Source organism: Sorex araneus, chromosome X (genome assembly GCF_027595985.1).
Source record: "Sorex araneus isolate mSorAra2 chromosome X, mSorAra2.pri, whole genome shotgun sequence".
Classification (NCBI taxonomy): domain Eukaryota; kingdom Metazoa; phylum Chordata; class Mammalia; order Eulipotyphla; family Soricidae; genus Sorex; species Sorex araneus.
The window spans coordinates 99,577,122-99,721,300 of record NC_073313.1 but is presented as its reverse complement, the minus strand read 5'-3'; the positions used below and the strand labels follow the sequence as shown (position 1 = coordinate 99,721,300).

At 39.4% G+C, this 144,179-nt stretch overlaps 2 protein-coding genes, 1 non-coding gene and 1 pseudogene across 10 annotated transcripts; 1 reads left to right on the top strand and 3 right to left on the bottom strand.

Moving 5' to 3' along the window:
* Nucleotides 1-14,252: 14,252 nt before the first annotated feature.
* Nucleotides 14,253-20,886, bottom strand: LOC101544596 (transcription elongation factor A protein-like 4). 3 transcript variants are annotated; one of them, XM_055121544.1, is made up of 5 exons: nucleotides 20,768-20,886; nucleotides 20,113-20,184; nucleotides 17,747-19,763; nucleotides 16,608-16,866; nucleotides 14,253-15,872 (listed from the first exon to the last, which is right to left on the bottom strand). In XM_055121544.1, exon 3 carries the CDS (start codon nucleotides 19,734-19,736, stop codon nucleotides 19,101-19,103), a length of 636 nt encoding a protein of 211 aa, XP_054977519.1. In that variant the 5' UTR covers nucleotides 19,737-19,763; nucleotides 20,113-20,184; nucleotides 20,768-20,886; the 3' UTR covers nucleotides 14,253-15,872; nucleotides 16,608-16,866; nucleotides 17,747-19,100. The 3 variants fall into 3 exon arrangements, with proteins under 3 accessions (XP_054977519.1, XP_054977518.1, XP_054977520.1); XM_055121543.1 differs by having other exon boundaries at nucleotides 14,253-16,866; XM_055121545.1 differs by having other exon boundaries at nucleotides 14,253-16,866; nucleotides 20,113-20,213; nucleotides 20,768-20,843.
* Nucleotides 20,887-46,097: 25,211 nt separating this feature from the next.
* Nucleotides 46,098-117,225, top strand: LOC101546627 (melanoma antigen preferentially expressed in tumors-like). 6 transcript variants are annotated; one of them, XM_055121956.1, is made up of 8 exons: nucleotides 46,098-46,284; nucleotides 70,254-70,342; nucleotides 94,757-94,882; nucleotides 105,883-106,651; nucleotides 107,349-107,444; nucleotides 113,873-114,172; nucleotides 114,607-115,206; nucleotides 115,959-117,225. In XM_055121956.1, the coding sequence occupies exons 5-8, from the start codon at nucleotides 107,389-107,391 to the stop codon at nucleotides 116,467-116,469; spliced, it is 1,467 nt and encodes a 488-aa protein (XP_054977931.1). In that variant the 5' UTR covers nucleotides 46,098-46,284; nucleotides 70,254-70,342; nucleotides 94,757-94,882; nucleotides 105,883-106,651; nucleotides 107,349-107,388; the 3' UTR covers nucleotides 116,470-117,225. The 6 variants fall into 6 exon arrangements, with proteins under 6 accessions (XP_054977931.1, XP_054977930.1, XP_054977934.1 ...); XM_055121955.1 differs by having other exon boundaries at nucleotides 113,870-114,172; XM_055121959.1 differs by lacking the exons at nucleotides 105,883-106,651; nucleotides 107,349-107,444 and having other exon boundaries at nucleotides 46,099-46,284.
* On the bottom strand, nucleotides 71,784-78,324 carry LOC101546369 (10 kDa heat shock protein, mitochondrial-like; annotated as a pseudogene).
* Nucleotides 82,640-82,746, bottom strand: LOC129400382 (U6 spliceosomal RNA). Its single transcript, XR_008627625.1, has one exon. It is a non-coding gene; the product is annotated as a U6 spliceosomal RNA (small nuclear RNA).
* Nucleotides 117,226-144,179: the final 26,954 nt, after the last annotated feature.

The following is a 144,179-nucleotide window of genomic DNA, read 5'->3' as shown; positions in this document are numbered from 1 at the left end:
ACTCGAGTATTAGAGCTAGTTTAAAGTCAGTAATTCTTAGATCTGGGCAAACAAAATCAAGGGAGGTCAGAGTGATATGGAGCCCAGCAATTTAAAAGATCTAAGTATCTTTGGAGCTTGCTAGATTCAGGTCTAAACAAAGATTTCTAATCAGAATGTGGCGCCTACAAAGAAATTGAAATTTTCAATCCAGATTTCATATTGGGAGAACATTAATAGTTATTAACAGTTGAAATCCTCTTGAATTCTAGTAAGCTGAACATATCTATTGGACTTACATTCCTCACCCTCCACTTTTACAGGTTGTAGATTGGACCATGCCAGGACCCAGTATCTGGGCTAACAATTCCTTTCTTTTACCCCCTCCATGGGATTCACAGATGCCTCAGCTGCCGAATAAAGAAGAAACACCTTTTAATTTTTTCTCTAGGATACTCACTTGATCCTGTCTGCATTGGAGTGCCTCCCTGTCTCCCTCTTCACTTTCAGACTTGGATTCATACCAAGTCCCAAATTCATACTACCTCTGATCACTCACAAAAAGATTTTTCTTTTCTGGTGATTGTGCATTATCTACCTGTCTCAATTCTTCCCTCTCAATCCAAGATTCTCCCCACAGTATAATTTTATTAAGGGCCGGATCGCATATGGTTACCAGTGAACCTGACCAGAGAATGGCAACGCTCCCCCGATAAAGGGCTCCTGACTGAAGATCTGACACAACTGCTCCGGCGCTCCTGATGATTCCTTGGGCCTCTGATCACAGCTATCCTGGACTCATTGCTGTAACCACCACTGATGCTGTTGCAGGAATAGTTCTTCAAGCCTCGGTCCAGACACACAACTTCGTCTAAACATGACAAAATGGCTCTTACCACCTTGGGACAATGCAGGCTACTGTCAACCATGATGTTGAGCAACAATTGGACACTCTACAGCAAGTGCTACTTTGGGTCCAGGGCTGGGTTAATATCTTAGAGTAACAAATGAGATTTTCGAGTGTTTAAGGATCTTTGGCTTGATTTGTAGGACCTCATCTTCCCCCAGTTCTTTACCTTGAGGATGCCGGGCTCCCAAGGATTTATTCTTGTGGATCAGGTTGCCAGGCAAAGCACTGCAAGGGAGGGCTGATACCCTGGCCCGGCTCCCTGCGAGGTATTCCGGTATAGCTTAGAGGTTACTCCAAAACCAAGGATTGATGGGGCCTATGAGGAGCCCCCTGCATAGACCCGATCATCCTTTCCTTCCTCTCCCTGCAAAAATGGAGTCTTTATGTCACAAGGGATACCGGACAATGCCTCCCCTGACCACATTTAATTTAAAACAAAACAGGGGGAGATGTAGGGAGCCATTTTACCTTACTGATCTTATCCTGTCACTATTTGTTTAATCACTAGCTAACCCCATGCCACACCTAGCAAAGGTTGCCACTCCTAATCTTACTGATCTTATCCTATCAACATTTGTTTATTACTAGCTAAATCCCGTGCCACACCCTGCATTTCTGTTGGGGGTCCTGGCACCATCTCCTCCCAACAGGGAGGTATAAATACTGTAACTGCCATAGAATAAATGCCTTTTCTCTCTCCTCCGGGCTCTGCGTCTGTTCTTTCGGCTGTGCCCTACGAAGGGTTCGCCCTGCTGAACAGAACGAGACCTCCACATCGACTTCCACACATAATCATAATCACAATCACATGAGCCAATTCCTTATAATAAATCTAGTATATTTGTATGTGTATACATACATACATATATATAGTCTCCAGATTCTGGTAAATTATAGGTCTACTTTCTAGAGAATAATCTAAAATAGATTTATGACTATATGATAGTTAGAAATGAAGGTGAGAAAAAAACAAGAAATGAGGGTGAAGCCACCCAGTGGTTTTAGGGACTACTTTCAGCAGTGCACAGAGGGGCCACAAGATGTCCAGTATCAAATGAAGTTTCCTGCATGAAAATCATATGCTGTAGTCCATTGAGCGATATACCTACCCTCTTCCCTCAATGCAGGTAAAACCTTGCTTCTTGGATTCTGAAATAGGAAGATCAAGAAAGTTATTACCATAAAATTCAAGAGGGTGATTACATTCAGTGACAAGGGATGATGTAATTATCTAAATTTTATTTTTTATTGATTGAGTTACTGTGATTTATAGTACTGGTAATGATGGTTTTCCATGCACATAATTCCAGTTCCAATGCCAGTGAACCCACTTCGGAAGGGAGTAATTACTGACAGAGTACATCAGTGAGTTTTTCTTAGAGCTAAATATATTGTTTAGTTAGTATTGTTTACTAAAGAAGGCTTTTTACTTTCTTATATAAATAATTATGGCCAAGAGACAGTACAGGGATAAGGTGCATACCATAAATGCAACCTTCCCTGGCTTGATCCCTAGTACGACATGGTCCCTTAAAACACTCTCAGGTATGGCCTACAAGCATCAACACAGGACTCAAGTGTCAACAACTCCGTGGCCAAGTTGGTTAAGAATTGTTAAAAGGGGCCTGAAGAGGAAATATCCCTCTTTCCAGGTTGTTTCCCATTTTCAGGGAGAAACACGGCGTGGCATACACCATACTATGAGGTGCGGGAAGGGGGATGAGGGGGGGGGAAGGAAAAGGAAAAAAAAGGGGTTATGTACTTGGAGCAGTGGGGCTACATATCTCTTCATTCCCAGCAATGGAAAACTAATTATCAAATGCTTCCTTGGTAGTAGGGCTGTCTTTCTTGGGTGGAAACTCCAACAACAATAGTGAGTTTTGTGTTGAACGTAATCAAGGTAAAGAGAAAATGAAGTGAAATTCATTAGTTATACAGTAGGGGGAGGGGGGTGGGGGGGGTAAACTGGGGTTTTTGGTGGTGGAATATGGGCACTGGTGAAGGGATGGGTGTTTGAATATTGTATAACTGAGACATAAACCTTAGAACTTTGTAACTTTCCACATGGTGATTTAATAAAAATTTAAAAAAAGGGGCCTGCACAACCCCAAACACTGCTTTGGAGGCCAATAAATGAACATATAAATGTGTAGACTAGCTGTATTTTGTGTGTATTTGTATGAATGTATGATTCTGATTGGATGCAATATTTCATGCTAAAATATTAAAATGAAAGAATGACAGGAGATACAAATTCACAAAATTGAGAGACTTACATGGCTCTATAAACAGTTAACAAAATAGATAAAAGTCTGAAATGTGTAAGCAATTGGAACTAACAAACCTTCCTTGTACACATAAACACAGCAATTCACCAATAAATTTGTGAATAAAACATTTTACCTAATCTGATTATACTTTAGCCATAAAGAGGCTTAAACAAATATGAAATTACTGAAATCACATTATATTCTCTGATCACTATGTACTAATACAGAGATCAGTAATCAATAACAACTTCCAGTAGATAAATCCTGGAGATATAGTGTACATCAGGGTGACAAAAATAAACAATACTATAGTGTATATTTGAAATTTGGTACAGGAATAAATCTTGAGAATTCTATTTTTTTATTGCTTTTTGGGTAACACCCAGCAGGACTAACAGGGGTTAGTCCTGGCTCTGCACTCAGAAATTATTCTGACAGTGCTCGGGGGACCATATGGGATGCTGGGAATCGAACCCAGGTCTGCTGCATGCAAGGCAGATGCCCTACCCGCTGTGCTATCGCTCCAGCCCCAAATCTTGAGCATTCTTATCGCAAGGAAAAGCTATGTATTGTGACAGATAATAAAAGTTTGTGTGTATAGTTTGTGGAGACGTTACTGGCGCCCACTTGAGCAAATCGATGAACAGTGATACAGTGTGTATAATTATTATATATACTTATTTTAAAATACAATAAAATCAACAGCGAAAAGAAAACTAGAAAATTTCTACATTTGAGAATATTTTTCCTTTTCTTAGACCATCCCTCTTGTCATTCTGTATTGATGGAATATGATTTGTTTCAGATTCTGAGCTCAATGGTAGAGCACATGCCTCACATGCATGATACCTGGGTTTGATCCATGGTACCACCAAACACCACCAATAAAAAATACACTAACTCCCCACTCTTCCTGTTAACAAGTCAGAGTGGGGAGTGAGTACTCCCCACTCTGACTTGTTTTTTTGTTTTCTGAACCACACCTGACTGTTCTCAGGACTCACCCCTGGCTCTATGATGAGGGGTCACTTCTGTCAGTACTCAGGGATCATATGTGGTGCCAGGAATTTAACCTTGGTGAGCTGCATCAAAAAAACATTTCAATGTTTAAAAGAAGATTCTGGAGATATGGCTCAGTGCTAGGGAGCCTGCTTTACATGAAGCTTTGAATTATCACCCTTTATCACCGCTGAGTGTGATCCCAGGTTTTGCTGGGATTTTACCAGGTTTTCCTCACAACTGTAACTAACTGTGCAACCCATTTTGCACTGCAACAGCAATTAAAGGAAATAAAGGGGATATAAAATAATACATACCTCACAAGGAGAATATTACTTAGAAGTATTTCCCAGTTGGGAGCCATAAGGGGATATTCCAAGAGAACCGCAGGTGGAGATCACAGAAATTGACTTTGCCTCATCAGTAAATTGGATATACCAAGAAAAAAGATCAAGGAGCTTAAAAATAAATGGTGGTGAATGGAGGCCATGACATGAATCTTGGGAGTCTACAGGTAGGACAGGGGGCATTAGGAAGGAAATGAGGTCATAATGGAATCATGGATGGGAAAAAATGTTGAGACATTCTTAATTTTCTTACAATACTTTTTTTTTGTTTTGGGGGCCACGCCTGGTGATGATCAGGGGTTACTCTGGGCTCTGCACTCAGGAATTGCTCCAAGAAGTGATCAGGGACAATATGAGATTCAAGGGATCAAACTTGCATTGGTCATGTGCAAGGCAAACACCCTACCCATTGTACTATCATTCAGACCCTTCAGTCCCATTTTAAACAGGGAATATTTTCAACTCTGGGAAGGCGAAAAATATTCCCAAGATTCAAATAGTTGCCAGTAAGCAGTAAGGGCAGGAATGGAACTTAGTATGACAACAGTTTAGGATTTTGCTAGGGCGTTGTTCTAGGGCAACATATCTCTCTCATATCTACATTATAATTCTGAGAGGTGTGTGTGTTATGTGAGCGGTTCTAGAGTTGTGAAGGGCTCTGCTACTTTTTAATTACTTTTTAAAATTAAAAAATATTTAATCACCATAAGATAGAGCATTACATAATTGTTCATGATTATGTTTCAGTCATACAATGTTCCAACACCCATCCCTCCACCAGTGCAATTTTCCAGCACCAGTGTTCCCAGTTTCCCTCCCACGCTTTCAAACCACTCCCCACCCCAGCCTGCCTCTATGACAGGCAACTCTCTTCCCTCTCTCTCTCTCTCTCTCTCTCTCTCTCTCTCTCTCATTTTAGGCATTGTGGTTTGCGATAAAGATGCTGAAAGATTATCATGTGTTAATCCTTTACCTGCTTTCATGTGTTGAAACCCTTTACCTGCTTTCAACACTAAGTTCTAGTCCAGAGTGATCATTTCCAACTAATATTGTCCTAATGAATCCTATTCTATCTGGTACTTTTAGAAAGAAAAAGACATAGTTGGTTCTGGAACCCATAGCTGTAGCCTTCACAGTAGACTTAATGCATGACCTGCATAATTTCGAAGAACATTCCTCCCTATATCTCAGAGTCTTCTTCATAACAAATGCCTTATCCCCTAGGGAATGATTTTATTAGAGATATGTCTCAAAGTTATGGGAGAATGGCAATAACCAAATTCTAACACCTTCTGCGTTCTGACATAGGGGAAGAAGAAAGTATACAAAAACATGTGAGATCTGGGATGTTGCTCAGTGGTAGAGAAAATGCTTTACTTGTGTAAATCCTTGTGTAAATCCTGGGTTCTATCCCAAGAACTGCAGAATAAAATTCACCATACCACTGTCATCCCATTGCTCATCTATTTGCTCGAGCAGGTACCAGTAACGTCTCCATTGTGAGACTTGTTGTTACTGTTTTTGGCATATCGAATACGCAATGGGTAGTTTGCCAGGCTCCGCCATGCGGAGCGAGATACTCTCTGAGAGGGATGGAGGAATCAAACCCGGGTTGGCCGCATGCAAGGCAAACGCCCTACCCGCTGTGCTATTGCTCCAACAGTAACAAGAAATCTCACAATAAAGATGTTACTGGTGCCCGCAAAATAAAATTAGCAAAAAAAATTTTTTTTTGCTTTTTGGGTCACACCCGGCTATGCACAGGGGTTACTCCTGGCTCTGCACTCAGGAATTACCCTTGGCGGTGCTCACAGGACCATATCGGATGCTGGGATTTGAACCCAGGTTGGCCGCGTGCAAGGCAAATGCCCTACCCGCTGTGCTATTGCTCCAGCCCCATTAGCAAAAAAATTTTTTAAAAACCAATCCCACCACCATTACACTTTCCCACCACCAAATTCTGAATGTTTTCATCCCAAACCCCAATCCCTGTCCCAAAACACAACCAAAATAATATATTTTGTATTGTCTGTTATGAAGAGCTACTGAACATGCTTACAAAAAAGTATTTTTATATGAAGCAGTGTCAAGGTTGTTCTAATTTGGCAGGAGCCATTAAGACATTCTATAGGATATCACTAACATGTTGTTAAAGTTTGGATAATTTAAGCTTTGGTATATATATCTGAAAATATGTATATATGCATATATATATTTCCCTTTATGATTTATTGCCTACTATATGAACCCCATCAAATGTGGTGTGTACTTATGGGGAATGGTTAGGAAATGTTTTACGATGTGTCTTGGGGCTGCTTTTGCGGTCCGGGAGTATGTTTACTCACATGTGAGGCTCGGCCTGAGTGTGTGGGGAGCAGCATTGAGCGGCGGTTGGGTTGTAGAGATTTTTGGCTGCCGGAGTTGGGTCCCTCGGGACAGGGAGGTCTCTCACCCGCCCCCCTCTGGGGTTCCCCACGTGAAACAGCTTGGCGCAGAGTCTGGTGGTATGGTTATGGGGGCCTCATGTTATGCTCCCTTTCAGGAGAAGCAGCTGTGTGATCTGGGCAGTGGCCGATGGTGAGATTATCTGGCACCGGCAGGCGGTGGCTTATAAGCATGACCCTGAGTCTCCAGGGACTGGGGAAAATGGGCAGAGGATCTCCGCTCCTGGTCCCGTTGAGCCCAGAGTCCAAGGTCACAAAGTTCCGCATTACCTGGGTTCCATAGGACTTCACTTATGCGTGAGGCTTGGCCGGAACATGTGGGGAGCAGCATTGAGTGTGGCGGCGGTTGGGTTGTGGAGGTTTTTGGCTGCTGGAGCTGGGTACCTTGGGGCGGGGAGAGCTCTTACCCGCTCCTCTCTGGGGTGCCCCGGTGAAGACAGCCTGGTGCAGGATCAGGACATTCTGTGGTGCTCTCTTTCGGAGTTTTAGTTTATAGTCCCTGGGTCTTGACCATTAATGAGATTACATGGTGCCAGGGGCAGTTTGTGGGTGTGACTACCAAGTTACTGGAAAACTGTGGACCTGGGGGAAGGAGGCCTAGTCCTGATCCACACAGGCCTGGAGCTCTCAGTCACACGTTCCCACCGACCTCTGCACTACAGGCCCTAACTGCATCTTTTGTTCTCTTTTGAGATTTATGGGTCATCTTTTGGTCTCTTTTGAGATTTATGGGTCTCTAAAATAAGGCCAAGGCCAATAAATGAGCTTACATAGCTGAGCTGGAGGTGGTTTGTGGGTGTGTCTCCTACATACTTAACTTTTGGCCATTTAATTTTTTGGTAAACTTGGCCCCAAGTTTTTGGGGTCTGGCCAAAGACACAGCAGTAATTTTGGGGTATCTGGAAGTCTGAAGCCACCATCAGGCTTCTGATGCACTCACCCCACAGGTACAGGTTGACCTGCTGGTGGCACCACAAACCCAAACTGCCAAAATTCTTAAACAATAATATAAAGACATTTTTTAATGTCAAAAGAAACTTATTGACTGGAATGAAAACCAAACATAAAACCCAAGATGTCAGAACATCCAAGAACTGTAGAACAATTATAAAATAAGCAATATGCATATTTGGAATACCATAAGGTTGAGAAAACAGTAGAGGAAGTATTTGATGTAATCATGGCTGAAGGTCTTCCAAATTTAGTAAGAGAAACTAAACAATATCCAGGAGACTCAGAAAACATCAAGCAGAATAAATACAAAAAAAATCCCTAACCATCCAACACACAGGCATATCATATTAAATTTGCATAAAACACAAGACAAAGAGATATAGGAGACATAGTACAGGGTTTAAGGGACTTGTTTCATGTGTGACCAGTCAGCAGCATCAGGAGCAACTCCAAGAACAGAGCTGCAAGCAATGCCTGAGCACAGTTGAGTTTGGTCCAACAGATTCCCCACCCAAATAAAACCCACATAAAAAACAGAAACTATTGAACAAAAAATCTATACATAGGGGGTTGGACAGATAGTACAGAGGGTAGGCCATTTGCATAATTGAACCAGGTTCTATCCCTGGCACCCCATATGGTCCCCTGAGCTCAGCCATGAGTGATTGCTGATGGCAAAGCCAGGAGTAATTACTGAGAGATTCTGGGTGTGACAGAAAAGAAAAGAAAAGAAAAGAAAAGAAAAGAAAGAAGAATAAAAACTAAAAAAAAACAACACTCTTCTTGAAGAAGAACAAGGATAAGGATTGTAGTGGAATTTTCACCAGAAACAATGCAAGCACAAAGTGAAATAAAATATTAAAGTGTGGAAAGAATATTAACCAACCTAAAAGTTGGTGAAAATTATCCTTTGAAAATGAAGGAAAAATTAAAACATTCTCAAATATAAATCAATAGAATTCAGCACCAACAAATCTTCCCCTCTGCAGAAAATGTTAAAGAGTTTTTTTCAGGCAGAACAAAAGTTATATACATCAGCAACTTATAGCTATAAGAAGGAAGAGCACTGAAGATTAAATAAATGAAAGTCACTGTCACTGTCAGTGTTACTGTCATCCCATTGTTCATCAATTAATTGATCGGGCATCAGTAATGTCTCCATTGTGAGACTTGTTGTTACTGTTTTTTTGCATATCGAATATGCCACAGGTAGCTTGCCAGGTATTCTGAATTGATGCATAAGAGTTGTAAAGTAATAATAGGACCCAAGGATGTAGCTCAGAGGAACAGTGCACCCCTTGCATGTGTGAGTCCCTGAGTTGTTTCCCTGGCACTCTGTGAAACAAAGTAAGAATAGTAAGGATGAATTGCATGATTATAGTATATGGATAGCTGAAATGCTGAATAGTCTGTAATAAGGTAGTACACGACATGCAAGCAAAGCAAAAGGGTGTTATTTGATAGTAATATTAGCTGAAAATGTATATTGCTCCCCAGAGTACCACTGGGTTTTCCCCCACTGACCCCCAGCACCACAGGTTGAAATATCACTGCATCCTTAGGCCCTAACTGTGAACTTGTCCCAGTTCTTTAAGTATTTCTGGGATAGGCCTTGGGCTTCCTACGCACTGCTTGGGACCCTCCCTCCCCAAATGTACACTGCAAACTTAAAGTAAATCACTATTTTTTTTCAAAACAATATGTACTTGTTATACTAGTTGTAAAAATGGAATGGTGTAAACATTTAACTAAACTTTAACTAAACTAGCAAAAGCCAAAAACTTATGGAAACTAAAACAAACATAGCTGATATTAATCCAAACTTATGGATTGGAGGGATGGTACAGGGTGAGATTCTTGCCTTACATTCCAGCAAAACCAGTTTGAATCCCCAACACCATACATGGGTCTCTGAGCACCACCAAGCAATCACTTCTGAACACAGAGCCAGGAGTAGTCCCTGAGCACTACTGGGTGTGGCCCAAACCACAGTAGACTCTATATTCTAGGCAATAAAATCTATGGTGAATAAATTTAAAAGAACAGATATCATAAAAGCATGCTCTCAATGGAATGAAACTAGATGTTAATAACAGTTACATAGATAACCCAAATATCTAGAAATTTAACAACACACCTTTTAATTTTTTAAGATTAAAATCTTTAAAATATAACAAATTCCTATTTTTTGCCTTAATGTCAATGTCTGTCCTCTACATTCCTTGACATTCCTGACCATCCCTTCCCTCACACTGGCAATCACATTTTACAACATTTGAAAAACAACATGTGAGACACCAAAGAAGAATTCTAGAGAGAAATGTAAAAATATTTTTTAACTAACAATACAACTTATCAAAAGTTTTGGGAGGTAGGGGATGGTGAGAAAGCCTGAAAGGTTGGAGCACAAGTCTAGCTTGTTTGAGGTCCCAGGTTTGATCTCCAGTATCACAAGGCTCCCCAAGCAGAAAAGTGTAGCCCTAGTAGTTCTCAGCATTGCTGGAACTAAAGAGCATTGGATCATTGGGCCCTAGCATTGACTCATCAGACCTGCACTGCCAAGCTAAATATTGCCAGGAATGGCCCCTGAGTCACTGAGCACTACTGGAAAAGTTCCTCCATGTCAAAAAATTAGCAGAGGTAAAGAAGTGCTTTGAAGAAAATCTCTAACATCATATCTAATGTATATGTGAGGGGCCAGAATGATAGCACAACAGATAGGGTATTTGCCTTGCAAGCAGCCAACCTGGGTTCAGTCCTCAGCATCCCATTTGGTCTTTTGAGCACTGCAAGGAATGATTACTGAGTGTATAACCAGGAGTAACCCCTGAGCATCACCATGTGTGGCCAAAAAGCTATCTATCTATCTATCTATCTATCTATCTATCTATCTATCTATCTATCTATCTATCTATTATATAATTATATATAATTGAGAAAAGTAAATCTAACATCAGTAAACTGCTTGGCAGAGGGACAGGATGGATCTCTTCACTCATCAAACCCAGATGCTACTCTACTCTGATCTTGACAGACATTATGGAGTCCAGCACTACAGTGTCTTGAAACGTGGGAGAAAGGAGGAAAGGAGAGTCATTGAGGAGAAGAAGAAGCAAGATTAGGGCTGAGAGATAGCTCCACAGGCTGAATGCAAGCTTTGAATGTGTGAGGCCCGGATATGATCCCTGGTACCACATAAAACCCTGAACACTGTGAAGAGCAACCCCCATTCATAGAACTGGAAGTAACGCCTGAGCACTGGTAGGTGTGACTCAAAAACAAAAATACAAAAACAAAAACCCAGAACAGAACAAAACTAAACAAAACTGAGACCTGGAGATGTAGAGCAGTTAGGGAATTCGACTGCTGGGTTTGATTCCCTGCTCCTTATGGTTCCCTGAGCATTGCCGGGTACATCCCTGGAGGACACTGAGTACTGCAGGATATAGCCCTGGAGGCCACCAGCACCACCAGCATGGCCTAGATAACCCAGGCATTGCAGGGCCTGAGCAGTATCATATCCTCAGACCCTTGTGCTGGACTAAGTGATGGGGCAACTGAGACTAAGTTGCAACCAGGCCTCCTGAGCACTGCTTGGGAGTCCTCCACCATACTCCCTAAAAAAGGAAAAAGAAACACGAATATAAAATGAGACAGACTGAGACTGAGAGAGAATTGGCAGACGCCTGAGTGACAGGGTACTAAAATGAACCAGCCTTCCCCAGAGAATAGTAGATGAATAAAGTTTTTTCTATGTTTTGTGGTAAATATTTAAAGAAAACCGAAACACTGTTGTTTCTCCTAATTAAATGAAAGGAATGATTTATATCTAAAGCAAGCAGATAAAAGAAATAGGAAAATTTAAAGCAGGTTTTATTGAAGACCATGCTTTACAAAGTTTTAGGCATAAAACTACGCTAGTTGCATTTTAGGCATAAAATAGTTCAATACCAATTCCTCTAAGAGTGTCAACTTCCCTCCACCAATGTTCCCAGATTTCCTCCCCACCCCAACCTCCACTCTACCCCCACCTGTCAATGTGACAGACACATTATAAAGTTTCAGTGGCTGCCCCTTAGATCTCATGTTTTCAGTTCTGTTGAATCTGTATCCCTCACTCATATCACTAACTGAAGCCCTGATGCCTGTTATCCTATTACTTATTGTTGTCTTCTTCCCACTTAATTTTTCCCCAAAAATGGAAGTCACATGGCATTTCAATTCTAAGTTTATGGAGAACTCTCTATACTGATTTCAAAGGGGTTGTACCAGACAACAGTCCCACCAGCAGTGGATAAGAGTTCTTTAGAAATAGAGAAATTAATGAAAGTGAATAAAGGAAAATAAAGGGAAAAAATCAATTAAAACAGAAGCTGCTTCTTTGAAAAAATAAAATAATTATAAAAGTATCTTTCATGACAAAGTCAGCAAAACCCTCCATGATAATGAATCTAAAGGTATCTTCAAAGATGACACGCAATTGATCAACCAAATGGAAACAGAGATAAACAAATGGGACTATATTAAACTAAGAAGCTTCTGCACCGCAAAAGATACAGTGACCAAAATACAAAGACAATCTACAGAATGGGAAAGGATATTCACCCAATACCCATCCGATAAGGGGTTGATATCAAGGGTATATAAGTCACTGGTTGAACTCTACAAGAAGAAAACATCCAACCCCATCAGAAAAATGGGGTGAAGAAATGAACATAAACTTTCCTGAAGAAGAGATGCAAATGGTCAAAAGGCACATGAAAAAATGCTCTTCATCACTAATCATCAGGGAGATGCAGATCAAAACAACTATGAGATACCACCTCACACCACAGAGAATGGCACACATCCAAAAGAACAAAAGCAACCGCTGTTGGAGGGGATGTGGGGAGAAAGGGACCCTTCTACACTGTTGGTGGGAATATCGACTTGTTCAGCGCTTCTGGAAAACAATATGTACACTCCTCAAAAAATTAGAAATTGATGGGGCTGGAGTGATAGCACAGCGGGTAGGGTATTTGCCTTGCACGCGGCCGACCCTGGTTGGATTCCCAGCATCCCATATGGTCCCCTGAGCACCGCCAGGGGTAATTCCTGAATGCAGAGCCAGGAATAACGCCTGTGCATCGCCGGATGTGACCCAAAAAGCAAAAAAAAAATTAGAAATTGATCTCCCATTGACCCAGCAATACCACTGCTGGGAATATATCCCAGAGAAGCAAAAAAGTATAGTCGAAATGACATCTACACTTATATGTTCATCGCAGCACTGTTTACAATTGCCAGACCTGGAAAAAACCCGAGAGCCCAAGAACAGATGACTGGTTAAAGAAACTTTGGTACATCTATACAATGGAATACTATGCAACTGTTAGAAAAGGTGAAGTCATGACCTTTGCATATAAGTGGATCAACATGGAAAGTATCATGCTAAGTGAAATGAGTCAGAAAGAGACCGACATATAAAGATTGCGCTCATCTGTGGAATATAAAATAACAGAGTAGGAGACTAACACCCAGGAATAGTAGAGATAAGTACCAGGAGTTTGGCTCCATGGGTTGGAAGCTGGCCTCACATGCTGGGGAAAAAGGCAGTTCAGATAGAGAAGGGAATATCAAGTAAACTGTGGTTGGAGGACCCGCTCGGGAGGGGAGATGAATGCTGAAAGTAGACTATAGATGGAACACAATGGCCACTCCATACCCCTATTACAGACCACAACACCCAAAAGGAGAGAGAGAACAAAAGGGAATGCCCCGCCACAGAGGCGGGGGGGAGGGGATTAGGGGGTGGGAGGGTTACTGGGTTCACTGGTGGTGGAGAATGGACACTGGTGGAAGGATGGGTGCTCAAACATTGTATGAGGGAAACACATGTATGAAAATGTGTAAATCTGTTACTGTACCCTCATGGTGATTCACTAATTAAAAAAATTTTAAAAAATTAATAAAAGAACAAACAAACAGCATAAAATTTATTTCATTCTTATTTCCTACTTTAAAAATGCTGAGTTGTAAAAACAGTCCTCAAAAATAAGAATTCTGAACTATTACTTCCATTTTTCTGTTAATAAAGCTTTTCTGTTTACTTCAGTAAAAAAAATCTTTCATGAGGGTTTTTGAGAAAAAGATGAGACCCTAAATTAACAGTACCATAAATAAATATAAGGTTATTGGTACTGATACTGTAGACCTTCAAAAAATAAAGATACTATGAACAATTCTGTGCCTTCATATTTAATAATTTAAATGAATATTGGTTTATTAAAGGTACAAGCTACTAGATACATGATGAATCAACAAACCAATTTATTCAAGATACAGGTTACTGAAACTAACACAAGTAGAAAAAGATAACTTGAATTTATTAAGGAAATTGAATCAATAATTAGCAATCTTCCAAAGATGGACATTGCCAGAACAAAAAGAGCTTCACCAGTGAATTTTACCAAACACTCTTAAGTGCCAGTTGGGGGCCTGGGAAATTGTTCAAAGGTGTGGAACCCTTGCTTTGAATATGTGAATTCCCTGTTTGATGCCCAGTACCACATTGTCCCCTAGCACTGCTGGGAATGAATGACATCCCTGCAAAAAAAAGTACCAGTTGTCCACAACTTCTTCATACCACAAAAAGAGAATTGACTACTTCTTGACTCTCTTAGGAAGGCAGTATTACCCTAATTCTAATTACAGATAAAAAGGCATTAGAAAATGGGGGTGAATGATAGTACAGTGAGCAGGGCACTTGCCTTAAATGTAGCCAAACTGTGTCCTATTTTCCGCCCCCATATAGTTACCTGAGGCCCACCTGAAGTGATCCCTGAGTACAGAGCCCAGACTAAACTCTGAGCACAGCTGGGTGTGGTCCAGAAAAACAAAAACCATAAAAGACATTATAAGAAAGGAAAAATACAAGGCAATATATCTCATTAATGTTGATACAAATCCCTCAATAAAATATTAGTAAATTGAATCAACAGTGTAAAAATTATACACCAATCAAGTGGAAATTTTTCTAGAAATACAAGGCTAGTTAACCGTTTGTAGTTCTATCAATATAATTCACCACATTTACAGAGCAAAGAAGAAGTGTATAATTCTATCCTTTGATTCAGAAAAGCATCTAGACTCCAATGCCACTTAATTATAAAGGCTTTCAAACTAGACTAGAGGGGAACTTAACTTGGTAAAGAATATCTACAACTAATATTATATCTTTCTTTCATACCCCAGGTAGTTAGGACTGGTGGTGCTCAGGGAATGTGTGGTGCTGGGTATTGAACTAGTGTCAGCATGTACAAGGCAAGTACCTTACTCCCTGTACTATCTCTCCAACGCTACATAAGTAACATTATACTTAGCAATAAGAAAGTGAACTTTTCACTGTCAGATCAGGAAAAAGGCAAGGATGTATTTTTTCATTACTCCTAATTAACATCATACTTGAAGTCTTAACTAATGCAAGACAAAGAAAAGAAAAAAATCATAGATTTTTAAATGTAAAAAAATATAACTATTTCTACACCTTATCATATGTGTAGAAAATGCCCAAACATTAACAAACTCCTGGCCACAGGTCAAAGAATGTCAGTCTACTAACCAAAAACTAACTGATTTCCTATATAACAGCAATGAAGAAGTGGAATTCAAATTTAAAAATACCATTTACAACAGCACTCCCCAAATGCAGAAGGTGACAAAAGCATCTAAGTATATTACAGATGTGAGAAACAATCTTATCAAAAATATTAGTGACACGGGTGGTTTTAGAAACGTGCGGATGGAAATGAGTGCATTCTATAAGATTAAAGGCAAACATTTCCATCCACATAAATAAAATACAGAGCCATAGTACAAGGATTAAGGTGCTTTGCCTGCATTCAGTAAATCCATTCAATTCCCAGCATCTCATATGGTTCTTGGAGCACTGTCAGGAGTGATCTCTGAGTATAGACGCCAGGAGTAAGCCCTGAGTACAGCCAGAGGTGGAACAAAAAATAGGAAGAAAGATGTAAGTACATATACACATGTAAAGATATGTTTATATATTCATAGATTATTATCTATTCATCTGTCTCATTGCTCTGTCAACTGAGAGGGCTTGGAAGTAATGAAATATCTGAATAGTACTAAGTATATCTAGTATCAAGATCTTGGTCTTTAGTAACGGTCTTTAGTAACATCTTTTAGCCAAAGTTACTAAGTGATGGAGAAGCACCTGATACTAAGACTTGAGCACAAGATATGCAAGACTAGGGCACTTTGTCGTGCCAGAAAGAATAAAGCATTAAAATAAAAAACAGCACAATAATAGGACTATGTCAAATAGATACGTAAGCCAACTGAAAGGAATCCTAATGGCAAAATCTTGAACAATTGGTTCAAGTGCTAGCTTATAATCCAAAGTATAAAGCTAGAATGAGTTTCTACTAACACAAATTTAAATGCTGAATACATAAATGAATGGGTAAGAGTCAAATCTCCTGTGGATCATTACAAATAATTTGTGGATACTACACCTTCAAGAAGGGGGAGCATAACACTCCACTCTTTAAATATGGAACCACAGATAGTGACTTTTGTTCAAAAAGTACAGCATGAAAAGAGAAAAAGAAAAGAGCAGCTTTACTGTGAAGAAACATGAAAAACACTAACAGCAGCCATGTGACAAAACATCAAAAGTGTTAACACTGAAAGTATGTACCCTTCATGTGCTGTGATGAGAATGGTGCTTTCCCATTGCGGTCTTATTCCCAAAATACAATGTCTGTGTAAGCAAAAGAAAAAAAAATCAGGCAAACCCCAAGTTGTGAGGCAGAGAATATACAAAATACCTTACTTGTCAGTTTCAGAAGCTTGTGTCAGGGACATCAAAATCAGGTTGTGTGAGACTGCCCAGGCAAAAGGTACTAAGGAGACTGGATGAATGGTAGTGAACTAGATGTGATATCCTGGAACAGATCCTAAGGAAAAGAACACTAAGAAAATACTTAGGAACTATATATGTATGCATATACATATATATATATATATAATGTATCAATAGTAGTTTATTGCGACAAATATGCCATACTATTATGTGAACAAATTTGTGATATTGGGTATGGGGTAGTACTTTGTGCTATTTTTTCAGTAATTTGTAAATTTACAACTGTCCTAAAAATAAAAGCTTCTTTGTAAAACCCAAGCAAATTCTGTAACTGTACCTCATGGTGATTCACTATTAAAAATTTTTAAAGATTCACATGACATTAATTTTCAACATTAAAGGAGAAATTTGTTTAAATTTGTTTTCAACACTGAAGTTATTAAATGCTGTTTTTTTTAAAAAACTAATGAAGTTCCAGGAGAAAACTGAAGTAAGCAGATGGATCTGTTGAAGTGGTAATGCAGGACTTAACAGTAATTTCTTGGAGTACTCCTAAGAAGTGTCAGATGACAACAGATTAGTATGTGAGAATCGCACAGACACTCATATTTTTCTCCTAACTCAATCTCCACTGTTTAAATGCAGTGGAGAAACACACACAAATTAATAATAAAACCTGAAGGTTTTGTGTGTGTGCTGTCAGTGATGAAACCCAGTGCCTCACACATGATAAGCATGCGTCAAACCACATCCCTCTTCCCCTGGGAAGGTTTTAGAACTTTATCAAGTCCCAAGTGACAATTAGGTACTAGCCACCTGGGATAGAGTGACTATTCTCTATTCTTCTTTTGAGCACTGTTGTTTTAGTCTATTATCTCCAGCCAACAGCAGCAATAAGGACCTCAGGTGTTACAGGACCCATGAAAAGAGACAGTGTTCAACAGACAAGACTGCCTGGGGGGAGTGGCACCTACCTTTGAACTGTCTGAACTTATTTTTGGACAGAGGTAAGACATCCCTCAGTCCTCCAAAATATCCGACAAGGTTTGCTTCTACTTGTGCAGGGAAGAGGACAGGAGCTAGCCCAACACAACTCTCACATGCAATACATCATCTGATTTTCATATCATGCAAAGCAACTTTCATATTCAATCCTCGTTTCAGATATTAAGACATATCTTACAGCAATGGATCTATGATAACTAGCAGGTTAATTCCTCCATCTTTGAGATCTTAGTGTGAATTGTACCCAGAATTTCACATATTAACAGCAAGAATTTTATTTAGGGTATTGGCCTGCAGTGATCATGTTGCCCCTGGCAGTACTAGGGACTGAACCCAGCCCTCATGCATGCAAAGCATTGTTAAGCACATCGAGCTATCTTTCTGGCACCAATACCAACAATATTAAATGTCTCCAGTGCCTTTATAAGCTCAATGAATAATTCTTGATATTGTGTTCCTTCTTTTTACTTTTCCCCTTTCCTTCAATGATTTTTATCCTGAAAATATGCTTCTCTATTTTTATCTTTCATTATTTTTATGGAAAAAGTAATTTTAGGAGAAAACAAAGGGAAAAAAAACAGGAAAAGAACTACCCACAGAAAACCAGTTAATCTTTTTTGTTTTTGTTTTTGAGCCACCCAGACTGTGCTTAGGGTGTTCTCCTGGCTCTGCACTTTGTGTCAGCTGCACATAAGGCAAGCACCTTACCTGCTGTACTATCTCTCCAGCCCCCACACCATTTATCTTTTCATGGGCACAGCTTTCAGAGTTCTTCCTCCATATGCAGATCACAAAATATCTTTGTAGTTTAAAAAAATGAACTCATGGGGGCCGGAGCGATAGCACAGCGGGTAGGGCGTTTGCCTTGCACGCGGCCGACCCGGGTTCGATCCCCGGCATCCCATATGGTCCCCCAAGCACCGCCAGGAGTAATTCCTGAGTGCAAAGCCAGGAGTAACCCCTGAGCATCGCTGGGTGTGACCCAAAAAGCAAAAAAAAAAATGAACTCATGCCATTTATACGGTTCTGCAAACTGTCTCCTTTTTAATTTTATAATGCACCAAGTACCTTTTTCCATGCATTTTCTCCATATGCAAATCACAAAATATCTTTGTAGTTTTAAAAAATTAAGTCATGCCGTATGTATGGTTCTGCAAACTGTTTCCTTTTAAATTTTATAATGCACCATAAACATTTTTTCATGCAAAGGATGAAAATCTGCTACAGTATCATAGATGGCTTTAATTGGAAGACCAGAGTGACACCTAAAGTATCTGCATAAGGTTATATAGCCCAGGACCTGGTGAAAGCCTGCCAAGGGCACTATACAAAAGGTATGTCTTCAAAGCCCCTTTGTGGGGCCCTACAGCCACCCCTGAGTTCCCTTGGGCCCCTTGGGTGGAAGGGGTCCTGTAAATTTTTTTGCATCCACATAAACCCACCCAATTTCTGTCTGGTTTTCTTTACCTCATCCTCCACCCTAGCCATCTCATCAAATTCTTTTATCATCTCCTCATTGCTGAAATGCATATCATGTATAGCCTCTTTATGTTCCTTGAGGCACTGAGCTAGCCCCTTGTTGGTTTTTCTTTTGGCTTTCCTGGGTATTTCATCGTCAGCAGGACGCTTTCCTGCATCTTTTGGTTCACTGTCTGGCTTTTCTGTTTTTCCTTCACTATTTCTGTCTTCCTCGCTATTTTGCTTTCCCTGGCTCTCTGGCTCTCCTTTTGGGTTTCCCCTACTCTCGGGATTTCCCTTGATTTCTGGCTCTACCTCACTCTCTAACTTTTCCTTGTCTTTTTGCATTTCCCCATCTCCTGTCTTTCTCTCACTTTCTAACTTCTCCTTGTCTTCCAGAACAGAAGCTATGTCTGGCTTTCCTGCATCCTGAGAGTGTTCATTTTCCATCTTTCCTTGATTCTCATATTTTCTTCCATTTTCAGTGCAGAGTTTTTCCATGTTGAGATTTCTCCTCCTTTTCCAGTCCTGGGGAATATGGGGTGGGGCAGGGAGAGGGGAACAAAGAGGAGATGAGACTGAGCGGTAGGTCTTGCTAGTACTGCACCTTACTCCTTATCAGGAGTCCCCTGAATTGGCTCGACCCTCCAAGTGTGTCTTCTGCCCACCCATTACCCCATCATCCCTCCCACGCATATGCTACCCAACAGTTATTTTTTCCTAGCAAGTCCTGCCACTTCCCTATAGTTGCTCAGTGTGGCAGAGTGCATATAAATATGTTGGAAGGTGGACAGTAAGACCCAAATTCTGCCCAGCCCCTGCCCTCCACATTCCTCACCCCTCTGAGCTCCTATCCAGTGGCACCCTCCTCACTGACCTGCAGGGATTCTGGACAGGTTGCTCCCCTTTTGCTGGCCTGCAGTGTGCTGAGAACAGCAGACAGGCAGATCTGCAGACAGACAGGAGACGGGCTGGGCGCTGGGTGGATGCAAGAAACTAGGGTCCCTTTCCTGAATCCCGGTCACCCTCACCCAAGATTTTGATCCTCCAGCTCCTCCACACCCGCCCTCCCCCCAGCACCCCCCCGCCGCCATTTCTTTGCATGCCTGGGACGCCAAACCATTTTGCAAACTAATTTTGGATTCCCGAGTCCTATTCCCCCAGCGGCAATTCGCCTCTCCACACTCTAGGTCAACTTTCTCCTCTCCGCACAGAGTGACTAAGGGCTTGGGGGTCATTTCTCCGCCCTCACCGCTGGGGCGCCCACTCCTAGCTCACCATCTCAGGCTCTAAAATGGACGGAGGACAGCGAGGAGCGAGCGCGGAGACGGGGGTTTTAATCCCGGGGTGTCCGCCTTGCCGACCCTCCGCCCACTGGCCGCTAGCTCCCCACGGCCTCTTCCCCCCCCCCCGCCATCTCTGCACTTGGGCCAGCTTCTTGCGACCTAGACACCCCCTGATCACTTTTCCGTGCCCGTTTCTCTCCCCCCGTTCAGCGGTCCACCGGCAGCGACAAAAACCGTCGCACTGACCTTAAAGAAACTGGAGCGACAATTAACTCCGAGGACCGGCTCGGGGTGCGACTGCAGGGACGGAGGGCGGGCACCCGGACCGGTGCCCAATTCTGCGCCCGCCAGTCACGTGATACCGCGTCACCCGGGCTCGCCTCCATGCCCCGCCCACTAGCCGGCGACTGTCCCACCACCTCTGGGGAGCAGGTCCCCATTTACTTGAGTTCTTTTGCCCTTCTCCTTGTCTTAGGAAGTTGGTCAAAGAAAGAATCTTAGTACACAGCACACAGGATTTTTATTTTCAAAAGTGGATCGAGAGGTTCGGGGGAGGAGTCCTGACTTTATTGCTTTTAAATGGCACTGGGAGCAAGCAACCCATTGACATCGAATGAAATGTGCACTTTACCACCGCATAAAGAGATCGACATTGCACTTTTGAAAATAATTTGAACGTATTCCTTCTAAAAATGTCCTCTGTCCTGACATATACAAAGATGACCTTCTAGTGGATTAATGGCCTAGAGGTAAAAATAAAAGATTTGGGCAAAATTAGTGAACTGTATTTTTTTTCAAGCGTGTATTAGATACACGATAGACAATGACCTGGCCATTTAGGAGACTAGTGTAACGACCCAGAACCGCTACAGAGCAGCCCACGAAGGTGAAGCACAGACTCCTCAGAAATCCTCAGACGTGATCAATAACTGCCAGCATTCCTAATTTTAGCCCTGCCCAACAGAGAAAGCTAAATATGCTCCCTAATTTCATGAGATGCCCTGCTTTTAGTTTAAATGTTTCTAACTTCTCAGTGCCTACAATCTACAACTGGAAAAATCCTAAGTCCTTTCTGTTTTTACTATAAAGTTTTCCCACTCCACACTCTGCCTCTTAGGTCTCTACAGAATACAGGTGATGGTGGCTGACTCCTTAGTTATAAGCAACTCTGAATAAGCAGCCTCCATTTCCACATAAGTTTTGGTGTGGACAGCCTTTTAAAAATATAACCAAAATTAGATCCCTAGCCCTGCCAGGAGTGAGTGACCCTAAGCACAAAGCCAGCAGTAGTCCCTAAAAGCCACTATTTGTGCCACCCCACCACCTCCGCCTCCCCAATATAAACCAAAGAAAGGAGGCCAGACAGATGGACAGTTGGTTTGAACTCTAACTACAGTCAGGTGTGAACTCACTGTCTGCCCCCATAACAAAAAGACACACAATGAAGGAAAGCTTTGATATATTTGCTTTAATGCAAATGTATACAAGGTTTATCGAGGAACACGCTTTTCCTTGCTCTTGAGTACATTAGTAAAAGTTTTCCAAATAAGCAAGTTTGTAAATTGTTTAGAAATAGTAATATTTTATCTTTTGACCTATAAATTTCGCTTCTAATAGCTAGAGATGCTAAAGTAGTAAAATATAATTTTATGTTTTTATATGCATTTAAGTGCTTTTTTAAGTCCCATAACAGGTCAGGGTTGTGACTCAGTGGTAGAGTACACACTTTGCATGTGTGAGGCCATAGGCGTGATTCCCAGCAATGCAAAAAAAATACCTAAAAGTTGTCTACTATGCATTTATACTCCATCCTTTATCTGTTTTTTAAATTAATTTTTTGAATAACATTTTTAATGAAACACCATGAGATAGAATTAAAGACTTACACACTTTCATGATTACATTTCAGTTATATAATGGTCAAATACCCATGCCTCCAACAGTGCCCATTCTCCACCACCAATGTTCCCAGTATCCCTCCCCAGAATTAATTTATTATTGGTTTACAGTACTACAGAATTTCAGGAATATAATATTTTAACAATAGCTTGGAAGCCACCCCACAAACTGTCCTTGGCACTGTGTAATCCCACCAATGGCTAACATCCAGAGACTATAAAACCAAGCTCCTGGAAGAGAGCAACACAGAGTCTCTTGCCCCACATGCCTGGCTGTCTTCACTGGGGCCCCTCGGAGGGGACAGACAGGTTGCCTTTCCCTCCCTGCCCCAAGCAGAGCCTTGACAGTTGAAGACCTCCAGAACCCAGCCACAGCCATGCTCAAGGCCACACTCCACACGTTCAGATGAGTCTCACGCATGAAGGGACCAGCAGAGGAACCCAGGTGTGTGGGACTCGGGGCTGAGATCTCCAAGCCTGCTCGGATTGGGACTTGGACTTCTTCACCGAGGCCCCCATTTTCCAGTAGCTTAGCAGCCACACCCACAAACTACCCCCAGCACCGTGTAATCCCAAATATGGCCAACATCAGGAGATTATAAAATCAAGCTCCCGGAAGCGGCTTGCGGCCGAGAGACATCTAATACCCTTGTTCTCTCTCTTGGAGAACGTGACAAGCTACCAAGAGTTTATTGCCTGCACAGGAGAGCCTTGCAAGCTCCTTATGGCGTATTCATATCCCAAATACAGTAAAAGATATATACATACCTCTCGGAGACCCCTGCAAGCTACTGAGTGTATCCCACCTGCATGGCAGACCCTGGCAAGCTACCCGTGGCGTTTTGATATGCCAAAAATAGTAACGATAGGTCTCATTCCCCTGACCCTGAAAGAGCCTCCAATCATTCGGAAAGACGAGTAAGGAGAGCTTGCTAAAATCTCAGGGCTGAGTGTAATAGAGACATTACTGGTGCCCGCTCGAGTAAATCAATGAACAACAGGATGACAGTGATACAGTGACAGTGATAATATTTTAACACTTCTATATGTATATGGGGGAGGCAGACAGAGGATTTTTTTTTTTAATTTATTTATTTTTAATTAGAGAATCACCGTGAGGGTACAGTTACAGATTTATACACTTTTGTGCTTATACTTCCCTCATACAAAGTTTGGGAACCCATCCCTTCACCAGTGCCCATTCTCCACCACCCGTAAACCCAGTGTCCCTCCCACCCTCCCCAATCCCATCTCCCCCCCACCCCACCCTGCCACTGTGGCAAGGCATTCCCTTCTGTTTTCTCTCTCTAATTAGCTGTTGTGGTTTGCAATAAAGGTGTTGAGTGGCCGCTGTGCTCAGTCTCTAGCCCTCATTCAGCCCGCAACTCCCTTCCCCCACATGGCCTTCGACTACAATGTAGTTGGTGATCGCTTCTCTGAGTTGCCCTTTCCCCGGAACGTGAGGCCAGCCTCGAAGCCATGGAGTCAACCTCCTGGTACTTATTTCTACAGTTCTTGGGTGTTAGTCTCCCACTCTGTTATTCTATATACCATAGATGAGTGCAATCTTTCTATGTCAGACAGAGGATCTTGTTTCCGGGTCTCGTCCAAGGTCGCAAAGTTCTGCTTACCTGGTTCTGTGGGGCTTTACTCGTGTGTGAGGTTCAGCCCAACTGTCCAGAGAGCGGCCTGGAACATGGCGGTGGCTGGGTAGTGTAGGTAGTGGGGGTCGGCCGGTGAGGTAATTATATGGCTTGGGTAGGGTGGGGAAGTCTGTGTTTGACCCCTCCCTAAGGTGCTGGAGATTGCAGGAGGCAGACAGAGTATCTTGTTTCCGGATCTCGTTGAGCCTAGAGTCCAAGGTTGCAAAGTTCTGCTTACCTGGTTCTGTAAGGCTTCACTCATGCATGAGGTGGTGGTGGCTTGACAACATTGACAAGGAGTACGACCGACTGGTTCAGCACCTCCATGACTGCTCGAAGAATGCCGAGAATGAGAAAGCCACAAACACCCGCCTGTCTTTGGAAACTCTTGAGCTCATTTGTCAACGTGGTTTGGCACAAGCCTCAGGCAACCACAAGCTAACGTCCGAGCTCGCAAAGTTGTGCAGAGAAGCGATAAAGGAAGACCTCAAGGACAGAAGAGCAGTAGTGTTGGCCGATACGGCAGAAGCCAGGAAAAGTATTGGCAATGCTTGCCTGTCCTTTGCCAACTACAAGACCAAGATGACTGCCCTCTGACATCCTGATAGATCTATCACATCTTCCAGAAAGGTAATGAAGAGGATTATTCACGACTTCTACTAGGATCTCTTTGACAGCCATGTCCACCTGCTGACATACCAAATTCTGCAGGATGGGTATGTCATTCCCAACGTCCTCCCTTCCGAAATCTGACACGCCATTTCATTGGTAAAGACACGTACAAACCCGGTCCACACAAGGTCAGACACGAACACCTGAAGAATCTGCCACCAGTACTCATCAATACACTGGCTCGGCTCTTCACACGCTACCTGTCTCAATGCAAGGTTCCATCCCTGTGGAAAACCAGCAGGACCGTTCTGTTGTACAAGAAGGGAGACATCCACGACATCGGCCACTATCGCCCAATCTGCCTGCTGTCTGTTGTCTACAAGTTGTTCATTCCTGTCGTCCTGAATAGAACAGGCAGAAAACTAGATGAAGGACAATCATGCAAGCAACCCAGGTTCTTCTCCTCCTCCTCCCCTTCCATCTTCTGTTCCTCCTCTTCCTCCTCCCTCTTTCTACTCCCCTTTCTCCTCTATCTCCTCCTTCTTCTTTTCCTCCCCCTTTATCTCTCCTCCCCTTACTCCTCCTCCTTCTTTTTCTTCTCCTCCTTTTCCTTCTCCCTTTCTCCCTCCTCCCTTTCCTCCTCCTCCCTCTTCCTCCATTGCCCACTTCTCTTCTTTTTCCTCTTCCTCATCCTCTTCTCTTCTCCCTCCTCTTCCCCCACCTCCTCCTCATCCTCCTCTTCCTCCAATCTCTGCTCCTCAACCTCCACCACCACCGCCTCCTCTTACTCTTTCTAGTCCTCCTCCTTCTCTCTCTCACTCTCTCTTTATCCCTCCCACTTTCTACCTCTTGTTCTCTCTCAAAAATTCATGTTCATTTTGCGTGGGATATTGGGCCACACATGATAGTACTTAGGGTTTACTTTTGGCTCTGTTCTCAGGGATCATTCTTTTTTTTAATTTTTTATTGTGAAAAGTTACAAAGTTACAAAGTTTTCAGGTTTAAATCTCAGTTATACAATGCTCGAATACCCATCCCTTCACCAGTGCTCATATTCCACCACCAAGAATCCCAGTATAGCTCCACCCCGCCCCCTCACACCCCAACCCCCCCACGCCCCTAGCCCCCCACCCTAAGCCCCCCCACCTGTGTAACTAATAAATTTCACTTTACTTTCACTTTGATTGCATACAATATTTCAACAAAACTCACTATTATTGTTTGGAGAGTCTCTCCCCTAAAGTCAGACCTGCTGAAAAGGAAGCATTAGATAATTTGTTTTCCATTGCTGAGGATGAAGAAGTATGAGGTCGAGTGACCACACTTAGCGGCCTCTCAGTTTTGGGTTTCTGTAATTTAGTATTTTAGTAACTAAGTCCAGAGAGATATCTGCCTCAGGGATCATTCTTGTCAGTGCTCAAGGGGCCATATGTGTTGCAAACAACTTAATTTATCTACTCTCTAGCAGTAATTCTGATGTCACAGTTTCTATTCATGCTATAGTTCAACATAAATGAGTCCTAATGTCACCAAAACCCAAGAGTAAGGCTGATTATTTTGAACCAAACTTGAATCAATAAAAAAACTATCAAAAGAAAAATGATATTACAGTCCTATAATGAATTTAATTTAATGCATAATTTAATATAGATGTTAAAGTGAGCAAATTATAACTATTAACACAAACATAACACTGATGTTTCCATAGCAATCCACTTACCTGCTCCCTAACCATGGATTAACAAATGAGGGTGGTTTGAAAACACAAAATAATGAAACCATGGAGAGGGTAAAGCAGAATTAACTCCTGGAAATCAACCTGATGGTTGATATACCCCGCTGTTGGAATTTATTAGGGGAAAACATGCTTATGTATTTTAGTTTGAATTAATTTCTCAAATGCAGACTGAGGGGTAGGTCAATCAACTTAACACAGTGCATTAACCTTTCAACTATTTCCTGTTAAGTAGATGAATGTAAAGAAGCACAGTTTATGTGACCCTTTGGTAGATTAAAAAATTCAAAGTTAACACCATGTCTGAGGTGCCAGAGTGAGATTTAGGATATCCTTTGGTTCCTGGTTTCATCTAATCCGATGGCTATATGACTTTAGTTAAGGCTTGTCAGCTCTCCGGGAATTTCCTATATGAGAAAAGACTCTATTACTAGAAGAAATAAATTTTACTTCATAATTTATATTATAAATCTAACATTTCATTTTGGTTGGCCTCCCAAACAGTGCTCAGGAGGTCTGGGAATCATTTTTGGTGATAGTCTGTGATATGGCACTGCTCAAGTCCAGATGCACTGGGGACCAACAGGGCTACACTTAGAAATGGGGCATAAGGTTCTGTGGATAAAAATCAGGGTTCACATATAGAATAACAGAGTGGGAGACTAATACCCAAGAATTGTAGAAACAACTACCAGGAGGTTGACTCCATGGCTAGGAGGCTGGCCTCACATTCTGGGGAAAGGGCAACTCAGAGAAGGGATCACCAACTATAATGTAGTAGAAGGCCATGTGGGGGAAGGGAGTTGCGGGCTGAATGAGGGCTAGAGACTGAGCACAGTGGCCACTCAACACCTTTATTGCAAACCACAATAGCTAATTAGAGGGAGAGAACAGAAGGGAATGCCCTGCCACAGTGACAGGGTGGGGTGGGGGGAGATGGGATTGGGGAGGATGGGAGGGATGCTGGGTTTACTGGTGGTGAAGTATGGGCACTGGTGAAGGGATGGGTTCCCGAACTTTGTATGGGGGGAGCATAAGCACAGATGTGTATAAATCCGTAACTGTACCCTCATGGTGATTCATTAATTAAAAATAAATAAATTTATTAAAATTAAAAAAAAGGTTTCCTAGAAAAAAAAATCAGGGTTCACAATGCAAGTCATGCACTACATCTCTTTGATATTTCTCCCCAGCCCCAGTCCAATTATTCTAGCAAGAACAACAACTATGCATATTATGTATTTTAAAAATAAATTCTCTGTTGGTGCATGGCAAAATACCTTTTCAAGGGTTGGAGAGGTAGTATAGGGGTAAAGGTACTTGCCTTACATGCTGCTGACTTTGAGTCAAGACTCAACACTGCACATGGTCCCACTAGCATTGCTTGGAGTGATATCTGAGTAAGTCCCGAGCACTGACAGGTATGGCCCAGTAACAAATCCCCACCCAAAATAGCCGTGGATACGCACATGTCCTCTCAAAGTCAGTGGTCCCTGCCTAATTTAAGCTCCCATGAATTAGAGCTATTCCTGTGTAGTTGTATGTAGAATAACTGCAAAGGAAGACTTAGTTTCATTATGGGAAGATTCCAGGAATTCAGAGTAATTCTAGGGCATAAGCAGAAGCTATGGGCAGGACTGACCATATTACAACCTCTATAAAGACACTAGGTATCATGACAAAGACAGGATTTGGCTTACTAGAGGAAAGTGAGGATGCCTTCACTCTCCACTAATGTCCACAGTGAGCTTTAAATTGAGTTTTTGTTTGTTTGAGTCACACTTGGCAGTGCTTGGGGATACTGCTATGCTAGGGATTGATCCCATGCCTCCCTCAGGAAAAGCATGCTCTCAGCCCATAGTGCTATCACTCTGGTCTCTATATTTTTTTTTTTGCTTTTTGGGTCACACCCAGCAATGCACAGGGGTCATTCCTGGCTCATGCACTCAGGAATTACCCCTGGCGGTGCTCAGGGGACCATATGGGATGCTGGGATTCAAACCCGGGTCGGCCGCGTGCAATAGCATAGTACCCGCTATGCTATTGCTTCAGCCCCTCTAGATTTGTTTTTAAAGCCCCCTCCAGAATAAAAGCAAGTGCCCAATCTTATTGGTTTCTTCCCTATCTCCTGACCTACACAATTATTATTAAAGAAGAGGAGGTTGATGATTTGTCAGGAAACTGGACCAACTTCATTTTATTCGACCTTATCCTGGACTCAATATTATAAAATTAATGTAATGGGTTTTATTTTGTCAGAAATATGTGCCTGAAAATGAAAGGAAAAATAAATAGCTTACTATTTAGATGGATTGAGGGAAAAGATAGTGGAGGAAAGTCATCTTCTTTTTCTTGATTTATGACTGTGGTAGCTAATTTAGTGGATGTAGGACTAATCCAGTGGAGAACAAGGGCATGAGTGGCTCACTGGAGTAGAGAGATAAGAAGAATGAAGATTCACAATTGAAGATCATTAAGGTTTGAGTTTTAAAAAACCCAAAACTTTCCCCCAGCATGGGAGGCCAGCCAAAACTTTGATACTATAAAAAAATTGAATCAAAGAAATCTGAGTGACGATAAAATAGAATACTAAGTCCAAGTCCAGGGAGCTTCATAAGGGTATTTTTTCTCAAAATAAAAAAAATTGTCTATTTCTGTTTTTTTCCTGATAAATATTAAAATGAAGTTGATGTAATTGATGTTTTTGAGCCACACTTTGTGGTACTCAGATACTATTCCTGGCCCTGTTCTCAGCATGACCCCTCATGGTGGTTGGTGGACAATAGATGGTACCTAGGTTTTGAACTGGGTTCAGCCAAATGCAAGACAAGTAATTTACCTCGTATGCTATTTCTCCAGCTCCAAAAATGTTTTTTAATAATTTTGGTCCAGATTCATGGTAAGTTATTTATAGTAATTACAACTATTCCAATTTAGTTTTTTTACAATAAAATACAACATACTTCTCCATTTGTTCCTCATTGAACCATCAAATTTAAAATCTTGGAAATAAAATCCAACAGCTAATCCAAATGATCATGCACAATGACCAAGTAGGATTTATCCTGGAGATTCAAGGATGGTTTATCATTTGCAAGTCAATCAACAAAATACACCATATTAATAAAAGAAAATATAACCATATGATAATATCAATAGACACAGAGAAAGAATTTGACCAGATATAGCATCCAATTATGATAAAAGCTTTCAATTTCCCTCAGTATAGTCAAAATCATTTACTAAAATCCCACAACAAGCATTATTCTCAATGGGAAAAAACTAAAAGCCTTTCCTCTAAGATCAGCCACAAGACAATGTTTCCCACGTCTATTCAATATAGTACTGGAAGTACTTGCCATAGCAGGTAGGCGAGAAAAAGATATCAAAGGCATTTTGGGAAGAAAAGAAGTCAAGTTAGCACTATTTACAGATTACATGATACTACGAACATTCTAAAGACTCTACATAAATACTCCTAGAAACAATAGGTTGTATTGTAAAGTGGCAAGCTACAAAGCCAATACCCTCCAAAATCTGTGGCTTTCCTATATACAAATAATGAAAGAGAAAAAAGAGATATTAAAAAAATTCAGTTCACAATTGTGCCTCAGAAAATCAAGTACCTCAAAATCAGTTTAACTAAAGAGGTGAAGAACCTATACAAAGATAAATGACAAAACACAACTTCAAGAAATAAAAGAAGGGGCTGGAGTGATAGCATAGCGGGTAGGGCATTTGCCTTGCACGCGGCCGACCCGGGTTCAAATCCCAGCATCCCATATGGTCCTCTGAGCACCGCCAGGAGTAATTCCTGAGTGCAGAGCCAGGAGTAACCCCTGTGCATCGCCAGGTGTGACCCAAAAACAAAAAAAATAAGAAATAAAAGAAAATATGAGAAAATGGAGATACATCCCCTTCTCAAGGATCAGAAGGTTTGTCAATATGGCAATAGTTTCCAAAGCATTATACAGATTCGAGACCATCCCTATAAGGATACCCAAGACATGATTCCATGAAATAGGCAAACCACTCCTGAAATTCTTATGGAAAAATAAACTACCATGAACAGCTAGAGCAATCCTTGAGAAAAAGAAGATAGGTGGCATCACCTTCCCCAATTTCAAAGTGTGAGACAAAGCAGTAATAATTAAAGCAGCATGGTATTGAAATAAAGACAGACTGCAGACCAATGGAATAGAGTTGAATATCCTGACAGAGGACACTAAAATACATGATAATTTAGTCTTTTACAAAGAAGCAAGAAATATGAACTGGGACCAGCACCTTTCAACAAGTGGTGCTGGGAAAACTGGGCAGTTACATGTGAAAAACCGAACTCAGACCTCTTTCTAACTCTATGCACAAAAATCAAATAAAAATGGATGAAGGACCTCCATATCAGACCTGAATCCATGAGGTACATGGAGGAAAATGTAGGCAGAACCGCTCATGACATTGAAGCTAAAGGCATTTCAATGACAAAACATCACTGGATTTCCATTAGCAAATGGAAGCTAACGTAAACAAATGGGACTACATTAAACTAAAAAAACTTTTGTACCTCAAAAGAAACAATGAGCAAGATACAAAGACAGCCCACAGAATGGGAAAATATTTACTCAATATCCATCTGATATGGGGTTAATAGCAAAGATATATAAGCCACTGTTTGAACTTTACAGGGAAAAAATCATACCCCATTCAAAAATTGGGGAGAAGAGATGAGCAGAAAGTTCCTCAAAGAAGAAATTCAAGTAGCCAAACAGGCACATGAGAAAAATGCTCTACATGGCCAATCATCAGCGAGATGCAAATAAAAACAATAATGAGATATCAGCTTACACCACAGAGACTTTAACACATCCAGAAGAATAAGAACAACTGGTGCTGGTGTGCATGCAGGGAGGAAGGGACTCTCATTCATTGTTTGTAAGAACGCTGAGGGGTCTAGCCTTTTTGGAAAACAGTTTGGGCATTCCTCAAAAAACTAAAACTGAGCTTCCATATGACCCGGTAACACCACTTTTGGGAATATACCCACCCAGGGGTACAAAAGTCACACTGCAGAGAAAAATATCTGCACTTCTATGCTCATGGCAGCACCATTCACAATAGCCAGAACCTGCAAACAACCTGAGTGCCTGAGAACAGATGGCTGGTTAAAGAATCTATGGCACATCTACATAATGGAATACTATACAGCCACCAGGAAAAATGAAGTGATGAAATTCACTTATAAATGGATGGACATGGAGAATATCGTGCTGAATGGAATAAATCAGGACAGGGACATATATAGAATGATTGCATTCATTTGTGGTATACAAAAATCATAGTATAAAACTAAAATCTAAAGATAGTAGAAACAGGGCCAGGAGGATTGGTCCACCATTGGGAGCCTGCCTCAAGTGGTAGGGTATAAGGCAGGTGAGATAGAGAAAGTACTACTACAACAAGATTATTATAGTTCCAAAGATAATTGGAAATAATCACTCTGGATAAGAACTGCATGCTGAAAGTAGGTAAAGGAACAAGCATCGTAAGCTCTCATTATTGTATTGCAAACCATAATGCCCAAAAGTTGAGAGAAAGAAAGAAGAAAAATGCCTGCCATGGAGGCAGGCTGGAGGGGAGGACTGATAGTAGGAGGATCACTGGAGACATTGGTGGTAAGAAATCTACACTGGTGGAGGGATAGGTGTTGGAACATTGTATGAGTGAAACCTGATCATGAACAGCTTTGTAACTGTGTCTCACAATGATTCAATTAAAGAAAGAATATACAACATAGAATATGATTCTCCTCTTGTTCCTTACTAACATATCAAGTTAAAAATTGGATGTTCTAATGATGGCCACTTAGTACCTCTATTGCAAACCGCAACACCCAAAAGGAGAGAGAGAACAAAAGGGTATGCACTGCCACAGAGGCGGGGTGGGGGTGGCGGGAGAGATGCTTGGACCATTGGTGGTGGAAAATGGGCACTGGTGGAAGGATGGGTACTTGACAATTGTATGACTGAAACGCTAGCACAAAAGATTGTAAGTCTGTAACTGTACCTCATGGTGATTCACTAATAAAAAATTTATTAAAAAATTGGGTGTTATAATTGTTCCTTCAGCACACCAAGCCAGTTTTCCCACTTGTATGTCTCACATTGACCTTTAGCAATCATCACTGGACTCTCTTCAAACTTTAAATATTAATTTTAATTTAGGTACCATGATTTGTGATCATGTTTATAAAGTTTCATGAATGTTATGTTGTTACATCTCTTAGAGTATTAGCATCTCTTCACTAATGTCTCCTGGTGCTGTCTCACCCACTCCCACTGCTCAGCAAACTCAGTTCTATAATGCTGAGATGTTGAAAATCTATCATTTTTTCTTACTATGTTTCTTTATCCTTTACATATGAGAAAGGTCCTGGGATATCTATCCCTTTGTTTCACTTTTCTCAGCATGACACCCTCCAGTTTTATTCAAGTTGTAGTGAACTTCAGGAGTTCGTTTTTATAGTTGAGTACACATACCACAACTTATTTATCCACTCATCTGTTCTTGGGTACTCAGGCTGTTTCCACATCTTGGTTATGTAAATAGCATCTCAGTCAAATTTAAATTATCATTAAAAGGATCTTTTATTTATATTTCTGCTTATTTTATGAATTCACAAGCACAAATAGTTACTCACACATAAACAAAACAGCAACATAGATCAGACATATGGTTAAGCGGTAGAGCAGACGCTTATCATGTGCAAAGCTTTATCACTGCACCGCTGGATGTAGTACTGGTGGCCTCCCAAGCAGTGCTCAGTGTGGCCCCTATAAAAATAAAGTCAAAAACCCCACAACTATTGGTGGCCCAAGAAAACAGGCCAGAAGCTGGGGAAATTCCCCCACTACCTAGAAGTTGGGGATTTCATTCCACTTTAAAACCACCCTACATGATGGAATAGTATGCAATGTTAGAAAAGATGAAGTCATGAAATTTGCATATAATTGGATCGACATGATGAGTATCATGTTAAGTGAAATGAAATGATACGGAACGAACATCTCCATATGCAGCAGCTATGTGTACATGGGAGGAGAACTCAACATGAGGAACGACTTGGTGCCAGAACTGCACAGAAGGAAGAGAGCAGTGTGGAATGCCTTCAAGAGCGTCGAAGAAGTGGTTAAGAGGACAAAGAACCTACAGATCTGGGCACATCTTTTCTACTCCAACGTTCTTCCTGCACTAACTAAGATACGCCTCAGAGACCTGGGCCTTAGGCAAACAGGATGAGAATGTTATTTGGGTATCCCAAAGAGGAATCGAAAGAGCTATGCTTGGAGTATCGAGTTTTACTCAACTGAGAGAAGGAATCCGGAGTTCCGACCTCTGTCAATGATCAAGAATCAGGGATGCTGTCTCGTTTGCTAAGGAGTCAAAAATCAGATGGGCCAGACACATAATGTGATTCAGAGATGACCTCTGGACTAGAGCTGCTGTTACCGACTGGATTCCACGGGACGTCAAAAGACCGCGTGGCACCCCCCCCACCTACGAGATGGTCAGACTTCTTAGTCAAAACCCTGAATGAACATTTTGAGGTTCTTCCTGTTCCTGGAGCTAGCAGATACCATTGGGCTACACTAGCACGCGACAGGGACGAATGGAGATGTTACTGGCACCTACTCGAGCAAATCGAAGATCAATGGGATGACAAGTGATACAAGTGATACTAGAGAGAAGGACAGACATAGAATGACTGCACTCATTTTGGAATATAAAGTAACATAATGGGAGACTAACTCTCAAGAACAGCAGAGATAAGGGTCAGAAGGATCTCTCTGCAGCTTGGAAGCCAGAATCATATGCTGGGGAAAGGCAACTGGGATAGAGAGGGGACCACTAAGTAAATAATGCTTGGAAGGCTCGCTTTGGATGGGAGATGTGTGCTGAAAGTAGGCTATGGACTGAACATGATGGCCACTTAGTGCCTGTATTGCAAATCATAACACCCAAAAGGAGAGAGAGAGTAAAAGGAAATGTGCCTGCCACAGAGCCACAGAGGCATGGAATATGAGGTGGGGGTGGCGGGAGGGATACTGGTAACACTGGTGGTGGAGGGGTGGGTACTTGATCATTGTATAAGTGAAACGTAATCACAAAAGTTTGTAAGTCTGTAACTGTATCTCAAGGTGATTCATTAAAAAATACAAAACACTCCATACATGTGTGCAAGCACCAAAACCAGATATGTGAGAGCATTACTAACGTATCTCAGAGAGCACAACAACAAAGAAAATGGAAGAGGAAAAAATCAACTTCCTTAATGAATTTGATAGGTATATTTCAGCACTATATATAAGTGCTGAAATTATATATAAGTCACTTGTATGTGGTGTATCCTGGATCAAATCTCCAGCTGGCAGGAGTCCCCAGCACCACCAGAAGCCATGCTTGAGCACAGAGCAGAAGTAATCCCTGAGCACTGCCAGGTGTTGCCTCCCAAATCAAAACAAAGAAATAATTTTGAGGGGCAAGAGAGATAGAACAGCAGGTAAGATACTTGCTTTGCATGCAATTAACCCAGGTTCAATACCTGACACCACTTATAGTCCTCTTAGTACAGCCAGGATTGATTGCAGAGCAAAAAAGTAAGCCCTGAGAACAACTGGATGTGGCCCCCAAGCAAAAAACAACAAAACATGCAATTTTCTGAAATTTGGCTAGTTCCGGAGGACGTTATGTTAAGTGAAGTAATTCAAAAGATGAAGGATATCTAGTGGTGTTCACCCTTATCTGTGATGTATAGAATAATAGGACAAAATTTGGAATGCAAAGTATCAAAGGGGAATACTAATATCACCTTGGTCCTAATTTATAGAACTGAGAAGGATAGGAAGGAAAAAAATTGAGGGGGGAGGTTAAGAAGAGGTGGGCAGGAGGTAACAGGAGTAGGAGGCAGGGGCCTTGAACATATTAGTTGTATATGGTATACTACAAATTGGAATACCACAAAACTAACAAAATTGAAAGAATGTGGTCCAAACTACAAAAATCAAACTTAAAAATGTGCCTGTCAAGGAGGCAATTGGGGGATGAGAAGGAAGGAATCGAATCTGAGGACATTGGTGGAGGGAAGTTGACACTGGTGATGGGATTGATTTTGGAAAATTGTATGCCTGAAACTCAAGTATGAATAACTTTATATATATATGTTTCAAGATGGAAAGGGGATGCAGAGTGTTGATTATTTGATTACACAGGGAAGTTTTGTTATTTCTGTGATAGTCAAAACAATGATAATAAAGCCAGTCCACATAGTTTTAGACAAAAAAATATATAAGGATAATTATCACACATATTTTCAACGAGGGCTGGATCTATAGCACAGCGGTAGGGCACTTGCCTTGCACACAACCGACCTGAGTTTGATTTCTCCACTCCTCTCAGTGAGCCTGGCAGGCTACCAAGAGTATCTCGTCTGCATGGCAGAGCCTGGAAAGCTACCCTTGGCGTATTCAATATGCCCAAAACAGTAACAACAAGTCTCAAAATGAAGATGTTACTGGTGCCTGCTCCAGCAAATCGATGAGCAACAGGATTTTCAATGAAGACAGTTAATGTTGCATCTGATTGACGCATGCAGGACAGGTCCCCTAACCTGCTGTAATTCATCTCCCTTCTACATTTATTTTTGTTTATTTGATCAAATCAAGAATGTGTAGCACTGTAGCACTGTCATTCCGTTGTTCATTGATCTGCTCCAGCGGGCACCCGTAACGTCTCCACTGTGAAACTTGTTGTTACTGTTTTTGGCATATCAAATAGTCCACAGTTAGCTTGCCAGGCTCTGCCGTGCAGTCGGGATACTCTCAGTAGCTTGTCGGGCTCTCCGAGAGGGACGGAAGAATCAAACCTTGGTTGGCCGCGTGCAAGTCAAATGCCCTACTTGCTGTGCTATCGCTCCAGTACAAGAATGTGTAGTTATATAATAATGTTTTCATATAGACTTCCTGTGTTCTACTTGTTAGGAGGCTTACATTGAGATGATCACTTGATGCATAATTGTAAAACTGTTTTTAATGGCACTTTTAGCTATCCAGGCATATAACCGATGGCTGAGATCATCTCTCTGGGAAGTGTATTCTAGAGCTGAGTTTTTATTTTTATTTGTGCCTAGAAAACTATATAGAATCTGCCATGCAGATCAGGCTCTTCATTAAAAAAAATGGCAGGTAGATTTAAAAATCATTTTGCTTTATTGACAAAGACACCAGCATTTCTTCCTTTTTTGTGTGTTTGGGTCATATCTGGCAGTGCTCATGGCTTACTCCTGGCTCTGCACTCAGGAATTGCTCCTGATGGTGCTCCTCGGAACATATGGGGTGCTGCGAACCCGTTTGGCTGTATACAACGCAAGTACTATGGCTCCAGCCCCCAACATCAGCACTCCTAAATCAGCTTTAATTATGTGTTTAGATTTTCGTAGCTCCTACTCCAACTCTAAAAGACAAAACAGCAGTATGGCTGAGTACTGGGAAGAACCGCCACGTCATGCAGCTAAGAACTGGGCAGGAGTGAGAGGTTAAGGACACAAAAATTATTGTTATGGAGTCTGTGCGATAGTACAGCAGATAGGGCATTTGCTTTGCATGTGGCCGACTGGTGTTCAATCCTTGGCATCCCACATGGTCCTCTAAGCACCGCCAGGAGGAATTACCCGTGCAGAGCCAAGAGTAATCCCTGAGCATTGCTGGGTGTGACCCAAAAAGGAAAAAAAGGATCATTATGATGGTCAAGAACAATGAAGCCAGCTGCCACAGCTACTAGTTAATTTCTGAACTTGTATTCTGTAGTAATTTTCGCCAGACAAGTTTACATTTCTTTTAAATTGTCCTATTAGGATAACTTTTCCTTTGCCAAAAAAATACATTTAGGGGCCTGAGTGATAGTACGGCGGGTGGGGCCTTTGCCTTGGATACAGGAGACCTGTGTTTAGTCCCTGGCATCCCATCGGGTCCCCCGAGTACCACCAGGAGTAATTTCTGACTGCATATCGCCAGTTGTGGCCCCAAAATTAAAATGAATGAATGAATGAATGAATACATATATAAATAAATAAATAAATAAATAAATAAATAAATAAATAAATAAATAAATAAATGCTTGGGGTTTTTCTCTCTCCATTCTCAGCAAATTTAGCTCCTAGGTATTTATTGGAAGTTTAAAATATATTAAAGTTCTTTTTTATTATTTACTATGGAAAATACAGCACACCAAAGAGTTGTAAAGCTCCACAATTTTTAAACTGTCAAGTGTTCCAATACCTTTCAATATTTGGTCATGCCATGATTTATATGCAGAATAATTTTTGTTGGATATTTGAGTTACTCGTGAATATAGCTGAGTAATACAGCACATGTTTTGCATATGAGACTTTGGTTTGACCCTTAAAAATTAAACAAATGCAGTACAAGTCCTTTTCTGAACAGTTCTCTTGCCAGGGCATTTGAACAAGGGTTCTATATGAAGTGTCATGAAATCAGTACAATATGTAAATATGACCACTTTTTATCCTAAAATTTGGAGTATCAGGTCATAATATAACCGATTATATTTGGGAGTTCCCACTATTTTATCCATTGAAAAGGAAGTCTGGGTGCCTGGTTCTAATATGCCTTGAGTCAAGCATATAAGGATTATGATAATTTCTATTTCTCTTAATAACTCTGTGACCCCTGAAACATATAAACATGTATTCAGGTTCTTTGAGTAATTTTCTTGATATGTATATATACATATATGTGTGTACATATATATAAAAGTAAATTCCAATACCAAACAGTATATCTAGAAAATATACATGGACAGAAAATTTTTATTATCTTCTTCTTTTTTTTTTCTGTTTTTGGGTCACACCCGGCGATGCACAGGGGTTACTCCTGGCTCTGCACTCAGGAATTACCCCTGGCGGTGCTCAGGGGAACATATGGGATGCTGGGATTAGAACTCGGGTCGGCCGCGTGCAAGGCAAACGCTCTACCCGCTGTGCTATCACTCCAGCCCTTTTATTATCTTCTTATTACACTTTTTAATAAGAATTTACACAATTCCATAGTATAGGGGAAAAAGTGACTCTTAGGTGACTCTCTCTCTCTCTCTCTCTCAGGTGACTCTTAGGTGACTCTTAGGTGGTGACTCTCTCTCTCTCTCTCTCTCTTCCCTCCCCCTCTTACTCCCCCCCATCCTTCCCTCTCCCTCTATTTTTTTGAGCGGGGGGGGGCACACGTCCCTCCCTCCCTCCCTCTCTCTCTCTCTCTCTCTCTCTCTCTCTCTCTGGGAATGTAAAAAAAGGAAAGCAAACAGACTTAGGTACATTATGTAATATATTCAGAGTCATCTGTGACTCGAAAAGTGCTAGAAAATAAGTTGTCAGATGGAATGTGGTAGAGAAGAATTACTTGGTCTTTTATATTTTATAACTGTGCCTTTATCATGGTCATTTGAGGCCTATAAGTTCAATTCAGTTACATACATGACTTCAGGTCTGGGACCTTCTTGTAAATCCAGTAAAATGAATCATTTGTAACTATAGATCTGCAGTAGAAACAGAAGAGTCAAAAATGCTGCCCACGTATCCACTTTTGCCAGGATATTTAGTGAGTCATTAATTTTTTTTCTGGTTGTTATTTTTTTCTCTTTTTTATTTATTTATTTTTTAATTTTTATTTTTTTTTTAAATTTTATCACCATGTGGAAAGTTACAGAGTTCTCAGGTTTATGTCTCAGTTATACCGTATTCAAACACCATCCCTTCACCAGTGCCCATATTCCACCACCAAAATCCCTGGTATACCCCCCGCCCCCCTTTCTGGTTGTTTTGTCAGGGTTTCCCTTGGTGCAGTGTCCGTGGTTACAAACACTTGACTATGGCATTTGCATACTTGGTGGGATGGTGCTGGGAATCAAACTTGCTGTCTCATGCATGAAAGGTGGGTACTCCGCTACCAGACTTATCCTTGTGCTATGGATAAGTCATTTTCTTTATTGTCTTCTCAGCTACCGGAAAGAAATGCACCAATGTTAAGAAGGTATAGTATTGGAAATTAATACCTACTATATTCCAGGCTGTCAACTGTATCAACTACTTTGCTTAAATTAAACATTTTATTTTAAGCGCTTGTGCTCAGATGACTTTCATGGGGTGATCTTTAACTGGGCAATCTCCAGAATCTCGTGAAAGAGGAAATTTTGGGAATCAATATTGGGAATTTTATGGCAAGGAATGAAAGAAGTTCTCTCTGAGAAATTGCATGTGAAAGGTAACCTGAACATTGAGGATGTAGCTAAGTGGTAAAGCATATGCCTTACATGTATATTGTCTTGAGTTGAATCTTTGGCAGTACACACACACACACACACACACACACACACACACACACACACACACACACACACACACACACACTGTAACTTCCAGTATGAATGGAAGAGTGCTAGTGTGGGAGAGATTCCCAGTACAAAGGCAGAAAGGGCAACATTTTCAAAGATCTGGAGTAGGCCCACTTGACAAGAAGTGAAGCCCATGTAATAGAGTAAGAGAGGGCTAGTGGTTTAAGAACAAGCTAATGAAAAAGTCAGGGACCAGATCACATAGGGCCCTCTAGGCCCTAGAGTTCTGAAGGGTTGTGGGTTGTGGGTCATAACTTTTTGAAATTGTGTAACTGTGTGGTCTCAAAATTTTTGTTTCAAAATTAATCCATAACTTATTATCAGTAAAACTTTTATTTGTATACCTATTTTTATCCAAGGTTGTATAAAATTTCTCATGCAAAAGTGATTGTGAGTGGAAAAATTTTAAGAAGCTCTCCTTAAGGCCATGCTAGTCAGGAGTCACAATTTAGTTGCAAAGCTCCAACTAGACACAGAAGAGGTTTTTGTTTTAAATTTTTAAATTTTACTGATTCACCATGAGATAGTTACAAGCTTTCATGTTTGGGTTACAATCTCACAATGATCAAACACCCATCCCTCCAAAAGTGCACATTCCCCACCACCAATATCCCTAGTATACTCCCCCTTTCCCACCCTCCCCCTGCCTCCATGGCAGACAATATTCCCCATACTCTCTATTTTTGGGCATTATAGATTGCAACAAAGACACTGAAAGGTCATCATGTTTGGTCCATTATCCACTTTCGGCATGTGTCTCCCATCCCAACTGGTTCCTCCAGCCATCATTTTTCTTAGTGATCCCTTCTCTATTCCATCTGCCTTCTCCCCTCTGCTCATGAAGCAGTCTTCCAGCTATGGGGAAATCCCCCTGGCCCTTGTATCTACTGTCCTTGGGTGTCAGCCTCATGTGATGTTATTTTATACTCCACAAATGAGTGCAGTCCCTCTATGTCTGTCCCTCTCTTTCTGACTCATTTCACTTAGCATGATACTCTCCATGGTTATCCAATTATAAGCAAATTTCATTATTTAATCTCTCCTAACAGTTGCATAGTATTCCATTGTGTAGATGTACCAAAGTTTCTTTAATCAGTCATCTGTTTTAGGGCACTCAGGTTGTTTCCAGATTTTGGCTATTGTGAACAGTGCTGCAATGAATATATAGGTACAGATGTCATTTCTACTGTGCCCTTTTGCATCCTTGGGATATATTCCCAGAAGTGGTATTGCGGGGTCATATGGAAGCTCAATTTCTAGTTTTTGAAGGACTGTCCATATTGTTTTCCAGAAAGGCTGGACCAGTCGACATTCCCACCAACAGTGAAAGAGCTTAGCTTTTCCCCCACATCCACGCCAGCACTGGTTGCTTTTGTTCTTTTGAATGTGTGCCAGTCTCGACACAGAAGAGTTTTATTTTTTTTAATTAATTTATTCTTTTATTGAATCACCATGTGGAAAGTTACAAAGCTTTCAGGTTTAAGTCTCAGTTATACAATGCTCGAACACCCATCCCTTCACCAGTGCACATATTCCACCACCAAGAATCACAGTATACCTCCCCCCCACCCCCCACCTCCCCTGCCCCCCACCCCACCTGTGTAACTGATAAATTTCACTTTACTTGCAGTTTACTTTTATTACATTCAATATTTCAACAAAAAACTCACTATTATTGTTTGGAGTTTCTACCCCCTAAAGTCGGACCTGCTGAAAAGGAAGCATTTGATAATTTGTTTTCCATTACTGAGAATGAAGAGATATGAGGTCGAGTGGCCGCACTAGCGGTCGCATGGTTTTGAATTTCTGTATTTTAGTATTTTAGCAACTAAGTCCAGAGAAATATCTGCCAGAAATTACATCATTGCAAGCTTGTACCTCTCAGCTACTTTATATTCCACATATGAGTGCAATCTTTCTATGTCTCTTTCTTTCTGACTCATTTCACTCAGCATGATACTTTCCATGTTGATCCACTTATATGCAAATTTCATGACTTCATGTTTTCTGACAGCTACATAGTATTCCATTGTGTATATGTACCAGAGTTTCTTTAACCAGTCATCTGTTTTTGGGCACTCTGTTTTTTTCCAGATTGTGGCTATTGTAAATAGTGCTGCAATGAACATAGAAATCCAGATGTCATCTCTACTATACCTTTTTGCCTCTCTGGGATATATTCCCAGGAGTGGTATTGCTGGGTCAAATGGAAGCTCAATTTCTAATTTTTTGAGAATCGTGCATAATGTTTTCCAAAAGGGCTGAACCAGTCGGCATTCCCACCAAGCAGTGAAGGAGAGTCCCTTTCTCCCCACATCCACGCCAACACTGGTTGCTTTTGTTTTTTGGGATGTGAGCCAGTCTCTGTGGTGTGAGATGATATCTCATTGTTGTTTTGATCAGCATCTTCCTGATTATTAGTGATGTTGAACATTTTCTCATGTGCCTCTCAGCCATTCAGATTTCTTCTTTGGGGAAGTTTCTGTTCATTTCATCAGCCCATTTTTTGATCGGGTTGGCAGTTTTCTTCTTGTGGAGTTCAACCAGTGCATTGTATATCCTTGATATCAACCCTTTATTGGATGGGTACTGCATAAATATCCTTTCCCATTCTCGACACAGAAGAGTTTTGAGCAGGTGTGAATATGCTTGATTTTGGAAGCCAAAAATGCTTTGGAATTGAAGTTACATATATTGCTATTTTTGTAAACAGAATAGAAAAGACAGGAAGAGTATCCCATGGATAGGGAATCCACTGCCAAATCTCCATCTAGATGGAGAATTCAGTGCTGAGTCTCTTCTACAGGTTGCTGTGGAATGTTTTCTTGGAATGGAATCTTAGCACTGGGATGGTGAAAGTACTGATGAGGATATGTGACCAGCCTTGGCTTAGATAATGATACTTTCCAGATCCCCCCACCCCAGAGAATATATTGAATGTGGTAAAGAGGTTTGGAATGATGCTTCCATTTCTAATATTGCATGTCAGAATATAGGTCCTACAGGGAAAACAGTGTTCACCAAGATACCAAGCTCCACTTCTCTGTCTGGGTCTGAAACACATAGAAATTCCTTTGTTCATGACAGGAGGCCAATATTTCTCATGATGTTTTCCCTTTTATATCATACTGTCATAGTTCCTGATCATTTGACATTCTGTAAAAGACATTACTACATGCAGTCAAGGCATAATGTTTTTCCTTATTAAATTGACTTCATATGGAACATAGATCATGTACATTTAAAATTTTAGGTTTAATTTTAATTTAGTTTATTTAACTTAAGTTAATTTTAATTCAACTAAATTTAATTTTGTTTTTGTACATTGAAATTAAAAGTCATATGGAGTTAGTTATCACTCATGTTAATTTTAGTGAAACAAAGTCTTAGGCAAATATGCTTTAAGTAAATATTGAATGCCATTTTTATTCTCATTGCACTTACTGCTTCTCAGAATATCTCCCATATTATGCTGCTTCATAATGGTTTATACATATAAATAATTTGTGTTTTATAATGTCTTAATAGCTGGGGCTAGAGTGACAGCACAGTGTGTAGTGCACTTTGCCTTGCATGCTGGCTCACATGGGTTCAACTTCTGGCACCCATATATGGTCCCCTGAACCCCACCAGGAGTGATCCCTGAGGTTAGAGCCAGAGTAAGACCTGAGCACTGCTGGTTATGGCACTTAAATGAAGCAAAACAAAAAGTGAAAACACAAAAGGGGCTGGAGCAATAGCACAGCAGGCAGGGCGTTTGCCTTGCACTTGGCGAATCCGGGTTGGATTCCCACATGGTTCCCCGAGCCAGCAGTTATTCCTGAGAGCAGAGCCAGGAGCTAACCCCTGTGCATCGCCGGGTGTGACCCAAAAAGCAAAAACAAAAAAAAAAACACAAAAAATTTTATAACTCTACAAAGATAAAGTTTTTCTTGACCAACATTCCTATTGTTAAATGCTACAATTAAATCTGTATTTGATTTTCATTTTTTATTTCTATTAAAATATAGATACTTTTTGTCAACTGATTTATTTTTAGATAACAGATTAGAATCAAGGAGTAATATTGATATGCTACTTACATACTTCATTTAATAAGACACATATTTAAAAATCATTTTACCAGATTCTGGCTATCAAGTGCCCGAGAACAGATGACTGATTAAAGAAATGTTGGTACATATACACAATGGAATACCATGACGCTGTTAGAAAAGATGAAGTCACGAAATTTACATATAAGTGGATCAACATGGAGAGTACCATGCTAAGTGAAATGAGTCAGAAAGAGAAGGAAAGACATAGAAGAACTGCACTCATTTGTGGAATATAAAGTAACAGAATGGGAGACTAACACCCAAGGTTAGTAGATATAAGGACCAGGAGGATTGCCCCATGACTTGGAAGTCAGCCTCACGTGTGGGGTGGGGGTGTAAGGCAGCTCAGATAGAGAAGGGACTACCAAGTACAGGACGCTTGGAGGGCCCGCTCAGCTTGGGAGATGTGTGCTGAAGGAAGGTAAACTATAGACCAAACATGATGACCACTTAATGCCTGTATTGCAAAGCACAACACCTAAAGGAAGAGAGAGAAAGAATAAAAGGGAATGCGCCTGCCACAGAGGTGGGGGGATGGAGTGGTGGTGAGAGGGATACTGGGAACATTGGTGGTGGAGAATGGGCACTGGTGGAGGGATAGGTACTTGATCATTGTATGACTGAAATGTAAGCACGAAAGTTTATGTCTGTAACTGTACCTCATGGTGATTCATTAAAAAATAATTTTTAAATAAAAAATATTTTATAAAGGTCTGCAAAAATTAAAGTCAGTTTTTCATATACAGTTCAGTAAGTCTTGAAAAATGTAATTGTGTAACCCCCACCATAATCAGGATTCACAAGAGTTACATCATGCAAAAAATTATGTGCTCCTTTGCAATAAACCCATTTTCCTATTTCTTTTCATATCTTTTTGGTATTTTTCTTGTTTATTTAGAGTCACACCTGTCGATGCTCAGGACTTACTCTTGGCTCTCCTTTCAGAAATTGTTCCTGGAGCTGCTTGAAGGATTCTATGGGATGCCAAGGATAGAACTGGGTCAGCAATGTGCAAATAAGCACCCTATCTGCTGTACTATCTCTACAGTCCCCTATTTACTTATGATCTTCCAAAATTTGGTAGCTGTAGGATTTCTGTAAAGGTTTATATTTTCAATTCATATTTTTACTTCCCTCAAGATTTCCTACTTCCTACTGAGATGTGGCTCAGTGACCTGCCTTCCATATTTGAGGTCACAAGTTTGCTTCCTAATAGTGCTCTACATGTTGAGTTCAATCCCGTTGTAACTTAAACCTGTGGTCTCTGAACCACTACAGTGTTTGTGCCAATTAAAGTGTGAGACCACCAGTAAGTATTACAACCAAGTACACAAACACTATACACAACTGTGTAACCTCTGGTAGTAATAACAGCAACAAAAGGAGAGGGGAAAACTTACTCTATAATCCATTAATTAATTACATGTTGTTTAGTTTTCAACTTCTCAGAGATTTTCCTCTTAACTTTGTACTGCTGACTCGTACTTAAAAAAATTTTGTTCTGCACCCCAGAGGTGCTCAGGGTCTACTCTAGGATCTATGTTCTAGGGTCATTCCTGGCTGTTCTGTGTGTCCATGTAGTGTCAGGAATTGAACATTGGCTTCCAGTATGCAAATCATGTGCTCAGCCTTTTATGCTATGTCTCAGGAATTATTTTCAGATAACATGATTCTAACATGATTCTTTATTTTAATTATTTACATTTGTTAGGCTTCATTTTATGATCAAGGATATCTTGACAGTTCTCATGGGCACTTGAAAAAGGTGTGTATTCTTCTCCTAGCCCCACATCACCCCCTGCAGTGACATGCTTCTTACTAATGATCAGTTTTCACTTTCTGTTGCTTATGAATATATGTTGATTGCTTACTATGCTTGTTTATATAACATATAAGAGGGAGATTCTTTGTTTTCTGACTAACCACTCAGAATGATACTTTTCAGATCCATTCACGCAGCAACAAATTGCATGATCAGAAACACGTAGTTTTTGCACCAAATTGGGCAGGATTGCATCATTTGTCCAGATGTCAGTCTAATACCTCTAATTATGCTGTTTTGCTTGGCAGCCGGAAGAGCTAAGGTATTTGGTTTCAGTACAGGGCAATGGTGTTGAGAATGGGGAGGTATTTCCGGTGTGAAAGACAAACCAGTGCGTCACGGTTGCCATAGAATCTTCATGTCAATCCGGTGGCTGTGACGACTTTTTAATACAGCCAGAGAGTCTGCATCGCTGGAAGATCGAACTCCTCTGAGGTGCAGGTTCCCGGCAGTGCAAGCTGAACAGCGTCTGAAGCCCGGAGACAAAGGATCCAGATCCAGGTTGGTCTTGCCAGTTTGTGGGCTTAAGCCGCAACCCCAGCCCCCACCTTCTCCCCCTCCCCCAGCCCCCACAGCCTGCAGTCTCGTACAGAAAGGCTTTAACGTCCTTTCCCGCCTCAGTGAGTGTGGTGTCTTGCTCCAGAGGTGTCCAGGAGCTATTTTCCTTCTGATGCTTAGGAGGTGTAGTAAGAAAAGTAATGACACGCTGAGTCCCAGCTCCCCCTTTGGTAAATGGGATACGAATGTCACAGGATCACTGCGACATTCAATGATAATAATTAAGAACATGACCTGGGAAAATTGGCAGGACCTAAAATATCTGTATGCATTTAGGTAAATCCTTAACTCATTTTTCCTTTTGGCTTTAGGAGCACGCTTGCTCAGGGGCTACTTCCGGCTCTGTGCTGGAAGGTAACTTTCCCGGTGTTCTGGGGACCATGCTGTGGTGAGAATCGGTCACGGGCTTGCTCTTCAGTCTGTCCTCTCCCTCCCCCCACCCCCATACACTTTCCCGCTTTAGCTAGGGGACAGAGGAAGAGAGAAAGTAAAAGAAAAATGCCGTGGTGAGTAACTCTTTGTAACATATGGTTCTCAGGATCACAATTCCATTGTACAGTGTTAGTCACTAACCCAGGCACAAAGTTAATGCAGTAATTGAAGTGATTTCTGGATCTTTCTCTTCCGGTTACTGCTTTTAATACTGATGACGGCAGGTTGTGTCCTGGAGGCTGCTGATGCGTCTATGCAAAATTCCAGGCCAGCAGCCCTCAGACAACCTTTACATGCATGGAAGGATCTGGAACCTGGTTCAGATGAGTTTATAGAGCTGAACAGAAGGGTGTTTGAAATAGCTCCTGAGGTTCACGAACTGGTCTAAAGGTAGAGAAATTATTTTGGTTTCACTGGAGATGAGGTTGAACAGGTGTACGTTTATTCTGTCCAGATAAATACATGTATTGAAATAGCTCTTAAGACCCATCCTAGAGAAGCCTTTTGTATGTTTGAAAAAACAACGAGTTTCGCAGTTGAGGAATGAACTTGCCTGGTCTTCAACATGCACATACAACAAATATACATGATTTATTTTCATTATTATGCATTTTTAGAAATAATAGTCATTCTCATATATCTCTGAAATAATATGGAAATACTTAGATTTTCTTAACAATTTGACATTTTAATGTAGATTCTTCCTGGTGACCATGTTTTATTTCCCATTAAATAATGAAAGTTTTAAATAGCCAGAAAATTTCCAAGTGGTAGTTAAAAATGTCCATCACTAGAATTTAGTATCTTAACAATTAGCTATTATATTAGAGTTTGCTCTTTTATAAGGATGCTCAGCTATAAATTCTAAAATAGTTACTCTTAAATATTATTATGATTATTTTATTAGAATATAATATTTTATCTCTGTATATCCTAGGAAATGAATGCAAATCTTTACTAATTATTATTAGGATGTATTCGATTGAAGATATATCTTCTTACTAATCTTTGTGAAATTTACTTACTCTGAATTTAAGTCTTTTACCAGATACATGCTTTTCAAATATTTCTATTTTAGTTATACATAGAATGGACCAAATGAAAAAACAGATTGTGCACCTGCTAACATTACAAAAGCATAATCATGGGAATCATTCATTAATTTAAAGGCACCAGAAATTATGAACTTCAACATATATTTCAAATACAATCTTTTTTTTTTGCTTTTTGGGTCACACCCAGTGATGCACAGGGGTTACTCCTGGTTCTAAACTCAGGAATTACTCCTGGCAGTGCTCAGGGGGACCATATGGGATGCTGGGATTTGAACCCAGGTCAGCTGCGTGCAAAGCAAATGCCCTACCTGCTGTGCTATTGCTCCAGCCCCTCAAATACAATCTTGAGGTATGGTTGATAAACATGAGATATTTTAAGAATTTGTTTTAATAAATTTTGATATACTTATGTACCAGTAGATGCAGTAGTATAATAAAAATAATAAGCATCACCCCAAAGAGTTTCTTCATGCCTTTTTGAAATTCTCTCCCTATTTAGTTTCCAGAGTCCCTCTTGAGGACATCACAACTCCTTCCCAGGCAACCACTGACATTCTGTCACTATAAATTTCATTTTCTATAATTTTATGTGGATGAAATTATTGTCTATATCACTTTTCTTCTTTCAACTTAATTATTTCTAAATTCATTATTTTGTTATACATGTGATTGCTTGTTTTTTGTTTTTGACTAATGCACTAGGTGGGCCAACAACAATTTGTCCTATCCATTTACATGGTGAAGGATATTTGTGTTGCTTTCAATTTGGGGTACTTGCAAAATATAAACTGCTATGAACACATGCACAAGTCTATACTTGGACATATGTTCTCTTTCGGGTAAGAAGTTAGGAGAGCAATGACTGGCTCAGATGTTAGTTGTAAGGCTGACACTGTAGGAAAACATCAAGATGTTTTAAGAAATGCTCACACTGCTTTTCATTGTCATCAGCAATGTATGAGATATCTAACCCACACATCACTGGACTTGGTGTTGTCAGTCTAAGTTTGGTTATTCTTGGAGGTCTGTAGTGATATTATATTTCCCTAATGATCTATTAATCGAATATCTTTTTATCTGTTTATTTTGCATTTGTGTGTCTTTCATAGAGTAATTGTTCAAGCTCCTTGCTTACTTTATTGGAGTATGTGGTTTCCTTTTATTGATCCTTATGAGTTTTTATTCTGGCTATAAGTCATGTGTCAGATAAATGATTTGCAAATATTTTCTCCTAGTCAGTGGCTTGAATTTTAATTCTCTCAACAGTTTTTTTTGAAAAACAAAAGTTTTAATTTTTCTTCATTCTCCCTTTCCCTTCCTTTCGTTGTTTTGCTGTAGTGATGGCAGGGGTAGCACACCTTATCTGTGATGTGCTCAGGTCACGCTTGTCATGGTGCTGGAGATTGCACATAACTGTGATGGGGACTGCACTCTATGATGGCTGTGTCAGTGATCAAACTTGGAACCTCACACATGCAAAGCAGGTGCTCTACCACTGAGTCATATCCCAGGGCCACTAAACTGTCTTGAATATTGTAAATTTATAGTGAGACTTGAAATAAGGCATGCTTATCCTTCAAGTTCTTTCTTTTCAAATTTCTTTTTTGCAATCTAGGTCCTTTATATTTCCACTCGATTTTTAGTCTGGTTCTTGGGCAACACCCAGCAGTTTTCAGGGCTTACTTTTGGATCTGTACTCTGGTATCACTCCTGATAGGACCCAGGGGACCATATGTGGTTCTGGGAATCAAACTCAGGTCAGCTGTGTACAAGGCAAGTGCTTTACCTTCCATACTATCACTATAGTCCTCCATTTAATACTTGATTAAACATGTAATTTATTTTTTAATGTATGCTAAGATTTTAATTTGCTTTAATTGAACCTATACATCAGTTTAGGGAAAATAGACATTTTAATGATGCTAAATCTTCTGATCCATGTTTGTTTAGACACCCTTTAAGTTCTCTCAGCAATATTTTGCAGCATGCATTGTACATATATAGAAATAGACTAAGCTTCATAGATTATCTCTATAGCTATGTGGTCCATACATTTTGAAGCCATTGTTAATGGCTGTATTTTCATTATAATTGAAAAGTTTTATAATTTCACTGCAATGTTAGTGGTAAAGATCTTTTTGAAAAAATACAGGATGCACTAAGACTAATAATGTGTATTAGGTTTTGTTGCAGATTTATGTTTTTAAAAAATTGGCTCATGACATTATAGAGTTTTAGTGAGTTCAAAACTTGGAGGAAGTTAGCAGGTAGAGGTACATGAAATAAATACAGTTGTACTTTGAAGGCTGTCTTCTGGTCATGAAGAGTTGATGCTGTTAATTAAGTCCACCAGTGTTCTCTCCTGGTAGAATTCCTTCTTGCTTGGGGACATGATTGCCTTTTGCTATAGTTAGGACTTCCACTCACTTGATGAGGAGGGCTAAATGATTTATTCAATGTTTAAAGATTTAAATGCAAAATTTAATCCTAAAAAGCTGTTCTTTAGAAATAGACAGAATATTTGATTAAATATGTGTCAATCACTCCAGTTGACTCTTTGTTCAGGGATCGCTCCTGGTGTTGCTAGGGGGAGGCAGTGGTGAAGGACTGAACTGAGATTGGCCAGCAAGCCAAGCTCCTGTACTCCTAGATTATTTTTCTGACCTTGCTACATCATTTAAAAAATGAAACTAGCAGCATTACATTTTTCCCTAATTATTTTTCAATTTTAGTAATATAATTTTTTAAACCAATGGTTTTTGAGGAATTTCACTGTGAATACACATCTGTGGAGAGGAGAGAAAGAAGAGAGAAATAAATCATACTGGATGTCAGACATTAGAGAAACCCTTGGGGAAGATAGTCAGCTTATGAAAAATATTGAAAACGCTTCTACTTAATAGGTAGAATTAGATGTTTGGTGGCATCTTAGTCTTGCACCTTTTGAGACTTCAGTTTCCACTCGATTTCCTGTGGATCTGGATCCAGATCTCATCACTGGGAGACAGTTTTGTTTTGTTTCGTTTTACTACCAGTCAATGAAAGGGAATTTTTATGACTCCATGTTCCGGAGATTCAATCAGGAGGCTATCCTGTGGATATGAGATGCGTATGGAGAGACCTTATTTGATGTTTTCCATGGGGTACAGATTTTTAGTATGACATTTCTTGCAGCAGTTGACAGGGGGCAGTGGGTGCAGGGAAGCTTAACGTCTATGTCGCGTCATCTTGCTGCAGTATTTCTCAGAGGATAAACAGCTCAATGATGCCCCCAAGAGGTGCAGCACCAAAAGCAAAGTACAATCTTCGGATATTGTGAGAAAATGTGGCCTTTCTCCAGCTATTTGCCTGCAGAAATTAGCTGCTGCTGGTCAGAGAGGCTGCCTTTCATGTTTTGTATTTTGGCTACTGTAAAAAACTAAAGCACGCCGAGGGGGCGCGTGCACTCGCGGGCTCTCCGGGCGGCTCTGTCTCACCACCCGCGTTCGGTGCTCTGGAACCGCAGTGTGTGGACTGGATCGGGACGGCCGGTGGTCAAGGACAGGCGAAGGAAGAACGAGGACCAAGCTGGTTGCTGATTAGTTACCGTTTATTCAATCTTCAAACTTTCTCATCTCCCGCACTCCCAGCTCCGGCCTCTCTCTGGATCTCTGCTCAACTGCTGCCTCTCTCTGGCTTCTCTCTCTCCTCCCCCTTGTCTCTCCCACCTTGCCCTCTAGGCTACAACCAGCCAGGTAGCCAAATTAACATAAGAAAGCCCTTCCTGAGGGCAGGGTACTCCAAAGCCCTTCCTCACTCTTAAGGTTTTTTTTCTTTTCCTTAGTCCAGGAACTCATTAACATCTTAATACTAGTTATTTTTGTATGGACATAGCAAGGGATACATTGAGGCTTGCAAGGCAGCTCTCCTGGCAACATCTTGCCACAGGCTCAGACCACAGCACTCAGGCCAGATTAATCATTCCTCACCCTAGCAGGGTCCAAATCTAGTATCACTGTTTGGATCATGACAGCATTTGTCCATGACCAAGCTCTTAACTTATAGTTAAGCATTAGGCACTTTGGCCAGGCCCATCTCGATGCCAGGGTAGCACACAACTCACCGCTTGCCCTGGGTCCTTCTGGTCCCACGTCGTCAGGAGCCTCCTTTGGGGATGCTAGGAAGTAAGGGCAGCTGAGGCTTAGGTCAAGAGAACAGATGCCCTGGAGGAAAATATCATGTAGAGTCAAATGACTCCCAGGTTACAAAAGCATAACATTTGTTAAGTCTTCCTGTGTCCATACAAAAAGGACTTGCTCTGAATAAACTATGCAAAGGACTCAAGGAGAAGAGAAAAACATTATTTACAAGTCAACAAAGCACTAAGAAAGAAGCTACAAATAAACAAAGAGGAATAGGAGCACTGTAACGGGAGTAACCAAATAAACCTAAACTACGTGAGGCTATGTTATCCTACAGGCTACAAAATACCAACTAAGTAAATGAGTTTGACTTCTAGGACGATGGTCTTGCCTCTCAATGTTTTTACAAAGATCTGCATCACTGCAATTTTTGCAATCACTCCCGCTGACTAACTTTGTCACATCATTTGAGACAAATCATTTTTAATGTAATTTTTAAATTTTGTCCTTTTAAAATTGAATCACTATGAGATACAGTTGCAAAGCTTTCTTGTTTGAGTTTCAGTCATACAATTTTTGAACACCCATGCCCCACCAGTGTACATTTTTCATTATCAATATCCCAAGTATGCCTCCCCCCCATTCAACATCCCCCCTGCCTCTATGGCAGACAATTTCCCTTTTATTCTATACTTTTTGGGCATTATGGTTTGCAATACGGATATTAAGAGGCCATCATGTTTTATCCTATATCTCCCATTCCGAAAGATCCCTCCAACCATCATTGACTTAGTGATCCCTTCTCTATTCCAGCTGCCTTCTCTCTCAGCTCATGAGGCAGGATTCCAACCATTGAGAAATCTTCCCAGCCCTTGTTGAGACAAATATTAATTGAGATATAAATTCCACGAACACGTCAGATAAATACTTCAATTGACTAAATGGAAGGATACTTAACTTGAGGATTAGTCAGTTGCAAACTAATTTCTGAAATCTGCCATGTGAACATATCAAGGACTCATACCCAGGAAAGAGTCAAGACTGAAACTCACATGTGTATCCTCATCCTTCACTCTATCTGGGAGTTAGGTGTTGTGGAGGAAATAGTAACTTCTTCACACTGTGCAGGAGGACACAGTTATAGGTACAGGTTGCATCAATTTTTCAAGGAACAACCTTTCTCCACTCAACTTTTCTTCTTCAGATGTTGGGTATACAGGACTCCGGATCAAAGTTGGACTAGCCTTGCTGGGAATGAATGATATCATACTTACCTCACATGGTCTAGGTACTTGCTTGTGCATTCTAACTTGCTGCCTGTGGGCATTTCCAATTATGTAGGTCTAGCGATCAAGAGAGGAAAGATACAGAATGCAAATGTGTAATTGGATTGACAATGCCTAGATTCAATAGACATATAATTCCTGTTTCCCACATTCCCTTCCCTCTGTTTATATGCAATGAACAGGGGCTGTACACATGCTTGGTTGTAGTGCTCATACAATTGACTATGGTGCTTGCCGGGAGTTGCACATCAGGTTTGGTGCTCACACAGTCAGTTTCATGGCTTGATGGAAGTTGTACTCGTTAGCTGTGGTGTTCTCTGGGGCTGAGGTGTCAAACACAGTTGTGCTCATACACATGCTCTTTTTTCTGGTGAATATTTTTATTTCTAGTGCTTGCCAGAGGTTTCATCCTCCATTTGAGATGTATACACATACCTGGTTGAGTTACAGTCAGAAATGTTTGTGAGTCACAGACAGCAGAGATGCCAGGATTGTGATCAGACTATGTGGCCAGTCCTAGGGATGAAACTCACCAGATCATGCTTGAGAAGTGGCCACATTAGCTACTGAATCATCTTTTGGCCCCTAATTAATATTTAATAAGCAAATGATATGTAGATATAGGGGCCAGTAGGAAATTGAAATACATATTTTCCTTTCATTTCTTTTTATACAGATGTGTTTTAAAAGAGCATTGTTATCATATCATAGTGATTGTTTTATAATTTGCTCTGAAGAAAGTTTTTCTTTCTCCTTGGAGCAAGTATGCCTTCTCATCAAGAAAACATAGCTAGTAGCAGAGACAGAAAGATGCCCCTTTCTTCAAAAAAGTTGTGTGTGACTATGTCGTGGGTAAAATAGGTATGTTGATACTTGTCTCACAGAATAGTTCTGAGGAGAAAATAACAAACCAACATAAATTATCTGATATGCAATACTATAACTCTTCAGTGATTACATGTATGGTCTCTCTTATGTACTTTCTTCTATAAAAGAGATGGCTGAAACATCATCTTTATAGAAATCATTTGGATTTGGGACAGCAGGAAAGAAATGTTTTTATATTGATATTATGGACTAACAGCAGTGCCATTTCTTTGTAATAAGTTACCTGGGCGCTGGAGCGATAGCACAGCAGTAGGGCATTTGCCTTTCACGAGGCCGACCCGTGTTCCTCCGCCCCTCTCGGAGAACCCGGCAAGCTACCTAGAGCATCGCGCCCAAACGGCAGAGCCTGGCAATCTACCTGTGGCGTAATGGATATGCCAAAAACAGTAACAATAAATCTCACAATGAGAGACGTTACTGGTGCCCGCTCGAACAAATTGATGAGCAACGGGATGACAGTGTGACAGTGTAAGTTACCTGGTTATAATGGAAAAGTGAAAATGAATCATCATCAGGAGGTATTGCGGGGGGGTGTCCTCCCAGAGATTCTCAGTCAGCGAGGTTGGCAATTCAGTGCAGGACCTGAGGGTACTGTTCTGCTCCTGCCCTGTGGTGCTGAAAATTTCCTGTGACATCCTGAAGTGCTGGTGCTTGTTTTCCAGGATCTCGCCTGCAAGTTCTCTGGGAACTGAACTGGGGTCAGCCACATTCAAGGCAGGTGCCTTAAACTTTGCAATATCTCTCAGAACCTTTCTCATTAATTCTTATTTAGTATTATTTCTATTTTCTCTTTTACTGTTCATTTGACATTGGGATAGAAGCCTTCAATTAAATTCTCAAAAGGAGACAAGTAGAGAACAACAGTATAAAGATGGTTCTGTGGCACAACAGACAGCAGGACACCTGGATTTCAAATACCAGATTGGTCTTTGTTTACAGGACCACTGGCACTCATTTTCCATGTACTGCCTCAGACCTAACATACGTGTATTATGTGTGCCTATATAGATAACATAAAAGGAGTGTCAATGACTTAAGTGTGTGTCCCCTCAAAAATTCATATGTTCAAGTCCTAACCTCCAAAACATCAGAATGTGACTTTTGTTTGTTGAAGAAAGAAGCTTCAGAGGATATTAAGATAAAATCAAGTAATTTGTGTGTGCCCTAATCTAGTATAACTGACATTTTTATAAGAGGTGATTAGAACACGTAAGATACAGAAAACACAGGCCAAGAAATGACTTTGTGATGGTGCAGTGAAAAGTTGGCTATCTTTAAGTAGAAAAGAAGCCTCAGAAGGAACCAAACCTGCTGACAATTTGACCTTGGACTTTACCTTCAGAACTGTGAGAAAATCCATTTCTGTTATTTAAACCACCTGGTCTGGGGCTGGAGCGATAGCACAGCGGGTAGGGCGTTTGCCTTGCACGCGGCCGACCCCGGTTCGAATTCCAGCATCCCATATGGTCCCCTGAGCACGGCCAGGGGTGATTCCTGAGTGAAGAGCCAGGAGTAACCCCTGTGCATCGCCAGGTGTGACCCAAAAAGCAAAAAAAAAAAAACCAAAAAAACAAAAAACACCTGGTCTGTCATATCTTTGTTGGGAAAATCTTTGCAATGAATATTGGGAGAAATATGTACAAATATCACTGTATTACTATCATCCCATTTATTGATTTGCTCCAGCAGGCACCAGTAACATCTCCATTAGTCCCAGCCCTGAAATTTTAGCAGCCTCTCCTTACTGGTCTTTCCAAACGATTGGAAGCTCTTTCAGGGTCAAGGGAATGAGACCTGTTATTGTTACTGTATTTGGAATATCGAATACACCATGAGGAGCTTGCCAGGCTCTTCGGCGTGTGCAGGATACTCTCGGTGGCTTGTTGGGCTCTCCGAGAGGGACGGAGAATGTATATCAGAAGATACAAGCAAGTATGTTAAAAACAAACACAGGTGTGCTGCTTTAGGCACATCAGTGGGCTAGACTATAAGAGTTCTTCCAGGAGCTTTGTTTTACATAGTCTCTGGATCTCGGCCATTGATGGGATGTACAAATATAATACTTAAAAATTATAGAGTAGTACTGTTTCACATTATGATATTGGGGTCTCACTGTAGTTTTTACTGTTTCTAATTAGGTACCGGTGATTTTAAAAATTATATTTAAAACAGATAAAATAGTGGTTGTTAAATATTTATGCTATAAAACTTCATATGTCAGATTCTGTATTCTCATATTCTAAACACAACCTGACATATAGAGGTGATAGTCTCTACTTCTCTGTGATTGCATTATCCCCCTTTTCCAGAGATAACCTCCATCATTAAGTAGTTTTCACTTTTGGAATCTTTCTTTCTATGTGAATGAAATATAGTATTGTTTTGATCCATGTGTGTTCATGAATGCCTATTTACCTGATGGGAAAAGAGGAAGACAGATAAAGAGAGCAAATCAACATTAGTACATCAATAGTGTGATCTGCATAGAAATGCCTCCTTGTCATGCGTATTCTCTTGCAGAGTTTCTACAGTGAACAAACTCCTGTCTTAGTGTGCATGCTAGGAAGTAATGGCAGAATCACTAACATGATGTGTGCTTTTCAGTATTTTTCAACTACTGTGTTCAAAGTCTTTGAGTTCTTCAGGTGCCAGGTAACCCTAAAGAATATCTCAGTGTCTCTTGAACAAAAATTGTCTCCTGAGTCCAAGCCTCAGTTTCTATTGTTCATTTAAACTGCTATTCATCTAGGTCTGTACCTAACATAATCTATCTAGGCCACCCTGATTAATGTGAGTGATTTCTGAGTGTTTGTTTTATTTGATCAGGCTAATATCCAAGTTCTATAGTGGGTTGGAGAATAGAATCCATTTGGAACTTGCTGTGAGTTTGTATTACGAGTGTTAGCAACATATATTTTTCTTTTCCTTTTTATTATTTTTGTTAAACAGGGAGGGCACTTAAAAGATTTAATCTATGTGTATTGATTCCCTTGGTGCCCTGCTCTGTCACTCACCTTTCCCCTGAATTCTGCTGTTTTGTAGGATTGTATTTTGATGTTTGCCTGGTGGTCCTTAAGGCACATCTACCCTATGGAAGTTGGGAACTGAGTTCAGGATCATCTCACAAATTTCTCTGTTTTCTTTCCCTGTGACATCACTGCTTGGATAACTAGGTGCTTAAATCCATGAATGCGCTTCCAATTCATGGAGCTGTGTTTAGAGAGGACAGAAAGAAACATGTTTGGAACTATTTTCATATGATGACCTTATTTAAATCCTGGGTAAGGATATTTATGAATACGAGTGTAAGGTTTGTTTGAGTACATGCTTGCCTTTCCCCATAGTCATCTGTAATTTCCTTGAAGCTGCTCATTTATGATTTTTCCATAGTATAATCTTAAATTAGTTCTGTGTCCACTTATTATCTCAATTCTCTTGACTTGGGATAGGAATGTTTCCTATTCTGATATAAAGTCAATTGTTTATGGGAAGACGAGGTATTTATCTTGTTTCTTTTTCTTCTCTATTTTTAGGGGGCGGGGTCCTTTCAAGAATTGCTTAGAGGGCCAGCAGACGGTCCCAGGGATATTCAGTCACCTGGGCCAACAGTTCATTGTTAGGTTTCCAGGATATGGTGTTGTTCAGGGCACTCCAGCAGTGATTGTGGACCTCCCAGGCTACACTAAACATGGTAATGCTCAGGAAGCCACATGGTGCCAGGAATCAAACTTGGGTCAGACCAGTGATACACCCTAATTCCTGTACTATCTTCCTGGTCCAGCATCTTTCTCATTTATTTTTACACTTCTAAAGCCGAGATATTTTTCTCCTTTTGGGGTGAGTGATGCCCAAACAAGGGCCAAACCCAGGGCCTCACATGCAAAGCATGCATTCTACCACTGAATTACATCCACAGAAGAGCCAAGGTACTTATATGTGAATAAAATGGACAGTGTGCTAAAGGAAGAAATTATTACAAACAAAAGTATTACTGTGATCAGCACTGTCATCATTTCAACATATATATTTTAGAAACGACTGTGGTAAGCACTGTCATAATTTCAATATATAAATTTCAAATATATATACAAAAAGTATATATATACACATATATGTATACCAGAAATTCTACTGTGCAAATATCATGACATTTTACTGTTACCTTCTTTCCCTTTGTTGTGATGGCTGAGAGTCACACACACTGGATTGCAGTGTTTTCAAATTTGATTCCAATATGCAGGGAATTCCACACTTGTGGTTGTATTGAGAATTGAACATGTGGGGTCATACATGCAAGTCAGGTACTCTAACACTGATTCACATCTCTGGGCCTCTGCATTTTAAAACATACCATTAAAATGATGCATACTTAGCTTCAGAGAGTACTTTAGTGGGACTGGGGTGGGGTCAAGGCTGTCACTGCTTAGGTGTGACTCCCATCTCTCTGCTTGGGGGTTGCGCCCAGAAGTGCTTAAGTAACCAGAAGTGTTCAAGATGCTGGGAATACACGCAAAGCACGTGACACAGTCTGAGTCATCTCTCTGGCCCCTATAGAGTACTTCCATTTTGGGGTGTGTGTGTATGTTTGTGTATGGAGAATCACACCTGACTGTGTTTTGGTCATAGTCCTGGCTCTGTGTTCAGGGATCACTCCTGGAGGTACTAAGCGGATCACATATGGTGCAAGGGATCAAACTAGCATCAGGTACATGTAAGCCAAGTGCCTTAACACCTGTACTACCTCTCTGGCCCTAAGACTACTTTAAATTTGTTTATTTAGTTTATTGAATCACCGTGAGATGCAGTTATAAGATTTCATGTTTTAGTCACAATCATGCAATGTTCAAACACCTATCCCTCTATCAATGCACATTCCCCACCACCAATCTTCCCAGTATACCCTCCCTTTCCCACCCTCCCCTTGCCTCCATGGCAGACAATTTCCCACATACTCTTTACTTTTGGGCACTATGGTTTGCAACACATATATAGAGAGGCCATCACTTTTGGTCCTTTATCTACTTTCAGCACACATCTCCCTTCCTGACCGATCCTTCCAACCATCATTTTCTTGGTCATCCCTTCTCTATTCCAGCTGTCTCCTCTCCTCACTCATGAGACAGGCCTCCAACTATGAAGCAATCTTCCTGGCCTTTGAGTATACTGTCCCTAAGGCTACTTTAAAAAATTTTATTAGTGAATCACCGTGAGGTACAGTTACAAACTTATGAATTTTCATGTTTGCATTTCGTTTACATCCTTCCACCAGTGCCCATTCTCCTCTGCCAATGTTCCCAGTATCCCTCCCACCACACCCACCCCAACCTCCACCACCCCACCCTGCCTCTGCAGCAGGGCATTCCCTTTTGTTCTCTCTCCTGTTGGATGTTGTAGTTTGCAATAGAGGTATTGAGTGGCCATCATGTTCGGTCTATAGTCTACTTTTGGCATGCAGCTTTAAACTAGAGTGGGTCCTCCCAACATTCTCTACTTGGTGTTCCCTTCTCTATCTTAGCTGCTTTCCCCCCAGCATGAGAGGGAAGTATCCAAGCTGTGGGGCAGACCTCCTCGTTCTTATCTCTACTATTCTTGGGTGTTAGTGTCCCATTCTGCTACTTTATATTCCACAGATGAGTGCGATCTTTCTATGTCTGTCTCTTTATTTCTGACTCATTTTGCTCAACATGATACTTTCCATGTTGATCCACTTATATGCAAATTTTATGACTTCATCTTTTCTAACAGCTGCATAGTATTCCATTGTGTAGATGTATCAAAGTTTCTTTAACCAGTCATCTGTTTTTGGGCACTCGGTTTTTTCCAGATTTGGGCTATTGTAAACAGTGCTGCAATGAACATACAAATGCAGATGTCATGTCTACTATACCTTTTTGCATCTCCAGGATATATTCCCAGGAGTGGTATTGCTGGGTCAAATGGGAGCTCAATTTCTAATTTTTTGAGAATTGTCCTAAAGCTACTTTTAATGACAAAATTTGTATTATAATGACCTATTTATGCCTATTCATATGTATATATACAATAAAATTGCAGTAGATACATTAATAGTTGATTCTGGATTAATAATAATGATGACAAAGGTTTGTATTGACACTGTTCTTGGCACAAATCCTATACTCATTTATTTCATTCTCACCACAGAAGGAGCTGTTTTAACCCAACTTTAAATGTCAGGGAACTGAAATGCAGCAAGGACTGGGATAGCAAGTCACAAAACTGAGATTTGAAGATTCTGTGTGACTGCTGGATCCACTTTTAACCTGGACACTACTGACTCTTTCATTGTAATATTAGCAACCTGACTGCTTACTGAGGCAAAGAAAAGTAAATTTAAAAAGTCAAGGAAATAAATAAAAGTAAAGTGGCTGGAACGATAGCACAGCGGGTAGGGGTTTGCCTTGCACATGGCCAACCCAGGTTTGATTCCCAGCATCCCATATAGTCCCTTGAGCACTACCAGGAGTAATTCCTGAGTACAGAGCCAGGAGTGACCCCAGTGCATTGCTGGGGGTGACCCAAAAAACAAAAAGCAAACAAACAATAAATAAAAGTGAAGTAAATTAAACCAAGTTATAGTTTCCCCTGTTATCTAAGTATAGATTTAAGTTACTTAAAAAATTATGGTTTTGAATCTGAGGGACTATGCTATGTAATACTGTGGAGGAGGTTTCCAGAATCTTCTCTGCTTTCCTTTGTCTCATGGATGTTCCCATTCTATTGTAGCAGATTCCTTGTGGAAGAAGCAGAGGATATTTATGTTTCTCAGTGATTTCCTTTTTTAACATTTACAAGACAATCAGTATGTATTATAAGGAAAAATAAAATATAATAAATAATAACAAAATATAAAATAGTATAATTCAAAATATACAAAATATAAAAATGAAAAAAGAAAAAAGAAAATACAAGCATAATAAAAACCTAACAGAACACAATAAAATTATAATACTCAAAAATGAACTCTGTCAGTATTTTCTTTTTTTTTTTTTTTTTTTTTTTTTTGCTTTTTGGGTCACACCTGGCATACACAGGGGTTACTCCTGGCTCTGCACTCAGGAATCACCCCTGGCCATGCTCAGGGGACCATATGGGATGCTGGGATTCGAACCCGGGTCGACCGCGTGCAAGGCAAACGCCCTACCCGCTGTGCTATCGCTCCAGCCCCTGTCAGTATTTTCATCTTTACTGCCCAGAAGTTTTATTATTCAGGAATTAATGTCCCCATTTTATTAAAGTACAGTGATCTTTTTTTTTTTTGCTTTTTGGGTCACACCTGGTGATGCACAGGGGTCATTCCTGGCTCATGCACTCAGGAATTACTCCTGGTGGTGCTCAGGGGACCATATGGGATGCTGGGATTCGAACCCGGGTCGGCTGCGTGCAAGGCAAACGCCCTACCTGCTGTGCTATCACTCCAGCCCCAGTACAGTGATCTTTGATACTGTTAATGATAGTTTCATACACACATTGTTTCAATACCACACCCACTACCAGAGTGCCCCTTCCCTCCAACAATGTCTTAAAGGTCCTTCCCATACACCCCTCTCCCTCCCCAGGTAAATTCAATTCTGTGGACCAGCTCTCCAGTTCTGTGTCCTGTGGCCATTTGTTGTTCCTTATTATAATCTTTATATATCACATACAAGGCAGAAGAATCTTTGTGTATTCCTCTCCTTCTTACTGACTTTACTCAGAATGATACCTTCAGACTATAGATTGAACATGATAGCTGCCCAGTATCTCCATTCAAACCAACCATGACACCCAAAAGGAGAGAGAACATTAAGGAATTCCCTGTCATGGGGGTGGAGGGGGGCTGGACAGCACAGGGGGTGGGGAGGGAGGGACTCTGGGGCCATCGATGGAGGAGAATGGGCACTGGTGGAGGGATGGGTACTCGAGTATTGTATGACTGTAACACAGGCATGAAACTGTAACTGCACTCTCACGGTGACTCATTAATAAAAAATAATAATAAATGATACCGTCTAGTTCCATCCATGTAGGAGGTAATGACATAATCTCATTTTTCATATACTTGCATAGTATAGTCTACTCTTTATAGATACCACATCACAACTTCTCGCTCCATTTGTCTGTGGTTGGAGATTTAGTTTGTTTCCATATCTTGGCTGTTGTATTAGGCACTGTAATTAACATAAGTACATATGCATATATCCATTCGAATTAATGTTTTTGCAGACGGGGGTTAGATTATGAGGAATTATGTATGTGTGGGTATATTTATATGTTTACATATAAAATATTAGAACTCATTTTAGCTTCTTAGCTTTCTATTATCATACCATGTGGATGTGTGTCCCCCAACAAGGTATGCACAGGACTTACAAACCTATGCTTGTGACCTACTTGAAAATACAGTCTGTGCACATGTGATTAACTCTCTTGAGATAAGATCATCCCAATCCAGAGTAATCCCCAAATCTAATGACTGTGGCCGAATGAGAGAAAGAGAAAGACAGATAGGGTATATGTCTCTGAAGGGAGGAAAAGCCAGAGTCATGTTGTTTCATTATTATCCTGCTAATTTTCTGATTTTGGATTTCTACTATCTAAAACTGTGTGAGAATAAACTTGTTTTAATGCAAGTAGTTCTAGGTAATGCCCTGTGATCTTAGGACACAAATGTACTTAGTAATAATATTACTTAAATGTCACTGATTATGAACAAACATTAACGTGTAGCCTAGTTTCTCTTGCTTCCAAGAATAGTAATATCTGGGCTAGGGACATAGCTCAAAGGGCTGGAGTGCAGATTCTGTGTGTGGGAACATTGGGTTTCTCTCCTGGCCCCAGAGTGTTCCCCAAGCACTGCTAGGAATAACCTCCAAGCAATGAGTTAGGCCCAGACTACCACGCATTACTAGTTATGTTTCCAAATAGCAAGAAAATAGCAAAATCAATAATGATATACATAATAAATATAGCTGAATATAATAATGTGGTATTTATCAGGTAAATGCCTTACTTGCTGTACTATGTCTTCAACCTGTTAATCCTTATTGTATAGAAGAAAAGCTGAGGGATAGTGAGAATAAAAATCTTGCCTGAAAAGTGCATAATTGTTGAGTAAGATAACCCATAATTTTTACCCATAATCTTATGCTCCAGAGCCTGGGAACCTGTCAAGATATCCTACTAAGTGACAGAAGCAGTGTGCATAAATATGGATACTTTAGGTGGTCAATAAAAATGACAGTATGTTAATACATTTGTAAAGAATGTCCTACAAAATGTGGTTTGTGCCGACCCTGTGAGAGCTTATTTTTGCAATCATGGGGACACAAACAGTGAGGTTAGAAGTCAGTGGGAAGTAGAGAATAGGAAAAGCTGAAAACTCCAGAATTTTTATATGAAGGGAAGAGAGAGGAAAGCCTATGTGGATAGCAGGCCCAAGGAGGCATTGTTTATACAAAAGTTAATTCTGGGATCAGGGAGGTAGTTCAACGGGCTGGAGCATATGTTTTGTATGCAGAGGACTGGGTTCAATCCCTGGAACCACATGGCATCCTGAGCACTGTAGCACTGTAGCACTGTAGTCTCATGCATTGATTTGCTCGAGCGGGCATCAGTAACGTCTCCATTGTGAGACTTGTTGTTACTTTTTTTAGCATATCAAATACACCATGGGTAGCTTGCTAGGCTCTCCCATGTGGGTGGGATACTGTTGGTAGCTTGCCGGGCTCTCCGAGAGGGACAGAGTAATTGAACCCATGTCAGCCACGTGCAAGCCACTAACCGCTGTGCTATTAGTACAGAGATAGAAGTAAACCCTGAGCACTGCCGATGTGCTATAAAAGAAAACCAATCAAAAAAAGTCAATTCCTTGAGTGTAGAAGCTGCCTAGTCTTAGATTTACCTCCTAGATTTGCCCATGTTTCCCTCTTATTTTCCACTATAGAGTTCATGTGATACCTCCAAAGTAACAGCATGTGTTTTAAGTCCTATATACTTAGGTATTGGTAAGTAGAAGAATGGATAATTCTGTATCAAATAAGTCCTCTGATTTTTGCTTCCCAAAGAGGCAGTAGATATCTGACATCTTGTTATAATGTGGCTAGATAATGCACGATGTTAGAACTCCTATACTAGTTACTATGAATGACTCCTGGATTTTCTTGTAAACATATGAACTTCTAGAACTGTAAGGACAAGCAAGGAGATAAGGAGCACACCTTGCTGCTCTAGTATGATCTCTCCTTGTGGCCATCAGGTGAGTCAGAGTCAGGCCTGTCTCCTTAACATGGGGAACTGAATACATGTCTACTCATAGGCATGGTGTGGAACAGTCCTATGAACTTCTCTTATAGCCACAAAACCAAGAACTTCCTGTCTCCAAAATTTTGAACTGAAGACTTATCAGAGTGATATTTATTTTCTTCATAAAGAAGTCTATATTCTCACGGTCAGTGCAATATTCAAGCTGGTAGGACACTTGTTTTGCACGCACCCAACCTGAGTTCAATCCACAGAACCATCTACCCCCAGAACCCTTAGTGCCTCCAGGAGGGTTGCCTGACTGCAGGACCAGGAGTAAGCCCTGAGCTCTACCAGGTGTGGCAAAAAAGAAGTATTTATTCTCACTGTGAGAAAAGCAATAAGATATGACTCTCCACAGATCCCACCTTATCAGCAAGGCTCAGCCAGTCTCAAGATGTTGAAATACATCGCATGCCATTTTAATCTGGGCATGTTTTCTCATTGTTTTCAATACGCAGTCATTGTGGCAAATGTGTCTTCAGACCCTCCCCTCAGATGACTAAGCTCAGGCTGACAGAGCTTAAGTTATGTCTCCAGGGAAATGACAAGGATGGAAATCCTAGAGACTAATCTGGAAGCAATGCCATCATGGCACAGAAGGAAGCTCCATCTTTCCTATCGGACTCAGGGCAACTTTCATTTTAGAAGATGGGCTTCCAGGACTGGAGAAATAGTCAGATTACACGTCTCTGCTACTGTGGCCCCTAAGATACTCCTCTGAATGATGAAGATGGACAGAATGATTAAATATATCCTTTGTGCTAAGAGACCTAGGGATCATGTCACAGCAGTTGACTAATCACTGAAGAGACGAGTGAGGCTTCTACATATTCCTGGTTCCAGCTGCCGAGATATTTCATTGTAAGCAGGCCTTATTATATGTTTTTGGCATTTTTACCTATCGCTTTTTAAAGATAGAGTCGAAATCATCCTATATCATTCATAGACTAGGACTTAAGGGAGCAAACTGCATTTCCCCCCCACCTCAACAGACAAAGCGTCGTGGTTTGAAGAGGGTGGTGCACTGATGCCACCCTGTGGCAAAATCCTGAACTGCAGCCTGCTTATCTTGGCGCAGGAAGGTGGGGGGGAGGAACTGGGCTTTCAAACCTACTCCGTAGATTTTTCTAGAGGTCTCCGTGGAAAAGGGCCATTCTTAATGAATAGAGGCACTCATGGCCTCCAGACAGCAAGTGCATCTTCCTCTGTTGAAGTATCAGTGTAAGTAAATGGTCATTTAAAATTTTACATTTTTAAGAGGCAGAGAGACTTTTTTTTTTTTTTTTTTTTTTGCTTTTTGGGTCACACCCAGCGATGCACAGGGGTTACTCCTGGCTTTGCACTCAGGAATTACTCCTGGCGGTGCTCAGGGGACCATATGGGATGCCGGGGATCGAACCCAGGTTGGCCGCATGCAAGGCAAATGCCCTATCCGCTGTGCTATCGCTCCGGCCCGGCAGAGACCTTTTTAAGAGGCAGAGAGACAAGCTTGCCTTGCACTTAGCTGACCAGATTTATATCCCCAGCACCCCATATGGTCCCCCATGCCTCCCTGGGAGTGATAACTTGGCGCAGAGCCTAGACTAAGTCCTGATCACTGCCGAATGTGGCTTAAAAACAAACAAAAAAATGTTTTTAGCTCTTTAGCTAAATAGCAAAAATAGAACAGAGGTACGTACTACCATTTTAACTTCTTTGGCAGTTAACATACCATATTTTTATTTAACTATATTTATTTGAAAAGATTATATTTTGTTTTACAAAATTAATTTCATATTAATTTTATATTTCATGATATGATGTTCTAATCTACTTCACCAATATTCTAGTTGTGAAAACTTGAATCCTTTATATTTTTGTTACAAGCAGTAAGTTATAATTCCGTTGCTCATATTACACAAATATCTTTAGGTATTAGTTATAAACTCTTAAAAGTCTTTTTTAAGAATCAGGTATATATGGGGCTAGAGCGATAGCACAGTGGGCAGGGCATTTGCCTTGCACAGGACCGACCCGGGTTCAATTCCTCCGTCCCTCTCAGAGACCCCCGAAAGCTACCGAGAGTATCCCGCCCGCACAGCAACGCCCTGGCAAGCTACCCGTGGAATATTTGATATGCCAGAAACAGTAACAAGAAGTCTCACAATGGAGACATTGATGGTGCCCACTTGCGCAAATTGATGGACAACAGTGCTACAGTGCTACAGTATTAAAACAACTTTGGAAATACTATTAGTAACTTATATCCCTAATATTTGTTAAGGAAGTGCCTATTTTCCCACACAATTGAAATAAGAACCACTATTTATGTGATGGGCAAGAAATTGTCTCCCCTTGTTATTTTTATTATAACACACTTTTGCTTTCTCTCTACAACTATCATATTGTGATTGTGATAGGACATAAGCAATTTACATGTTCTTATATTTAATGTTTTGGATAATCCCTATTTCAAAGTTGTTAGTGACATTTTAAAGTGATTTAAACTGGACAAAGAGGAGTTGTACATATTGCTTCACAAGAAATAGTGGCCTGAACAGAGGTGTGGAGACCGAGAGACCTCCTGGGTCTATGAGATGGCTGCTATTGTAAAGGAGATAGAAGGAGCAATACCAGTTTATATCCTGATCATACACTTTGCATTTTTTTTACTGTGGAGTCTGTTAATTACCAACAGAGTATTGTGAATTTATGCCTAATGTTGCTAAATGCAGACAGTGCATAGTGAAGAATTTTCCAAATGAGTTTGCAAAGCTTACTTTATAAAATTCACCCAAATAAGAAGTTATAATTAGTGAGGGTCAGGGAACAGTGGGAGAAGAAACTAAAAACCAAAAGAGAGGTGGAAGGGTTTAAATTAAACAAAGGAAACTTCACAAATGGTTGCAAGAACCAACATTCCCAGGGCAAAGAAGAAATATTTAACAAGACTATGTGACTTTGCAACCTTTGAAATCTATCTTAAAACTGTGCAAATACTTTTTGTTTAAAAATTATCCTGTGGTGGTTTGCTCTTCAAGCCCCTTCTCCTTTGAACATGTATCTCGCCGGCTTGTTCCGGTTTCTTTTGTTTGCCTATGTCCACTCTGGAAAAACCTGTGTCCTCTCCTGAGAATGTACTGCTCTTTTACTTATTTCACATCTCACTAAATAATTGTCAGTAAAAACTATCTTGCTTAACTGGAAAAACAATTACCCTGTGGTGCCTCAGTCACAGGTGAGAATGAAATCATTATTCAAGGAGAATACAGATGACACAATCAATTGATGTCATTCAGGAAAAATAACAGAGATGGTTGATGATATCATTGAAGGTCTTAGAGGAGTAAAGCAGTGATCTTGAATATTTATTTATTTATTTAATGATCTGAACTGAGAGTTGTTATGACCAAAGACAGAGAGGCATGACAAGTGCCTTAACCCCTGAACTATCTCTCTGACACTTTGCTGTGATAAGTTTGAAGTTATTGAGCATTTTATAGGTCTGTGGTTGAATTTCACACATTAAAGTCTCTCAAATTCACCCGCTTTGTGGCTACACTTAGCATACTGTTAGTTAAATGTTGGTTAACATATGGTTGGTTCAAGTAGCCTGGAGATAATCTTGAAAAGTCTTAAACTCATCTACACTTTTTGTTTGGCCCATTAGCCATGGCTTTGGCATCCTAAATAACTATTCAGGAGAATCAGGATGAGGGTGTTCAACATAATATTATTTATATTTTAAAAACTCCAAAAATCTAAATGAACAATGGGAATTAGTTTTAAAATCCATTGATGCATTATATAATAAAATATTATGCATATATTTAAAATATTTTTCAAAAATTCTTATCTAAGAGGGTACTGCAAAGGCATTTTATACATTATTATTGACCCAGGTTTGATTCCTCCGCCCCTCTCGGAGAGCCCGGCAAACTACCGAGAGCATCTCACCTGCACGGCAGAGCCTGGCAAGCTACCCGTGGCATATTCGATATGCCAAAAAACAGTAACAACCAGTTTCACAATAGAGACGTTCCTGGTGTCCGCTCAAGCCAATCGATGAGCAACGGGATGACAGGGACAGTGACAGTGATGAATCATGTCCTTTTTATGAACAATGTTTTCATTTTATTTTGCCTTTTTTGCCCAAATCTGGCGATTTTTAAGGGTTACTCCTGGCTCTTTACCCAGTAATTACTCCTGGTAGTGCTCAAGAGACCATATGGGATGCTGGAGTTCGAACCCGGGTCAGTCGCATGCATGACAAGTGCCCTCCCTGCTGGACTATCACTCTACCCCCTGTTTTTATTATTGTTGTACAACAAAAGACTAGACCAACATCATAATCAAGGATTTTGTAAAATACATTTCACAGTCAACAAAACCCACACACTTTTACAGGTACTATTTGATGATATTTTAGTAACTCTAGAGTTGTGTAGCCATTACCACAATCAAGTTTTAGACATTTATATAATTCCCAAAAGTCCAATTTTATTTAAATATAGTTAAAACTTGCATTAATACCTAGTTTCAAGAACAATTGATATACTTTTTCTCAATAGATTTGCCTACCGTGGACATTACATAAAGCTGAAGTCATAAAATATGTAGTCTTTCGCATATTTTATTTATTTCACTGGGCATGTTTTCAAGGTTCTGTGTTATATATCAGTGTTTCACAAAAGTGGTCAAACTATATATGTTATTTTCTTTATCCATTCATCAGTTGATGGGTGCTTTAGTTGTTTCAACTTTGGATTTTTTTATAGCTAATAATATATATGTGCGTACATGATTTTATGTGGACATATGTTTTCCTTTTTCTTGCTTGTGAGCCTTGTATTGGAATCCCTAGATCATAAGTTAAATCTGTTTAACATTTTATTAAATATCACACTGCTTCTATGACCCAGAGAGTCTGAAGAATATAGGCATAGTATGGTATTTTTCTTGTAATTAGACTGACATTTGAGTTTTAAGGAAGAATAACAGTGTTTAAGTACTTCTCCACATATATGAGAGAACAGGATATCCACATGATATCACTGGATTACTGGTGATATTGAGCTTCTTCACGTGGTAAAGGTGTTTTTGGTTTACAAATTTGGTTTACAAATTTGGTTTACAAATTTGTTTATAGTTGAGCTTTAGATATACAGTATTGCAATATGTCCAAAAGTTTTAGATATAGAATATCCCTCTCCACATCCAGCCTGCCTTCTTGACAGGCACTTTTTAAGTACCATTGTTAAGGTCTGTGTCTCTTGATTTCAGTATTGTTGACTCTGTGGTTTGGATACTTAGCCCTAGCATTCCTTAACATCACCTTTGTACCTGAGTCCCCTCACCTGGCCTCCATTAATTACTTCTTATCTGTCTCTTCTCCGCCTCCTTTCCACCTTTTCTTTTCGTTGCTTTATACTCTGGGAGCAAGGTGTACCTGGGAACCCCCACTTTAAAACAATGTATTCCTTAATTCAATAATTCTAAATATCACATATGAGTGATATATTCCTGTGTTTACCCTTCTTCTTCTGGCTTACTTTGTTTAACATGTCTTCCAGTTCCATCCATGTTGCCACAGATTGCATGATTTTATCATTCCTTATAGCTGTGTATATATACCACATCTTCATGATTCACTTACCTGTTGTTGGACATCTAGGTTGATCCCTAATGTTAGCTATTGCACTGACTGTTTCAATGCATAATGGTATGCATACATTCTTTTGAATGAATGTTTTTCCTTCCTGGGGATAGATACCTAAAAGTGAATTTGCTGTATCATATATGAGCTCAATTCTGAGTTTACTAAGTGTCCTCTGTACTATTTTTCATAGGGTTGGACCAGACAACATTCGCACCAGAAGTGTATGAGTTTTCCTTTTTCACAACATCCCTAACAGAAGAGATTGTTCCCTGTATTTTGGTAAGTGCCATTTTCACTTGGTGTAAGATGGTATCTCATTGTTGTCTTGATTTGGATTTACCTAATAATAAGTGATGATAAGCATTTTTCCATTTGTCAGTTGGTCTTCCTCAGAGAAGTGTCTATTCATTTCCTCTTTCCATTTTTGATGGGGCTTTTAGATTGCTTTTGTTGCTAATCTTTGTATTTTATAGATCCTGGATATCAAACCTTTACCTGATGTGCGAATATTTTCTTCCACTCAGTTAACTATCATTTGTTTTTAGCCCGTGTTTCTTTTCCCATACAGAAACTTTTAAGTTTGATGTAGTCCCCTTTATTTAGTTTTGATTCTGTAGCCTTTCACAGTGGTATCATAATGTTTAAAACTTTTTTGAGGTCTAGGTCTTGGAGCATTATGCCTATATTTTCCTCAGTGTACTTTATAAATTTAGGTCTGATCTCGAGGTCTTCGATCCACTTTGATTTGACTTTTGTGTAAAGTGTGAGGTATAGATCCAGCTTTAATTTATTGCATAGGTTATACAATTGTCCCAACACCATTTGTTGAAGACTCCTTTTATTCCATTTCATGCACTCAGCTCCTTTGTCAAAAATTAGCTGACCATATATATGGGGGTTTATTATTGTATAATCTATTCTGACCCAATGGTCAGAGAGTCTTTCTTTATTCTGGTAACAAGCTGTTTTGATCATGATAGCTTTGTAGTATAGTTTCCAGTTAGGTAATAAGATGCCTTCCAGTTTCTTGTTTTTCAGCATGGTTTTGACTATGCGGGATTTTTATGGTTCCACACAAACTTTATCATTGACTGTTCTAAGTCCTTGAAGAATGTTATCTGAATTTGGATAGGGATTGTATTGTATCTATGTAGTAGTTCAGGTATGTTGTTATTTTGACAATGTTGATTCTTCCAATCCATGAGCATGGAATATTTTCCCATTTCCTAAGATCTTCAATTTCTGTTTTGAGTTTTTAAAAAATTTTCATGGTCTAGCTCTCTCATCTCTTTTGTTAAGTTAATTCCTAGGTACCTGATATTTTGGGATATTATTTTAAAAGGGATAGGCTCTTTGATCTCATTCATCTGATTCATTATTTGTAGACAAGAATGCAACTGATTTTTGTGTATTGACTTTGTAGCTGGCCACTTTGTTGTATTGCTTCATTTTATTCTTTCTAGGAGCTTTTGTGTGGACTCTTTACAGTCTTCAATGCATAGCATCATGCCATCTGCAAATAGAGATAATTTGACTTCCTTTTCTCCAATTTGTACCCCTTTGATTTCCTTTTCTTGCTTGACTGCTGTTGCTAAGACTTCTAATACAATGTTAAATACGAATGGGGACCAGATACATGTTGATATTTTACACGGTGACAGATTTTACAACTTCAGTGGAATGGACAAGTTCACATGATTCAATATAATAGTGATTTATTTCAGTTTATATACTTTCCAAGAATGCCACCACCTCTAAATAAGGAATAATGTTTGTTATCTAGAACTACTTTGGTGCCTCCATATTCTAACAGAAGGACTTGATCTCCAGTGTTCATACAAATTAGCTGAATTTCTACACACTTTCCTATATATCCTGATCCCACAATTACTACCTTCATTTGAAATAATTTCCCTTGAGATTTTTCTGGAAGCATAGAGATTTGATCAACTCACATTTGATCAACTGCACTTCTTTCAATTAATATTTTATCGAATAAAAATAAAAATTTAAAGGGTTTGTCCTGCTATGACTTTCATCCTTATGGTTGGTACCTTCCTTTTCTTGTGCTATCAGTGGAAGGAGAAGTCCCTCATCAGACCCGCCTGATATGTGTGTATGGATAAATGTCATCAGTGTGCAGATGATTTATTCTATTTTTAAAAAGTGAGTCATCATCTCATTTGCCTTCCTCAGTAGGAGGGAAAACTAATGTTTGCTTATTTACATCAATAATTTGAAATTATTTGATAAAAAATATTTGTGTCCTCATTACTTTTTAATTTATGAAAATATTTACAATTGCTTTTATCAGCATGGCTTCACATGTTGTTTAAATTATCTGTTTAGTTTTATTTATATCTCATTCTTTCAAACTAGAATCTTTCTTGACTTCTATTTATACATCACTTGCCTAGTGATAATCCCAGTGAATCCAGCCCCATCTCTACCCAAATGCCCATTGGCCCAGACAAGCAAGTGCTTGAAGTCCCTGAGCACCAACCATTGTCTCCTAGTATGGGAAGGTGACATGACTGAATCAATAAGAGATCTGGGGATATTCAAAATTACTGTGGTTTAATTTTCTTATTGCTTTTTGTTGGTTTCTTTCCTTTTTTTGAATCCTGGATATATAAGAACATTGAACTAGAGCTACCAGTGGGCATGCTTTTGCTCTCTTGCAGCAGATTATAATAATGATGGTAATCATTTGAGATAACAGGTGGCATTTTCCCCTCTAATATATAACTATATCTATCTATCTATATTTTAATTTAAGGCATATGTGCTTAAAAATAATAATCACTCACACTAACTTGGCACAAAGAAAATTAAACCAAATTGTCCAATAAATTATTTCTGGCACATTTCATGAAAATCTTTTATCTTGGGCTAAAGAGATAGCTCACCAAGTTGAAGGCATGCTATGTATAATGGAGATTCATGTTCTTTTAAAAAATTTTAATTGAATCACTGTGAGATACAGTTACAAGGCTTTCATGATTGAGTATCAGTCATACAGTGATCAAACACCCATCTCTCCACCAGTGTAACTTTCCCACCACCGATGTCTCCAGTATCTCTCCAGCCACCACCACTCCACCCCAACCTCTGCTTCTATGGCAGGAAGTTTCCTTCTTACTCTCTTTCTAATTTGGGGCATTATGTGCCCCAAATTAGAAATGTGAATTGTGTGTGTTTTTTAGAGAAAAGTTAGGTTGCGGATATAGAATAGGAAATAGTGTGAATCTACTAGAACAAAGCTAAGTATATTTTAGAATTTTTAGAACTAAAAACAGCATTTGTTTATAAAGACTATAAATGGCCTGCATTTATATGATTATGTTTAATTCCACTAGTAAAGCTTATCTTTATTCACAAAGTCTTCATGGTGAAGCATATGTATAACAAAAACTTATGTAGATTTTAGTAATAAAAATATATCTAAAAAGAGTTAAAACTTGTTGGTACAGGGGACAGAGATATAGAGATACCTTACATGTGCTACATTCCAATTTGATCCTAGACATGGCTTATGGTTTTCCAAGCACTGCTAGAATGGATCCCTGTACACAAAGCCCAGAGAAACCCCTGGGCTCTGCTGGGTGTGACCTCAGAACAAAATAAACAAAAATTAGTAAATTGGAACTTGTTGATGCAGGAAGTGCTATGTTATGAATGTGTACCCACAGCTCCTGCGAAGGGTTGTTATTGGACTAAATTCAGTGTCCGCTGAACTGTATCCTTTTGGATGGTGTAAGAGACAATCAGGCTTTTTTTTATCTTTGCTCGCTTCCGTTTGCATTCTTTAGCTTCTTCAAGTTTTTGGTTTGAAACTTTGTCCTTCATCTTCAAAGCCAACACATTATCATCTGCCGGAGTCCAGCTCCGGAATGAAAACCACCGACTCAGGGATGAAGCATTGACCAGCAGCTATCGAGGCTGAAGGCAAGGTTTATTCTCAAGCAAGCAGTTTTTATATTCTTAACATACCTTGGCCCAGGCACGTAGCCAAGTCAAAAGATGTTCTCATGAGTTAGACATATTTTGTGTTTGTCTCAGGATGTTCTCATTAAAAAATACCAAGTCAGATTATTCCCAAGGTTACTTAGAGCACGAGGAGTATGTACGTGCAGGATGTGTCCTGCTTATCTTGCTGGTAGGTTTTACCTTCAAGGCCCCTCTTTCAAGAGGCCCTCTGCACAGGACTCTCCCAAGCCCCCAGTGCAGGTCATACAAAGTTCATTGTCCCACGCTGGTCTCTAGTCTCTAGTCTATGTGCTCCAAGCAATCCCACTACAATCATCTTCCAAACTTTTCCTGACTGCTTCTTTTGCACCTGTCCACACAGGTCTCTTTCTGACTTCCTCTCCCCTTTCCTTGAAAGGATTCTTTTTTAAATAGTGGTAAAACCTGTATAACATAAAACTTACAGTCTCCATTTTTTTAAGTGTACATGAACTGGAGCGACAGCATAGCGGGTAGGGTGTTTGCATTGCACTCGGCTGACCCGGATTCGATTCCTCCATCCCTCTCACAGAGTCCAGCAAGGTACTGAGAGTATCCCATTAGCAAAGCAGAGCCTAACAAGCTACCGTGGTGTATTCAATATGCTAAAAACAGTAACAGCAAGTCTCACAATGGAGACCTTACTGGTGCCCACTCAAGCAAATAGATGAACAATGGGATGACAGTTACAGTGCTACAGTGCTACAGTTCAGTAGCATTAGTACTTTCACAATATTGTGCAACTACCACCCAGTTATATATTGTTTCAAAATTCCAGAACTTTAAGAACTCTGTAACAACTAAATAATAGCTCTCCATCTTCCCTTGTCCCAGACTTTGCTAACCTTTATTATAATTTCTGACTCCACGAATTTACTTATTCTACATACTTCATATAATGGGATCATACAGCATTTGTTCTTTTGTGTCTGGCTTACTTCACACAGCGTACTTTAAAGGTTATTCTAAGTTGTACTATATATTTTTAATTTCATTCCTATTTAGTGTTGAATAATACTCCATTTCATATACACATTTAAAAAATTTATTCATCTTGTTGATGGATGCCAGGGTTACTTTCATGCTTCTCTTTTTTGTAAGTTTTTATTTTATTGAATCACCGTGAAAAAAATACAAAGCTTTTAGGTTTAAGTCTCAGTCATATAATGATTGAACCCCCCCATCGCTTCACCAGTGCACACGTTCCACCACCAAGAGCCCCAATATACCCCCCTTCCACCCAGCCCCCACCTAAGTAGCTAAGGATATTCACCTTATTCTCTGTATACTTTGAATGCATTCAATATTTCAATAGAGAAATCACTATTATTGTTTGGAATTTTCCCCCAACAGTCAGGCCTGCTGAAAAGGAATTATTTAATAATTTCTTTTCATTGCTGAGAATGAAGACTCTATGAGCTCTTGGATTTCTGATATTTTAGCTCAGTTAACAGTCTAGTTGCATTAGAGTTAGAAGCCGCTCTCGGATCATAGTCTTTAGGAACAGAGGGTCCGTTTCGCGCGGCAGCTCCGAATCTTATCTGGGCAGAGGGCGTGCTGGTAACCCATTTTTCCGCGCAGAAAAACAGGGTAGAGAGGGAAAATCCCTCCCCTGGCAGCATGGGGTTGTAGCACAGCTCACAGTCTAGATGCATTTCTGTAAGAAGCTGCTCTGGGTGCCATAATGGGTTAGAAGACCTCTCAGATCATAGTCTTTAGGAGCAGAGGGTCCCACTTTCATGCTTCTATGAACATTAGTGTACAAGTAAGTATCTGTTTGAATCCATACTTTCACATCTTTGTTATATATTTATAGACATGTATTTATATATATTTATATATACATGGATTACTGGGTTATAGGGTAATTCTATGTTTATCTATGTTGTTGTTAAATTGACATTCTCTTTTCTAGAAGCTATACCATTTTACATTCCATGGCCAGTGTTCAAATGTTTCTGTATAACCTGGCCAACACTTGTTATTTCATATTTTAATGACAGAGATAGTAATGGGTATGAAGTACTTTCTCCTTGGGTTTTGATTTGTATTCCTGCTGACCACTGATGTTGAGCATATTTTAATGTGCCTATTGGCCATTTGCGTACCTTCTTTGGAGAAATGTGTATTCAAGTCCTTTGTATATTTTTAAATTGCTTTGTTTTGGTTTCAATCACTTTTAATTGAAGTTATTGAGTTCTAGGAATTCTCATATGTAGGAAATATTAATATCTTGTCTGATATATGGTTTATAAATATTTTCTTCTCTTCTGGGGATTGTCTTTTCACTCTCTTGATAGTGTTTTTTGAATATAAATTATTTGTACTTCTGCAAGTCCTCAGTCACGTTCTGAGGACTCAGGGCCACTCCTAGTGATACTCGACCTGGGGCTATACCTGACATTGCTGGGGAGTCACCTGGTACCAGGTAATTAAACTTGGAGTCTCATACATGTGCAACACCATTGAATTATCTCATGGTTGAAAATTTCTACTTTTAATGAAATGAAACTTACTTATATTTATCTTTATTATCTTGACTTTTGTTGTTATGTCCAATAAATTATTGCTAAATCCAATTGTCAAGTCTAATGAAGTCTTTACCCTGTTATGTAGTTTTACTACTTATATTTAAGTATGGTTCCATTTCAACTTAACTTTACATGAGCATGCAACTTCATTTTATGCATATGTTGCTCTAGTTTTCCTAGCACTGTTTCTTAAAAAGATTATTATACATTGAATGATCTTAGCACTCTTGAATAAATCAATTAACCATATGCTTGAACTTACCTGATAATGGTTTATTTCTGGGCTTGATGTTGTGTTCTATTGGCCAACATATTCTAGGTTCACATTGTAGCTTTGCAGTAAGTTTTGGATTAATAAATGGCGGCGCCTCCAACTCTGTTATTTCTGATAATTGTTTTGAATATTCAATTTCCTTGAATTCATTTGCATTTGAGGATGAATGTGTACATTTATGCAAAAAATGTTAATAGAATTTTGATAGGAATTTTGTTGATTATGTAGATTTTGGAAGTATTATCTTTTAAAGAACATTTATTCTTTTGATCCATGAACATGCATTCTATTTTCATTAATTTTTCCTTCTTCATTTTGTATTTTGATGGGGGGGTGCATACCAGGCTGTATTCAGGGATTATTCTTAACTCTGTCCTCAGTTATCACTGTGATGATGAGGATTGAACCCAGGTCAGCAGCATGCAAGGCAAGTGTCTCACTCATGGCACTCTCTCTGGCCCAATATTTTCTTCTTTATTTTATGAATACTTTGCAATTACAGTGTGTGTTTTACTTCATTGATTAAGTCTTTTCATAATATTTTCATAGTTGTTTGTATTGTTTTATATTAGTGAAAAAGGGAACTACTTTTTTTTTTTGCTTTATGGATCACACTTGGCAATGCACAGGGGTTACTCCTGGCTCTGCACTCAGGAATCACCCCTGGCGGTGCTCAGAGGACCACATGGGATGCTGGGAATCGAGCCCGGGTCAGCCGCGTGCAAGGCAAACGCCCTACCCGCTGTACTATTGCTCCAGTCCCAAGGCAACTACTTTCTTAATGATACTTTGAGACTTTTAGGTTTTAGTGCATAGAAATATAACTGATTTTGTATGTTTTATATCTTGAAATGTTGCTGCTTACATTTATTAGTCATAACATTCCTTTATGAAATATTTATGGTAATATATACAATCATGCCATCTTCAAACAGACATCATTTTATTTCTTCCTTTTAAATTTGGATATCTTTTCTTTTACTAGCTTAACTGATCTGACTAGAACTTCAGACTTCTGACTAGAACATTCTATTACAGATTAAGTAAAAGTGATGAAAATAGGAGTCGTTGTCTTGTTCTTGATGTGTTGTTGATTTGATATTTGAGTTTATTTATGAAAACTCTTAAAATAGTGCTAGGCAAGTAGTAACAACTTAATAAATGCTATATAATTTTAAAATAAATATATTGAAATTTAGATTTTCATACTTCTGTGAGTTTTATAGTTCACATTTGTTCTTAATACAGCTTTGTGATCTTACAACAAAATCCCTTTATTCAACTCATGTGTATTCACTATAGCTAGTATTGCCTAACTAAATGGTTATGTTGAGAAAATCTTAACAGCATTTGAAAGAACTGATCTCAGGAAACTTCACCACCATTTCTACATTTAGTCAAATGGAAATCTGAGGAGTCCTCCTGCATTTTACCTTATTTTCAAACATTTTCGAGGCCCCAGTGCATTACTTCCAACATGCCCTGTGCAGGTCCACCTAGTTTTTTGCACATTGCAGTAAAGCAAATTCACCCCCATCTCTCCCCTGGACCTCTGCAATACTCTTCTAATGGATTTCTCCTATATTTTCCATTGTTCCTCTCAAGTATGTTCTTTGCACAGTGGCCAGAGTCATCCTTCTTAGAACACGAATCAGACTATGCCATTCTCATACTGTGTATAACCTTCCACATTGAATAGGAACTGTCAAATCCTTTTACAGTCCAAGTGACAGACTTCTTATTTGATACCCTGTCCTACCAGTCTGCATTCTGCATGCCAGGAGACAGTGACTAGCACTAGTCATCTGCTCCTGGGAAGAGTGGTGCTAAATAAAACAGGACCACTAACCAAAAGACCTTTCCAGACCTGCCTTCTTTTTCTCATATAGCATTCAGCTCAAATTCAACTTCTTTTTATTTTCAAAAAAATGTTTATTAGTGAATCACTGTGAGATACAGTTACAGACTTACAAACTTTTGTGCTTGCGTTTCAGTCATACAATGATCGCATGCCCATCCCTCCACCAGTGCCCATTTCCCACCACCAATGGTCCCAGCATCCCTCCCACCACCCCCACCCCGTCCTCCCTCCACCCCACCCCGCCTCTGTGGCAGGGCATTCCCTTTTGCTCTCTCCCTCCTTTTGGATATTGTGGTTTGCAATACAGGTATTAAGTGGCCATCATGTTCGGACTATAGTCTACTTTCAGTCCGCATCTCCCATCCCGAATGGGCCCTCCTAGAACCCTTTACATGGTGGTCCCTTCTCTATCTGAGCTGCCTTTTCCCCCAGCATTCGAGGCTAGCTTCTAAGCTGTAAAGTAATCCTCCTGGTACTTATCTCTACTGCTCTTGGGTGTTAGTCTCCCATTCTGTTACTTTATATTCCACAAACGAGTGCAATATTTCTATGTCTATCCCTCTATTTCGAACTCATTTCACTTAACATGATACTTTCCATGTTGATCCACCTATATGCAAATTTCATGACTTCATCTTTTCTAACAGCTGCATAGTATTCCATTGTGTAGATGTACTAGAGTTTCTTTAATCAGTCATCTGTTCTTGGGCACTCGGATTTTTTCCAGATTCTGGCTATTGTAAACAGTGCTGCGATGAACATATAAGTGCAGATGTCATTTCTACTATACTTTTTTGCATCTCTGGGATACATTCCCACAACTGGTATTGCTGGGTCAAATGGGGGATTGCTTTTTTCATGTCACTTTCTTCTCTCTTATTATCAGATATAACTTCTTTTTTTAAATTTTTAAAAATTTTATTGAATCACTGTGAGATAGTTACAAGCTTTCATGTTTGTGTTACAATCTCACAATGACCAAACACCCATCCCTCCACCAGTGCACATTCCCCACCACCAATATCCCGGGTATACCCCCCTTTTCCACACTCCCCCTGCCTCTAAGGCAGACAATATTCCCCATACTCTCTCTCTACTTCTGGGCAATGTAGCTTGCAACACAGATACTGAGAGGTCATCATGTTTGTTCCATTATCTACTTTCGGCATGCATCTCCCATCCCAACTGGTTCCTCCAGCCAAGCGTAACTGACATTTACACCTATAATTATATCTGTTCTGACCATTTCTACTTTTTTTACTTTATTCAAAGTAAAACTATTCCTAAAATTGTTCTATTTATTGTTTACTTGTTTATTCCCCTTTTCTCAAACTAGAATAAAACTCCAAGCACCCTTCCAGTTGTGTTCTCTGTGCCCCAGTGCTTGGTTCAGTGTCTCACGTATAAAGCATTTGCATTATTACTTACAAAAAGGAATCATTATTTACATGACACACTGGAGCAGATATAGAAATTTAAAACTGAGTTTCAGAAGTTACCAAGAGAATTAGACATCACAGGATTACAATTTTTTATTTATTTTATTTTATTTTGTTGCTTTTTGGGTCACACCCGGCGATGCACAGGGGTTACTACTGGCTTTGCACTCAGGAATTACTCCTGGCGGTTTTCAGGAGGACCATATGGGATACTGGGAATTGAACCCCTGTGCAAGGCAAACACCCTATCTGCTGTACTATTGCTCCAGCCCCAGGATTACAAATTTTAAGAATATTTTGTTGCAGACAAACAGCAATGCTTTTCAAACCTTAGTGACCACAAGAACTAACTGGACAATATGTTAAAAGTGCAGAAATTTCCCACCCATGCCCATGTTAGAGATTGAAAAAAATTATGGTGGACTTTAATCTTTACTTTTTACAAGCACCCCTGATGATTTTGATGAGGTAGCCCATGGATCTCACTTGGAAAATTCTAACCTACAAAAAAGCTGATATTTTGGTAGCATTTATTACTACTATCAGACTGCTGTGATATCTGAGGTGTTCTCTGGTAGTATAATTACTACAAAGAGCCTTCCTACCTGTGACCATATGTTGCTCCCTCCAAATTCCACAGTCACCCTAAGTGGTCCTGAGCATTTTGTATTGCTATCCTGTTTCAAAGATGAGGCTAGTATAAGGGTAGTGGCTTACTTAAAGAGCCCAGGATTGGAATTCTGAAATCTGCTTTTTGTCCAGAAACCTGTAAGGCACACTCTGCATCACGTTTGCTTCACATTTGGGGCTCAGATAACACATCTTTCTCTGATGTGCCAGTAGAGGAATAGTCAGGGGATAAGATCTTCTTGGAGTATAGAGAAATTTGAGAGGAAGGAAATGCGCATGAAACACAGGGGAACTCGGTGAGGTTGCTTTTGCCTGTCCCATTCAGTTAACTGGAAGCTGTGCAATGACACTTTGTCTCGTTTACAGAAAAGTCACATGCTCTCCTGCACTTAGCAGTGACACTATATTTTGCAGAGTAATGAAAGTCTTAGAATAGTTTGTTTACTAAGATACCCATTCCTTTTGCTGTTAGAGCAACTCTATTTGCTGCTGACCAGTTATGTACCCTGTTCTTCAGTTTATCTTTCCCCTCTTGACTTTGATTGACATGTTCATACTGAACAGCTGGTCCCTTTCAGGAAGCAGATTGCTCACCCTCCATTATCCCACTACTGGACACACAGCTAGCCATACCTGGTTCTCATGTCCTATTGGTTCTTAATTGCCTTCAGCCTGCCCTAAGCTGCCCTAAACTGACTGCCAAGGCCCGATTGCCATGTGGTGTTTAATTTAACATAACCCCCTACCCCCGTATGTGTTGTCAAATTATTTTGTCAGGGTTTCCCTCTACACGTCCTCCCCACACACATAGAATTAGTGAGGTTTACAAGAGATTTTTGCTCCTAGTTGAATTTTCCTTGTACAGACATGATGACCAAGGTATGTTAGTGCCATCTTGTGACATCAGCAGAAACTGCAGTCTGAATTTCTCTGAGCCTGATGTGTGAGGGAGGCGGCGAACCCTTACCAGGGAGCTTTCTGGAAAACGGGGGTAGAAAGAGACATTCCCAGTGGACAGAGATATTGATGGGCTTCTAGCAGAAAGTTAATACATATTTCAGCAAAAACTGTAAAAAGTTAAAATTTTAATTAATTCATCCATGAATTTACAGAAAAAAAATAATGGAGCAATACAATGTAGTGGCATAAGTCCAGTTGAATTAAATAGCAGAATATGACTAAAACAACATTTAAAATAAGTGGATATACGATGGGTTGTTTAATTAGTGGTCTCGAAATCTATATCCGTATGTTTAGAAAGGTAAAAAATGAGTCTGTTCCTCTCCTTCTGACTCATTTCACTCAGCATGATATATGTCCATCCATTCATAAGAAAATTTCATGACTTTATTTTTCCTTGTGACTGCCTTCAGAGAGAAGGCACCCAGATGGAAAACATAGCAACCACCATATAGTTCGCAATGATCATGAATGGATAATCAAGAAGCATGAAGAAGTCAAAAGACAAATCAAATAACATATAGGTCTACAATTGGATCTTCTAGCGTTCCAATTAAAAATCCACCTTAACTATTCATGGGTTAATAAAAGGGTAAAACGGAATGATTGTAAGTTGTGGACGTCAGGATATAAATTAGATATGGAAATTGTGAGAAGGGAAGTTCTCCATTCTCTTCCATTGTGTTGCAATGCAATCGGAATATAAAAATTACCTGGCATTCTCTTTAACTCATAAGTTCATTATTTTTGTTTTTTTTTAATTAATAGTTTATTTTTAATTAGTGAGTCAACGTGAGGGTACAGTTACAGATTTATACATTTTCATGCTGATGTTTCTCCCTTACAAAGTTTGATAACCCATCCCTTCACCAGAAAAATATGGAACGCTTCACGAATTTGCGTGTCATCCTTGCGCAGGGGCCATGCTAATCTTCTCTGTATCGTTCCAATTTTAGTATATGTGCTGCCAAAGCGAGCACTGTTTTTGTTTTTGAGACACACCTGGTAGTGCTTAGGGCTTACTACCGGCGCTGCATTCAGGGAATCACTCCTGGTGGGCTCATGAAACCATATTGTACACCTGGGATCAAAACTGCGTCAGCTGCATGGAAGGCAAGAGCCTTATCCACTGTACTATAACTCTAGCCCCAAGGTGTTTTTTTAAAAATATATTAGAAGAGGGAAAAATTCAAGTGAAAAACTCTGTAGATAGCCTAATGGTACTTGGTAAATCCGGTTCTGCAAATACCAGTCACAGAAGCCAAAGTTATCAAAATGCCTCATAATTTGACAAGGAAAATACATTTTTTGTCTTTAAGTCTATGATTTATGACTTATGTCAGTTAAGTACATCAGGTTATTAATATTATGGATTCTGAGTTCCAGAGAGGTAGTACAATGGGTAAGGTGCTTGTTTGTCATACTGCTGACCTGGTTAGACCCCCAGCATCCCATGTGGTATTCTTCGCCACACACTGAGCACTGAATCAGAAAAAATACCCTCCCAGACCAAGTTCTTTTTTAAAAAAAATTGTATTGAATCACCATGAGATAGTTACAAGTTAAGGATGCTTTTAGCTTCAATCCAAACCAAGTTATATACACAGTGTTATGCACTGATATTTCAGGTGTGCAATGGTTTATTCCTAAAGTGTGTCCTTAGCAGAACAAACTATTTTTCTCTACTGTTCCTTGTCTTGATAAATATGTAATAGAAATTTAAGAAAAATTCTATTTTTGTATATTTGTAAACTGTGAAGTGAAATAATAAACACTTTGTGGAGTTTGTGTTTTGCGTATTTGAGGTGAAAATTAAGTTTTAAGGAAACTTACAATATTTTTTTTCTGGTAAAATACAGTTCTTGTAAGATTTATAAGACAGCTCATATGTAGAAGATAATTTGATAACATCTTGGGGGAGAAGTTTAGCATGCGTAATTTTATTTCATTTGAAACAACATGCTTTGTAGTAACCAGTGGGGCCCAAATTAGAATTTTCCCTATTTGCATTAAAGCAATTAATTTTTGAAGATGAGGAAGAAGCTAACTTGATCTTTAGCATGAATTTATTTATAATAAATGCACTTAAATAGTATCCACCATCTAAATGATAATCATTGATTCTTGTGTGTCATTGAGACGGTAGTGGGAATAGTTGTAAATTTCTCAAGTTTAGCTTAAAATATAGGTTACAAGGCTGGAGAGAGTACAGTGTATAGGACCCTGACAGGAGTGATCCCCGAGAACTGCTGGGCGAGGCCCCCAAAACAGAAAAAAAATAGTCAGTTGCTAGAACTTAATATCATATAAATACCAACCTAAGTTCCCTAAAATACCTAGTTTCCCCTAAATATTATTATGATATTTTCCTTGTAATCAACCTCCGTCTAAATATTTGCATAGGTTATATTTAAATGATTATTTCTATTATGATTACATGTAGTGTGGGTCAAATAGAGAAGACATTATCCATATTTGTTAATACCACATGTGTGTATTCTTACAAAGCTTCCACCTGATTATTAATTATTCTAAAGAACTATGAACCTATATTTCAATTGTTTTTTGAGGTATGTTTGGCATATATACAGTGGGGACATGTGATGAAACTTATTCGTTGTACTATCTCTCCAGCTCCTACAGTATGTGTTCTTTTAGTTCAGCTTCTTCCCTCAACCTGATTATTTATAGATTTATTGATTTACTGAGTATGCGAATAGCTGCATCCTTTTGCTAAAATTTTTAATCAGTCTTCAGCTACAGCAAGACTCTTCAACCCTAAGAAGGGGCGCTCTTGTGTCCCCTCCTCACTTGGACTTGATTCCCCCTGTCCACACTATGTTCCATCTTGTCTCACGGCATCTAATCCTTTCCTCATTTCTCACACACCCTTCAGTGAGCACCAAATTCTTTTGTACCCCTTGCCAATTCCTGATGCTTTCCAGTGAGACATTGGGTAACAGTTGCTCCCTCACTGGCCCTGCCAAAAAATCCTCAAATTGCAGCAGTAGCTGCCAGAATAGTAAACTAACCCAATACTAACCCAATAAACACTAGCCCGATATTGTGAATGAAATTACTGGATCGCTGCTAATATCTCCTGGAACGTGGAGCTGCACCATATCAGCAATGAAGAAATAAAAACTAAAAAATAAGGGAATTTAGTCACATCAATAATTGGTGGATGTCCCTGTAATTTTTTGAGTATGACACTGCCTAAAGATAAGTTAAGAACATAGTTCTTTCAAATTTAAATGAAATGAAGAGATCATTTGAAGAAAGATTCAGTGTATTCAAAAATTAGTTGTGGCAATAGAATGGAAGAAGTAAAAAATTGAATTAAGAGGACAAGGTACACAACATCAACAAAAAGAGTTAATACAAAAGAGATTTAATTTTATTGAATCACTGTGAGATAGTTACAAGCTTTCATGTTTGGGTTACAATCTCACAATGATCAAACACCCATCCCTCCACCAGTGCACATTCCCCACCACCAATATCCCGGGTATGCCCCCCCTTTCCCACCCTCCCCCTGCCTCCATGGCAGTAAATATTCCCCATACTCTCTCTCTACTTTGGGGCATTATGGCTTGCAACACAGACAGAGAGGTCATCATGTTTGGTCCATTATCTACTTTCGGCATGCATCTCCCATCCCAACTGGTTCCTCCAGCCATCATTTTCTTTGTGATCCCTTCTCTATTCCATCTGCCTTCTCCCCTCTGCTCATGAATCAGTCTTCTAGCTATGGGGCAATCCCCCTGGCCCTTGTATCTACTATCCTTGGGTGTCAGCCTTCTGTGATGTTATTCTATACTCCACAAGTGAGTGCAGTCCTGCTGTGTCTATCTCTCTCTTTCTGACTCATTTCACTTAACATGATACTCTCCATGTTTATCCATTTATAAGCAAATTTCATGACTTCATCTCTCCTAACAGCTGCATAGTATTTTATTGTGTAGATGTACTGAAGTTTCTTTAACCAGTCATCTGTTTTAGGGAACTTGAGTTGTTTCCAGATTTTGGCTATTATGAACAGTGCTGCATCTGGCTATATTTTTATATCAACTATAATACCTCGATAATCTTATTTCCTTGGTATCTTTTGCAGTTTCTTTTGTTCTGTCTTTGTCCAGCACAAAACCTTAGTTATGAGATTGTAACTGATTGTGTGCTGGGATTTTATGATTTCTTCTTCTAATTCACACTCTTTTGTAGTTTTGGCATTAAAATTGTGATGGCATATAACTTTTGTGTAGATTCTCATTTTCCTTCTTGTTGGTTTTTGTCTTTGGGGGCAGAGATATTGAAAAGAAGACAACTAAGTGGTTAACACTGTTGTTGGTTAACATGAAATCACTTTGATTCTTGATGTTTTTTATATTACACAAACACACCTTTATATTTATCTCTATGAATATTTATATATGTGCTTTGTACACATATATACTTAGAATCATAGGTACATGTCTATTTCCATTCTTTGCCTCTACTAGAGGTCTCTTGATGTGACTATCTGAGTCACGAACATTTTTCAAAGAAATTTGTATTTCTAGCTAATCTTAGAGACAAATAGGAGTCTATATGTCTTCTTAGGATTTCTAAATATTCCTGAAGTAGGTTTTATGAAGATGGATCAGATGCCCATACCCACACAGTTGGAGCTTGCTGCAAAGATTCTGCTGAGTAATGAGCCAGCTGCTACCCTCACCCCGAAAGAACTCCCTAAATACCTCTTCATTCCATTGTTTACTGCTGCCTTCTTGGGAAGACAGAAGATAACAAAGTCAATGGTGAGAGTTTGACCCTTTCATTGATTACACATCAGGACACTGAATATCCAAGAATTACGTAGGACATCTTGGAAGCCATTGTAAATGGTTTTCAGTTCCTCCCTGCTCATGTCTCTTCTTCATGGTAAGAAAAGCAATAGAGAAAGAGTGAGTCGGCAGAAGAGCATGGTGTTCTCTGGATCAGGAGAATACCAAGTCTCCCTCAAGTAACTGGTGATGCATGTTTAGGTCTCCGTGAATCTACTGGTCCAACATTTGGCCTTACCTTAAGTGCACCAAAGTCTTACAGGTTCAGCTAATAAACATAGCTTACTGAGTTTATTATAGATGGATTTACTTTCTGAATGTGTTTTCTTAGGAGGGCATTGGCATCTGAGACTAGGGAGAACTATAGGTGAAGAAATTGTGGCTAAAAGAATGAGAGATACTACATTTGTATGGAAAGAACTTGTATGTGAAATACATGTGGAGTGAAAGCCATGAACAAATGTTTCTGTCCTAGCTCCACATCATTGATCTTTCTGGGTTAAAATAAAATATACTACATTTTACATGCTCTGTTTCCTTTTCTCCCTTACAGGGGCCCCAAACAGAAGATCTTGGATTTAAGGAAAACCTAGAACGGTGGAATAACATGCTCTTACAGAGCCAAACACCCTTTATATTTTCACTCTTGTGTTTATCCTCAGTACTCTATCTTTAAAGTAGAAGAAGTCCACTTTAGGTTTAGGTACCTTAAAATGTTTGCTTCCAAATCTGTGCCTGTGTCAGCCTAGAAATCCATGTTGAGAGTAAAGCAATTTACTTCTTTCCTTGAGAATACGATTGAGCAGAACTTTAAGAACTTGAAACTCTGCTGCAGAAATTTGAGAATTGATAATATGTCTGAGCACAAAAGTAGCCTTCAGATTCTGGATATTGTGTGTATTTGTGACCTGGTAGTGAATTGGACTCACATGATAGAAGTTGCTTTCCTTTTGTTCCATGGACAGCTTGCTAACATTCCCTTTTAGTTTTGTGAGGGAGAAACTTCAAAACTTCTTTCTTGGCTTGAGAAGCTGGACAGGCATCAGGACAGGCAACGAGCTTGTCACTCTGCCTTTCAGATCAAGTGCACAAACTGCTCAGGTAAAGGGGAGGAAACAGGAAAGATCCCATGTTTAAATACTCATAAGCCTCTGTTTTCCATTCTATTCCAATTGAATGTTGTTGAGAGTTCGAAACTTGTAAGACTAGAGTGACGTACCTTGTGATGAGGAGAATAACAGAGTTAGAAAAGGAAACTGTCCGTTCATTTCTTCAACTAGGCAGTGAACCATATACAGAGACTATGTATATCCAGGTATATTGGAGGAAAAATTTCACGGGCTGGAGCGATAGCACAGCGGTTGGGCGTTCGCCTTTCACACGGCCGACCCGAGTTCGATTCCTCCGCCCTTCTCGGAGAGCCGGGCAAGCTACCGAGAGTATGGAGCCCGCGCGGCAGAGCCTGGCAAGCTACCCGTGCGTATTGGATATGCCAAAAACAGTAACAATAAGTCTCTCAATGAGAGATGTTACTGGTGCCCACTCGAACAAATCGATGAGAAACGGGATGACAGTGACAGTGACACTGACAGTTCTATTGGAGATTAGAGAAGGAACATTAGCATTCAAATGTAGGCTTTTTCTCTCTCTTGGATTTAAAATTTTATTAAATTTTTGTTTGTTTTTTAAAACAATTTAAATTGAGGTCTGTGGTTTATAATACTGTTAATGATTGTTTCTCATTCACATATTCCAAAACCATATCCTTCCCCAGTGTACCCACCTTCTTCTATCAAGGACATCAACATCCTTCCCTCTCAATCATTCATCCCAACTCACTTGTGTGAATCAGTTCTCTCATTATGTTGCCTTTGGATTTTTGCTACTATCTTTCTGCATATCTTTAAATCCCACATTTAAAGAGATAATACGGTACCTACTCCTATCCTTCTGATTGACTTTGTTCATCATAGTATTCTCTAATAGATCGAGACATTTTTAATGCCATAGCAGTTATATACATCTCAATGGACTGGTAAAAATAGTTTACACTACCAGATTATTTTCCTCTTTTAGTTTCCCCAAGTCTTAGACCCTGAATAGAGACCTTGTCACCTAGGGACTAATGAAAGGGGCCTTATGTTGACTGCTTTCTCAGAACCATCTTCACCAAATCAGTCAGGAGGATCCACTACTGATTATGTTGCGCATAACTTTTTTCACTCCATTTTTGCATAACCCAGCATAAAAATTAGTATTGCATACTTTTTACAGATGAAGAGTCCAAATCTCAGCTTGGAGAAATAACTGTCCCAGGGTCTTATATCTGTATAAGTTCTAGATCCAAAAGCCCTTGTGGATAAACTTGCTGTTGCAAATTATGCACAAATTAGTTGACTCTAAATCAGGGTACACTGAATTAGGTCCAATCTCTCCCTCTTCTGGAATATTTCCTTAGTCCCTTACAGTGTCCTGCTACCTTAGTTTGGTACACTGATTTTTATCTTTCTGTGATCTCCTTTATTGTTACTATTTTGCCACACCCAGCAGGACTTATTCTTGGCTTTGTGCTCAGGGATCATTCCTGGTAGGGCTGGGGGATCCATATGGCGTACCAGGGATCAAACCCAGATCAGCCACATACAAGGTAAGAGTGAGCCTAATCCACTGTACTATCTCTCCTGCCTTAGCAACAGCACATTTTTGGTTTTCAGGCCACAATTGGCTGTTCTCAGGATATACTCCTGGCAGGGCTCAAGGAACCATATCTGGTACCATGGATCAAACCTGAGTCAGTTGTATGCAAGGCAAGAAACTTACCTGCTGAAATATCTCTCTTGTCCCTTCTGTGACCTTTCTAAATGAGATATCACTGTCCTATAACAGAGCTCTTAGGAAACCCACATAAAGCAGCTGAATCTGAGTAACAACCCAAAATTCTGGGAAGTCTGTGATTCTTTCCTGAGTCTGCTGTATGGGGGTCTTAGATATTCTGCAGTACCTGGATATTATCAACTTCCTAATATTTGATTCTGCTTTCTCTGCAATCCCCCAAGACCTGAAGACACTGAAGCCCTGAAGACAAAGCTATAGTGACTTAAACGGCATAGTACTGGAGAAAAGATAGACCCTCTGATCAATGGCTGCGAATCGAATACCCTATGACAAAACCCCCTTATATATGGGACAGGGAACAAATGAAATTAAGGTGGAAAGAAGAGAATGGGAAGTAATGGGTGCACAGGCATCAGGGTTTCAGTTATACCACTGATATGGGTGAGTGGTATAGGCATATATCCAAAGCACAGAGTCAACAAAACTGAAAACCTGAGATCTAAGTTGCAACCACTGAAACTTTGTAGTGTGGTTATCAGGTTGACAGGCAGAGACCGGGTGAGAGTTAGGGTGGGGAGGGAATATGGAACATATATGATGGTGGGAAGTTGACACTGCTGGTGTGATTGGTGTTGAAATCTTATATGCCTAAAGTTCAACTGTCAGTAACTTTCTCAAAGTTATTGAATAAAAATTAAATTAACACATATAAAATAAAAATCGGAGAAGAAACTTAAAAATAGAGTAAGACAATACAAAATATCAGTGAAATGAAGAGATTTTTCTTTGAATAAATAATGTTGAAATGTTCTTAATTAGTCTTAAGAAGAAAAATAAATCAGAAATTAAAGTGGAGTAGTCACAACAGGTACCACAGAAAAACAAAGGGTTACAAGAAACAATCATGAACAATTTTATGTACCTATACCAGGGAACCAAGGAGAATTATTATAAACACTCATCCTTCAAGGATTGAATTAGGGGGAAAGAGTGAACCTGAACAAGACAATTACAAGGCAGTTGAGAACAGGTAATATTGAAATAGTAATCAAAGGTATCCCTGCCAGCAAAAACAGACTCAGGTAGTTTTCTAGTGGTTTCTATCAAGCCTTCAAAGGTGATTTATTACCAAAATTCTGAAGCTCTTCAAAAATACTGAAGAAATAGAAATTCTTTCAGTTTCTATGAGGTCAACATTATCTTGAACAGAGAATTCTCCCAGTTTTTATGAGGTCAACGTTATATTGAACAAATATAGACTAATTTTTATTTACTGGATAAATAAGAAAAACTATCCTTCTTGAATTACTTAGTAAAATTATAGGTATTCAAATTCAACAATACAGAAACGCTATCATATATTGATGCAACTAATTCCAAGGATGCAATGTTAGTTCAACATATGCAAGCCAATTAATTAATGTTAATCAAGTTAATTAATTGATTTTTCATCAAGAAAGAAAGATCAAAATCATATGTATGATCATATCAAAAGATTCATTTATGATTAAAACAGACAAAATGAGCTTAAGAGTAACATACCTCATAGTAAAGTCCACATTCAACAAACTCTTACTGAATATCATACTATATGGTAAAAATTGAAAATTATTTCTTTCCTATAAGATCAGGTACAAAACCAGGATGTTCACTCTCATAACCATCATTCAATACAGTTTTGCAAGTTATAATCACAGAAATTATGTAATAAAAAATCAAACTTAAAATGTAAATTTAAGTATTGGGTCAGAATGATAGTACAGCCAGTAGGGTGCTTGAAGGCAAGCATGTAGGTGATCTGAGTTTGATCTTATGCAACATATATGGTCCCCCAAGACCAGTTAGGATACATTTCTGAAGGCAGAGCCAGGAATAAGCCCTGAGCACTGACAGGTATGACTCACTCACCCACAAAATAAAAGGAGTATCACCTAAAAAGCATGAGACATAGCAAGTGAATTCAATTATGTTACAGTATACAAATCAACATACATACATATATTACATTTCTTTACACCAACAATTGGTTGGAGAAAGAGAAATTAAGAAAGAAATCCTATTTAAATTGCTTCTGGAAAAGGATAAAATATGTGGGTGTAAACCTAACAAAGGTGATCAAAGACTTACATATTGAAAAATATAATACACTGTGAAAAATATAATAAAAGATGATAAATGAAAAACATGTACCAATGGATTATAAGAATACATGTGATTAAAATGATCATCTTGCCTATAGCAGTCTATAGATTCAACACTATCCCTATCAAGATATTGATGACACTGTTTTCAGGGAAATGAAAACAAACTGCTAAAATTTGTATGTAACTACAAAGATCCCGAATATCCAAAATAATTCTGGGAGGCTAGCAGATAAATGGAGGCATAAAGCTCCTAGACTGAGACATTGTGATATTATAAGCGAACCCGTAACAGGCCAGTAGAATAGAAAGTCTAGAAATTCATTCATTTATGAATATCTGATATATCACAAGAAACCCAAACCATTAACCATAAGGGAAAATATCTTCAACAAATTGTGCTGGGAAATCTGGATTATGCTATATAAAGAAAGTTGGTCGCTATTTAAGTACAGATGCATTAAAGATACATTAAAGTATTAGGACCAGAGAGATAACTCAATGGGTTGAGCTCATGCTTTGCTTCTGCAAGTCCCAGGTTTGAAACCCAGCATCACACTACTGGAAGCAACCTCAAATGAAGAGCAAGTAGCCTCTGAATACTGCTGGGTGTGTGCCCCCAAACCCCAAACAAACATAGAATTAGATATAAGACTAGAAGCCATAAAATGTGTGAGAATATATAGGTTATACACTCTAGCGTCTCAACATTAGAGATGTATTTGAAGTTTCAACTCTACTTCCAAGGGGAAAAAATATAAACTAAAGAATGGGGAGTCACACACATCCCACAGCCTCCACCATGTAAATGGCTAGGTTCACAGCTTTATGACTAATTTCTCAAGAGACACAGTAAAATGATAAAATTCACAGGTAAACCTATCTTAAGGCTAAAACCTCTGGGTCCTCCTTGGGAAGGGGGTGGGCAAAGTTCCTACCCTGCTAACGTTCTAGGAGCTGTATGCACTACCTTCGCTATGTAAACAGACCAGCTTCACTTCTGACTAATCTCGGAAGAGAGGCCAAGCTGATAAAATGGCAAGGTACAGCCAAGCTGTAATCATACTTGTTATCCTCCCTCTCACCCAGATGAATTCCTGGGACTGCTGTTACTGAGAGAAGGCCAGGATATTGGCCCCACCTCCCAGTACAAAGCTGATTGGTAGAACCCTACAACCGTATCTAAGATGAGCCAATCACAGTGCTGTTCTGGTTTGTTTAACTCCGGAGAAGTAATCGTTAGGATGTTGGGCAATGAATTAGCCCTGTTTTTTTTTTTTGTTTTTTGTTTTTTTATTAGTAAGCCCTGTTTTTTCTTTCTTTTTGTCTGTGTCCTGAGATAAATGAAGGAGATTCCATGACAAGGTTTTTGATGGATTACCACATTTTACAAAACTTTTTCCAATTAGGTAAATGATAACAGTGTCTTTTTTCTAAATTGTATTGGCATAAATAACGCAGGGTCAAAGTTTAGAGAGTAAGAAGACAATAGGCATTGACAGCATTGTTAGATTGTAAAACACGATGCCTATTTTTTAGTCACTATTATTAAAAAGTAAAATAGTTTGTATGTATGACTATTTAAAAATAAAAATAATATTTAAATATCAAAAATAGAAAAATAAGAAGAATGTTGTTCATAACAAATATAAAAATAATATAGTTGGAAACCTACCAGGGAAATAGAAAAACTTAAACAGAAAAATAATCAGGCTCAAGAGCCATTTCCATTTAACCCTCCATGTATTACCCTATCCTTAAGTGAGAGTCTCTTCAATTGTATGGTTAATCCTTTAAGCGCTCTTTAATCCTCTAAAACAGCCTGTGTAAAGAGTATCTAGTTTCTCTTTGCATTTTAATTTGAAGGTATTTTAATATCCCATGGTTAAAATTGTAAAATGAACTATATATTACGTGTATATATACTTTTTTCTGTTGTATTTAATTTCTTTTGTGTTTAAATGCTTTTCTGATATTAAGAGCAGATACATATTAAAATATGTCTCAGAGATAACTGCATTTTGATTTCCTATGGTGAGCTAACTCTAACACTTTCAATTAATTTTTAGTTTTTAAAATGAAATTTTATGGATTTGCCATAGATTTAGACTACCGTAGAAATTTTTGGAGTGTAGTTTCACACCCGTATTTCTTTATATGTCTTACCACACCCACCGGAAAAGTTTTAGTGCGAGAAATACTGTCAGATTGACATCTTCTACCCATTTTTACAAACCCTTTTCGTTAATAAAACAGAAAATTACTCTTACTGTGGAAAATATGGTTAATTCATTTGTAAGTGGATGTGATATGACATGTAACCATCTTGGTGTCCATTCTCATTATTGCTATATTTAAATTGCATAACCTGTTGCCACTTCACTTTAACCCCTGGTTTTGTCTTTTTTGAAAAAAAAAGCATGATGATGGAAAAATATCTTCCTTTTGAATATTTTTCTACTCTATATTTTTGGGGGGTCACATCTTTTGGTAGTGGTGGGACCATATAGTAGGGGAGATAAAACTGGGTTGGCAGCATGCCAGACAAGTGCCTTAAATCCTGTACTCTCTAGCCCATGTTTCATCATTTAAAATTCTTAAATATTTTGGGGGCCAGTGAGATAATATAGACAACAGAGTGCTGGCTTTGCACAGGCTGATTCATTTCTTAGCAGTTCCAGGAGCAATCCCTGAGAAAAGAGCCAGGATTAATCTGTGATAACAGTTGGGTATAGCCTCAAATAAAATAATGATAGTAAAATGATAATAATTCTACTGCTACCACTAGTAGAGCAATTTCAGATTTGCAGTAAAGTTATAGAAAGTAATATTGAAGTCTTCACCCAGTTTTAGTTAACACCAATTGCTTTTCTAAAAAAATAGATTTTGGTTTATACCTGGCTATGTTCAGGATTTATTCCTGACTCTGTGCTCAGGGGTTACTCCTGGAGGCCTTAGAGTACCATATGTGGTGCAAGAGAACAAACTAGAATAGGCTGTATGCAGGGCATATGCCATATCTGCTTTACTATCCTTTGGACCTAATATCGAATATTTACATTATTTATAACCATAGAAAGTTAATCAAAAGTATAAAATTAAGTATAAACAATACTAATAAGTAACCTATAGACTTTTAAAGAACTTGAGTTTTCAAATGCTGTCAATCTATGTCATTTTCTCGATTTCAGAATCTCAATCAGGATACTGCATTACATTTGAACCAGCATTTCTCAGTAGTCTTCTAGACTCCTATAGTTCCTCCAGCTCTCAGTGTCACCACAACCCTGATTGCCACCATTGAAGACACTGGTCAGGTATTTTTATAGACTTTCAATTTGGGTTTATAGGTATTATTATGACTAAAGTTTGGTATTTTTGGCAAGAATAGTGGTTTCACCTCCCAACCCCACTTCATCTCAGTGGTGAAGGAAGGATTTCCTTCCCAGCTTCTTGAGGTGGCTGAGTATCTGGCACTCTATACTGGGTGAAAGAACTCCATACCAGTTTATTATTAACATTTACTCAAAGCCTGGATGAGTTAGGCCTGTAGGGTCTCACAGGTATTGTAATACTGAAAAGGGTATAAAACTAGGAGCTAGAACTAGGGCAGTTTTTATAGTGAAAAGAGAATGAAGTGACATATGGCTCATTTATAATTTGTATGAGTAGTTCTGTGCGTTTGTAGGAAACCAAATCCTAATGTTTAGGTATAAGCAAGCACTGTGCCTAAACCCATATAAGAAAGTTTCATTGGCTAGTGTATCTTACGCATGAGAAAACAAAAGGGAGGGAACTTGTGCTGAGGCCACTTGAGGCCTCCTGGTTTTCTCCAGAAGTAAAAGCATACATATTATTGGGATTTAATTCTAGATTCCCATCCGAAAGGACCCTGTCAGGGGCTACGTTACATCCATATTACTGATTACAGTCATCTTGGTAATTTGATTATGGTGGTAAACATTATGTAGCTCAAATGTAGTGATACTATTTTTCTTTCATATATAAATATTGCGTAGGTATTCCTTTTTTTGAATTTTTTATATTTTATTCTTTAATTAGTGAATCACCATGAGGGTACAGATACAGATTCACACATTTTAGAACTTGTTTTTCCCTCATACAATGTTCACAAACACATCCCTCCACCAGTGCCCATTCTCCACCACCAATAAACCCAGTATCCCTCCCCCCAAATCCCATCTCCCCCCACCCCACCCTGCCTCTGTGGCAGGGTGTGTAGGTATTCCTTAAAACCGTGAAGACAACCTGTTCCTGTTTCTTATCAGAAACACTATTTTAGAACCCATCTGGGAATTTTGCCCCAACAATTATAAAGTATTGCCTAATGGTAATTTTGTATTTTCCTCATTGCCATCGTATTTAGTCACTGGAATTCTCCAGAAAGTTATTTAGTCACTGGAATTCTCCAGAAAATTTATCTCCTTTTAGTTTTCTGCAAATTTTTAAATTTTATGCAAACATTTTATTTTTATCATTAGTGATTCAAATAAGTTATTAAAATTATATCATGATTAATTATGTCTTTCTATGAGTTATAATCAAACTATAATACCATTAATTTTTCTTTTGAATTACTGTTACTTGGGCATTGAAAGCTCCTTTTGTTTGTTTTGGTGTCCTATATAGCTCTCTCTCTCTTACTAGCATCTTAAGATGTTCACTCACAATCTTCTTTTCTTCTTCACTAGTTTAGTATGTTTAAGGCATTTATTTATAATTTAGATTAGTTTGTTGGTGACTGTCTTTAAGTTCGTGCCTTTTCCACATTATAGTTTGATTTTGTTTATTAAAATTTGGTATCTTGGGTCCTTAGATTCGTGATGTGGTGAGATAACTGCATTAAAACTGCTGTAATGTCAACATCATTGTAAATACACACCTTAACTATAATAAATTGAAAAATAGATGCTTCAAAGAAATAAAACAATTTTTTCATACATGTGAAATATCACTGTAATTTAAAGAGTATAGGTCAACCCTTAACAATTAAAGAGAAGTCAACTCAAAGTATCGTCATATCTCCATCCCTTTAAACATTTTTTTTCTCGCTTTTAAAAAGTTGTTCATGATGGGGTTTCAGTCATACAGTGTTCCGATACCTTTCTCTTCACCAGTGTATATTTCCACCACCAATGTCCCCAGTTTCCCTCCTGCTACCCCCTACCCCCAGCCTGCCTCTATGGCAGGGACTTTTCTTCTCTCTCTCTCTCTCTCTATCACACACACACACACTGTCACTCATTCACTCGCTCTCTCCTTTTGGTTTGCAATACAAGTATTGAAAGATTATCGTGTATATCCCTTTAAACATTTTAAATTCCTCACTTTTTTCCCATGCCTTTCCTATTCTACTGTCGATAACCAAACTTCAGTTTCTGGTTTAAACTTTACTGCATTTATTTTTACACAGGAGCAGATATACATATGATTAATTCCATTTCTATATTTGTTAAATGAAGGGTAAAACTAAGTTCTGCACACAGTCTTTTGCATTTTCCCCTTTTCACTCAAGCACACTCCAGGAAATCCCTCCTTATCATTCTGTAGAAAGCTTTTAATTTTTTTAAATGGCTATGCTGGACAACATTGTGTACTCACATTTAATTGCTCAGCAACACATGAGCATTTAAGTGTTTTTTCATATTTTTGCAGTTCTTAACAATACAGTGATGGATAACCTTGACCATACTGCTCTTGTACTGGTGGAAATATCTATAGAAGTTATATTCACAGTAACGGGATGATTGCTAAAGTTATGTGTACATGTAGCTTTTTTATGAGGAAGGAGCAAATCCAGTGGTTCTTGTTTACTCCTGGGTCTGTGAATCAAGGGTCACTTCTATGTTGCTGAGGATTGAATCCAGGTTGGCCACGTTTAAGCCAGTATCATAACTCTGTTGAAGTACACACATGTAGTTTTGTACTTCTCAATTTCTCTCCAAACTGGTTGTAATTGGTTTGTATATCCATTAGAAATGTATGTCTGTTTCTCCACAGCCTTATTAAGAAAACATGTTGTCCTCCTTTTAAAATATTTTCTGTATGGTAAATAAGAAATAGCATTTCAGTGTCATTTATTTGTATGTTTTCACACATCATGTTTGGGGACTGTTTTGAATATATTTCTCTACATACCAATTTTGTATTTGATATGGAATTTTCAACTTTTCTTCCTTCATTGATGGAATCCTTTATATATTTGGTATATGCTGCAAATACTTAACTTTGGGGGTCTAGTTGCCTTATTATTTTCTTATGGTATTGTCACCATATATGTTCAATATTTTTTTTGCTTTTTTTTGGTCACACTCGGCGATGCACAAGGGTTATTCCTGGCTCTGCACTCAGGAATTACGCCTGGCGGTGCTCAGGGGACCATATGGGATGCTGGGAATTGAACCCGGGTTGGCCGCAAGCAAGGCAAACACCCTACCCGCTGTGCTATCATTGGCATATGTTCAATATTTTTGCAGTCAAACTGATTCACATTTTACTTTGTGGCCTTTTGAACATGACTCAAGGTTAGAATGTATTTCCCTACACTGAGTTTGAGAGAGTTTTGCCATACTTTCTTAAGTACTTATAACTTACTTTTAAAAATCTTTAGATACTTAGCCCATTTTGTGCCTTTTTCTTTTTAATTTTTTAAACTGTAAAATTCTTTCATATATGTATATAAACCTCTAACTATCTTAAATGTTGTCTTCAAAGTCCACAAAGGTCTGATACAGCAACTTCATTTTGACCCAAATTTCATGTAGAATTATGTTTGAGAATCTATAATAGCTAAGACTTTAAAAAATTTAAATCCAACTATATTCCCCAAATTTTATTTTAATAAAAGCATCATGATTTACAATGACATTCATAGCTGGGTTTTCAATGTACAATGCTCAATCACTGGTCCCACCATTTGTTTCATCTTCCCTCTACCAGTGTTCCCAGTTCCCTCTACTTCCCAATCTCCCACCCTAGCCTGCCATCTTGACATGCACCTTTTTAGTTTGTTTAAGTTCGGGTCCCATGATTTCGGTCTAGCCTGACATCTTGTCATACACCTTTTTAGTTAGCTTGCTGAATCTTACGTCTCATGATTTCAATCTAGCCTGCCATTTTATTTATTTATTTATTTATTTTTAATTAGTGAATCACCATGAGGGTACAGTTACAGATTTATACATTATTGTGCTCATGTTTCCCCCATACAAAGTTCGAGAACCCATCCCTTCACCAGTGCCCATTCTCCACCACCAGTAAACCCAGCGTCCCTCCTACCCTCCCCAGTCCCGTCTCCCCCACAAACTGCCACTATGGCAGGGTATTCCCTTTCATTCTCTCTCTCTCTGATTAGGTGTTGTGGTTTGCAATAAAGGTGTTGAGCGGCCATTGTGTTCAGTCTCTAGTCTACATTCTGCACGCGTCACTCCTCCCCCGCATGACCTCCGACCACATTTTACTTGGTGCTCCCTTCTCTGAGTTGCTCAGAATGAGAGACCAGCCTCCAAGCCATGGAGTCAACCTCCTAGTACTTATTTCTACTATTCTTGGGTATTAGACTCCTAGTCTATTATTTTATATTCCACAGATGAGTGCAATCTTTCTATGTCTATCTCTCTCTTTCTGACTCATTTCACTTAGCATGATACTTTCCATGCTGATCCACTTATATGCAAACTTCATGACCTCATTTTTTCTAACAGCTGCATAGTATTCCATTATATAGATGTACCAAAGTTTCTTCAACCAGTCATCCGTTCTAGGGCACTAGGGTTTTTTCCAGATTCTGGCTATTTAAACAGTGCTGCGATGAACATATAAGTGCAGATGTCATTTCGACTATACTTTTTTGCTCCTCTGGGAGCTCAACCTCTAGTTTTTTGAGAATCGTCCATATTGTTTTCCAAAAGGGCTGAACTAGTCGGCATTCCCACTAGCAGTGTAGAAGGGTCCCTTTCTCCCCACATCCTCTCCAACAGCGGTTGCTTTTGTTCTTTTGGATGTGTGCTAGTCTCTGTGGTGTGATGTGATATCTCATGGTTGTTTTTATCTGCATCTCTCTGATGATTAGTGATGCAGAGCACTTTTTCATGTGCCTTTTGGCCATTCGTATCTCTTCCTTGGTAAAGTTTCTGTTCATTTCTTCGCCCCATTTTTTGATGGGGTTGGATGTTTTCTTCTTGTAGAGTTCAACCAGTGCTTTATATACCATTGATATCAACCCCTTCTCTGATGGGTATTGTGTAAATATCCTTTCCTATTCTGTAGTCTTTGTATTTTGGTCACTGTATCTTTTGAGGTGCAGAAGCTTTTTAGTTCAGTGTAGTCCCATTTGTTGATCTCTGTTTTTACTAGATTTCTTAGTTCCTTGTCATCTTTGAAGATACCTTTATCTTCAATATCGTGGAGGGTTTTGCTGACCTTGTCTTCAATGTACCTTATGGTTTGTGGTCTGATGTTGAGGTCTTTAATCCATTTTGATCTGACTTTTGTGCATGGTGTCAGGTTGAGGTCTAAGCCCATTCTTTTACATGTGGTTGTCCAGTTGTGCCAGCACCATTTGTTAAAGAGGCTTTCCTTGCTCCACTTCACATATCTTGCTCCCTTATCAAAGATTAGATGATTATACATTTGAGGTTGTGTGTAGAGATATTCCACCCTGTTCCATTGGTCTTCAGCTCTGCCTTTGTTCCAGTACCATGCTGTTTTAATTGTTACCGCTTTGTAGTAGAGTTTAAGGTTGGGGAGGGTGATGCCTCCCATCATCTTTTCCCCAAGAATTGTTTTAGCTATCCGTGGGCGTTTATTGTTCCATGTAAATATCAGGATTGCTTGATCCGTTTCTTTGAAGAATGCCATGGGTATCCTTATAGGGATCGCGTTAAATCTGTATAATGCTTTGGGGAGTATTGCCATTTTGACAATGTTTATTCTCCCTATCCATGAGCAGGGGATATGTTTCCATTTCCTCATGTCGTCTTTTATTTCATGGAGTAGCGTTTTATAGTTTTCTTTGTAGAGGTCCTTTACTTCTTTAGTTAAGCTGATTCCAAGGTATTTGATTTTCTGGGGCACGATTGTGAATGGGATTGTTTTTTTCATGTCCCTTTCCTCTGTCTCATTGTTTGCATATAGGAAGGCCATGGATTTTTGGGTATTGATTTTATAGCCTGCGACTTTACTGTACAGGTCAATTGTTTCTAAGAGTTTCTTACTAGAGCTTTTAGGCTTCTCTAGGTATAGTATCATATCATCTGCGAATAGTGAGATCTTGATTTCTTCCTTTCCGATCTGAATCCCCTTAATATCTTTTTCTTGCCTGATGGCTATTGCTAATACTTCCAGTACTATATTAAAGAGAAGTGGTGAGTGTGGGCATCCTTGTCTTGTCCCCGATCTTAGAGGAAAGGCCCTTAGTTTTTCTCCATTGATGATAATGCTTGCCATAGGTTCGTGGTAGATTAGCTTGCCATTTTAACATACACCTTTTTTAGTTAGTTTACTGAATTTTAAGTCTCATAATTTCAATCTAGACTGCCATCTTGGCATGTACCTTTTTAGTTTGTTTATTTAAGTTTGGGTCTTATGATTTCAGTCTAGTTGATATGGTTTGGATATTTAGCTCTGTCATTCTTTAACACCACTGATATATCTGGACCCTTACCATCTCTTGCTACTCATATTTCTTGTTTTTTCCCGCACTCCACTCACTATTTTTCCTTTTCCTTCTTATACTTTGGGAATAAGGGTGATATAAGCATGCCTTCTTTAAAGCATTGCATTTCCTTATCCAGTTAAAATACCACAGATAAGCGAAATCACTATGTATGTATACTTCTAGCTTACTTTGTTTAGCATTATATCTTCCAGTTTCATTCATAATGCAGCAAATTGCATGATTTCATCATTCCTTACTGATGTATAGTAGTCTTTTGTGCATGTATACCAGAACTTCAGGACCCACTGACCTGTTATTGGACATTTATGTTGATTCAAGTCTTAGTAATTGTACTGAGTGCTGCAATAAATAATAGTTTAATTTTATAAAAACTTTAATTTAAAAAGTGGTTCTTAACTTCTGTGTCTAAAGCTCGGTTATGTGTAGGGGTTTCCTCCACCTTTGGAGAAGCCCGCATTCTCTCTTGAGCGTATTATTTTCACTATTCTCTCTCCCACTTATCCCTTCCTCCTTCCCTCAGAAACCTCTAAATAAAATCTATTTACTTCAAAAAAATAAACAGTTGTTATTTTGAATGAATGTTTTTTGTATCCTGGCGGTAAATGCCCCAAAGTGGAATTTGGAGATCCTATGTAAGCTCAGTTTAAGTTTACTGAGAACCATACTGTTTTTCATAGGGGTTTAATCAGGGGTTTAATTATAGGGGTTTAATTCACTTTCCAGCAGAAGTGACTGAGAGTTTCCATCACACCCCCACCAACACAGATAGTTCATAGTATTTTTGATATGTAGCATTGTCACTGCTATCTATTGTTTTCTTGATTTGGATTTCACTGATAAGTGATAATAAACACTTGCTCATATGCCTGTTGGTTATATGTTGGTTTTCCTCAGAAAAGTGTCTGTTGATTACCTCTCCTCATTTTTGATGGGGTTTATGGACTTTGTTGTTGATTTTTGTGAGTGCTTTACATATCCTGGATATCAACCCTTTATCTGAATGGTTGATGGCAGATATTTTTTCCCGTTAACTTAGCTGCCTTTCAGTTTCAGCTTATGTTTCTTTTGCATGTAGAAACTCTTTAAATTGAAATAATTACTTCAAATTAAAAATAATTTTTATTTATGTCACCTTTTTCAGTGGTGTTGTTTAACTGGAGACACCTTTGATGTCCAAACGTTGGAGTGTTCTGCTCATATTTTCCTTAATGTATTTTATAGCTTGTGTTCTGATCTTAAGGTCTTTAATCCACTTTGAATTGACTTTTGTGTAAAGTGTAAGATATGGATCCAATTTTAAAATTTTGCATGTGGTTATCCAGTTTTGCCAGCACCATTTGTTGAAGAGGTTGTCTACTACATTTCATGCCCTCAGGTCCTTTGTCAAATATTAGCTGACTATATGTGTGTGGGGGGAAGTGTCTGTCCTTGGATATTATATTCTTATCCATTGGTTAGGGAGTTCATCCTTATTCCTGGTCAGGGAGTCTTGTCTTTATTTCAATACCATGCAGTTTTGATCATTATGACTTTATAGTATAATGTCAAGCTATGCAGATAATGAGATACCCCCCACATTTTCTTATCTTTCAATATAGTTTTGGCTATTTGGAGTCTTATGATTCCATACAAACTTTATAATGGTCTGTTTTAAGTCCTTGAAGAATGTCGTTTGAATTTTAAATAGGGGTTGCATTGAATATATATAGTAGTTTAGGTCGGATAGTCATTTTGATTCTTCCAATCCAAATGCATGGAATATTTTCCATTTCCGAAAATCTTTTTATATTTCTTAAGTGTTTCAAAGTTTTCATGATATAGTTCTCCCACTTCTTTTGTCAAGTTGATTCCTAGGTACTTGATGTTCTTGGACACTGTTTTAAATGGGATAGATTATTTCATCTCTTTTTCTTCTGAATCATTTTATTATAAGAATGTGACCAAGCTTTGTGTATTGACTTTGCAGCCAGTGGTTTTGCTGTATTAGTCTATGGTTTCTAGAAGGTTTTTTTGTATGGACACTTTTGGGTCTTCTATGTATAATATGTCATCCTCAAATAGAACTAATTTGAATTCTTCTGTTCCCACTTTTAACCCTTTGATTTCCTTTTCTTGCTTTATTGCTGTTGCTAGGATTTCCAATACAATGTTGAATAAGAGTGAAGATAGTGGACATTCTTGCCTTGTACCTGATCTCAGTGGGAATGCTTTAAGTTTTTCACCATTAAGAATAATATTTGCTGCTAACCACAACACCAAAAGGAGAGAGAGAGAGAGCAAAAGCGAATTCCCTGCCACAGAGGCGGGGTGGGGTGGGGGGAGGACAGGGTGGGGGTGGTGGGAGGGTTGCTGGGACCATTGGTGGTGGAAAATGGGCACTGGTGGAGGGATGGGCATTCGACCATTGTATGACTGAAATGCAAACATGAAAATTTGTAAGTCTGTAACTGTACCTCACAGTAATTCACTAATTAAAAAATTTTAAAAAAGAATAATATTTGCTATGGGCTTGTTATCGGAGGGTCCCTTCCATTCCTATTTTGTTAAACGCTTTTATTATAAATAAATGTTAAATCTTGTCAAAGCTTCCTCTGCATTGCATGATATGATCATAAGATTTTTATCTTTCCTTTTACTGATGTGGTGCATTATATTAATTTGTCTGTGTTGAACCATACTTGCATCCCTGGGTAAATTCCACTCGATCTTGATGTATTACTTTTTATACGCTATTGGATTCTGTTTGCTAATATTTTGTTGAGTATTTCTGCATCATTGTTCATCAAGGAGTTTGGTTCGAAGCTTTTTTTTAAAGAAATGTCTCTGTCTGCTGTGGGTATTAATGTAATGAAAATTTGAAAAAAAGATATCTCACATCAATGAAGCTGAGCAAACTTCAAAATGAACAAAAACAATTAGTGTTGGCATGCATATGGCAAAAAACAAACTCTCATCTATTGATGGTGGGAATGGCAACTGTTTTAACCCTTTAAAAACAATATGGCACTTCTAAAATACTAAGAATTGGGTCTATAGAGATAGTACAGTGGATAGGGCACTATCCTGGCTTTGATCCCAGGCATCTCATATGGTCCCCTGCGTACCACTAGGAGTACTTCGTAAACAAGGAGCTAGGAGTAAGCCTGAGTATTGTAGGGTGTTGCCCCAACTGCTCCTCCCATAAATAAATGAAGAAATTAAGAACTGAGCTTCCATAAAATCCAGAAACTTGATTTCTTGGCATTTATACTAAGGGCCCCAAAACTCTAATCATAAAAGACAGTTCTGCTCCTATGTTCATTGTAGCACTATTCAAAATAGTTAAAATGTGAAAACAATTCATGTCCAAAAACAGATGACTTGATACAGAAACTATTATAATATATACATATATATGCATATATGTGTATTATACACATATATACGTGTACTATAATATATACATATATACACATATATGTATATATATGTTAACAAAACTCTGTTAACAAAACAGAATAACATCTCATAAACTCGGGACAATATTCCTTTCATGTTCAAAATCATTTTCTACAAAATATAATACTTATTTTTTATTGAATAACCATGAGACACAGAGTTACAAAACTGTTCATGGTTGGGTTTCAGTCATACAGTGTTTCACCAGTGTATATAACCTTCCACCAGTGTAGCTTTCCCACCACCAATGTCTCCAGTTTACCTCCCACCACCCTCAACCCAGCCCAGATCTCTATGGCAGGCACTTTCCTTCTCTCTCCGCCCTCAACCTCCTTTTGGGCATTATGGTTTGCAATATGGATACTAAGAGGTCATCATGTTTTTCCTTACATATTTTCAGCACGCAGCCCAGAGTGATTATTTCCAACTATCTTTGTCATAGTGGTCCCTTCTTTATCCCAATTGCCTTTCCCCCCAGTACTTGGGGCAGACTTCCAACCATGGACCAATCCACCTGGCTCTTATTTCTACTGCCCTTGGGTAGTAAGTCTCATATTATGTTTTTCTGTATCCCACACTGTGTCACTGTATCATTGTCGTCCCATTAACAAAACTCTGTTCATCGATTTGCTCGAGTGGGCGCCAGCAACATCTCATTTGATCCTGTCGAATTCAGGGCCAGGGGAATGAGGCCTATTATTGTTACTGTTTTGGGCATATCGAACATGCCATGGGTAGCTTGCCAGGCTCTGCCGTGTGAGATTCTGCATTGCTTTCTTCCAGGAGCTTTGTTTTATAGCCTCTGGATCTTGGCCATTGATAAGACTACATGGCACCGGGGGCAGTTTGTGGGTGTGACTGCCAAGCTAGTGGAAAACGGGGGATCTGGGTGGAGGAGGCCCAGTTCCGATCCGAGCAGGCTTGGAGATCTCAGCCACGGGTCCCGCATACCTGGGTTCTTTTGTCAGTTCCTTCACGTGTGAGGCTCATTCAAGCGTGTGGAGAGTGGCCTTGAGTATGGCTGTAGCTGGGTTCTGGAGGTTTTTGACTGCCAGGACTTTGGGACTGGGAGGAAAACTCAACCTGGCCCCCTCCCAGGGGGCCCCTGTGAAGACAGCCTCAAAGTACATCCCAGAACTAAATAGAAAGCTGGTAATATTTCTCTCTTCCTCTCCCCAGGACTCCTGAAGAAAAGAATTTCTCACAAATGCTTTAAAGTAACGCAGACAATCCATTCTTCTACCAAGTATACTACTTTACATTGTATTACTAGTAATACATGTAATATTTATTTCTTTCAAATGAGAACACAAATGGCTTTCAACCACAAATGTAAAGCAAAATTAACAGGAGAACTGGAGTTCTGAGCACACAGATTGGTGGCAGTTCTTAGAGAAGATAATTCAAAGGAGAATTTCAAATCAGTCCCACAGAGAGTTAAAGCCACTTCTTTTCGAAGCATTCAGTCACAGAGAAGCAACAGAAGCTGGGAGGCATTTCATTTTTACAGGCTCTGTGCAACCATGATGCTTAAGAGGGAAGAAGTAAGATAAACTGATTGTATTTCCACTGGCAGCAAAGGTTTTCAGTAGAGCGGCTTTCACAGACTCAGCATAGCCAGCAAATAAAATTAGCAATGAAAATATAGATTAGCTTTACAATCCAGGCATTCTGTTTTCAGAAGGACTTTCCTTGCCCCTTGCCCCTCGTCCCCCTCAGACACACAGGCTTGCAGGTTCCGGGAAAGAAAACCTCGCTGCTGACTTCTGTGCCCCTGCAGAAACCCTTTATGAAGAATCGAGTCTGCTTCTATTTTTTCTCTCGGGCTGGAGATGAGTTAGCTCAGGGACTGTCCTGCCCACCAGGGAGTTCTGTTTTCTTTTCCAGCCTCTGCTGGAGATGACAGTGGGAAAGCGTGGGAGGCTGAATTCAGAAACAGATCCAAAAGGTGAGTCCAAAAGAGCCATGAGGATTGGAAGAGAATCATGCCCAGAGATCTCAGATGGGGGAAAGAGACAGACACGGAAGGACTCTCTTATGGGGGATATAAAGAAATAAGGTAGGGGAATAACAAACGCCCAAAGGCAGCATAAACAAAGAACTGGAAAAGTGCTCTTCAGAGGCAGTATGCCCCTGGGGGGATGGGGACACACAGCAGAGGGGAGGGGACACTACAGGGATATGCAGGATGCCCTACGGGTAACAGGGCCATCAACCAGAGCCTAAATGGACAAAAAAGGGTGTCTGCCACAAAGGCAGAAGGTGGGAGTGAACCTGGGAATTGTGTTGGAGGGCTGTGGACACAAGTGAGGGGACAGGTGTTGGAACGCTGCCTAATACTCCATCACGAGTAACTTTGCAATTCACCGTGATTCCGTTAAAAACCAAAAAAAAAAGGAAATAAATGAAAGCAAAAATGAACAATTGGACTACATCTAATTAAAAAGCTTAGAAAAAACAAAATAAAATATTGGCAGTCATAAAAAGAGGTGTGATGGAATAGAACCCCAACTACTGAGCCGGCAAGTGCAGCCCCCACTCTGCTGTTTCCTGGCCCCCACATTCAAATGGGCTGATGCCTTTGCTGGTTCCATTCCTGGCCGAGCCAGGGTTGCAGCTGTTTCTTCTTTTGCACCTTCACAAAGCCTGCCTGGAGGAGAGAGCCTGCATGCCGATGGATAAGGAATGGGCAGAGCTGATGGAACCGGAAGATTGTTTCCCCTGTCATTTAAAGGTTCTCTGTGAGTCATCCTTTTGTGATTTCATTGCAAAACACATTCTTCTCCAGTTTCGAGCCAGTAGAACTCTCTGGCTCACTTGGAGTCTCACTGTGTTCTCTGTAGCAGAGTCGAGGCCTGGAAGATTCTAGAGTATCAGCCTCTGCCCAAATGGGCAAAATTTCAGGCTTGGAGGGGTGAGGCATAGGGAAGCAAAGTGAAAGACAGTAATGCTCAGTGTTCCCTCAGGTTTTGAACTGAGGAAAGTGAAAGCAACAACTTCAAGTTGTAGGGATGGGGGAGCTGGTAAACCTGAGAAGGCACCTGCCTTGAACAGGACGACCCAGGATCAATGCCTGGCACCTCATATGCTCCAAGATTCCTGCCAGTAGGGACCCCTGAGCAGAGCCTAGACTAAGTCCTGAGCACTGCTGGGGGTGGGAAAGGGAGAGAGAATGAGAGAGAGATAGAGACACACAGAGAGCAACAGAGAGACAGGGAGACAGAAAGGAAAAAGAAAAAAAAGGAAAAAGGGAGAGTCTATAAAGAATTAGAAAAAAATGAAAAGGTGAGAAATGAACAAATTTGTATATGTCTTATAATGATCTACATAAAAGGACATCTAAAATTTCCTTTTATGTAGGACTTTTTTTATTTAAGACAATATGGATAGGGGCTGGAGCAATAGTACAGAGGGTAGGGCATTTGCCTTGCATGCGGCCAACCCGGCTTTGATTCTCAGCATCCCATATGGTCTCCCGAGCACCGCCAGGAGTAATTCCTGAGTGCAAAGCCAGGAGTAACCCCTGTGCATCACCGGGTGTGAACTGAAAAGCCAAAAAAAGATACTATGGTTTACAATTCTGTTAATAATAGGGTTTCAGGTGTAACACTATCCCTCATTATGCAACCACCTCTCCCCCCTCCCAGTGTTTACTTCCATCACTGTCCCAGTGCTGCCTTGCCCTCCCCCCACCCCCCCACCCCCGTAATCCTCCCCTACTCTGTGGTAGCTTCCTACCAAAGACCAATTCTCAGTTTCTGTTGCCTTTTGGGCATTTGCCATGCACTTTCTATGTTTCTTTATATCCTGCATATGACAGAGATTATTCTGTCTTTCTCCAACTTCTCTCAGAATGATACCCTCCAGACTAAAGCAGAGAACAGCAAATTTCATAATTTCATCTTTATCTATATCCCACAAATGAGTCAAATCATTCTATGCCTCTCCCTCTCCTTCTGACTTATTTCACTCAGCAGGATACTCTCCATGTCCATCCAAATATAAGAAAATTTCATAATTTCATTTTTTGTAATAGATCCATAGTATTTCATTGTGTAGATGTACCAAAGTTTCTTCAAACAGTCATCCATTTTCAGGCACTTGGTTTGTTTGCAATGTCTAGCTATTATGAACAGTGCTGCAATGAACATAGTGGAGATAGCATTTCTGCTGTGTGCTTTTGTGCCCCCAAGATATATTCTCAGAAGTGGTATTGCTGGATTGTGTGTAAGCAAAATTTCTAGCTCTTTGAGGAGTTCCCATATTGTTTTCCAAAAAGGCTGGATCAGTTGGCATTCCCTCCAACAATTAAAAATAGTCCCTTTCTTCCGGCATCCCTGCCAGCACCGCGGTATATTCTGGTTCGTTATGATGTATGCCAGTCTCTGTGATGTGAGATGATATCCCATTGATGTTTTGAGTTCCTTCTCGCTGATGATTAGTGATGTAATGCATTTTATTCATATGTCTTTTGGCCATTTATATTTCTTTGAGGAAGTTTATGTTCTTCTTATCTTTTAATGGGGTTGAACTATTTTTTTGTAAAGTTCTACCAGTGCCTTCTATATCTTTGATATTAATCCCTTATCAGATGATTGGGTAAGTAATTTTCCCTATTTGTGCACTGTCTTTGTATCTTGGTCACCATTTCTTTTGAGGTGCAGAAGCTTCTTAGTTTAATGTTGTCCCAATTGTTTATCTTTTCTTCCACTTGCTTGGTCAGTGGTGTTTCATCCTTGAAAAGATTCCTTTACTGCAATATCATGTAGGATTCTGCCCATATTTTACTCCATATATCTTAAGGATTCAGGTCTGATATTGAGGTCTTTAGTTCATTTTGATTTGACTTCTGTGCCTGGTGTTAGAGGTCTGAATTCATTTTTTGTTTGTTTTTTTGCATGTAGCTGTCCATTTTTCCTAGCACCACTTGTTGAAAAGACTTTCATTTCCCCATTACACATCTCTTGTTCCTTTATCAGAGATTAGGTGATCATGTATGTGAAGATCGATATCCAGATATCAACTCTATTCCATTGATCTGCGGTCTGTCTTTATTCAAATACCATGCTGTTTTGATTACTACCCCTTTTTAGTAGAGTTTGAAGTTGGAGGATGATATCCTCCATCTTCTTTTTACCAAGGGTTTCTTTAGCTATTCGTGGTGTTTATTGTTCCATATAAATTTCAGGGGCTGCTTGATCTATTTCTTTGAAAAATGTCATTCATATCTTTATAGATACTGCATTGAATCTGTATAGTGCTTTAGGGAGTAATGCCATTTTGACAATGTTAATTCTCTCATTCCATTAGCAGGGGATGTGTTTCCATTTCTTTACTTCCTCTTTTTTCTTGACGTAGTGTTTTGTAGTTTTCTTTGTATCATTCCTTCACCTCTCTAGTTAAGCTGATTCTGAGGTACTTGACTTTCTCTGGCATGATTGTGAATAGGATTGTTCTTCTAATATCACTTCTCTTTCATTATTTGCATGGAGAAAAACCATAGACTTATGGGTATGATTTTGTAAACTGATACTTTACTAAACAAATCAACTTTTACAAAAACTTTTAATATATTCTTTAGTATTTTCTAAGTATAGTATCACATCATCTGCAAATAGTGAGAGCGAGACTTCTTCCTTTCCTATCTGGATACACTTGATATCTTTTTCTTGCCTAAGTGCTGTGGAAAGTATGTCCAATAATACATTGAATAGGAGTGGTGATAAAGGACAACCTTGTCTCATGCCTGATCTTAGGTGGAAAGCCTTTAGTTTTTCCCCATTTAGATTAAAGCTTTGTTTGGGTTTGTGGTAGATTGTTATGACAATATTGAGGAAAGTTACTACAATTCCCATTTTGTTAAGAGTTTTTATCCTGAATGGGTGCTGGATCTTGTCAAATGCTTTCTATACATCTATTGATATTATCATATGGTTTTTGTCTTTTCTTTTATTGATAGGGTGTATTATATTGATTGACTTGCAAATGTTAAACCATCCTTTCATACCTGGGATGAATTCTACTTGGCCATTGCATATGATCTTTTTAATGAATCATTGGATTCTATTTGCTAGTATTTTGTTGAGGATCTCTGCATCTGTGTTTATAAAGTTATATAGGTTTGTAATTTTCTTTTTTGTGTTGTCTCTGTTTGCTTTGGGTATCGGGGTGGTATTTGCCTCATAGAAGGGAGTGTTTCTGTTTATTTAATTTCCTGTAAAGAATTGGCACTAGTTCCTCTTTAAAGGTTTGAAAGAATTCACTAGTGAATTTTTGGGCCTGGGATTTTGGTTTTGGGAAGACTTAATTACAATTTCAATTTCCTCAATGGTGATAGGTTTGTTTCTGTGTCCAAATCTTCTTGGTTCAGCCTTGGGAGGTTAGAGAAATCTAGGAATTTATCCATTTTTTCCAGGTTCCCTTGTTTTGCTGCATAAACTTTCTTAAAGTAATCTCTGATGATTCTGTGGATTTCTGTAGTTTCTGTTGTGATGTCCCCTTTTGTATTTCTGATTTGGTTTATTTGAGTTCTCTCTCTCTCTCTGTTTCTTTGTGAGTCTTGCTAGTGGTTTATTGTTCTTGTTTATTTTCTTAAAAAACAGTTCTTGGTTTTATTGATCTTTTGGATTGTTTTCTGGGATTCCTGCTTCTTGATTTCTGCTCTATTTTTTTTTTTTGCTTTTTGGGTCACACTCCGTGATGTACAGGAGTTACCTGTGGCTTTGCACTCAGGAATCACTCCTGGTGGTACTTGGGGACCATATGTGATGCTGGGAATTTAAGCCGGGTCGGCCGTGTGCAAGGCAAACGCCCTACCTGCCGTACTATTGCTCCAGCCCTGCTCTAAATTTTATTATTTCTTTCATGCTGCCTGTTTTGGGCTCCAATCGTTGGTTGTTTCCAAAGATCATAAGCTGTGAAGTTAAGATATGAGGTTATTTATGCGGGGCCTATTGTTCCTTCCTGATGAATACTTGCAGAGCCATAAACTTTCCTCTTAACACTGATTTTGTTGTATCCCACAAGTTCTAGTAGCTCGTGTCCTCATTCTCACTTGGTTCCAGGAATCTTTCAGTTTCCTCTGTGATTTCCTCTCTAACCCACTTGTTAAGTAGCAAGCTGTTTAATTTCCGGGGCTTTGATTTGATTCTCTGTTTCTGTATGTGATTCACTTATATTTTCAGTGCATCATGGCCTGAAAAAGCTGGTTGATACAATTTCTATCCACTTAATTTTATGGAGGTATGTCTTGTGGTTCAGTATGTGGTCTTTCTAGGAGAATGTCCCATGTGCATTGTAGAAGAATGTGTATCCAGCTTTTGGGGAATGGAAACTCCTACATATGTCTACTACCACCTTATTTTACATTTCTTCCCTCAAGTAAATATTTCCATTCTGAGCATTTATCTGGTTGATCTATCAAGAAGGAAAAATTGGTGTTGAAATCTTCAACTACTATTGTTTTGCTATCAGTGTCTTTCCTTAAGTCTATTCCTAGTTCTTTTACGTATCTTGCTGGTCCCTCATTAAGTGCATATACATTTAGGAGTGTGAGTTCTTCCTGATATAAAGATATCTTGATAGTTAACAAATGACCTCCACGGGGGCTGGAGTGATAGCACAGCGGGTAGGGCGTTTGCCTTGCACGCGGCCGACCCGGGTTCGAATCCCAGCATCCCATATGGTCCCCTGAGCACCGCCAGGGGTAATTCCTGAGTGCATGAGCCAGGAATGATCCCTGTGCATTGCCGGGTGTGACCCAAAAAGCAAAAAAAAAAAACAACAAATGACCTCCACGGTTTCTTATAATCTTCTTCAGCCTGAAGTATATGTGGTCCAATACTAGTATAGTCACCCCAGCTTTTTTGAGGAGCTTGTTTGCTTGGAGAATTGTTTTCCAGTCTTTGACTTTGAGTCTGTGTTTGCTTTGAATCTTCAGAAGTGTTTCAAGCAGCAGAGTGTTGGGCTCAATTTTATTATCCATCCTTCCACTCTCTTCCTCTTGATCGGTGTATTTAGTCCATTGATATTGAGATTATTGTGAGGGGGATTTGTTCCATATTTATGTAAGAGTTTTTCTTACTTATGTATGTTTATTTCTCTTCAGAGTGTTAACATGCAATCTCATTCTACTTCACAATTGTTTAACATGTGAAATTTTGTTTAATAATTTTCCCTTTTTTTGCAGAATCTCTGCTGTTTGTTTTATGATACTGGCTTATTTCAAGCAATCTCTAGTTTAATGAAGTAATTTTCTGTCAGTATAGCAAAATTCCAGTCCTTGAATTTTTTTTGTTATTTAGGGTGATGGAGAGAGGCAAGACTACTCGAATTTTGTTGCTTTTTGATGCCTTCCTTCCAGGATCTGAGTTTTCTTCCTTCAGTTTCTTTTACCCATCATTATCCAGGTGTCAGAGGATATTTGGACTTCCTTCTTTGCTTTATGTTACCTCAGAATGTATGAGTGACACATATTCCCTCTTTTCACCATCCCTAGCTCTCTATAAATGCTCGTATTTTTAAATTCCTTTCATGTAATACTTGTGCTATTTTTCAGGGTCTCTTTTTGGTATTTTCTGATGCTCTATGTGTTTAGTCTTTGCAGATCTAGTTTTATGTTAACTATAAGTCTGTCACTCTTTTCCTTCCTCTATCTCTTGTAGCTTTCCTTTATCCGTATTTACTCACAACAAAGCCTTAGTAGTGAGATTGTGACAGATTTGATGCTGGAATTTTATGGTTTTAATCTTTTTAACTCACAGTTATTTTGAATTTTTATCATTCAATTTTTGAAGATAATGATGAGGTTTGACTTTTGTCCTACCAATAATCAGTTTCCTTATTATTGATTTGTATTGCTGTGGGCAAAATATTGTAAAAAAGGGAGATAGGTGGTCAACACTGTTTTCTGTTCACTAATAGTTAATTTCCAATGGCATTTCATCTTACACAGAATATACATCTACATTTATTTCATTTTGTATTTATACTTTTGTATGTATGTGTTTGTACAAAGATAAATACATTTATTTTCATTTTAAGTATCTGGTATTCTGAGGTGGCCAACTGAATTCCCAACATAGTTTCAATGTGTATTTAATTCCTAAATAATTTTATAATCATTTAGACGTCTTTTAAGGAGTTTTAAATTTTTATTACCCTGAAGTAGGTTCATGAAGATGGAGTCAAAGATCGTAGGCACACTGCTGGAAATTTCCATTAATAATCTGCTGAGAAATGAGCCTGCAACTATCCACGCCATGGAAGAACTCCCAATAGACATCTTCATTCCATTATTTACTTCTGCTTTGGGGAACAGACAAAAGAATGTACTAAAAGCATTGGTGAGATGTTGGCCCTATCATTGTCTGCATGTTGGAACACTGAATATACCTGAATCATCCTATGATATCTTGGAAGCCATGGTCGATGGCCTGCAGTTCGTCCCTGCCCAGAATTCTTCCTCAGGGTAAGACTAATATAACAAAGATATGTTGGGTCATCAGGACATTTTTCTGGTTCCTGGGGCAGGGGAATACCAGAGACAGACCTTAAAGTTACCCTCATTGAATATTTAGGATCTGTGTGTGGAATTATCATAAGTACCTCAAAGTTTTACAGGACCAATTACAGAGTGAGGATACTATGGGTGGATTTACTTCCTGAATATGAATACATGAAATTATGACTTGGGCATGGACACTGGAGAGATCCAGAAGCAAAGAAAACCTATGGAAAGAATGAAAGATGCTAAATTTGTATGGAAAGAACTTGTATGTGAATGACATGTGGAGTTAAAAAAACAGGGATAAAAGTTTCTGATCTAATTTCACATCCTGGGTTTTGCTGAGTTATAATTAATCCTGCTATTTCTCACATGTTCTGTCTCCTTTTCCTCTACAGGGGCTCCAAACTAAGAATCCTGGATTTAAGGCATGATCCTGACTGTGAGATAATATGCTCATATAGGGCCAAACACTCTTTTTGTTTTCTGTCATGTGTTTATTCTCAGCACTCTATGCTTAAAGCAAAAGATGGAGAGCATAATGTTATGTGCCTTGGAATGGATAGCTCAGAGTCTACGCCTTTGCCAGCCTTGAAAACTATGGAATTGTTAATGGATCTTAATTTCAATTATACATTGGTAGAAACACAATTTCTTTCTTTTCTCAAGAATAAGATTGAACAAAGCTCTGGGTCATTGCACCTTTGCTGCAGAAGTTTGCAAATTGATGACATAGATGTGTATAAAAATAGTCTGCAAATTATGGATTTGGTATGCATTGATCGCCTGGAGTTGCAGAAGGCTCACTTGAGGGATATCAACATGCTCTTATCTCAGCTGAGCCACCTGGAAAGCCTCACCCTGATTGATGTTGAATGTAGATCTTGTAAGGGGAAAATCTTCAAAACTTTTCTCTCTTGTCTTGGGAATCTGAACAACCTTGAGGAACTGAACTTGTCTTTCTTCTGCCTCACTGATCAACTAAAAAAAATACTCAGGTAAAGGCGAAATCAGCAAAGCACCCTTGCTTAAATATTCACAAGATTATATTTTCCTTTCACCTTCAGCTTGGAAATCGCTGAGAAATTGAAACTTGTTAGAGCAGAGAGGCACCTTATGTTGAGGAAATTAACAAAGTTAGAATAGGAAACTGTTTGTTTATTTGTTTGGTGAGACAGTTAAACATTTACAGAAATTATGACAACTTTGTAGGAAAAGTTTCCTTGGAGTTTACATCGAGAGAAAGAGAGGAAAGAGAGGAGAGAGGTATTTAAATGGAGAAATTTATTATGCTCTGATGCACATCTCCACTGACTGGCCACAGTAGATAACACTGTCAGATTATTTTGCTCCTGTAGTTTCTTTTAAAATCTTACGCCTGAATGGAGACCTTGCTCTCTGGAGGCTAATGAAAGGGAAACCTCAGATGGCTACTCTCTCAGACCTATATTTAACAAATTTGTGAACATGATACACCATTGATTACATTCAATGTAAACTTTCCCATAACTGTTTATAATAATTAATATTTTACACTTTTAAAAGCTAAGAGCTTGAGCTTGAGTTTTTTGCTGGTAAAGTAGCTGGCCCAGGATCATAAGTCTTTAAAGTGTAAATCCTAAACTTGTTGATAAAGTTATATAGAAAATTAAGTACAAATTACCTTAAAATATAAGGTAGCTATAATCAGGGTTCACTGCTCCGGTTCAGTTTTTCATTCATTGAAATAATCTTTTTTTTTTCTCTACAGTGTCCTGCGACCTCAGTTGGATATACTGAGTCTGACTGTCTGTGACCTATCTAACAAAGACCTCAGTATCTTATCCCAGAGCACTCAGTCCAGCCACTTAAAGCTACTAAATCTGAGTAATAATCAGATATTCTGGGAAGGTTCTGAGCCCTTCCAGACTCTGCTGGAGCGGGTCTCAGGCACCATTCAGTATCTAGAGATAAACAACTGCCAAATAACTGATTCTTCTCTCACTGCTATCCTTCCAGCCCTGAGCAGCTGCTCACACCTTCGTGTCTTTAGCTTTGCTTGCAATTCAATTACAATGTCTGCACTAGTAAGTGTTGTGCGACACTTGACGGGCTTAAAGGAGCTGAGGTATGTGATTTATCCTGTTCCTTTGGATTGCTATGAGCAAGGGGATGTAAATGGCAATTTAGACCAAGAGAAAGTTGCTTCATTGCACAACCAACTGAAGTTGTTACTAGAGTTGGCACATCGTGAAGACATGAGGTGGACCAGCCTTCCTTAGTTACTTTCACAGTACAAGTAATTGCTTCAACATTGATGTGGAGCCATTAACACATTGTTGCTGGCATGTTCCATCAGTGGCTCATATTTGTATGCGGCTTAACAAACCCTGTATCCCCAGGACCAGCATGTTAAAATACACATTGGTTTTCCTGATGCCCAAAATTGTAGAGATACATACTATTCTACTGTTTAAGAATCTTACTCTACTCAATTCTTGTTGGCCCTCTTTTGCTATTCAGCCCTCAGCTCATGGCTTCCATGTTAATACCTCAGAGAGGTTTTTTTGGACTTGGTTTTGTTTGCTTTGGAGCCACATCTGATGTACTTTGGACTTCCTCCTGGCTCTTGGCTCAGGGCTCACTCCTGGAGAGCTCGGGGGGACCAAATAGGGTACTGGGAACCGAACTCAGTTTGACATACCTAAGACTAAAGAATGCACAGTGAATTTATATGTTAATGTTTTGTTCTTAATATTTCCATTTTGTAACAACTTGTTGTATTTCAGACTTAGAAAAATGTTAAAATTATATATAACTTGTGAATATTGTTTTCTCTTTGAATTATCACTGTGCACTTGAATGATTTTGTTATGAAAATGCGAAATTAATGTATTAATGTTGTTAATATTTTGAAATAATGCACTGCATTTCAAGATCTTACTGACATGTGAAATTACCATATCACTTCGAAGTTTAAGTTATTTATGTATATATATTCTTTGTTTGGCATTAAATAAACTAATTTAGAAATTACATTAACCTTTTGTTTTTATTAAGGGGGGGGTTTACTTTTAAATTCCGTTTTATATTATATGGAGGACTGGACCAATAGCAGAGCGGGTAGGGTGTTTCCCTTGCATGCGGTTGACCCAGTTTTTATACTTCTGTCCCTCTTGGAGAGCCTGGCAAACTACCAAGAGTATCCCGCCTGCACAGCAGAGCCTGGCAAGCTACCCATGACATGTTCGATGTGCCAAAAACAGTAACAATAAGTGTCACAATGGAGACGTTACTGTTGCCCACTCGAGAAAATTGATGAACAGTGGGACGACAGTGCTTTATATTATATATCTATTGAACTACATAACAGTGGAACATAATGATCCCTGAAGGCAGAAACCTTTTCTGTTTTGTGTGAACATTAACCATGCCTTTTATTTTCTTTGCTTTCCTGATAATTTGTTTAGTTTTGGTTTGGAGTCACATTGGTGTTGCTCATGACTTCTGACTCTGCACTCAGGGATCACTGCTTGTGATGCTTGGGGGACCATATGGAGTGCCGTTCAAATGCAGGACAAGTACTCTACTCACTGTAATAGTTCTGTGATCCCAAGAAGAAAAAAATGAAGGAGGGGCTGGAGCAATAGCAGAGCGGGCAGGGCGTTTGTCTTGCACGCGGCCAACCCGGGTTCAATTCCCAGCATCCCACATGGTCCCCTGAGCATGGCCGGGGTAATTCCTGAGTGCAGAGCCAGGAGTGACCCCTGTGTATCGCTGGGTGTGACCCAAAAAGTAAACAAGGAAAATCAAAGAAAATAAAGGACATTTTCTAACAAAAAAGGAAGGAGTAAAAGACGAAAAGGACAAGGGAGAAGAGGAGGGAGAGGAGAAATCCCCATGCAGTATTTCTCAGTGTTGTTGCAGAGATTCTCAGTTGTGCATTTAATATGTGTGGGTGCAAGCTACTTGCATGTGTTAAGTGTCCAGGATCCACTTCCCTACCCTGGATGGCCAATGGTGATGGGCCAACATAGGAGGAAACGGTGGCCAAGTTGGTTAGTGATCAGCAATGGTTTATTCCAATCTCCATCCTAGTCTCACTCTGCCTGCCAAAATAGTCTCACTGCATTAGCTATAGAGAAATCATCAAGGGTTGGGGATGGCAATTACACATAGGTGTGGTTGTACAATCAACAGATGTCAAGCCCTTCTCTCAGGGGAAAATTCTTCTAAGACAAAAACTCATCATGCAAGGAGATTCGTTCAAGGATGGAACACCTTCTAGTGGTGTATTGCGTTCCCCTTTCCTTAGTCCAGATCCATTTAAATGGTCATCTTACATTTATGTCTTAATCATATTTCTAGTCATTTTGTATGGACACAATAAGAAATATATTAAGCTTACAGGGTTACTTCCCAGGGGGCATCTCACTATATATCCCAGACTATAGGCCTCAGGCCAGATTAGTCCTACCAAACGCCAACAGCGTAGGTATACAGTTACTTTTTTTGGGTCACGACAAAGTTTGTTCATGACCAAGATCTTAACTTATACATTTTATGGTGCTTGGCTGTCCCTCTTTCATGTCAGGGTAGCTCAGAGCTTGCCCTGCATCCATCCAATCCCTTCATCGGGACCCTCCTTTTGGGGTGCTAGAAACTAAGGGCAACTGAGGTTTAAGTCGAATAAATATGACAGATGCCCAGGAGTAAATATTACTTGGAGTCAATTAACTCCCAAGTTACAAAAGCATAGCATTATCTGTCTTCCTGTGTCTATACAAAAAGGACATTGTTCTAAATAAAGTAAACTATGCAAAGGATAAACTTGTATATACAAAATCCAGAGTCCTTAGAAGGACCTGACCTTACAAGTCACAGGGTCTGATTTGAGGATATAGGTGATTAGCAGATAGGGGAAGCTGACCACAAAGGAGAGGTTAGAGACAAACACAGAGAAATGGGAATGCCTCAGGGGCACTGTGATGGGTGTAACTCAATAAACCTAAGTTACCTGAGGCAAGGGGAAAAGGAAAAAAAACAATGTTATCCAGTATCTCCCACTTTACTGTTTGCAAAATGCAAAAATTGAAATTTCAACTTGTTCCTTAACCAGAACAGTGCTTATAATAATGTTGTTCAATAGTTGCTCAATGTCATGGTTGAATGTGGCCTGCACTGTCCAGACGTGATAAGAGTCATTTTGTCAAGTTTTGACAAAATTGTGCATTGTTAGTGAGGTTTAAAAACCTGTTCCTGCAATAGCAGCGGTAGTGGTCACAGCAATGAGTCCCAGGGGAGCAACTATTAGGAATTTGATGAATTTCAGGGAGCACTGGAGCAAGTGTCACAAGTCCTTCAGTAGAGATACACAGACATTCTCTGACGAGGTTTATTGGCAGCCATACATGTGTGACCTAGCTTATGTGTGAGGAAAAACTCTTGTAAGTTATCAGAGACTTTGAGCATCAGGTTTTGGTACAAATCCATGACCGGGAGCAGAGAGAGAGAAAGAGAGAGAGAGAGAGAGAGAGAGAGAGAGAGAGAGAGAGAGAGAGAGAGAGAGAGAGAGAGAGAGAGACTGAGGTGGAGCTCCAGTACAAACGGGGATCCAAAAGAGAAATAAAAAGGTGTTCCTAATAAAATGTGTTCCTTCCATGTTTGGGAAGTGATGCGTCTGTGAATTCCATGGAGGGGGTAGAAGGAAGGAATTGTTAGTCCAAATGCAGGGTCCTGGAATTTGCACAACCTGTAAAATAGAGGTGTAAGGAAAGTTCTTAATGTGACCTCATGATATATTAAAGGATATAGAGGCTTTTAGCTGCAGGTTCTCTGACGCTGGCTTCTCCTTTGATTTCCTTGTGACTTCCAGCTGAAATCAGTTTGACTATGGCTCAGGGCTGGAATTTGTAGTGTTGTGGAGTCTCTGAGGGTCTGAGGGCCAAATCAGGCAGAAGAATTTGACTCCTCATGAGACATAATTAGACCCAAAATTTCTAAGTGGGGCTATCATCTGTTGAAACAAAAGCATAGCTTTTTTTTCTTGAATGAGGAGTTTCCCTGCTCCCCATTCTTTGTCAATTTTAATCCAAATAGGAGTATTAATAGTTTCCTGAGAATGTGCACCTATCTGACAATGCATTTTAGCTGTTGTATAGGGCTCTCCTTGAGATAAATTTTAAAAGTTTAAAGAAAATAATGCCAAGGACAAGGAGTCAAACAGAGGCATACCTCCTTTTTTTGTTTCTAATAACTGTTTTGAGAGTTCTATGGGCACGCTCAATTATTCCTTGTCCCTGTGGGTTATATGGGACTACAGTAATGCGTTTAATTTGCCATTCATTACAGAATGATTGAAAAGCTTTACTAGTATATGCTGGACCACTGTCCATTTTAATAGTAGAGAGAATGGCTGTTACAGAAAAAATTGTACTAGAACGGAGCAAAATGTTCCGGGTCTCTTTGAAGACATGGGAACGACCCATAGGAAGTGGGAATGATTATCTATAGCTACAAGGAGAAAAGATTTTGTGGAAAGAATGTGACATGTGTAATATCCATTTGCCATAACTAATTGGTCTGTAGATCTCAGGTATTAGCTGTAGTCACATTGCGGGGGGCGGAGGGGGGGCACATGCAGTATAAGGGAGCACAGATAGAGCAAGCACAGACAGTATGCCTGGCCTCTCATACTGGGATATTATGGTGAACATGAAGGCAGCGGACATCTGTGTGTAAGTCCTGGGGCTCTTTTTCAGCCAACGTAAAAATTGGCACCATCAAGATATCAGCAACTTTATTTCCCAGAGCCACTGGTCCAGGAAAAACAGACTTAGACTTGATATGAGTAATAAAACAGGTTTATTGAGCCTTTGTAAAATAGGCTGTAGTTGCTGAAGCAATTGTTGAACTATAGGATCTGTGGCAAGTAGAGAAGCAGTCATGATACCACGGAAGAGACCCACCAACTAAGCTGAATCTGAGATGACATTTGCAGGCCTTGGGACATGGGGGAGTAAATAAACCAATTTGGTGAGCTACAATCTGCATTAGAAGCTCTTTTCCACTATCAAAAGTAACCTGCTTCATAATCATACACACACAAGCCGAAGTATTCTGATGACAATGCTTCTGTTCCTCACCAGACACAGCATCTGTAACGGTAGAGTGGGTGAGTACCCATGAATGAGGCATCTCTGTGCCTCCTGGGTTAATAAGCAATCACCTATCCACTGGCCCTGAAGCCATTTTACCAGAGATGGAATCTCATGAACTAGAAGTGGAAGTTTACTCCCCTGCCCACCAAATAAACTGTACCAGCCCGAGTCTTTGAATAACCTTCCTTGGAACTGTAACATCACCATAGGATCTGAGAAAAGGCCTGAGAGTTGGTTATCCAGTCTTCATTCCTGGCAGATTATCTTGGGAATTAAGATCAGAAATATTGAAGACTGACCTGACCAACAGCTCTCAGGGGAGCTGAGCTCCTTTACATAACATTCTGCTCAGTTTGCCAGTGCAAATTCACCAATGGACACAATTCTTTGATGCCAAATTCCCTCACTGTTGTCCTGACTCAAAACCTGATGCCCATTAAGTGCAGAACTTTGCTCCACATATCCCATACATGGAACAGTTCCTAGTCCCCTGAATTCAACTGCTGGTTTATGAGTATCTATATGCTCTCCATGAGGGATAGAGTCAAGGGTCAGAAATGCCTTTACCTTCACTGCCAGGAAAACCTCCAGATAACCATGAAAACCACATGTGTTACTTGTAAGGTTCACCTGAGCAACCCCCCTTTCAACTTTGGAGTTCAAATATCGTCCCTTAGTTTGTAGGGACATTGGGAGTTATCATAACTGTATCAAGGCAGGGAATATTCAAGGTGGCACTACTTGCTGTGGCTAGTTGCAGTGAATCTACTGATAGGAGCTCTAAAACTCCACATTGGGGAGAAGGACTGCAGCTGGGAACACCCCCTGATTTTGCGGGGCCTAGGGCTGGCCCTACTGCCAGTTTTCTGATTTTGGGACATCAGCTATGTCAAAATTGAAGGAACAATCTCTGGCCCAATGATTTTCCTTACGGCATTATGGGCAAAGTCAAGACAGTGTTCTCACAGGATTGGGGGTTGCCCTGAAGTCCTTATAAAGTGGTCTGATTTCCCACAATTGAAACATTTGCACTGATCTTGCATCTCTGATATAAATGACATTTCAACAAGTCTTCAAGTACCCCGTTATGTCCTCCTTCTCCTTAATGGGGTGGAGAACAGCCTGAGAATCCTCATTAGCATTTTCAAAGGCTAATTGTTTCAACAGGTTTTGCTGAGCTGCTTTACACTTAACCCGCATCTCAACTGTATCTGTCAACCTCCCTATAAAGTCTGCATATGCTTCCGAGGCCCCCTGAACAATCTTTCTATAGTTTCCCTTAAGTTCGGCATCTGCATCAATCTTCCCCAAAGCCCACAGAGCTGCCTCATGAACATGAGTAAAAACAGCACAAGGCAAGGTGACTTGCTTTTTTGGGTCATGCCATTTCCCTTCACCTATTAATATCTCATAAATAAATTTGGCCCCTAAAATTTTTCTTCCAGAATGACCTAGGTCATGTAGTTTTGCCTTGGCCTTATCAAAGAACTACATCCTCCACTGGGAAGGGCTTAAGCATACTTTAGTGACCATGTGAAAATCTTGGGGCATCCAACAGCTCTTTTTACTCCCGCCTATAAGACACTCCTTACAGTACAGAGATGTAGGTCTATATGAAGCACAGGCCTTTTTTTAAATAACTGAGTGAATCAATACTTAACCCTTCATAAGATTGGGGCTGATCTTTCTACAACTGGACCGGGAAAAAGAGACGGAGCTCGTGAGGTCTGGGTGGTATCAACCACTTATGGTTAAGAGGTTTCAGCTGTAAGTTCTGATCAGGAGCATTTCCCAAGTGGCCTGGAGGCCATTTGGCTGAGGAGCAGTGGCCTCTGTGAGAAGCCTTCCCTATTCAGCTTCTCTCGTACTCATAATCTGAAGAAGTGGTAGCTGGCTCATTATCCACAACAATTTCATTTGATCCACTGGAAATGGAATCATATGGAGGAGATAGGGGGCCTCTCTAGCTTGATATCAGTAGGGAACACTAATTCACCAGCAACATAAAGATTTTTAATTTGCGAACGCATTTCTGCTGGAATCTTGTTGAGACTGTTCCAGGGCTTGGGTATGGGAGGAGCCACGCACTGAGCATCGAGTTTATTTCAAGACTTGAGTATGAGAGGAGCTGAGGGCATAGCACTCCCAGCAGTAGAAACTCTTTGTTTCATCCTCAATCTTGAAATTCTGTTTAACTCCTGAGAAAAGCCTCCCGTTACATACCTAACGTTCTCAGTGGTACCTGCCAAAGCTTTAATGATGGAATAACAATTTCCCAACTTATCCAGAATTGTTGGAAGATCTGAGACCCCCCCTTTAAATTCCTTGAAGACATTATCCTTAATCTTTTTCCAAACCTTGGTCTCCAAAATGCCCTTATCAGGAAACCAAGGATGGGATTTGTAGAGTTTTGAGGCAGGACTGGGCTTGGTCCCGAGAAACACGATGTCCATTTCTATGTGAGAAAAGCCTAACCAATTCAATAAATAAATTACCATGTTCAGTTTGGTGTGAAAAATTTTGAAAGGACTTGATCCAGCACTGTTTTTGTCCCATCTTAGTGGGGAGATACGGCTAGTAATATAACTCACAGCACTCCAAAATTCTGTTTTGACACTCACTTCCTAGAGTGGGGAATCCACCGAAAGCTGTCCTTACCTTTCTGTTTCACGAGTTAATGATTCAGGCCCACACAGGGAGTCCAGATGTGTGTTCAATATTCGTGGGTGCGAGCCACCTGCATGTGTTCGGTGGCCAGGAGCCACTTCCCTACCCTGGATGGTCAATAGCGATGGGCCAACATAGGAGGAAATGGTGGCCAAGTTGGTTAGTGATCAGTCACCATTTATTCTGATCTCCATCCTAGTCTCACTCTGCCTGCCAAAATAGTCTCACTGCATTAGTTATAGAGAAATCATCAAGGGTTGGGGATGACAATTACACATAGGTGTGGTTGTACAATCAACAGATGTCAAGCCCTTAATTTGGGGGAAAATTCTTCTAGAACAAAAACTCATCATGCAAGGAGATTCGTCCAAGGGTGGAAAACGATCTAGGGGTATATTGCTTTCCCCTTTCCTTAGTCCAGATCCATTTAAATGGTCCTCTTACATTTATGTCTTAGTCATATTTCTAGTCATTTTGTATGGACACAATAAGAAATATATTAAGTTTAAAGGGTTGCTTCTCTGGGGACATCTCACTATATATCCCAGACTATAGGTCTCAGTCCAGACTAGTCCTTCCTAACCCCAACAGCATAGGTATACAGTTCTTTTAGATATACTTTCTATATACTATGTGGTATATCTTTTAGTAGGTATACTACTTCTTTTTGGGTCACGACAAAGTTTGTTCATGACCAAGATCTTAACTTATTATAAATTTTATGATGCTTGCCTGTCCCTCTTTCATGTCAGGGTAGCTCAGAGCTTGCCCTGCATCCATCCAATCCCTTCATCGGGACCCTCCTTTTGGGGTGCTAGGAACTAAGGGCAACTGAGGTTTAAGTCGAATAAATATGACAGATGCCCAGGAGTAAATATTATTTGGAGTCTGTTAACTCCCAAGTTACAAAAGCATAGCATTATCTGTCTTCTTGTGTCCTGTCTATAAAAAAGGACATTGTTCTAAATAAAGTAAACTATGCAAAGTACAAAAGGGAAGAAAAAAGCAATATTTCACTTGCATATACAAAATCCAGAGTCCTTAGAAGAATCTGACCTTACAAGTCACAGGGTCTGATTTGGGGATATAGGTGATTAACAGATAGGGGAAGAAGAGCACAAAGAAGAGGATAGAGACAAGGACACAGGAATGGGAGTGCCTCAGGGGCACTCTGATGGGTGTAACTCAATAAACCTAAGCTACCTGAGGCAAGGGAGAAAGGACAACATATGTTATCTAACAGTCAGTAACCTTGGGTTCTTATAGACAGCATGTAAGATAAATATAAGCACACCTTGTACTAGATGTTTGCATTGCTATAGCTTTATACTTTGTATCTCATATTGGAATATTTATTTTATTCTAAAAACTTTAAAAATAAAGTGACAGTGAATTACTAAGTTATTTCTCCTTCGGTATTAGGGATATAATGTTTCTAAAGTGACCCCTTTCACAAATGCCCACTTCTTTCCACCAATGCACACCCAGTTTCCCTTTCACACACCCACCTGCCTCGATGAGAGGCATTATTGTATAACTTTTGATACTCTCCTTTACAGTACTGTTACTGGTGGATTTGATGCTTATGCTTTACTACTTTTCATATCTCGCTCCTTCTTTGGGTTGAACACTTCTCTCTGACATTGTTGAAGTGTTCCATTTCCTATTCTATCCAACAGCCCTTGCACCCTGTGGCATGTTTTCAATTGAAGACCGGTTATTATGTTCTCTATTTCTTTTGCTTTGGGACATTTCTTATTCCAATATGTTTCTTTTCTTGAAAATTAATTTATCTTTTAATTTAATCACCATGAGATATACAGTTACAAACTTGTTCATTATTGGGTTTCAATCCTACAATATTCCAAGACCCATTCCTTCACCTGTGTACATTTCCCACCACCAGTGTCCCTAGATACCTTTCCACTGACCCACACCTCCGACTCTATGGCAGACAATTTTCCTCTGTGTGTGTGTGTGTGTACCTTCACTCAGCATGATACAAATTGCATGACTTTATCTTTTACTATGGATAAATAATATTCCATCATGTGTATGAACTAAAGTTTCTATATCCAGTCATTTGGGTTCTTTCCAGATTTAGTATTGTGAATAGTGGTGCTACAAGGAGCATAAGCTGTGCAGTGCCTTTTCTCTATAGCTATTTTTGGGCCCTTGGGGTAAATGTCAAGAAGTGAAAATATTGGGTTAAATGGAAGCTCAATTCCTAATTTTATGAGAAATGTCTATATTGTTTTCCCAAAAGGCTGGACCAGTCTACATTCCCACCAGCAGTGATAGAGGGTCCTCTTTCCCCTGCATCCACACTTTGTTCTTTTTGATGAGTGCTCAGTTCTGTAGTGTGAGGTCATACCTCATTATTTTGATTTGAATTTTTCGGACAGTTAGTGATGTAGAACAGTAAAAAATATGCCTTTTTGATCATTTGCATATTTTCATTTACGATCATCTCTTCTCTCTATTTTTGATGGGGTTATATTTATATGTAGCTCTATCAGTGCTTTATATATTGTATATTAGTCCTTTGTCAGATGAGTAATGGGAATAATTAATATCAGTGTTTAGGGTGTCTTTTTAAAAAAAATTTGAATGAATCAACGTGAGATAGTTACAAGCTTTCATATTGGGTTACATCACACAATGATCAAACACCCATCCCTCCACCAGTGCACATTCCCTACCACCAATATTCCCGGTACACTCCCCCTTTCCCACCCTCTCCCTGCCTTCATGGCAGACAGTGTTCCCCATATATTCTACTTTTGGGCATTATGGCTTGCAACACAGACACTGAGAGGTTTGGTAGATAATGTATCTACCAGTAGATAATGTATCTACTGAGTATATAATGTTTGGTCCATTATCTATTTTCGGCACACATCTCCCATCCCGACTGATTTCTCAAGCCATAATTTTCTTAGTGATCCCTTCTCTATTCCATCTGCCTTGTCCCTTCTGCTCATGAAGCAGGCTTCCAGCTATGGGCAATACTCCTGGCCCTTGTACCTATCTACTGACCTTGGGTATCAGCCTCATGTGATGTTATTCTATACTCCACAAATGAGTGCAGTCCTTCTGTGTCTGTCCCTCTCTTTCTGACTCATTTCACTTAGCATGTTACTCTCCATGTTTATCCATTTATAAGCAAATTTCATGACTTCATCTCTCCTAAGAGCTGCATAATATTCCATTGTGTAGATGTACCAAAGTTTCTTTAACCAGTCATCTGTCCTAGGGCACCTGAGTTGTTTCTAGATTTTGGCTATTGTGAACAGTGCTGCAATGAACATATGGTACAGGTGTCATTTCTACTGTGCTCTTTTGAATCCTGGGATATATTCCAGGAAGTGGTATTGCGGGGTCGTATGGAAGCTCAATTTCTAGTTTTGGAAGGACTTTCTATATTGTTTTCCAGAAAGGCTGGAGCAGATGGCATTCCCACCAACTGTGAAAGAGCGTCCCTTTTTCCTCACATCCATGCCAGCACTGATTGCTTTTGTTCTTTCGAATGTGTGCCAGTCTCTGTGGTGTGAGATAATATCTCATTGTTGTTTTGATTTGCATCCCCCTGATGACTAGCGACGTGGAGCATTTTGTCATGTGCCTTTTGACCATTTGTATTTCTTTTCTGAGGAAACTTCTGTTCATTTATTCTCCCCGTTTTTTGATGGGGTTGGAGGTTTTTTCTATTTTTTATTTTTTTTTAAATTATTGAATCATCGTGAGATACTTACAAGCTTTCAGGTTTGGAGGTTTTTTCTTGGACAATCCTACTAGTGTCTTGTATATCTTGGATATTAATCCCTTATGAGATGGGTACTGGGTAAATATTCTTTCCCATTCTGTGGGCTTTTTCTGTATTTTGGTCACTGTTTCTTTTAAAGTGCAGAAGCTTCTTAGTTTGATGTAGTCAATTTGTTTATGTTTGCTTGCACTTGCATGGTCAGTGCTGTTTCATCCTTAAAGATACTTTTAGCTTCAATGTTATGGGGAGTTCTGCCTACATTTTCTTCTATGTAACTTATAGATTCATGTCTGATATTGAGGTCTTTAATCCACTTTGATATGACTTTTGTGCCTGGCATTAGACAGAGGTCAGAGTTCATTTTTTTGCAGGTAGCTCTCCAGGTTTCCCAGCACCACTTGTCGAAGAGGCTTTCCTTGTTCCACTTCACATTTCTTGCTCCTTTGTCAAAAATTGGGGGTCTGTGACAGGATATTCAACTCTGTTCCACTGGTATGCACGTCTGTTTCTAGCCCAATACCATGCTTTTTAAATTACAACTGCTTTGTAGTAGAGTTTGAAATTGGGGCAGGTGATGCGACCCATCTTCCTTTTCCCAATGATTGCTTTAGCTGTTCGTGGGGGGTTATTGTTTCATATGAATTTCAGGAGTGTTTTGTCTATTTCCTTGAAAAATGTCATGGATATCCTGATAGGGACCGCATTAAATATGTATAGTGCTTTGGACAGTATTGCCATATTGATAGTGTTAATAATCCCTATCCATGAGCAGGGGATGTGTCTCCACTTCCACTGTCCTCTTTTATTTCTTGAAGTAGTGTTTTATAATTTTCCTTGTATAGGTCCTTCATCTCTTTGGTTAAACTGATTCCAAGGTACTTGATTTTCTGAGGTACTATTGTGAACAGGATTATTTTTTAATGTCTCTTACTTCTCTTTCATTATTTGTATATAATAAAGCCATGGACTTTGGGTGTTGATTTTGTAGCCTGTCACTTTACTGTACCAACCTATTGTTTCTTGGAGCTTTTCTGTAGAGTCTTTAGGGGTTTTCTATATATAGTGTCATATCGTTTGAAACAGTGATAACTTGAACTCTTCTTTTCCTATCAACATGCCCTTGATATCTTGATATCTTTTTTTTGTCTAACTCCTATGGCCAGAACTTCCAGTACTTTATTGAATAGGAATGGCAGAAGCGGGTAACCTTGTCTTGTGCCCGATCTAAGAGGGAAGACTTTTAGTTTTTCCCCATTGAGAATGATGCTTGCCGTGGGCTTCTGGTAGATGGCTTTGACTATATTGAGGAAAGTTCCTTTGATGCCCATTTTGCTGAGAGTTTTCATCATAAACAGGTGCTCAATCTTGTCAAATGCTTTCTCTGCATGTATTGATATGATCATGTGGTTTTTATTTATTTTATTGATATGATGAATTATGTTGATTGACTTGCAACTGTTAAACCATCCTTGCATCCCAGAGATGAATCCTACTTGGTTATGGTGTATGATTTTTTTGATGAGTTGTTGGATTCTATTTGCTAATATTTTGTTGAGTATCTTTGTGTCTGTGTTAATCCGGGATATCGGTCTGTAATTCTCTTTCTTTGTGGTATCTCTGTCTGCTTTTGGTATCAGGGTGATATTTGCTTCATAGAAACTGTTTGGAAGTGTTTTTGATACTTCAATTTCCTGGAAAAGCGTAAAAAGGATTGGGAGTAAGTCCTCTTTAAAGGCTTGGAAGAATTCACTAGTGAATCTATCTGGGCCAGGATGTTTGTGCTTGGGGAGACTTTTTATTAGCGTTTCAATTTCCTTGATGGTGATAGGTATGTTCAGGTATTCCAGATCTTCTTGGTTCAGCCTTGGGAGGATATAGGAGTCTAGGAATTTATCCATTCCTTGAGATTTTCGTATTTCATGACATAAAGTTTCTCAAAGTAATCTCTGGGGATCCTTTGGATTTCTGTAGTTTCTGTTGTAATGTTCCCCTTTTCATTTCTGATTCTGTTTATTAGGGTTTTCTCTCTCCTTTTTTTGTGAGTCTTGCTAGAGTTTTGTCGATCTTGTTTATTTTCTCAAAGAACCAGCTCTTGGTTTCATTGATCTTTCGAATTGTTTTTTTCAACCAAATCTCGTTTTTTCTCATTTTTATTATTTTCTTCCTCCTCCTCGGATTGGGCTCCTTTTGTTGGTCATTCTCCAAACTCTTAAGTTGTGAGGTTAGGTTACTTATGTGGGCTCGCTCCTCCTTCCTGAGGAATGCTTTTTAGAACCATAAACGTTCTTAACACAGCTTTTGCTGTGTCACATAAGTTTTGGTAACTCGTGTCCTCATTTTCGTTCGTTTCCAGGAATCTTTTGATTTCCAATTTGATTTCCTTTCTAAGCCACTCGTTGTTCAATAGTGAACAGATTAATTTCCAGGTGCTTGATTTCGTTTTCTGGTTGTGTGTGTGATTTATTTCTAATTTCAGCGCATCATGGTCTGAGAAGATCATTGATACAATATCTATCTTCTTAATTTTCTGGAGGTATGTTTTGTGGCTCAGCATGTAGTCTATCTTGGAGAATGTTCCATGCACACTTGAGAATAATGTGTTTTCAGCTTTTTGAGGATGAAGTGTACTGTATATATCTACTAAGTCCCTTTTTACCATTTCTTCCCTCAGATGAATTATGTCCTTGCTAAGCTTGAGTCTGCTTAATCTATGAAGAGCTGATAAAGCGGTATTGAAGTCTGAACTAGTATTGTTTTGCTATCAATGTCTTTCGTCAAGTCTATGAGTAGTTGTTTTAAGTTCTTTGCTGGTCCTGATTAGGTGCATATATATTTATTATTGTAAATTCTTCCTGTTATACAGATCCCTTTATCAATAAGAAATGACCTTCACTGTCTCTTGTGACCTGTGACCTTCTTCAGTCTGAAATCAATGTGGTCTAATACTAGGATGGCTACTCCAGCTTTTTTATGGGAGTTATTTGCCTGTAGGATTGTTTTCCAGCCTTTGACGTTGAACCTGTGTTTGCTCTGACTCTTGAGATGTGTTTCTTTTAGGCAGCAGAATGTTGGGTTCAATTTTCTAATCCATCATGCTACTCTGTGTCTTAATTGTGCGTTTAGCCCATTGATCTGGATAGAGATTATTGTCATTGGGTTTTGTCCCATTTTTCTGCTGAAATTTGGTGTATTTGAGGTGCCTGTCTTGTCTTAAGGTAGCCCATTCAGTTGTTCTTGTAACCATGGTTTTGAGTCTATGAAGTTCCTGAGCTGTTGTTTATCTGTGAAACTGTGTGTTGTTCCATCTGTTATGAGTGAGAGTCTAGCTGGGCAAAATATTTTTGGTGAGGCATTTATTTCATTGAGATTTTTTTCACTATATCCCACTACTGTTTTTGGGCCATGAGGGTTTCATTTGACAAGTCAACTGTGAATCTTAAGGATGCTCCTTTATAGGCAATTTCTTTCTTAGATCTTGCTGCTTTCAGGATATTGTCTCTGTCTAAGGTTTTGGTCATTTTGATCAGGATGTGTCTTGGAGTATTTTTATTTAGGTTTCTTCTAGCTGATACCTTTCAGGCCTCCTGAATGTGGTCGCATGTTTTCTCAGCTCTGGGAACATTATAGCAATGATGTCTTTGACAGCTTTTTCTTCATCAGGGTTTTCTTCCTGTCCCTGTGGGACTCCAATAATTCTTATATTACTCCCCTTGGCTTCATTACGATCTTCTCTTGCCATCTGTTCCCGGATTGTCAGTCTCTTTTCATTTTCTGTTCTTTTCTAGAGAGTCTCTGGATTTCATCTTTGAGCTCACTGACTCTGTCCTCAGCAGCTGATACTCTGCTGCTTAGGCTTCCACTGAGTTTTTTAATTCGCTTACCAGGTTTTCCAGGTCTGACATTTCCGTTTGCAATTTTGTTTGCATGTTCTGTATTTCTACCTTCAAATCTTCTTGTATCTTATTGTCATTGCTTTCCATTGTCTCTTTTTGCTCCATAAGCATGTAGCGCCCTCAGTAGCTCCCTCAGTAGCTCCCTCAGTAGCTCCCTTCTAAATTGCGTGACAGAGAGGTTGTATAGCACTTCATTGCTGTTGGGGTCTTCTGGGCTAGCTTCTTCAATAAATAAGCTTGGTGGGGTTCTATGTGGCTATACAATTGTTACCTATGTGGTTTAGCCCTTCATGCTCATTGTTACTATTCTGCTTATGATTCAGTATTAATTGAGGTGGGCTTAATGAGTTATGGTTCTTAGGGATATGGAAAGGGAAGAATAACTTGTGGCCAGGCTAGCAGCTGTGGTTCAGGGAAGGAACCCTGACACGGGCTGATACCTGAATGGGACGAGCAGAGGGTGCCCGGAACGTTGCAGCTGGGGGTTGCGCGTGGTGTGCTTCAATTCTCCTCCCCCAGAGATCACGGATGATTAGAATCTCAGCTCTGAGAAAGAGCCCTGACACGGGCCCTGACACGGGCCACTATCTGAATGGGATGAGCTCCTTCCTGGAGCTCCTTCCCGGGAGCCCTGGTGTCTGGTTAGAATCGCGACTCCGGGAAGGAGCTTTGACACGGGCCGATACCAGAATGGGAGGATCAAAATTAGCCCGGAATCTTGCAGCTTGGGGTGCGAGCGCGATGTGCATCAATTCCTGTCCCCCGAGATCAAGGATGAAAACCAGCCACCCTGTGGTCTGTTTAAAATCGCGGGTCTGGGCAGGAGCCCTGACCCAGGCCGATACCTGAATGGGATGAGCAGAGGGTGTCCGGAACGTTGCAACTTCTGGAGTGTCTTTATATTTTGTTTACTTCTAACTTTGAGAGCCTAAACTTCTTTTGTTTCAGTGCCAAAAATTTTGTTTTTTATTTCCATTCTCTCCTAATGTTTGATTTTGCCTAAAAATTCTTCTCTCCCCCTATTTTTTTAGTAAAGCACTGTGTTTTACAAAGTTATTCATAGATGGGTTTTAGACATAATCAAGTCTAGCCACCAGGTTCAACTTCCCTCCACCAGTGTTCCTATGTTCCTTCTTCTACCCTCCCATCCCCCAGGATGCCATATTGAGAAGCACATTTTAAAGCTTGGTTTTTGAAGTTTGGGGTCTCATGATTTCAGTTTTGTTGATTATGTGGTATGGTATATAGCTCTATCATTCCTTAACACCACAAATGAAAGCTTACCTGTGACCCTATTGCTTTCACCTGTCTTTCCCCAGCCCTGACTGGACTCATTGTATTTCCTTCTCTTCCCTATACTTTGGGACCAAGAGAAATCTAGGCATCCCCCTTTAAAAATTGCATCTCCTCATCCAGTTACTGTGAATGTAAATTCAAAAAGTACGGGTGTGTGACACATGCATTCAGTGGTCAAGAATTGCCTTCCCACCCTGGCTGACCGACAGCAATGGGCAAATGAAGGAGGAAACAGGGATCAGGCTGGTTGGTGATCAACCACCATTTGTTCCAATATCTGTCCCCATTCCAGTCTCACACTGCCTGTATTCCAATCTCCTCCTCTGCCCTGTTCCATTCTCCTGGCGCCCAGTATCACAGCCTTAGCTATAGAGCTAATTCTCAGGAATTGGGGTAGCAATTACATATCGGCATGGTTGCACAATCAACAGATGTAAAGCCCTTCCCTCTGGGGAAGCTCTTCTAAGACAAAATCCCATCCCCTTAGAAGATCCGGCCAAGGGTAGAACTCCATCTAAGGGCATAAATCTCCTTTCCTTAGCCCAGAGCCATTTAAACTGTCATCTTAAATTTTCTTCTTAATAATATTTCTAGTCATTTTATAGGGGCACAGTAAGAGATATATTTAAAGGGAATACTATGCAGCATATGCAGCAGTAAGGAAACAAGTAAAAAAAATCATGCAATTTGCTGCAACATGGATACAACTGGAAATATCATTTCCAGAGGAAATATCATTTCCAGAAGAAGAAGAGTAATGTGTGGTATTTCAATGTTGGATAACATTGGTTCGGCCTTTTCCCTGCACATTAAGGAGCTTAGATTTATTAACACCCAACATAATGCTCCTGAGGTACTTCTATTGCTCTGTGTTTATCTTTAACCTCTCCTTTGTGCTCTGTGTCCCTTATCTGTTAAACACTTATATATCCAAATCAAACCCTGTGACTTATAAAATCAGATTCTTCTGAGGACTCTGAATTTTGTAAATGCAAGTGAAATATTAATTTTTTTTCCTTTGTGTACTTTGCATAGTTTACTTTAGAGTAATGTCCCTTTTGTATAAGCACAGGAAGACAGTTGCTAATATTTTGTTGAAAAATTTTCATCTGTTTTCATCAGCAAGATTGGGCTGAAGTTTTCTTTTTAAGAAATGTCTCTACCTGCTGTGGTTATCAGTGTAATTTTAGCTTCATAGAAGGTGTTAGAAAGTATTCCTATTTCTTTGATATGTGGGAAGAACTTAAGAATCACTGGAGGTAAGTCTTCTCTGAAGGTTTCATAAAACTAACTAGTAAACATGTCTGGACCAGAACTTTCATTTTTCGGAGGGATTCTTACTGTTTCAATTTCCTTGTTTTTGATTGGACTGGTGAGACCTTTTATTTCCTCCTAATTCAGTTTTGGGAGATTACATGTTTCTAGAGTAGAGTTGTTCATAGTAAACTCACCATGTCTTGCATTTTGAGGGTTCTGTTCTCATTTCTCCCCTTTTGTTTCTGATCCTGTTTATTTGAGTACTTAATCATTCTTTTTTCATGAGTTTAGTGAATATTTGTTTATCTTAGCTATTCTTTTGGAGAACGAGCTTCTTGCTTCATAGATTTTTTTGTATTGCTTTCTTAGTGTTTATATGGTTGATTTCTGCTATGGTTTTCATTATTTCCTCCCTTCGGCTGGTCTTTGAATTCATTTGTTTTTGGTTCTCCAGATTTTTGAGATGTGCATTTAGGATGATAATTTTACCTTTATCTTCTTTCCTAATGTATGTCTGTACTGCTATGTGTTTTCCCCTAAGTGCTGCTTCTGCTGTGTCTCAGAAATGTTGGTAACTTGTTTATCTATTGTCATTAGTTTCAGGGAATCTTTTTATTTATTGATTTATTTTTTTTAATCCAGATATTACTTAGGAGCATGTTGTGCTGTCTTCTAATATGAGTTTCTTTACATATTCTTTTTATGACTAATTTTTATCTGTGCAGCACTGTGGTCTAATAGGATGATTGGTATGATTTTAATGTTTCTGAATTTATATGGGTTTGTCTTATGTCCTAATAAGTGATCTATCATGGAGAATGTTCCATGTCACTAGACAAGTATGTTTATTTGGATATTGGAGGATGTAAGGCTTTAAATATACACTAATCACAGTTTTTCTAGTTTTTTGTTTAGTGCTATTATGGCTTTAATGATATTGTATCTAGTTCTATGCAGTGGTAACAGTGGACAACTGAACTCCCCCACTACTATTGTGTTACCATCAGTGGGTTCCTTTAGGTTTGCGAGCAAAAGCCTTATGAATTTTGCTAATCCTAATTTGGTACATATATATATGCGAATTAGAGTTAGCACTTCTTGATCTATTGCTCTCTTGAACAATAATTAGTGTTCATCCCCTTGTCTCATTACTTTCTTTAGGTTGAATGCTATTTGGTTCGATAGAAGTATGACTGTCCAGTCTTTTTTCACTACATGTTTATATAATTTTCCCGTCATTTTACACTGACCCTGTGTCTATCCTGTGATTTTACATTGTTTCCTGTAAGCAGAAAATGGATAGATTTTGTTTCCTAATCCATTCTCCTCCTTTTGACAGGAGAGTTAAGTCCATTGACATTCAGATACATTATTAATATGAAGAGTTTTGTTACCATTTCACTCTGTGGGGTAATTGCTTCTGTAATTGACTGTTAGGTCTATATAAATGGCCTTTCATTTTTTCATTCAAGGCCAATTTAGTTGTGACAAATGCTGTCAGATCTTGAGTGAGAATGTTTTTATCTTTCCATTGCATTCTAAATGAGAACTTTGTGGGATAGTAGACCATAGGTTGAAAATTTTTTTCAGTGCATTTGAATATATCATTCCAGTTTTCTTTCCTGTGCTGTTTCACATGAGATATCTATTGTGGTTCTTATGCTGTTTCCCTTATACTTAAGGTTTCTCTTCTCTTTAGAAATTTTAAGATGTTTGTCTTTCTCTTTGGATTCCACAATTTTGATTACTATATGTCTGGACATTTTTCTGTTTGGGTTTATTTTGCTTGTTACTCTTTTGAGTCTGTACATTATACTACCTTCAGAGTGTGGGGAAGTTCTCACCTATGCTTTCTTCCACCACTTGTCTTTCCCCATTCCTATTTTCCGCTCTTACTGGAATTTATATTATTCGGATGCTGTTCCACTTGCTGTTATCATTTAAGTAATTTACATTCTTTTCTATTCTAGTGTTTCTCTTTTCTTTTGCCATTTCCCTATCAATGCTTGTTTGTATTTTGTCTGCAAGTTCGTCGATATGATTCTCTACCTGTGCAAGCAAAGAAAATTACAAAACACTACTAAAAGAAAGAAAAGAGCTGGTTCTTTGAGAAAATAAACAAGATTGATATACCAATAGCAAGACTCACAAGGAAAGAGAGAGAACCCTAATTAACCCAATCAGAAATGAAAATGGGGACATCACAACAGAACCCAAAGAAATTCAAAAGATTATCAGAGATTACTTTGAAAGTCTGTATGCCACAAAGCAAGAGAACTTAAAAGAAATGAATAAATTCCTAGATTTTAATAGCCTCCCAATGCTGAGCCAAGAAGATTTAGAACACCTGAATAGACCTATAACTATAAAGGAAATTGAAACAGTAATCAAAAGTTCTCTCCAAAACAAAAGCCCAGGTCCAGATGGATTTACTAGCAAATTCTTCCAAACATTTAAAGAGGACCTATTGCCTGTCCTTTTCAAGCTTTTCCAGGAAATTAAAGAAACAAAATCTCCCAAATAGTTTCTATGAGGCACATATCACCCTAATACCAAAAGCCAACAGAGACATTAAAAAAAGGAAAATATCCTTGATGAACACGGATGAAAAGATCCTCAACAAAATATTAGCAAATAGAATCCAATATCTCATCAAAAAGATCATACACCATGACCAAGTGAGATCCATCCCAGGGATGCAAGAATGGTTCAACATTGACAAGTCAAACAATATAATCCATCATATTAATAAAAGAAAAGATAAAAATCATATGATCATATCAATAGATGCAGAGAAAGCATTTGACAAGATCCAGCACCGTTTATTATGAAAACTCTTAGCAAAATGGGCATCGAAGGAACTTTCCTCAATACAGTCAAAGGCATCTAACAAAAGCCTACAGCAAGCATTATCCTCAACAGGGAAAAACTAAGAGCTTTCCTTCTAAGATCAGGGACAAGACAAGGATGCCCACTCTCACCACTACTATTCAATATAGTATGGGAAGTCCTTGCCATATCAGTCAGTCAAGAAAAAGGCATCAGGGGCATACAAATAGGAAAGGAAGAAATCAAACTCTCAGTATTTGCAGATGACCTGATACTATATTTAGAGAACCCCAAATCCTCTACCAAGAAGCTCCTTTAGGAGGTTCAACAAGCAGTTGACTTGTATAGTAAAGTCGCAGGCTATAAAATCAATACACCCAACTCCATGGATTTCCTAAACGCAAACAATGAGAAAAAAGTGATATAAATAAGGTAATCCTATTCACAATCATGCCTCAGAAAATCAAGTAACTTGGAATCAACTTAACCAAGGAGGTAAAGGACCTCGACAAAGAAAACCACAAAAAGCTGCTTCAAGAAATAAAAGAAGACATGAGGAAGTGGAAACACATTCCCTGCTCAGGGACTGTGAGAATTACCATTATCAAAATGGCAATACTCCCCAAAGCATTATACAAATTTAATGTGATCCCTATAAGGGTACCAATGACATAATTCTAAGAAATTAATCAAACACTCCTGAAATGCATATGAACAACAAGCCCCCACGGATAGCTAAAGCAATTCTTGTGAAAAAAATAATGGTGGCATCACCTTCCCCAACTTCAAACTGTATTACAAAGCAATAGTAATTAAAATAGCATGGTATTGGAATAAAAGCAGATCCACAGACTAGTGGAATAGGGTTGAATATCCTTACACACACCCTCAAGTACATGATCATCTAATCTTCGATAAGGGAGTAAGAAATGTGAACTGGAGCAAGGAAAACCTCTTAACAAATGGTGCTGGCAAAACTGGACAACTACATGCAAAAAGTGGGCTCAGACCTCTACCTAACACCATGCACAAAAGTCAGATCAAAATGGATTAAAGACCTCAACATCAGACCAGAATTCATAAGGTGCATTGAAGGAAAGATCGACAAAACCCTCTACAATATTGAAGCTAAAAGTATCTCCAAGGAGGAAATGCCATTGACCAAGCAAGTGGGAACAGAGATAAGCAAATGGGATTTCTCAAACTAAAAAGTTTCTGCACCTCAAGAGAAACAGTGACCAAAATACAAAGACGGTCTACAGAGTGGGAAAGGATATTCGCCAATAGCACTCAGATGAGGGGTTAATATCAATGATATACAAGGCACTGGTTGAACTCTACAAGAAGAAAACATCCAACCCCATGAGAAAATGGGGCGACAAAATGAACAGAAACTTCACAAAAGAAGAAATTCAAATGGTAAACAATATGGACGATTCTCAAAAAACTAGAGGTTGAGCTTCCATTTGACCCAGCAAAACCACTGCTGGGAATATATCCCAGAGGAGCAAAAAAGTATAGTCGAAATGACATCTGCACTTACATGTTCATCGCAGCACTGTTTACAATAGCCAGAATCTGGAAAAAACCCGAATGCCCTAGAACAGATGACTGGCTGAAGAAACTTTGGTACATCTATACAATGGAATACTATGCAGCTGTTATAAAAAATGAGGTCATGAAGTTTGCATATAAGTGGAACAGCATGGAAAGTATCATGCTAAGTGAAATGAGTCAGAAAGAGAGAGATAGACATAGAAAGATTGCGCTCATCTGTGGAATATAGAATAATAGACTAGGAGTCTAATACCCAAGAATAGTAGAAATAAGTACCAGGAGGCTGTCTCCATGGCTTGGAGGCTGGTCTCTCATTCTGGACAACTCAGAGAAGGGAACACCAAGTAAAATGTGGTCGGAGGTCATGCGGGGGAAGGGTGACGCGTGCCGAATGTAGACTAGAGACTGAACACAATGGCCACTCAACACCTTTATTGCAAACCACAACACCTAATCAGAGAGAGAGAGAACAAAAGGGAATACCCTGCCATAGTGGCAGTGTGGGGTGGGGGGAGACGGGACTGGGGAGGGTGGGAGGGATGCTGGGTTTACTGGTGGTGGAGAATGGGCACTGGTGAAGGGATGGGTTCTCGAACTTTGTATGGGGAAACATGAGCACAAAAATGTATAAATCTGTAACTGTACCCTCACAGTGATTCACTAATAAAAAAATTTTAAAAATAAATAAATTAATTAAAAATATATATAAAAAAGAAGAAATTCAAAAGGCTAAAAGGCACATAAAAAATGCTCTTCATCATTAATAATCAGAGAGGTGCAGATCAAAACAACAATGAGATATCATCTCACACATCAGAGATTGACATACATCCCCCCAAAATAAAAGCAACCAGTGTTGGCATGGATGTGGGGAGAAGGGGATTCACCTTCACTGCTGGTGGGAATCCCTACTGGTTAAAGCCTTTCGGAAAACAATATGGACATTTCTCAAAAAACTAGATAATGAGCTCCTATTTGACCCAGCAATACCACTTCTGGGAATATATCCTGGAGATGCAAAAAAGTACAGTAGAAATGACATCTGTACTTGCATGTTTATTGCAGCACTATTTACAATAGCTAGAATCTGGAAAATAACCGAGTGCTCGAGAACAGATGACAGGTTTAAGAAACTTTGGTATATCTGCACAATGGAATACTATGCAGCTGTTAGAAAAGATGAAGTCATGAAATTTGCATATAAGTGGATCAATATGGAGAGTATCATGCTAAGTGAAATGAGTCATAAATAATGGGACAGACACAGAATTACTGCACCTATTTGTGGAATATAAAGTAACGTAATAGGAGAATAACAACTAAGGATCCCTGTATCACTGTATCACTGTGATCCCGTTGTTCATTGATTTGCTTGAATGGATGCCAGTAATGTCTCCATTAGTCCTTATCTCCTGCTACTGTAGCCCAATGGTGTATTGGGGGCTCTTCAGGGTCGCAGAATGAGGACCGTCATTGTTATTGTTTTTGGCATATCAAATACACCACGGGTAGCTTGACAGGCTCTGCCGTGAGGGCGGGATACTCTTGGTAGCCTGCCGGTCTCTCCGAGAGGGATGGAGGCTTTGGGGGTAGCCTCTAATTGCCTTTACAGGTGTCCCCAGTCAGGCACATACACACACACATACACACACACACACACATATATCCATCTCTGATTATTGCCTACTGCCTGAACCCCATAAAATATGGTGTAGTAATTATGGAAAATGAGTAGGGAATGTCTTATGATGTCTCAAGCAGCTTCAAAAGTGGCTGCGCAGTCCAGGAATATTTTCACTCATATGTGAGGCCTTGAGTGTGGTAGCAGTTGGGTTGTGGAGGTGGGCTTCGGGGTCTGAATCCCTTGGGGCCGGAAGGGCTCTCACCTGCCCCACTCTGGGTCGCCCTAAGTGAAAACAGCCTGGCACAGAGTCTGGTGGCATGATTATGGGGACCTCATTTTATTATTTTTATTATTATTACTATTATTGTTATCATTATTATTTTAATTTTATTGAATCACCGTGAGACAGTTACAAGCTTTTATGTTTGGGTTACAATCTCACAATGATCAAACACCCATCCCTCCACCAGTGCACATTTCCCACCACTAATATCCCCCGGTATGCTCCCCCTTTCCCACCCTCCCCCTGCATCCATGGTAGACAATACTCCTCATACTCTTTCTCTACTTTTGGGCATATGGCTTGCAACACATACACTGAAAGGTCACCATGTTTGTTCCATTATCTACTTTCAGCACACATCCCCCATCCCAACTGTTTTCTCCAGTCATCATTTTCTTAGTGATCCCTTCTCTATTCCATCTGCCTTCTCCCCTCTGCTCATGAAGCAGGCTTCCAGCTATGCAGCAATCCTCCTGGCCCTTGTATCTACTGTCCTTGGGTGTCAGCCTCATGTGACGTTATTCTATACTCCACAAATGAGTGCTGTCTTTCTATGTCTGCCCCTCTCTTTCTGACTCATTTCACTTAGCATGATACTCTCCATGTCTATCCATTTATAAGCAAATTTCATGACATCATCTCTCCTAAAAGCTGTATAATATTCCATTGTGTAGATGTACTAAAGTTTCTTTAACCAGTCATCTGTTCTAGGGCACTTGGGTAGTTTCCAGATTTTGGCTATTGTGAACAGTGCTGCAATGAACATATAGGTACAGATGTCATTTATGCTGTGCTTTTTTGCATCCTCAGGATATATTCCCAGAAGTGGTATTGCAGGGCCATATGGAAGATCAATTTCTAGTTTTTGAAGGACTGTTCATATTGTTTTCCAGAAATGCTGGACCAGTCCCTTTAAGCTCAGAGTCTCAGGTCACAAAGTTCCGCATCACCTGGGTTCTATGGGACTTCACTCATGCCTAAAGCCCGGTCACAGGGTGTGGAAAGTGGCCTGGAGTGTGGCGGCAGTTGAGTTGTGCAGGTGGGCTGCCAGGGCTGAGTCCCTTGGGATGGTAGACCTAAGAATAGTAAAGATAAAGGCCAGGAGCATGGCCCCATGGCTTGGAAGCTGATTTCATGTGTTGGGGGAAAAGGCAGATAGGATGGATAAGAGACCACTAAGCAAATGATGGTTGGAAGAATCACTTGGGATGGTAGATGCGTGCTGAAAATAGGCTATAGGCCAAACATGATGGCTTTTGAGCGCCTATATTGCAAACCATAACATTCAAAAGAGAGAGAGAGTAAGAGGGAATGTATCTGCCACAGAGGCAGGGGATGGGAAGGGGTGGGGGTGGCAGGAGGGACACTGGGAACATTGGTGGTGGAGAATGGGCACTGGTGGAGGGATGGGTACTCAAATATTGTTTGATTTAAATGTAATCATGAAAATTTGTAAGTCTATATCTGTATCTCACAATGATTCAGTAAAGTAAAAAATTTAAAACCAAACTAAAAAACAAAAAAGAAAGAAAAGAGAATGCAATAAAATGAAAACACATTTTCTGTTTATGGATCAGAAGGATTAACATTGTCAAGATGCGTTACTCCTCAAAGTATTTTACAGATTCATTGCAATTCCTATAAAAATACTCATATAGATACATTTCTGCTACTAGGACTTCCAGTAGCATATTGAATAATAGTGGAGAAAGTAGACATCCTTGACTTGTGCCTGATCACAGAGGGAAGGAGTTAATTTTTTTCCATTTAGTATAATATTGCCTATAGGTTTGTTGTTAATAGCTGTTACTATCTTGAAAGTCTCCATTTATCCCTATTTTGTTGAGCATTTCTATCATGGACAGGTGTTGGATTTTTTCAAAAGCTTTCTCTGCATCAATTGATATAATCATATATTTTTAGTATTTTCTTTTGTTTATGTGGTGTATTACATTGATTGATTAGCGTATATTGAAACATCCTTTTATCCTGTTATGAATCTGACTTGATCATGGAATATGATTCTTTTGATCTGTTCTATTTGCTAAGATTTTGCTGAGAATTTTTGCATTGATGTTCATAGTGGAATTGGTCTGACTTTTTTTGGTAATATCTCTATCTGCTTTGAATTTAGTGTAATGCTGTCTTCATAAAAGCTATTTGGAGTATTCTTGTTTCTCAATATTTTTAAAGAGTTTGAGAAGTGTAGGTGGCACAATTTCTTTAAAGATTTGATAGAACTCACTAGTAAATTCTCGCTTGTTCAGGTTTTCTCATTACTCCTCATTCAGTTTTGGGGAGTTATCTATTTCTAGGAATTCATAAATGTCTTGTAAATTCTCCACCTTGATTGCATAGAGTTGTATTTAATGATCTCTTATGATATTTTGTATTTCTAAAAAGTCTCTTGTTATTTGTATTTTTCTATTTCTTTTCCATTGTTAGTCTAGGCAACATTTACTTATCTCAAAATGGAGACATTACTGGTGCTCACTCGAGCAAATTGATGAATAACGGGTGGACAGTGCTACAGTGCTATTCCTTTAAAGAACCAGCTCCTATTTTTATTGACCATGATATTGTTTCACTTATTTCTGTATCAGTGATTTCTGCACCAGTTTTAAAGTGTTTCCTTTCTTCTACTGGTTTTATGATTCATTTGTTTCTTCCTTTTACATGTACTTAAGGTTGGTGTTTGATTATTGATTTGATATTCTTATTTCCAAATGTAGTCCTGTAGTCCTATGAATATCCCCATTAGTACTGCCTTTGCTGTATCCCAGAGGTTCTGGCAGTTTTTCTTCATTCTCAATTTTTTCAATATATATTATTATTTCTTCTTCAATTTCATTTATGATCTAGTTGTTATTTGCCAGCATTTTGTTCAGTTTCCAAGTGTTAGATATTTTCCTAATTTTCTTTATATGGTTAATTTCAAACATTAGAGCATTATTGTCTGAGATGATATTTGATAATATTTCTATTTTTGTGATCTTATTTCTGTTTGCATAGTATCTTAGTAAGTAGTTTGTCCTGGAGAATGTTCCATATGCACCAGAGAAGAATGTGTACTCAGCTTTTTGATGGTAGAGAGTCCTATATATATCGTTAATCCCAGGTCTTCAGTTCTTCATTTAGGGATCTTGACTCTTTACTAATATTCGGTTTGGTTGATTTGGTTCAGTGGCAAAGGTGGGCTGTTAAATTATCATACTACTATTGTGTTTCTATTGATGTGATTAATTTAGTTTTTTGTTGCCCCTTCAGTCTATGCATATATGGCGATTAGTGTCAGGACATACACTCTATTGATACTTATCTATCACCTAGTGACCATTATCTCTTATTACTTTAACTAAACTACAATTTTGTCTGATATCCAAAATTACTCATGGCTGAGTTTCAGGTGTACATGTTCTAACATCTATCCTTTCACTAGTGTCCATTTCCTTCCACCAATGTCCCCAGTTTCTCTCCCTTCCCCAAGCCTGCCTCTATGGGAGACACTTTATTTTCCTTTAGTCACTGTTTTTTCAATACTGTTACTGATAGTTATCATGCATATTACTTTGCCTCCTTTCAGCACCCAGTTCTGAGTCAGAGTGACTACTTCCCTTTAGCATTATCATAGTGGTCCCTACTCTGACCTGTCACCCCTAC

What these genes read in the sequence shown, in the direction of transcription:
- LOC101544596 (XM_055121543.1), bottom strand. Translation starts at nt 19,736, where the DNA reads ATGGAAAAACTCTGCACTGAAAATGGAAGAAAATATGAGAATCAAGGA.
- LOC101546627 (XM_055121955.1), top strand. Translation starts at nt 107,389, where the DNA reads ATGGGCAGAGCTGATGGAACCGGAAGATTGTTTCCCCTGTCATTTAAA. An exon ending in GCCCAGAATTCTTCCTCAGG is followed by an intron (nt 114,173 to 114,606) that starts GTAAGACTAATA and finishes TTTCCTCTACAG; the next exon opens with GGGCTCCAAACTAAGAATCC. An exon ending in CAACTAAAAAAAATACTCAG is followed by an intron (nt 115,207 to 115,958) that starts GTAAAGGCGAAA and finishes TTTTCTCTACAG; the next exon opens with TGTCCTGCGACCTCAGTTGG.